Genomic DNA, 144,179 nt, shown 5'->3' with positions numbered 1-144,179 from the left:
TGATTGATGAGGGTGTGCAATTGGACTCATCCATCATGACTTGGCCAGGTTAGGTATCTTTCTCTCACTCACCCTCTTTCATTCTCTCTCCTGCTTACAGCCACACGTCTTGATTGAACCTTGGAAGAAGCAGATGTCAAACTTTTTGCCTCTTGTCTGCTCGCCTGCTACATCTCTGCATCTTTCGCAAGACCTGCAGCTCAAAAAAATGAAATCGCTGAACCTAGAGCAAGGCACCGTCTTTCCTTTCATCATCTTTTCAATTTTGCACTCTGAGGAGAATTAGTAGTATACCATGCTATCAGATTCTGTATGCTTGTGGGAGTAATGCAGCAACTCATTGGACCTCATTAATAAAACACAAGCAGAACAAATTTATCCATATATCCTCTGTAAAACCATTCACACATAAATCTGTGCATTACGTAATAATGTTTTTTTGTTTTTTTTTAATTATTCTCACAGAAATTCTTTCTGCTCGTGTTTCATGAATGAGGCACAATGCAAGATATGAAGGTTTCTGCTTTGTTCTGCTTTGACTTATTAATGTGACTTTTAATAATTCACATCATTCAAAGAAACAGTAGATGTTTAGATGCGCAATGGGATAAAATACTACATAATGATGTACTATTTTTAAATTCTGTAATATATAGAGTGTTTTGGTGCAGCCAAACATGTATTCCTGTTCTTATTATTGTGGATGGTTCATTAGTACATATTCTAAAGATTGTTGTTCTTTGTGATCGTTCAATAACTTTTGAAACCATTTACTATTTAAGCTCATATAACCAAGGCAGCACAGGCTAATTATCTAATTTCAATTGTATATAAAATATCAAATTGTTTTAGGCCTACAGTTAAATCTTGTAAATTGTAAATGCAGTAATTTAGGGTGTGTTCACACTTGTAGTTCAGTTCGTTTTGTTCATTTGGTCCAGACCAAAAAATAAAAAAAAAACATTTAGTCCTAGTCCGATTAGCGTTCGGATTGGCAATTTTATCACCGCATCAAAAGATACCGAACCTAAAGGCATAGGGATACATTCACAATCTGATTGGTCAGATTTTATGACGTATTGCCTATTTTGAGACGGAACTTACCGAACATCCAAAACAAAGCTGTGTGCTGAGGTAAATGCGCTCATTGTGTGTGCGTAGTCTGCATATGATGGTATTTTGGCCAGCTTGGAACTCGTGAAGAGCTTATAATGTGTAATGGAGTCAAAACAGCAGCGAGAATCCATCCGTCACACACACAAACGATCTGCTGCGTGGAGACGCGCGTCTGATGCCTGTGATTGGCAAATTCGCGACTATGACAAGAAAAAAACGATATGCGTGAGGATTCTGTCCTTTTTAGGGTCTTATCTTCCTGTTTTTGGTTCGTTTACATGTCTTTGGTCCGTGTTGCATTCATATATCACTTGAACCGCACCAGAGTTCGTTTGGAAGCGGACCGAGACACATCTTTTCAGCGGTGCGCACCAGGGTTCGGATGGCAGCGTTCACACATGTTCAAATGAACCGCACTAACAGAGCAATCGCACCAGGGTTCGTTTTAATCGAACCAAACATTGCAGGCTACACACACACAACAAGCGCATTTATCTCAGCACACAGCATTGTTTTGGTAGTTCCGTCTCAAAATAGGCAATAATACGTCATAAAATCTGACCAATCAGGTTGTGAACATATCCCTATGCCTTGAAGTTCGGTATCTTTTGGTTTGGCAATTTTATCACCGATCTAAACGCTAATCAGACCAGGACTAAATGTTTTTTCTTTTTTCTTTTTTGGTCTGGACCAAACGAACCGAACTACAAGTGTGAACGCACCATAATGTTGGTTAAAACTGGTTTGGTTTGAAAATTAGCCAAAATGAGACAACATTTGGAACTGATTTCCTAAATGCACATTATTGATCTTATTTGAAATGATTCGGCCATGTATATGTTTTATTTATTTAACATTCTATTTGACCTCATACTTTTTTTTTTTTTTTTTTTCATCAAAATATTAACTCTTCCAATGAAACGACTGTAAGTCTCTGGAATTTTCCTTTTTTAATGAACTATTCTTTTAATGCAAAAATCATTTATTTCCCATCCGGTAGTAATATAAGACTGGCAACAGAATTCATAAAGACAAGTCTATCCAGTACCTGTCAAACGTGTAAACATTATTTAAAAGCTTGGCAGTATGATATATCATTCTTTTCCTGCATTAAGCAGATACTGTCCATCAAACTATGGTCCATGTGGTAACCATATGACCCTCTACATCAACCTAAAGCAGCAGGAAGACAAGGGCGTGATATATACGAGAGGTCGAGATGGAGAACACCGCCATAATGAAGACGCTCCCAAACAGGATACAGGAACACTCTCCCCTGCACGGCTGACGTTAACAAAGCCAACGGCATTATGGGATATATGGGCCAGACAATGTAAAAAATCTCAGTCTGTTTTTTTTTTTTTTTTTTCTTTCCAATCACCTGCTGCTATCTCAGGGGGAAAGAGGTGCTGGTTTTTACCCCCGTGTGATGAATGACCATCGCTCTCAATTTCTGCCCGCACATCTCACCTCTCAGTCACTTGGCGTCAGACCATCACAAGGCTGGCAACAACGACACCTGGGGCAGCGCTAGACGGAGAGGTGTGAGCCGAAAGGAGGATGCCTGGTCAATAAATTAATCTGTCATTTTATTCTTCTCATTTCTCTTTTTCATTTTTACGCCTTCGGGACAGGCAAAATGAATACATAACGGGCGAAAAGGGCAGCCAGTACTATCAGAGATTGACAGCACAGAGGAGACCACTGATGCCCCAGAGATCCTTACAGATGACACTTGTCTATTCCAGGTTTTAAGGTCAAAAACAAGGGGGACACTGTAGATTTGCATATATTCACATCACAGTGCTAATGCTTGAGCTAGCATAGACCTGTGAGGGTGTGCTTAATGTGATTTACCCAACATGTTCAACATCCTTGTTGGTGCTGGAAAGAAACTGGGTTGAGTTCAAGCGCTTAAACTAATTTTATCAACCTGTGCTTGCTAACACAATTTCCTATTTCTCACTTAAAGTTACAGGTTTTTCAAAACTAATAAGCTGAAATATTAAACTTTGGTGCATAAGACCCAAAAGAAACTCTACACAAGTATGTAAAATCGAGTGCAATTCATTATATGATTTGCAAGTTGCATTAACGTAAACAGATTTCTTCCACGGTCAGTTTGTTCTTCCAGGTCAACTACTGTTGGCAGAGCAATAGTAATTTTAAGAGAATCTTGCTGAGCTAGGTATGTGTAAATATTTATAGTTACTTGAATACCAATACCCAGTTTAATGGCGACCGATATTTGAAGGTAACTCTACCGCCCCATAGAGTACTTAATAGAAATAGACCAAAAATCACTTTGACAGATATATTTGCCAGTATATGCACCCATTTTAACTACAGGAATGAATGACAAATCGTCCCCTTGGAATTATAAGGTTCTGTCTGTGTTCTGAGCAGTTCTGAGATATTGAGCTTCAAAGTTTTTGCATTCCATATAGCAAAAACTATATGGGGAACAAGTTTCTTTCAAACACGAAAATGACAGGGACCCTAAATGTATTCTAAATATACAATATCAAAATCCTCTCAAATTTGTAAATGGGAATTTTTGGAACGGGTCAAATGCAGATAGAACCTTCTAATTGTAAAAAAAAAAAAACACTTTTCGCTTGGAATTATAAGGTTCTATCTGCCAAAAAATTAATTGAAGCAATAATTTTCAAGAAACACAAACAGTTTGCTTATAATTTGTTTTAAAACATACAATTAGTGTTGTAACAATGTGTTGACATGCATGAGAAAGTTAAATGTAATGGTTTTCATGACGTTTATTTCATATTTGAAATGAATATTTTTTTCTTGTTCAAGTTAAGCATAAAAGGCAGTGCTAAATCTTTTGTCCAGTGCAGATGTTAAATGTAGGTTGGAATATAATGGGTAATTTAACACATTATTGCAGGAACCATTTAAGTTGAAGTTTCCTTTTGTTTAGACAGAAAGCAGCTACTGTAATACATCTGAGCAGGACTTTATTCCACAGAAAGTGGGACATGTACAATGGCTTTCTCTCTAGACATCAGTATGGCTGAAATAACATGATAATGTTTATTGTTGTAATCAAGACCCCATCAATTAAATTGATTTGACCTTTTATTTGACCTTTAAGGCTTAATATTGTAAAATTTAAGACATTTTAAGACTAAAAACTGCAAGAAAACAGACAATGCTTCAGCAAAGATGTTTAACAAAGTTTAATAAACAGTGAAAAATGTTTCACTGACTATATATAATTAAAAGTATTTCACATTTAAAATATTTAAATTACTTCAACTATGCAACAACTCAGTTTTTACCAACAATATAAAATTTAACATTTCATCTCACTTAATCTAGTATACACTTTAATCCAGTATGCAATAGTGTAGAGCTTTATAGCTACATACAGCTCAATTCAAGTACACAGGATGGATCAAGGTTAAAACATAACCTAATATATATATAACTTTCCCTCATATGACAATGACGTGATTGGAAATAAGCAAATAGACTACAAAACCCGAACCTATCCTTTTAATAGGGTTGCTGGCTAACGTTAGCGTGGTGTCTAACTGAAAATAACTCCTCAACAATCAGATACAGCAAAACACACAAAAAGTGTTCCCTGGAATTTGGGCTGCTGTCATTGACAAGATCATAAATAAAATAGTCGATCATGAGGTTTCCAATAAACATCGTGTTGTGTGAAATTATTTAGTCTTCTCTTCACTGATTTAGCATTTTTCTGGGCTCTCTTCCGCTATCGCGGCGACATGACAAAGAACGCTGATCCTGATTGGTCCTTGTGTGTGCATTCGAAGTGCTGATTGGCTCAAGCAGATAGAACCTTATAGAACCAAGTTAGAGTGCGACTTTGTAGATAGAACCTTTTTGTTTTCTAAAAAAAAGTACCAAAATGTACACAACTTAAAAAAAGAAACATCACATAATGTAAATAAGTTGTCACAGAATATGAAAATGTGAATAACTCAATTTTGACAAAAATGTCAGATAGAATCTTATAATTCCAAGGCAATGAAATTGTGAGGAGATATGTGCATTTACTTTTTTTATGTGACCTAGAAAGGCCAAAAAAATCTCATAGACTTACATTGAAAGAGGGACCTGACCCATATCTAGGGGCAAGAATATCATAGATTGGGCTCTTTGTTGGCTCTTTTGACTTAAGCCAGCAAGTAACCACCTAAAAACCACCCTGAGCATCCTAGTGACCAAATAGCAACACCCTGACAACCAGCAAGGACATCTTAGCATTTTGATGGCGAGGTTTGCGTTTGCAATAACTTGTTCTTCAGAAAATTTTAAAATGTTCTTATTAAAGCTGCAGTTGTAAGTTTGTCGCCATCTCTGTTTGAAACCTGCAATTGCAGTTATTTGCAGAATTATCATTTTTACATTGGTTGTGGATCGGCACGACTCCTCAGTGCGGATGAATCTAATGTTTGCTGTCAGTCACCACATGGGTGTGGATACTGTACTTCAGAATCACAGATTCTACGTCTTGGAAGTATGACCAAAATATGAATTTTCACCAGAAAAAGTAGCAAATCTGCCACTTCTGTTCTGACCAACTGAGGAAAAAAGCATAAATCGCATTGCCAGTGGTGATTAAATCTAACAATCGCTTAGCTTGGATCACGCCAAACCGTGCAAATAATTATTATTGTTATACTTTGTTCTCAAATTGTTAATGTTAACAACATCAGCATTGCGTGACTATGTGTATTTAGTGTGTATTAGCGTTACCTGTAGATTTCAGTTTCTGTAGTCACTCCGCAGTCTGAAGTCTTTTGCTTTAGACTACGGGTGAATCTCCAGTTGTCACTGATGACTGTCATTTGGACCTTTCTGGATTACAATCCACCATCAAAATGATAAGTTTTATTATTTCAGCTGCTGTGAGATAAGTCTATAAATGATCTGCTACTAGTAGAATCCTCACATGTAGCCTACTAGCTGGGACTCGTTCATTCTGTTTACAGGCGTGACGTAATGACACAAAGACGAACGGCTGCATGCTTGAATCCACCAGTACCAATTTTATTATAAAACATTATGACAAGCTTATCGTTGTGAACTGGGCTAAGGTAAGGAATTAGTTTCGAACACTGGCTGGTTATGTACTTGCTCAAAAACTGATTTTGGATCATTTTAACCAAAAAAAGTTACCGACAGCAGCTTTAACCTAACATTTCTGTACTCTGTAATTTTAGCTATGGTTTTGTGACTTTTTTTTTTTTTGGATCACGTCCTACTTGGGTAAATAAAGAAGCGTTTCTATGTAATTAGCTAAAAGATGATGAATTGGATGGTTCTAGCATGGCGTCACTGTTGAAGAATTCTGGCTGACTGCGGGTCTGGACCGATGACCTCTTCAATTTTCCCTTGGTCTTTAGTATGATGGAGAGCAGCTTATGGTTTCACACAAACACACACTCACACATTTCGACATCTCACCCACTCTATCTCTCTTTCACACACTCTCTCTCCATGTCTCCCTAGAGTTTACTCTGTCCTTGCCTGGAGCTTTCTTGCGAGCGTCTTGCGCTGTAAGTGATGACCTGAGAAATTAATCCTGCCAGTGGCTCATAGACACCAGCTTTTTCAGAGCTGCTGAAATCGCGGCTGGGGCATCGTTAGACACGGATGTTTTAGACGGATGAAGATGGAGAAGGAAGTTTGTGTAAACATACAGCACACAACTTAAGTTGTAGAATGATACAGAATCGCTGCGGCGATGCAATAGTTTTGACAAAATCTGTCAGCGCCAATACCGATAATTTGGTGGTTCCATTTTTTTTCTTGAACTTCAAAAGAAATTTAAATAATTGTATTCTCTATAACATTTTCTAGTTATTTTACCAGTTCAACTGCCATTTGAGATGAATGGGAATGCTAACGAATAGCTTTTTCCATGTAGCGGTTGGAAAAAAATAGAAATAAGAGATAATGTAGCAGGACAACTGCCATTATTTTACTCTTGAATAATGTTCAACTGAACATGAAAAACTAGTAAATAGAATCAATTTCGATTCATGTTGACATAAATGGGTAAGCTACAATTTACGGCCACTTGCGGAACGGAAATTGCAATGTAAACCTTATATAAAGGACCACAGCTTTCAGATTTGCTACATTACGGTTGTCATATATTTAATGTTCCTTGCCCTGATGAAATGAACCTTGTTTGGAAACCATTACAGCACAGGGAACATCAGCTCCTGGGGGCGCAGGCATCAAGAAAAACAAGCAGCAGCGATCATAGTGTTTCAATAACACAATATCAGTCTCACCATTTAAAACTAATCAATTCTTCATCAACTCCCGCATTTTACCATATCATCCCTATTGAACACGACAGTCTGAGAATTTCTTACAAGACCTTCAAATCAATGGCTAGTCACATTGATTGTGTAATTTTGCAAGATGTAACCATGAACGCACCAGGTGGTACGGATCCAGCGTAGGTAAGTGATCAATGATCATTTGCGGAACAAGAATACGCCTTTTTACCCACAATGCATTGCTGTGAATACATAGCTTTGTTATGTTCGTCCCATTATGCTTGCATTATTTTTATGTTTCAGTGCGATATAAACGTCTCCTTGGACAGGCTGCCACAGAGAACCACAACATTATTAATGTGTTGTCATGCATTTTGTGCATTTCCATTTGTTTTATCTTTATGTTGCAGTGAAGCAACCTTTCAGCGGTGGTCTTCATAATTAGTTATCTCCAGCAAAACAACTCGGTGAAAAAAAAAGGCATTCGTTTTCACTGAAACTGACATTGTTAGTGTGACCTGAAAGCTCAATGATGCTATAATGTACATATAGGCCTCCACTACAGCAAAGAGATCGTTAAAGTTTAATATTTGAGTATCATAATTGAGCGTATCGTCACTTGACGGTGTCGTTTTAAAACTAAATGTGAAGGTGGTTCAAACTTTGCAGAGGCCTTATCACCTGGAACAAGGAATATAAGAATATCTTCCAAGTACTGCAGAAATCAATATTTTGGGTCATTTTTTAATGAAAAATTTATTTTTTCAGTGTGATTTTTGATCAGACATATAATGTGCTCTGCAAAAAAGCAAAATTATTATTATTTTTTTTTTTTTACTTGATATTTAGTAAAAAATCTCTAAAATCTCTTTTAGTGTATTTCATATTACTTGTTTAGACTTAAACTGAGTGAAAAAATCTCTAAAATCTCTTTTAGTGTATTTCATATTACTTGTTTAGACTTAAACTGAGTGAAAAAAGCTGCCATGCTGAAAGACAAAATACACTCATATTAAAGATACATTGTGAATCTTAAAAAAAACAAGTCATAATAACTTATGCTTAAATTAATATTTTAACTGGATTGATAAATTATACAAAATGCTAAATAGACAACGTAAAAGAAATTAAAACAAACTCATTTTTTTTTTTTTTTTTACGATACTGCTCAGTTTATTTAAAAAATTAATTTTCATTTAACACCATTGTATTAGGTTTCTCATTCAAATAATTGGATTGTGTTAAATTGACTTGAAACAGTTACGTTTTGGCTCAACTCAATATTTTAATTTTGAAAGAACAAGAAAGTAGACCAAAAATAACATTTGATGCTTGTTCAATTTACCTAAGTAAATGAAGTTATTTCAACACAATTCTTTTCAACCACTTTACTTAATCCATTTGAGTTGAGCGTACATAAATGATTTTAGTTGTGTTAAAATAGCATTATAGAAACTGACACCGTGTCTACACTGGACGCGAGCGACGCGTCAAAAGACAATAGAACTTATTATAATCAGTGATATTGTCTACACTGGATGTGGCGTGGCGTGGCGCGGTGCGATGTGTCGCGACAAATTCCTGACAGTAAACGGATTCCAAGTGCTTTGCAATGGTCGGTTTGTCGCATTTATTGTAGACAGCTTTTAGCTGGTATAGACACAATGTAACAGGATTTCCCTTCCCATCATGCTTTGCACAGGGCTTGATAGCAAGAGTAAAACGTTGAAATAAAATGTTATTTTTTGCATTTTTTCAATCAAGATGATACAATTGGGAGACTTGTTAATGTTTAGTGTTTTTTTATGTTTGTATTTAAAAGAGTTTCTGGTATGTTAGTGTTTTTGGGGGTTACCATTGTGGTGAAGTGTAGACCATGTGCTTGGGCTGATGACCTGCAATCAAGAATTAAACATTGCTTTAATAATAAAAACTTGCAACTACTTGGGGCATGCAATGGGTGTAACAAACCCAATTTTTGGCTAACGCCTAACAATAAAAGCCTTTAGAGTAAAGATTTTGAAAACACTATTATTAAATAAAAATATTACAGATTACCAGGTTTCCCTTCAAAAAAATATTCCTTCTTTTTTGAACTGGATTTTTGTTATTATATTGATTCCGAACTGTAATTTTATCAGTTTAATGATAAACCCCCTGGCAGCTTTCTGACCTTCAAGGGATATTAAGAAGTTCTATCAAAGAATAATCTGGTATTGCCAGTGCAGGTCCACACTTTCATTAAAATCAATGACTTTCATTCACTGAAGAGATGATACTTTGTCCCAGAGATATCCTGTAAATGAATTCAGCTCTGCCAATGCATTAAAAAACATCTCAGGAGAGCCACAGCATGTCTGTATGTATAGCCTACGTGTGTGGTCGTATGCATGCAACGTTTATATTGATGGGCCCCCCGGTCACAGGACCCGGAACAACGTTCCACTTTGTCCTTCCCCCTGACGATGGCCCTGGTCGACCGTTTCCCACAGCTATGAATTGCTTTAGCGCAAAGCATTTATTTCTTGTGTTCTCCGCTGACAAAAAAGCTAAACCCATCTTCACGCATCATTAAATTTCATTACCATTTTCGAATTGCCTCTCGACTGCATGTTACCTCTGTCTCGCTTTAATCGCACAAACGCGCAATCAATCCCCGCCTGTCCTGCCGTGCCGACTGTTTATCTTGTCATTCGCTGCCCGTGATAGAGGAGGTTCCCCGGGGACCGCTGAATAGTGCTGATAACACAAATGACCATATTTAGATGCCTTCAAACTGGTAGGGTTGGAATGTGTATGCAAGTGTGCATCTGCAAACATTTTTCATCATGTTTAAGAATCTCTCACCCAGACAAGGATCTGAAGGTTACCAAATACTGAGGCCTAGTTGTTTTGGGTAGTTTGATATCATTAATAACATCAAGATATTGCACCATGTTCTCATAAATGTTAGTTTTATGTATCCTGTAGTTGAAAGACACAAAGAAAATGGAGGAGGGATTACACCCTAGATTTATATAGCCTACACACACAGTTTATCAATAAAATATTTTGACTAATTTTGAATATTTTCCACAATTAAAAAAACCTTTGTGATCTATTAGTTCTATAGACCAATAAATTGTATGCATAATAGTAATACGTAAAATGAATTTATATATATATATAAAGTAATTTGGTTTTACCAAAATTTCGGTTTTACCGAATGACACTTTTGGTTATACCGAATGACGTTATTTTCAAACAATGCTAACAGGCTGATATCTAGCTAGCTAGTTGGTTAGGACAATCAAACATTTTATATTTAGTACAAGTTTTTAAAATATTTCAACATTTTCCATGTTTAGTAGCGGTTGTACCGAATGACTTTATGTTTCGGGACATGCGTATAAGCAAGTGAAAACATGAATTTTTCAAATAGTTAAAATGGCGGGTGTATGATGTCACATCCTGTCACATGATATTGACCGCATGACTTGATCCAAAATGGTCCCTTTACATTGGTTACTCCGAATGATATCAATGAAATTTATTTTTCCGGACATTCGTTCTCATAACAAAGCAACGACTTTTACGCATAATTTTAATACCATTATGCACAATGTTGATATATGATGTTATGAAATCATGCCAGAATAAAAAAAAATATATACTTTTATTACATTTTAAGATATTTTAATCACAAATTAAGTGGCTGTATTGGCCTTTGACAGGTAAACCGAATGACCTTTTGACACTTCAAAATCTTTAAAATACCTTTATATGTAGCAAAATATAATTAAAATCTTTTGGATTCAATAAAGGAGATCTAGTTGTACTACCTTACATACCTTGGATGTCATATCTTTGTTTTTTATTATCATTAAGGCCTATGGACAAAAAAATGACCCATCACATCACTGACCCATATACACTACTCCCCGGTTTCAAAGACAAGGCTTAAGCCTAGTTCCAGACTAAAATGAATGTTTGAGCTGTTTTAACTGAAAGTAACTTGCATTGACATATCTTAAAGTTCCCTCCTAGTAAATAATAATTTAATCCTTTAAAACTCATCTTTGATCACTAAAATGACACATTTAAACTTTTTTTTTTTCATGCCTTGAATGTAACTCTACACCCTTACCTCATTTAATATACGTGGATCAATGAATATGCAAATTAGCCCCACCTCCACTCTCTCACGCCAGCTCAGAGATCCACTCGGTCAACTTACTGAGGTAAATGCTGCACAATGGTATCGCGCTTTACAACATCGGACACATAACTGTAATTAATATTATGAGCCTTTCGATTGACTATGTTGTCAAACAGCTAATAATGTGTTACACAATCTAAGTTACACAAGCTAATGTTACACAAACCATGTTCCCATTTGCCATGTCAGAGTCAGACAGCTGCCTTCTAACAATCAGTATCCTTACAAACGCTTTGAAGAACTCAGAACGTCAGTGGAGAAAGGCATATAGTTCATCATAACATTGTAATATACATCATACACCCACCATTTTGCTAAATCTACACAATTTTTTCTACACAAAAAAATATACTGATAACTTAGCTCCTCTCGAGACTCCCCTGCTAGTTCGCTGTTAATGATATGCTAAATTCTGCCGGCACATTGACATGATTGGTTACAAGGTAGTTTGTGACGTCACAGACACCAGCAATTTCAAACCGTGGGTTTGAGACTGTCTTTTTTTTTCAGTGCAAGGAGAAAATACTCAGAAATGGTGTTGACATATGAATTTGCACATGGTTTGTTTTAAAGCATGTTAAAAACACCACATATACATATAAACAACATTAAAAACTTGATTTTTTCTATGCTGAAATTTTACCGATTTCAATTTTAAACCAGATCCAACTTGATTGGCTCAGTACGTGCTGTTCCCAAGTGAACGATGGTCCTGTTACAGTGCAGATAATGATAGACCTGTCCTTGATACACACACACACACACACACACACACACACACACACACACACACACACACACACACACACACTTTACTCCCCATAGCTTCAGTTTCCCACATCAGCTAGGCAAAATTGTGGTGGAATATGAAACCATCTTTTTTCATTTCACAGATCATCTTGCAGTTTGTCCTAAAAATGTATGTGTACTGAGAAAACAGAGCAAGCCCGAGTGAGAATCTGTGACTGTGTGAGCGCAATCGGTGGCAAACTCGGGATGTACGTGAGATGCTGACAGAAATTGTGTGTTCCTGGAGAGAGAGACAGAGCAATGAGCTGGCTAGAATCTATCAGCTGCTGCTGGGTGCAAGACATCTGGAGCGGCCAGATGCCCGTCCGGTCACTAATCACACCAACATCTCATTATGACCATTGATCAATCAATCTGTCTCACCAGGCCTGCAGACCGCGTGTTTATCATTATAAAGAAAAATATCCTTTCTTCCCAACAAGGGTGAAACGTCACCTAAAGATTAAGAAGTATTCATAATGGCATGCAGTGTTTCATGGCTTTTAAAAAGACATTAAAGCTTTTAGTATTGGGAAATAGTTCTCGGGGGACCCAGAGGAAAATTTTATTGCTCTTTCACTGCTCTTAATGGAGCCTTAATCAGTTATTTTTCATTTATAAAACTTTGTCTCAGTTGTTTCTAATAAAGTTCTTAAAGGGAAATAAAGTAAATGCAAATAAGACAAACAGTTAGTGATAAATCAAATGGTCTACTTTATGAACGTTTTTCTAAACTTCTCCTTTTTGGTTCCACCAAAGAGTGAAACATGGATCAATGTTAGGGTGAGTGCATGATGACATTTTTGGGTAAACTATTTGGGTAAATATTCTTTCCACAAATGATATGATTGTTGACAGTAAAAGTTTAGCTTAGATCAGTTTGTTATTTTTGTCAAAGCTTGATTTATTATGGAAATCTCTTACTTGGCAGACATTGAGGACTTTTAAATACAGTTTGAGATGAGATCTCTTCTGAAAATGTGAATGTGAAAATACTGCCTAGTGAGCATAACATTTGAGAAACATTCCAGAAAAAAAAAAAAAAGTCATGACATGCAGTGTAGGTTTTCAGATTACCACAAATGATCAGAGCCAATCTGCAATTATCAACATGTTTGCTTGATGTGTGCGAGAACCAATGAGGTTCATTCTCATGTGATACGCAGCATGTCTGAGCTTCCGGAAGAGGTTTGTTCTTGTGCATCATTCAGGTTAGGTTGAGCTTCTGTTTATGTTTGCTGATCAATGTTTATATGTGAATAAAAGCCTAAATTAAATCTGGTCGTGATTGAGCCTCTTCAGAAAATTTGGACTAAACCACTCAATTCATATGGATTAGTTTTACGATCTCTTTATGAACTTTTTGAAGCATCAAAGTGGTAGTTGCGTAGTTGGAGGGATGGAAAGCCCTCAGATTTCATCAAAAAAGATCTTCATTTGTGTTCCAAAGATGAATGAAAGTCTTATGGGTTTGGCACGACATAAGGGTGAGTGATTAATGACAGAATTTTCATTTTTGGGTGAACTAACCCTTTAAAGTGACAGCAGCCTAATATCTGCTGCTCTGTCGTTAAAGTGAATCAAACAAAAGAGAAAATAACTTACTGCTCTTAACTGAATAACTTTTTTAATAAGCATTATATTTAATTAATACAGTGAAGACTATAAAATATTTTATTTTTATTACATTTCAGTACTAATTCTAACTACATGTTAAACAAACCTATTGTACTGTACCTGAAAAACTTAATTTGTTTAATTCATATTTTTTTATATTGTATTTGTCCTACTGTTTGCAATTGTCACAGTTCCCTTCCGTTCTGGACTCCAACTCCCATCATCCTCCCTGTCTCTCACCTGCACACACTTCCCAATCTGCACTCCATCAGCATGGATTCCCCACACCTGGATCACCTCGTTATCTCTCCCTTATAATGGACTCACTCCCTGCACTCCCTTGTCGGTTCTATTGTTTGCTTTATGTTGTGTTGTAGCTCTCCTTTGGTGATTAAACCCCTTTTATGTTGAAGTCTGTGTCTGTACCTTTGCTAATGTAACCAACTGTAACAGAAGAACCGACCAATACAGTAAGGACTTCAACAAGCTAAAAGATGGGAATTTTCCTGGTTCCTGTTCCCCCTAAGAACCGCCAACGCAAGCTATCTGCGGAGGACCGCCTCTGGACTTCTAAGCAGGATGGCCGCCCGCTGGAGAAGTATGTGGAGGAATTCTCTGCATTGACTTTTGGGCAGAACCAGCCGCTCCAGCAGCCTTCGACGAGCCCGCTCCAGCAGCCTTCGACACATACCAGCCCACAAGTCCCTACCTACCACCACAGAATTCCCCAAGAAAATTTTGGGGGGCGGCCATATACCTGTGGGTGGGGAACTCGTGGGTGGGGACTCTGAACTGCCATGGCCGCCCACGGCCCCTGACCCGCCATGGAGACCTCCATATCTGCCTGCACTCCCCTCACTCACGGTTAGGTCTCCAGGGCGCCCACCTCCAGGGAGGTAATGTCACAGTTCCCTTCCGTTCTGGACTCCAACTCCCATCATCCTCCCTGTCTCTCACCTGCACGCACTTCCCAATCTGCACTCCATCAGCATGGATTCCCCACACCTGGATCACCTCGTTATCTCTCCCTTATAATGGACTCACTCCCTGCACTCCCTTGTCGGTTCTATTGTTTGCTTTATGTTGTGTTGTAGCTCTCCTTTGGTGATTAAACCCCTTTTATGTTGAAGTCTGTGCCTTTGCTAAAACAACCAACTGTAACAGCAATTTGCTTTTTTATTTTTAATAACAGAACTTAGATAAAATAACACAAAATAACTATATTGCCATGTATATCGTTATCGTGAAATAAAATGTCTCATATCGTGAAATAAAAATTTGGTCATATTGCCCACCCCTAGATTGCGCTCATACACAACTCTAGTGGAGCAATATGTGACATTATTACCATAAAATGCTTTTACAACATTTCACAACATTGCATTTTGTTTGCAGTTGCATTTGAAAAACATTCTAGAAATTGTACTGGAAATTAACAAAATATGCAACCAAATTACAACATGCAGTTTAGGTTTTTGCATTAGCAAAAAATTTTAATACTAAAGTGAAAATTTGAGAAATGTATAAACTATTTTTTACAACCAACAACAACAAAAAAGTAATTAGCTGCCACAGTACTGTAGCGGTCAACTGGTAACTATTGTAGCTAATCAACAATAATGTTAGCTAATGGTAATGTTACTGGACATAAGGTAAGCATAATAAAATATAACACAAAAATATATTTTTTCTTTCAGAGCCGTAACCACCATAGACATTGAAGGGGACAAGTCCACCCCAATAATTAGAGATGGCCAAAATTGTTATATTCTTGATGCTGCTCTGCTGCACTCCATTACGCACCACTCTGTTTGTTGTTTGGACGCCAAAAAGTTATATTTTTAGGCTGGTCTGCAGTCTCAGCGGTCTACAGTGCTCGTCAATGTCAAAATGATTGAGATGGCCAATCAAATCAAAGAAGGCAGGGCTTTACTGTTCACAGAAGATGAGTGTGAATTCCAGCACGTTACTTTAAACAGTAAAAGAGTGCATGGTACGATGTAAGCAGCTAAATAGTTAATACTTGACAACTGTTTTACAATAGAAATGTTAAACGACCGACAGTAATATCCAGTAATGCAAACTACTCAACATTTTAATGAAATTTTGCAGTTTTTAATTGAAAATATGCTATCTTATACTTGCTTCATGAAATTCATAATTGACTGTGATGAGACAAGAAACGTTTTGCATTTTTGACATATTATTAGGCATACGAATAAAAGTGTCTTTGCATATTTAAAAAAAAAATAAAAAAAAAATCTTATTTGCAGATAGTTTACATTTGATTACTTTATAACTACAATTAGACCTAAAACTTATTTTACCATTTTTATTTCTTTATTCCCTTAGATCCCTTTTAATCCTTTAAAAAAAAATCTAAATTATTAAACGGATACACTATAATTTGTGATTTTCTGTCCTATAGAATATGTAGTTGGACTACAGTAATTAATGATTTGAGAAACCCTTTACTCTTTCAGGTCACTGTTTTCAATCTGGGAAAAGAAAATCAGACCAGATATTTGTGGGAAAGTCACCTCACATCAAACCTGAATTCATGAAACGGACTGAATGAAGAATGCTTGATCTAATGCCTTACCTGCCAGCAGCAGTTAAAGAGCACAGAACAAGGATCGGACATTTGCTTCATGTTCCCGGGCTTGATCTGTTGGGCACTGTAAATACAAGCTGCAATTTCAAGAGAGGTGCTCAGAGCTTAGCCTGCGGCAGGGCCGGTGTTTTCACTCGTGTGCAGATGACATAGCTGCCCACAGCAGGACATAAACTCCCCTGAGATCCAGCTTTCATTAAAAAAAGAAAGTTCTGCCAGGGAGCCTGTTATTAGAGACCAGGATGATACGGTGGGTAATTTCCACAGGTGTATTCATTTCCTGTGGGTGAATAGAAAATAAGTGATAGTGAGTTTTTAAGCTTTATTAAAACGTTCATTATGCAGCAAAAAAATGTTGTTTACAGGAAATTCACAGCAGTTCAGCGGGGAGAATACAAATACTACCAGATCTCCAAAACACAATATTAAAGGGTCAGTTAACCATAAAATGAAAATGCTGTCATCATTTACTCACCCTTACATTGTCCCAAACCTGCATGACTTGCTTTTATTCTGTGGAACACAAAAGGGGATGTTTTGCTGAAAGGGTTAGGGTGATTTCCCTAAACCCAAAATGCTCTTTTCCATACAACAAAACTATATAGTGCTAAATATATGGTTTGGTTACAGTTTCCCACAGGAGAGAAACATTAAAAATGAGATCTCTTTAACATCTCAACTGTTTCTCCTAGACAAAAATGAGGTTGCTTTAAGGTCAAATGGAGACTTTTGCTTGAGTCTCCTGCTTCTCAAACAAAAAAACTCTAACACTCTCACAATCTGATTACAGTGTGTGACGTTACTGAGGTCTCTTCTAAAACTTCAGAAAAGACAAGTGCTAGACCATTGGAGTCTTTCGTTTTGGAATAAAATCTGAGAAAAGTGTGTGATTCTTAGACTAGTCTTAAAAGTTAGACATCTAATTTTTTTTTTTTCTTCAAGCCTGGTATTAACTTTTTAAAGTCAGTTACATAAAAAAGGTATATCTGTTTAATTTGAATTGGAAAAGACTGATTGCCCTTTGGTTAACTGCTACTTAGTCAAACTAGTTCTTAAGTTAATATGCAACTATGCTAAGTTTATGCAGCTGGCACCAGAAGACAAAGCTGATACCTAAATGAGACATATAAGAGAATAATCAGCCCTTAGTATCCTGAGCTTAGAGAAAGCTCTGTCAGAACCACAGTCTTGTGGGCAGCACCTCAGACAGTACCTCTGGAAAAAAAAAAAAAAAAAAAAAAGAAGCAACCTCTGAAAATATTTTTATAATGGAGTCTTGAACGAGATTACATCAAGACAATAAAGAGATCTCTTGTTTCTCATTTTGGACTCCTTTCTCTCAGATATTTCTCATGTCTCATTTCTGTCTACTCTTATTTCTCCTAAGGAATTTTCAGAAAAATCTGAAACATTGCTGATACTGAAATGAGAGAATCACAACTTAGTCTCACGAGCTTATAAAGAGCAGCCTCTTTATACACATTCTCAGTTTTAACTCCTTTTTCTCTCAGATATTTGTCTCATTTCTGTCTACTCTTATTTCTCCTAAGTAATTTTAGGAGAAGCATCTGAAACTCTGTTGATATTATAATGAGGGATATACATATGAGAATCACAACTAAGTCTCATGAGCTTGGGAAAAGCAACCACTTCTACTAACTATAAGTAGCTTTGCAACTACATGTCAACCACTCTCATTAGAGTATTAGTAGACAGTCTGCTTAATATCTGCTAACACTTTATTTTGATGTTCCCCCAACAGACATTCTATGGACTATAAGTAACTTTGCAACTACATGTCAGCTTATACTAACCCTAACCCTAACCTAACAGTTCTACTATGCTCTAATTAGAGTTTTGTTGTATGGGAATAAAATTTCTTCATACGGCTATATTCCACATTTTCTAAAATCATGTGATAGCTTTATGTGAGGAACCGAATGAAAAAAGGTAAGAAATTTGAAGATTTTAATGCCATTTGCACTTAGATATTGATATGAGTAAATGATGACAATTTTCAAATATGGCTGAACAACTCCTTCACAAACAACAAGTTTGCAGTAATAAAACCCTAAAGTCAAAGTTGAAATTGCTAGTTGGAAACTGAATTTTATGGAAGCTCCAACTAACATTATGACGCAAAATAAACAGAACCCAAACGGCAGGGGTTCCAGTAGTTAATGGTACCCAAGGATCTATCTTTACATATATTAGCATTTTATGTATCATTTTATTATAGCTGATGTTACCTGGTGGGCCCTCAATATTTTGTGAAAGAATACAGCACTTGATTAATGTAGTAATTAAGTAGTTTCCTTTGAGCATTGCCATAGAAACGAATAATTTAGTCCGAGGACGTGAACTGTGTAGGATCTCCAAGTTATCTCGTAATTACGATAATTCCAATGAGACAAGAACGTGTATGCATAGAGAAGCTATTTTTAGGCATTTTACATCCTTTTTAGGATTAGCAGATTTCTTAGAATTTGCATATTAGTAGCTCCAACACAAAACCTGTATACTTATTTGTTATCTTATCACTTGCCATTGTGTTTTGTAATCAAAATGGTTTATATCAAAGTATAGTTTTGTAGGGAGGCTAATATGCTAATTATAATTAACATGCTAATGTATTCTGACCAGGTACTATTAAAAAAGCTTTTTAGTACCACATTGTATATCAAAATACCACTGTAGAACTGTAACAGGATACAGAAAAGTTAGAAGGAAAGAATCTTTTATTTCAGAAACTAGCTGGCGAACACCGTTAACTGTATAATCCTACGCCCATTTTCCAACTTCCTCGTCTGATGCTGATGAAATTCTGCAGTGGTGTGTCTGGTCAGTGTGTGCGAGTCATTGGTCACTGATGATGAATGTTTCACAGTAGACAAAACACCACCTGTTCGTTCCTGCCACACAGCTGTGTGGAAACAACTCAGAAAAGTGCTAATAGCTAGTGTTACACTTAGATGGTTGTAAATGTTGGTTGTAACTTATAATCTTAGATGTGTTTTTGTGTGTGTGTGTGATTTTCAGCTACCGAATTATCTTTAAGTACTTTCCATATACGCTAATAGCGTGGCAAGTTTTGTTAAAAAAAAACAAAAAATAGAGTTTTGTTAGCGCACCGCTAATTGTGTCAGGCTAATAGCACTGAGTTTGTGAACAAAGTGTAGTATGTAATAAGTTTTATTTACATACTGTATGGTGTTCGCATTGAAATACCAAACGTTAAAGTGTCTCAACTGTTTAATGAATTCGGCCCAAACTTAAATTCAAAGACATATTAGCAATTTCTTCACAAATAAGCATGCTAACACTAGCACAAAGTTATACTGTTGGCTTGAATGAAGAATTCTCTGTCATTATATTTCATTCTGGGAGCCACTCCAAACTCGGATAACCTTAACTGTTTCATCTTGATGTGTCTGCCAAAGAACTTGAACTACCAACTGCATTGCTGATTAAATGTTGCATAAAGTTCTTCTTAGAGTGAATGCTGGTTAATGGAATGAGAATAGGAATGTAGGACTCTGTCAGGACTTCAGTTGATAAATGACTAGTAAAATTAACTCAATACGAACGAAGGGGGAGATTATGTGTGGGCTCTGATTGGAAATGCATTAGCCAGGTGCAGTGGTATATTGCAATTCGCGTTTGGTTTAAAGTGGATGTTTGTTTAGTCATCATTTTAAATGTATTGCAGCAGTAGATGAACTTTTTGCAATTTATGATGAAAATAAAGCTTTTTTGTGTGAACTAGGGTTGTAACAGTATGAGATTTTCACTATATGATAACCGTCTCAGAAAATATCACTGTTTCACGGTATACAGTATTAACAGCCCAGGCTCATTAAAACATACCTGTGGGAACATTTTTGCAAAATATGAAGCGTTTTGTGTCAGTTTCAATGTGAAATGTCCACTGAATGGTGATTTATTTATTTATTTTTTTCCAGAAACAAATAAACGTGAATATGGCATGTTTTTATTATTTTGTTTTTATACGTATCACCACAGGTCTGATTTAAAATGTCCGGTGATTGGCACCAAGCTTAATGCTCCATTACATTTTAAAATAATGTACTGTACCATCTACGCTACACCTAAACCTACCCGAGAGTGTTAACAGAAGCACAAAAAAGTGTTCATAATCATGCCATTTTAGCTTGTTTTTGATCTCTCATCTTTGAGCTCTTTTATCATGAGTCATGTTTCACGGGATTCGTACCAAAGGCTTCCGCATCCTAAGTACAATTCCGTACAAGCGGAGCTACCGAGCAAGCTTGTTACATCAGAAAAGCAAAACATATGGAGCTGGTTGCTGTTTTACTGCCTCTAGTGTTCATTTCTGTTGGAAACTGCAGTGATATGTATGTATTGGTACGCATTTTGCGTTTTGCAAAAAATGTTCCCATGCATACCTTTTTCCATGAGGTATTAAAGAATCAATTCTTACTATCATCAGCTAAAATGATCGTTAAATGAATGAAAACAGGGTTTTTTGTTGTTGTTGTTGTTTGTTGAACAAAAGCTATATTAAACTTGAAACTATTTGTTTGTTTTGTTTACTAAAATTTCAATAATCAAAAACATGTCTAATCAATTAAATGTATTAACTGATTATGGATTGGATTAACAACTTATTTTTATCATTAATAATTTATTACAATTTTAAGAATAATAGAGTCCTATGAATTATATTTTATTCAGAAAATTATTTTTTCTTTTTATGATTTAATACATGTTTTGCATTGAATTTCTGTGCTTACTTTGAATTTACTTCTGTATTTTCTGTTTTTATTTATTTTTATCTTTGTACAGCACATTGGACAACTGCTGTTGTATAAATTGTGCTTTATAAATAAATGAAATGAAATGAAATGAATACAAATTTATTATAAAAATGGTGGTAATCAAATTAATGCATAAAACTAACATTTTAATTAATGTTTTAAAATGTAATCAATTGAAAATGTAACAACTTTTATGCTTTTATTTTTGTCAAAGTGTATTACGTGCATTACGTGGTTTATTGTAGCCTTCACATTACACAGCCTATAGGCCCCATTGCGTTAAATGGCCTATCGTGGCTCTTTGCATTAAACGACTTATCGAGGCTTTTCACATTTCGTGGCCTATTGTTACTCTTTGTATTACACACCCTATTGTGGCCCTTCTCGTAACATGGCCTATCGTAGCCATCAGGTAAGTCTGACTATTATTGTTTTATGAAACTCGGCCTATTGTAGCCCTTCACATAATCATAATCTTCGCATTTCACGGCCTATAGTGGCTCTTTGCATTTCATGGCCTATCGTGGCACTTCGCATAACGTGGCCTACTGTGGCCCTTTGTATTACATGGTTAACCAGAGCCCCTCGCATTACTTGGCCTATCACGAGTCTTATCACGTAAGACTAATTATAATTGTTAATGTAACCCGGTCTATCGTGGCCCTTCGCACAGAGCAGCCTATCGGGGCCCTCTGTACAGCACGGCCGATCATGGCCATCAGGTAAAACTGGCTATTATTGTTTAATGTAACTCAGCCTATCGTGGCCCTTTGTATAGCACAGCCTATCGTGGTCATCAGGTAGGACTTACTATTATCGCTTTACGTTACCCGGCCTACCGTGGCCCTTACCTCCGCGGCGGGTCCGTTTGGGACCTGCAAATTGATACAACCGTTACTGTAAAGGCGCGTGCGCGTCCGCGGATCCGACATGGGTCCGCTCAGGATCCGCTGATTGACAGTAGAATTTACGGCGCCGCCTGGAGGCGGAGCTGATCCTCTGGGCGGTGCCAAAACAAATGTGACAGTCACGAGGGTTTGGCGACTTGAATGCGGATCCGCCTAGGTGTCTCCTGCTGTGTAGGAATGATTGTTAGGTATTCTAGTTAAGAAAAGCCTCAATTGGTATCAATTCGAATTTCTTTTGGGTATAAGCACCACACCTGGATTTGGTCTAAGGACGGGGTCTACGCCAAAGAACTTTTCTATACAACTAAACATGAATAATTGTAGCTCATTACTATCTGTTTACACTTTAGAGAATAAATACCATGTAAACATTCACCTGCCTTCTGAGTCTTCATGGAAGAACTATTTACCTCCCCACTGTGTTTTTTTTTTTTTTTTTTTTTTTTGGAAGTTTGAATCTTCATAAAACTGACAGATCAAAGCAATTTAAATACAAACCCAGCAATTACTATTTGCAGCTGAATGCGAATCAATGCTTGCAATGTCCTCTTGAATGTCTTGTCAGAAGATAGTCTTTTTTGGTTAAGAACAAATGTAATTGTCTTCATTGTTGTATAACACAGTTAAGCGTAGCATTTTCTTCCTTAAGCTCTGAAATAGGGAACAAAATCAGCATGGATGAGAACAATCATTTTGTGTACCTGTCAAAGAAGAACATCAAGATCTTAGAGTTCATATTAGCATATTTTAGCTGGAGAGAAGGTGACAGGGATATAAAGAACTCTGAGTGCTTGAAGAATACATCCCAGCTTGAATATTGTACATGACGTTATCAGTTTAAGAGCTCAACGGCAGCCTGGATCCCCATGTTGCAAGGCAGGGAACAAAGTGTACTTGACACTGGTGAGCTATTATCAGTACAATCAGAAAAAAGGAGACAACTAAGCCAACAAGAGTGAGACAACAGAGACAACAGATAACAAGATAAAAGAAATGAAAAACTAAGAGCAGGGCTCAACTATAAGGATTTTTTTTTTTTTTTTTTTTTTCCTGCAGTCCTAGTAGTACTTTTTATGTAAGTGCCAACATTTATTACTGGTCCAAAAACATACAGTTTTTGTATGTTTACAACTTATTTGCATATTTTTGGGAATTTAAACTTAAACATGCACCTACTTTTATAAAAATGCATATATTTTTCTTACGGTAACACTTTACAATAAGGTTCATTAGTTAACATTAGTTAACTACATTAGTTAACATGAATTAATAATGAACTGCACTTATACAGCATTAATTAATCTTTGTTAATGTTAATTTCAACATTTACTAATACATTATTAAAATCTTGTTAACATTAGTTAATGCACTGTGAACTAACATGAACAAACAATGAACAACTGTATTTTCATTAACTAACGTTAACAAAGATTAGAAAATACTGTAACAAATGTATTGCTCATGGTTAGTTCGTGTCAGTTAATACATTAACTAATGTTTAACTAATGAACCTTATTGTAAAGTGTTACCTTTCTTACATTAGTTAAAGGCCAACATAGTTCTATAAACAAGAAGAATTAACAGACATTATAAAAAACCAAACTTATTTAATATACAATATACTTCCTTTGCTCATATTTACCAAGGGTGTCAATATGTGTGTGCATATATATATATATATATATATATATATATATTTTTTTTTTTTTTTTTTTTTTTTCAATATCTGGAAATTATAATGTAACTGTCATGATTATAATCTGTTTAGTTCCTGGCATGTCTGTTATATGAGTTGTCATTAGTTTCTATGGTTACAGATTCGTTAATCTTCCTCCAGCTGTTTGTATTTGAGTTTATCATTGTATACTTAAGTTCCTTTGGTTCCTCAGTTCATTGTCGGTTATTGTTTGTGTTCAGACACGCTGTTACATTACCTGTGGATTATCTGAGTTTGTTTGATTAAATATTAGAATTCATTTTCATCTGACCTTCATCTTCATCTGTGGACTTTATTCACTGTGATTGTGACAGTATACCCGACCACTCAAAAAAAAAAAAAAAAAAAAAAGTAAAAAGAGTAAAAAGAAAGAACATGGACTCACCAGTGTCGCATCTCCTCCTCCCAGAGAACTGGAATATGTTGGGGTATTTGAGCTGGATGCTACGACACGGCAGCCTCTCCCTCACAGCCTGCAAGCCCAAGGCAGCAATGAGGTCGTCCCAGAACCAGAGCCGGATACCAACAAAGCCCCGGAGTCTATGCGTGCTGACCAGTCCATCTCAGAGCCAGAAGTGAACCTAAACCTGATACACCTCTGTGGTCCACGGATCCAGTTTCCCACCCCCAAGTCCTCGTCTTCTTCGCCAGTCCCATCCGGATATTTGGACGCTCCGGTCCCGTCCAGAGATCTTCTTATGCTGTTATTCCTGCCTGATTTCCTGTTCCCTGGGTCCGTTGGCACCACTGGTGTCATCTAGGTCCTTGGCTCTGTCCCCGCCACTACCTCTGTGCAGCTCGTCCCCGGCAAAGTCCCCGGCTGCACCTTGGGCCTGTCAGCCCATCAGCTCCACCCCGGCTGTGCGCCGTGGGACTCCTGTGGGCTCCCTCGTCCATCCGGATCAGCCTTGGTCGGTCGTCACTCAGCTTCTGTCACTGACTTTTGGGTCTCCGGCTGCACCTCCACCCCTTCAGCTTCGCCGGGCTTCTCCTTCCCTCCCCGCCTCAGTCCCATGAGCCAGCAGCTTCACCGTGGGCTTCCGGGCCATGGATGACGCTCTGGTCCATCAGCCTCTCTGCTCTGCCGGTTCCTCCACGCACCCCAGTCGATGAAGGCGGCTCCATTGGTCGGTCCCCAGGTTCTACCCAGCCCTTCAGCCAAAGCTCCACCCTGGCTCCTCCCACCGTCACGTCCACCATAGTGTTTGTCTTCTCCAACTCCTCCTGGTCATCCCTGTCCATCACCAGCTCCACACCCACCTCCAAAAACCCATCACTCCCTCCTCAGCTGGACATTGTACAGCACGAGGACGTGCCTTTCCGAAGGGGGCATAATGTCATGATTATAATCTGTTTAGTTCCTGTCATGTTTGTTATATCAGTTGTCATTAGTTTCCATGGTTACAGATTAGTTAATTTTCCTCCAGCTGTTCATATTTGAGTTCATTATCATTTTATACTTAAGTTCCTTTAGTTCCTCAGTTCATCTTCGGTTATTGTTTGTGTGTAGACATGCTGTTATGTTACCTATGGATTATCTGAGTTTTTGTTTGATTAAATACTTTTATTTTTTTAATTCTGACCTTCTTCTGTGAACTATTCACTGCAATTGACAGTAACAGCGTCATTTTAACATTTAATAATGTTTTTTGTAATATACTATTATGATAAACAATAATATTTTTAAAGATGTAAAAAATGTGTATATGTATGTTTTTTTTTTTTTTTTTTTTTTAAATAACTCCAAATTAAATATCACTTGGTCCAACCTTATTGTTGAGCCCTGAAGCATCAGTTTCTAAGAACTGTATGCAGAAGATCAGAGTGCAAAGGAAATGCAGTCACCCTGCCAAAAACTGTGTCTGAGTTTATACGACCCAGGCCTAGCTGATATGAGCTTATTAAGATTAAATAAAGGCCGAATGCACTTTAGGTATACACCCGGCCAAGACAGCACGCCCGCATACATTCTGACAGCACAAGAAAAATGAGCTGACTCCAGAGGAGGGGGGACTAATTTTTCTCCAGCTAATGTTGGAGATGACGTTGAGGCCTGGGAGGCCTGTGAAGGTCGGAGAGGAGGTAGGACCAGGCTGAACCCAGGAGAAAAACGGTTGTGGCCCCGGAGAACCGCCGCAGATGAGATGTAAAGGTGACTCAGACAGCTCAGAGTGCTTTGGATAGGACAGGGAAAATGAAGAGAACTGCCAAAGGAAATTGGTCACTCCATAGGGTTATAATTGATGTGGTTTATATTAAGTCATTTAAGGACAAACCTTACAATACGATCAGAATTCTTGCATGTCCTTTTTTTATTTTCCAGAATTTTCCAGAAGTAAAACTTGAACAAAGAAATTTGAATAGTCTACAATGAAATGAAAATTGACTCTTTAGTTTCTTAATAGACATTTCTAGTCTCTTTGTAAACAATTTGTAATTGGGGGAAAAGTCTTCGTAATGGTTTATCAAAATATATTAACTTGCTCTGCCTTCAGATGACATCACCAAGCCCTCGTTTTTTTTAGCTCCACCTCTCCAAATACTTTTCACAATCCTATTAACTATGATGATAAAATCTTGAACTACATATTTTTTATCACAAAATATACTATTTTACCAAAAAAAAAAAAAATGTGACTTTTGGTAAGTAAAATGGGTTGCAAACTCTGTTCTGTGAGGTTGTCATGTGAAATGTCAAAATGTACACAATGTGTATTGCGGATCAATGGTTTCGCAAACTTGTAAAATTTTAGCCTTTTGCTAGTTAATATAGTTAATACCAGCAAGTTAATATATCGAAAAGGCATTTGACCAACACATAATCTAAATAAATTGGTGTCAAACACGAGGGCAAACCTCATTTTGCCACTTTCAAATCATCCTTGGTTAAAAATAGGCTAATACTACTTGCGAGAAGAGGAAAGGCTAAGAAAGAATTTTAACGTCAATAAAGCTGTCAAGTCAAATTTATTCACATAGTGCTTTTCACAATACACGTTTCAAAGAGATTTCAAAGAAAATCACAATGTTAATGTTTATAATTTCTTAGTACCTTTACATCTTATAGTCGCATTTAGCAGATTAGAGCTGGGCAATAATATAGTTAACATTTTGCGACAAAACGAGCAATCAAGCTGTTGAGTTATGCTACATAGTATATATTGCCCTACGTGAGTATGCTGTATGTATGAGGATAAAGTTGGACATACTTATATATATATATATATATATAATAGGGCTGTCACGATATCACAATATCAGATTTTTCACACCACGGTTATCATGGCTAAAAGAATTCATGGTAACAATATATCACAATATCTATAGACATCAATGTTATAAGTCAAATTCATCTATATTTTGTTTATTTAGTGTTTTGCTTTCTTTTTTTAGCCAATGAATCACACCATTGCATACAGTAATTACAACAATTGAGACTCTGGCTTTCTCTGGCTTCTTTGACACTGCCTAAGAAATAATCATAATAATCAAAAATACCTAGTTCATGAAGCCTTTTAAAGGAAACATTTGGCAGCTTGTTGACATATTGTCAGAAATAATTAAATCAATGAAAGAACAATTTTAGAGCAATAGGGGAAAAAGTGTACAGACGTAGCCTCAAACACGTCTGTACCATGGCATCCAGTGAGAGAAGGAGAACCAAAGTGGACAGTGTGTCGTATCCTGAGATGCAAACAGATCCACTTCTGCTTGGCCATACACTCCCCATATTAGCTCCACCACCTCGGGGGTGAAGTCTCCATTCCCCGGGCCTCAGCCCCTGCCTTGACAGGATGTCTGCTTATACCAATTTTGGTACCCTGGAATGTTTACTACTCTCAGCTTTCCTTGGAACCACAGGAAGACAACACCAATGTGTTGTCTGCGAACAAGCACATGAAGGCCACTCAGGTCTGGGAGGAAATATTTAAATACTATGAAGACACAGCCATCATTTCTAGGCAATTTATATGCCACAAGAGATGAGAACTCCTCCACAGACCCTGAGCTGAGCGGCCTTCCCTAACCACTCCCTAACCCATTAGAGAAGCATCTGTCAAGAGCATGATGCGATGACAATAAGCTCCTAACACAGGACCTTGGGACAAAACCCAAGGCTTCCTCCATATCACCAAGGTGCGGAGAGACCTGCGCATAACGCAACTGCCTTAGACCTAACAGTCTCTGAAACTGTTTGACAGTGATTGATTGGCCTAGCTATATCTTGTTTACAACTATGAGAGACAAATCGGTACAGCAGGAGACAGACATGCCTGCACCGTTGTTGACGCAATGTCTTGTTCCTGAGGAATGAGCACTGTGGAAACCACAGCGCTCCAAAGCACCAAGGGTGGCAGGGTTGGCAGAATGGCCTCTTGAGGGCACAGAGGAGGAATGGCCAATGTATAATGAGGTGGGAACCACTGCCACCGAAAGGGGCGTGCCCTCTGAAGTACAGCACTTCTGGCATTAGGGACTTCTCTTTGGCCGAAGCCTTCTTCGCAAGAATGACGGTCTTCAGATCCACCTTCTCCTTCATAGGCTTCGGCTGAGAATGCCGTCCCGGTCCCCAATCTTTCTGAGGGGCAGCACGGGAAGCGACACTCTACCCTGTACAAGGAGATCATTAACAGCTGGGGCTGCTCCCGCCCAGTAGCCCCATAGACCTGAGTCTGGATAGGGAGAAATTCCAGGTCTCTTAGCAGGTCTGCTGTATATGCCACCTGGAGGATAATGTCGGGGCCTTAAGGGATGACGCCGTGCCAGGGGACAGATACCACGCAAGCATCTGTTCCACCTTTGGCATCGCCCCATACCCATGCTCTTTCAGCCCCCTTACATTTGCATATATTTTTAATTGAGAACTGAAAAGCCGAGCTGAAAAGTGTTTAACCCACGATCTCAAAATCTCATAGTGGAGATCGGGAAAGAATGAAAGACCCTGACATGGAGGTTGTAATTTTGGCTAATTTGTTTTTTTGGCCAAGTGCCCTGTCTCTGGGCCGACTATCTGATGTTTAACTTGGCCACAGCCTGAGTTAAAACCTCCACAAGCTCCTCATACACACAGGATTGACATGGCGAATCTTCAATTCCCCCGACTCGATGCTCAGCACATCCACCTCCTCGGAGCTGGACAGCTGCAGCACCGTATTATACCATTTAATTTCTCGAAATTAAATGGAGCCAAAGATCAACCAGACAAGTAAACATGGTCTGGATGACAGGCTAAATATATTAGAATAATTTCAATATACAATAAAATAGTCATAAATTAATATCTTGCAAACACACTTTCTTTACGGATTCGTAATCTACGCGTTGCCTCGGCAAACATGAGATCCGAGCCACTAGATTCTTTATTGCATAAGACTTTCTTCCCTCGAGAACAAAAGTCAACAAAAACGGAGCTAAAACTCCCGAAAGTGCATTCCTGTACATGTCGGGAAATTTTATGAATGAACACAGCCAGCCCCCTATTTGCAAGCTGACCGTGCATGCACCTAGTACGCAGGAGATGAGAATGACAAGTCCTCAATTCCCCAGCATCATTGCTCAGCACATCTACTTCCTCAGAGCTAGACTGCTGAAGCACCGGGCTCTCACTCAGGGCAGAAGGAACCGCAGTGTGGGCTTCCGAAACCAAAGAGAGAGGGCTGGATGCCATTTACTGTTTACTGTCGGGAATTTGCATCCAGTGTAGACAATATCAATGATTATAATGGGTTCTACATGTGGTCAATAAGACAACATCTGTATTGCAAACCCCTCCATGTTGTAGTTGTTGTTGTTTTTGCCGTATACCTACCAAGGCAACATCATTGCCATAGAAACCAACGCAGATATTCTGGTAAATGAAAGATCGGCATGGACACACAAATCAGATCTGAACAGTTGCGATACACAGTGTGGACGTCAATAATTTTAGATTAGATTCGAATCGGATACACAAACAATCAGATTTGGACTGTCTGAACGTAGCTTAAGGGTTTAAATAACAGGGAGAGCTGATGAGCAAAACAGGTGTCGGATCAATTAATAATATAAATATAAACACACACTCACACATTTTAATAAACATACTTTGGGGTAAAAATGCATTTAGTTTGTTTTCCATTCTAAGACAAAAAAAAAAAAAAAAAAAAAAACTTGGTGGAATCCAAACAAGTGAGCAAAAATAGCCATTTCTAGGCCACATGTAAGGCCGCAGCATTTAATTTGTCTCGATAAGCATGACAATTCCAATCTAGAATGAGCAACTTCTGTAATGAAACTAATGCCAATAGCAGTAATTGTGTTGACATTTGGAGCTGTTTACTTGATTCTGAATCAATTCTTTTTCTTTTTTTTACATCCAGGGAAGATGCGCACACTGATGCCCAGAGCTTCAGCTAACCACAGAAATACTGCTCTTTTCTCATAAATAGCAAATTCTCCACCATGGATAAACAGAGCGGGAGCTAAGAGTAAGCCCTGGATTAATCCTCTCTGCCAAGCAGCATGGACTTCTCAGCTGCGATGCTATGGCCCTCTCTTGTCGTTCCTTGGAGAGAAAGCACATGAAGACAAAAAAAAAAAAAAAAAGAAGGAAATAATCAGCCAGAGTCATTCCGTCCAAGATGTGGGGAGAGGATCAGTCACATGGCTGCTTCTTTAAAATGAAAAAAAAAAAAAAAAAAAAATCATGTGATATGACAGCCTGTGCGGGCGCTTTCCACTCACGGATGCCTCTGAGGAGCTTTCAGCCTGCCTACACAATGAAAAGAGACACATACCTGTGGGCAGAGCTTTATCGGCACTACCTAACCAGGCATGTGTCAGTTAAATCCGCTTTGGAATATGCGCTCAAAAGATTAGACATCTCACCTGAGATGGAGGGACGTGGATAAATACCGACTGTTTTAATGTGATTTCACATTCAAGCGGGCAGAGATGCCCAACGGTGGTCTGCCGTGTTCGGCAAGAACCCGCAAACGTGTCATCTGCTTCTGAATGGTCTTATATTTCCACTTCCATTCCCTGTAATAATTTTACAATGATAAAGTTACTTGATATGCAAATGCCAATCACTATTAATGTTGCACATACTTTAGGATTTAAACAAACCACAAGTATTAAATCTTGCACATATGATATTTAACCTGGTGGGCAATAAAATAGGGGGAAAAAACATTTTCTGCTGGAAAAAAAACAACCTAACATGGTTTGCTGATGTTCGAGCTGTCTGGTTTGTTGTTGGTTTTAGCACTTTTTATCTGGTACTTTTTGGTTTGTTATTTTAAAGGGGTCTTGAGCAGGGTCTCTAGTTTGCTGATTTTAGAAGGGTTTTGGGCACTTTTCAGCTGATTAGACTGGTTTAGTTTTTCAGGAATGATGATTTTAGAGGAGTTTTGGGCATTTGTCAGCTGCTAGGGCTGGTGTAGGATTTTGATTTTAGTCGAGTCTTGGCCATTTGTTATCTGTGATAGTTTAGAGTGGTTGTGGGCATTTGTCTACAGCTTGGGGTGGTCTGGTTTGTTGGTTTCAGAGAGATTTTGGGCACTTGTCAGCGAAGATGGTTTTAGGGGGGTTTTGGGCATTTCTTTGCTGGTCTTGCTTGGTTTTAGATTTTGTTTTTTGAGGCACTTGTGCTGGTCTGTCTTGCTGATTTTACTGGGTTTTTGAGTACAAGTCAGCTGGGAGCGCAGTTTAAACCATCGTTACAGAAGGGTTTCTAGCTATATTTAGTGACCATAGTAACATGGAGACGTTGACCAGTACATAAACCCATTGCAACCACCAAGAGCACCCTAGCAACAAATCGCTCTATCATTGTGGTGGTGAGTTCTGTAACTTTGTAATTTTCTTCAGAAAATGTAATAACAGACATTCTTCCCTATAAATCCTTAACTGAACAGACCCTGCATTACATCACCGGTGGGACTGAAGGTAACAGACTGTCAAATTTAAAAATGAAGCTATGCAGTATCTCATTTTTTTCTTATTTGTCTTCTTCTTCTTTTTTTTTTTTTTTTTTTTTGAACGAACACTGGCAGAAGGAGAAGCAGGGTGGAAAAGAATTGGAGAACAATGTCAGGTTGGATAAAGTTAAATGTAGGAAAGCTGGGTAAAACTCAATGGAGAGGAAGACACACTTATGTTATTTACGCCAAAATGACATTCCCATCGCTGGAACCTCACAGGTATGATGGCATATTATATTTTACTAGTTTTTCCTTTAAACTATTGGTTTATAGTTTTGCTGAATGTTGAATTTATGTTGTTTATGATGAATTATAATATTCTAAAGAAGTCTACATTAACACATAATTTTTTTAAACTTAATCTTTTAATCTTTCACACAAAAATAACAGGCTCAAAAAACAACCTCAGCAATAATTTCTTTAAGCAAATGTCACGAAATAAAACAAAGACAATAAATCTTTATATTGCTTTGTCCTTGCTGGTCATCCACAACAAAAAAAAGTTTGATTTATCAAACCAATGACTCTGAAGAACTGGTTCTTTTTAATGAATCATTTAAAATGAGTCATGAATCAGTCAAAGTTATAAGTTATTTACTATACTTGAGGCTTGTGAGACTTCAATTCAATTCAGTTCAATTACAAGTAAAATTAAAAGTTTTTTGCTTAATATCTGTTTGTTTAATTAAAATTATCAGGGCCCTGTAAAGTAAGCAAAAAAAAAAAAAAAAAAAAAAAAACCTTAATGGAAATTGGAATGCTCAAACAAACAGAGCAAGAATATTTCAATTCCTTCAAAACACTCAGAAACATAAATATGCCCTCATTTTCCTGTCCTCTCATGTTGTCCTCTTTTTCAGTAGCTCCACGCCACCACTTGCACTTTACAGGGTGATTCTTCATTCAAGGACGGGCCTTTGAAGTTACCAAGGAAACCCGGAGCTCCTCAGACTGCTCCTCTTCAACATTTCCATATCAAAGCCTACTCACTCAGCTATCATCTGTCAAACGGCAATTAAAATATCACACAATCATTCGAGATTAGACAAATTATGGACTCATGCCCATGCGGCATCTGTATAGGAGGAGTGTAACTGAAAAGTCATGTGATCCATTACTGTTCGGTCTTTGGATATTGAACAAAACTGTGGAGAAATGTGTCAGTATTTCTGGAAGAATCATGTTTGTCCCTGAGGTATGTTTGTGGGTGAGAATGGTGATAAACAACCAAGCACCATCACATACAGATGAAACATCGGATGTGTTTGATCTGTATGTGATGGTGCTCGGTTGTTTACCACCATTATTTGAAAGTTAAACACTCCCGTTCAATCTTTATTGTATTTTTGCTTTCATTTTTTGGTGCTTGTATTGATCTGGCTCCGAACTGCAAATTCAACAAAATATTTCAATCGCAATATATACCTGTAAGAAAAATCACAAATGGGATCTCTTTAAAATCTTATTTGTTTTGCCTGGACAGCAATGAGATTGAATGAGTTTTTCTGTAGGTTTTTCTCCTGAGAAAAAGACTGCAGTAAACTTGAGTGTCTCCTCTGCAGTTTCATATTGAGGCTTGTTTCTGCCACGGGATAAAACAATTAAAAAAATAATTGTGCCTTTTTATCTCACAATTCTGACATTTTTTCTCAGAATTGCAAGATATAAACTTGCAATTGCGAGAAATAAAGTCACAATTGTGAGATATAAGCTCGCAATTCTGACTTTTTTACTCACAATTGCGAGCTTATATCTTGCAATTCTTTTTCCTCACAATTCTGACTTTTTTCTCAAAATTTTGAGTTTATGATCTCGCAATTCTGACTTTAACACGCAATTGAGAGATATAAAGTCAGAATTGTGAGTTATAAAGTCAGAATTGCGAGATATAAACACAATTCTGAGAAAAGAAGTCAGAATTGCGAATTTATATCTCGCAATTGCGAGAAAAAAAGTCAGAATTGCGAGTTTATATCTCACAATTGTGAGTTTATAACATGCAATTCTGACTTTATTTCTCTCAATTGCCAGTTTATATCTCGCAATTCTGAGGAAAAAAAGTCAGATTTGTGACATAAAAAGTCGCAATTACCTTTTTTATTTAGTGGTGATAGCTTTCAGAGAGCTATAACTGAAAGCTATCAATTTCAACATTTATTAGGAACTTTTAATTTAAATGAACTTAAAACAATCTTCACATAAACCCATTATAATAAATGTCATATTTACCTGTGGCATTCCTACCTGTCTAACAGGTATGAAATATACAGAAAATTAATAAAGTTATCAAACACTTTACAGTCTTCACTGCATAAATTATACATTAAAAACAGATTAATCTATATAAAGCTAAAATTTTCAAGTTCATTTAAGACGTTATTTAAGACTGCTCTAATGAGATACGCGACAAAATGGTGATTTTGACAATTCTGTGTGTTATTGTTTGGTCAAGCGCGATACTGGTGCTCGTCTTTCTGTCGTGTGTGTCACACTGCAGATATTACATTCACAAACAGATCATATAATGTTATGCTAGCTAAATTATGATGGAAAAAACGGATCCTGTGTTGCATTAAATAATTTCAATGCATTAAACTATAGGCACATTCCAGGATCAGTCGTTCGCTGGGCCTGATGTCAATAAAAGCTTTTATTGGACTAACAAGGAAGATTTTCAGTTCTGAAACTTACAGGATATAGTACAATGACCTCTTATATATCAAAAGCTCAAGGAAAAGTTGATTTCTCAATTCATAACCCTTTTAAAACAATAGGTTTAGAAAACTAGGTTTTTGACAGAGTATTTACATCAATAAAATGTCCACAATATGAGAAAGTAATAAATAATGTGTAATATAAAGCTCCTCACAACAATATCCTGTGTTTGTCAGGCTGGCAGGAGTGACATCATTTCCACCGCTGCTATCTCCTTCGCGGGATGAAAGCGCCTAATGTTCCCCTCATTAGAATTCATTCGTCATTGTTCTCATTTGCAATATTTATTCAAACATTTGTTTTCTTTTGATAAAATTATGATTTCATGGCCTGTCAGATGGGCTCCTTTGAAACTCAGGAGATGAAGAAGGTTTTCGAAGAGGGGCTCGGTAATTACAGCTACTTTGGTGGATGAATAGACCAGAGGCAGGTTTATAAACCAACGCTGCCATCTGTAAATAAATGTATTCGGCCGTCTGTTTGTACTGTGTGGTGAGAGAGTGAGTTCCATTGCGAAAGTTGCAATTTACATGTAAATGATTTGGCAAGTCACAAACTAATTGGTTCATAGAGGTGCAAGGTTTCGTATTGCACGATAGTTCATAATTGAGAACCGATGCCTTCTTTATCAGAAAATAATTTCTTATACTGTTCGCTGGCTGCCAGTACAACCTCATTATAGACCCCCAGATATGTTTACAGCGAGACCTCCATTTAAAGATGTGTGTGTGCGGGGAAGTTTGACGTGCCTTATTAATTAAAACAAATACGAGATTAAAAATGCAGTGCCCTTGGCTAGCATATGTTAAGCCATGGAGCAAGAACAATACAAATATCCACAGAAAACAACCACTTTGAAGATCTGATATGGGCCGGAGATGGATAGGCATCTGGCGAATGCGTGACATCAAAGGCGCAAGGCATTGCTAGGGAGATATTGTGAATATCAGAGTAAAAATCTGGACGTTAACTGACTTTGGTGTTTGCAAACGGTGACGTGGCCTGATAATGGGTGTTATCGAAGCACACAAATATCAAATTAGGTGTTTTTTTTTTCTTGTAAATACTCAAAAGCAGAAAGATGCTAACTCTCAAAGGCATCACTCTCTTTAGGATTGCGTTTTGACGTGTTTATCTGAAGTCTTTGCTGCTGTGTGAAGTCATTAAAACATGCTGTTTGTTTTTGCGTTGACTGAAGTTTTTTGGCTCTATCAGAGAAATATCAAAACACATCAAGTCTTAACATGATACCAAAGAACCTCATAACACAAACAGACGTTTAACAGACTTAAATAGACCCAAACACACCACTGGGAACTGCTTGCATTTCAAAGCCGACACTCAAGTTTGTAAATCATAATCTGATGTTTGGGTTTGAGACATTTTTTTTATGGTTTGTTTGGTCTCTTTTGTTTCATGTTGATGGTTGTATTAGTTTATTGCGAGTGAGGAAAGTTTAAACGTTTGGGGGCAAACACGCTAACTTAAATTGGTTGTTTTTACTTTTCCCAAGGTACCCAGAAAGCTTTTGTTCTTTGAAGAGGTTTTAAACCGTTTTCTGATGGGACTGGAGGTTATTTTATTGTTTTTTGTCACAGAGGCAGGGTTTCTTAGCCATTTCATCCCCTTCAAGTTTGATGAATAGCCTACATGTCCAATCACACACATAGTAGCCATGTAAACATAGGTCTTGTATATGTAGATCATGGCAGAGGACAAACATCTGGTTACATAATGCAAATTTAGCCCCTAGAGGCAAAGATAGTGGGTTTGTGGGAAGGATGAATTGGTCGACGTTCAGATTATCCATCTTGCGTCCCAGTGGATACCTGCTTTAGCCTTCACGGTCAGCCACACAAGAGATTTATAGATTTCAGATCCTGGGTTTCCAGCAATGAAAGCGAGTCACTAATCGTGACATTTAGACAAATAATGTTTGTGATCAGTGACATGGAAATACAGTATAACCATAAATAATGTCATGTAGTTAATTAAATGAAAGACAAACAGTTCACCAACATGAATAGTAACACCTAAGGTTGACCTCAGAAAAAAAAAGGCAATTGTGACTTTGTTTCTCACAATTGTGACTATTTCTCATAATCGCAAATGTTTCTCATAATTGTTACTTTCGCACATTTGCGACTTCATATCTCATAATTTCTAATTGTTTCTCACAGTTGCAACTTTGCTTCTTATAATTGTGACTGTTGCACAATTGCAAATTAGTTTCTCACAATTGACCGATTCGCAAAGACCCGCCCCCTTTAGTTACTGTTGCTATGTCTGACAAGCCATGCCGCTCTCACGCCACACATCATGTTCTCACGCAGTGAAAGAGGTACATGGCGGAGCAAAGAGGACACTGACAATGCATTGACAGACAAGGTGGAGAAGGTTACTTTTGATATGAAACAAACTCTCAAATTTCAAATATTGTAATTTTTAAATAAATTTATACAATAAATGCCGTTTTGTGGCTCTTTAATGTGTCATGACAGATCGCTGTAGCGCCTCAGTTCAAGCGACTCGTGAACAGATCATCTCTTCCTACTAGTTAATTTATAGCATCAAATAAACATGAAAGAACATCAGAAAGAATGTTGTTTCAACCGCAGAAAGAAGTCAGTACACATCATTTTTCAGGTAACTAACTCCGCTGACTGCTTTTTGTCCCCTGACATAATGGCAGATTCAGTGTTATGATTGGTTAGATCGCCTGTCAATCAAACTCCCTGCGAAGCATCAATTGCAACTTCATATCTCTTAAATGCTATGCTGTTTCTTACAGTTGCAAAATTTTCTTATAATTGTGACTTTTTTCACAATTGCAAATTTCTGAATTGAGACTTTATACCTTTTTTATATCTTTATATCTTAATTTAGACTTTCTCAAAATTGCAACTGTATATCTTATATGCATTTTTTCTCTCTCTCAGACTGTATCTCACAAAATGACTTTATATATTCTTATAATCGCTGTTTGTGGCACTAACAGATTACAATAAAGCTGAGGGAAAACCTTAAGCATTTCCATCAGGGTATTCTCAGATTTGAATGAAGATGTCACTCAGTGTCATTTTACTCGCATCGAACAAAGCTCTGCAGATTTGAGAAGGACCCTACGGGACCACGGCGTCTTTATCTGACACGGCTGTGTTCTCGACAGCACGTGGCCCACTCAATAGGACTGATTGATGTCCGCGCTTCTGAATTTGCCTTCAATTTAGCGGGAGGCATGCAAAGTGCGGCTCCGATTTCTGCTCGGTGGTATATAGAAACGTCCAATTATGGCACCACTGTGACATTGTGAGGGAAGTTTCCAGCTGTGCTGTGTGGACCATAAGATGAGGTGCATAATAGATGTGAAAGTCAGCACTGTTTCATCATTTAGAGAAAAAGAGAAAAACATGTGGGCAAAAATATATAGGGAATTCTATTGTAGAGGAAATGTCTTTTTAGGGAAGATATAGAACCCCATGCAGTGTTTTTGACAAACTGTACTTGTATCCCCAATGAATGTATGGATGCATGTATATCTTTTATATGTATATGCATATGTTAGTGGACTTTTGCTTAGTTATTTTATTCTATATGAGTGCTTTATATGAAAGCTTGTGTCCGCCACAGAAATAAAAAAAAAATAAAAATCTGCCAACCGTGAGTTTATATCTAACAGTTTAGACCTTTCTTCTCAGAATTGCGAGTTTATCTTTCATCTGCGAGATTACGTTTCACAATTCTGACTTTTTCTCTTGTAATTTTGAGATTATTATTCTACTACAATTCTGAGCTTACATCTCGCAATTCTGAGGTCTGAGAACAAAAGTCAGAATTGTGAGAAAAAAAATCTGAATTGTGAGGGAAAAATTTGCAATTACCTTTTTTTATTTTACTTTTTTTGTTCTGTGGAGGAAACAAGTTTCCATAGTATTTGGCTTTTTCTATGAAAAAATTACTAAATGTCAGTCTGTTTTAAAAACCAATTATCATATGACTTCAGAAGACTCTGAAAATAGTCGTATGAACTACTTTATAGGTTATTTTATGGTGTTTTTAGGTCCTTTTTTGAACTTGAGTGACATGATTGTTATGATTTGCTGTTGATGCTGATATTAAAATGAACAGCATTAACGTTTTTTAAAAGTTTTGTGTTTTCCACAGGAGAATAGCAGCAGACAGGTTGGGAATAAAATGACAGAATATACATTTTGGGGTGAACTGTTGCTTTAAACAATACCAATGTACCTTTTTAACTTTGTAGGGAATAGGGATCAGTACACACTGCAATGTTTCACTGCAATGTTTCAAGAGATACACATGTTCAAAATAGCATTTAAATAGCAATTTCTGTCATATTTTTTGAGGACCATTTTATCTATAGTATTTTTTTTTTCTTCTCACATTTGAATTTGTGTTGAATGTGAGACGTACAGTATGTTAGCTTTGTTTTAGTGTCACTATTAATAAATTTGTTTAGACTTAGAGTTTGATACATTTTGTTTATAATGAATACCACTATAACTTACGTTTGTTTCATATTTTTAATACATGTTCTGTTCTTAATACCAATTAAAGGGTTATTTCACCCAAAAATGAAATTTCTGTCATTAATTACTCACCCTCATGTTGTTCAACACCCGTAAGACCTTCATTCATCTTCAGAACACAAATTAAAATATTAACATGGTTAAAATAGTCAACATGACTACAGTGGTTCAACCTTAATGTTATGAAGTGATGAGAATACTTTTTGTGTGCAAAAACAAAACAAAAATAACGACTTTATTCAACAATTTGAACCATTGTCATACATTGGCGTTCGGACGTAAACAAGGAAGCCTGCACTAAAATCACTACGTATGACAACGGTTCAAATTGTTGAATAAAGTTGTTATTTTTGTTTTGTTTTTGTGCACAAAAAATATTCTTGTTGCTTCATAACATTAAGGTTGAACCACTGTAGTCACATTGAATATTTTAACCATGTTTTTTACTACCTTTCTGGACGTCAAAAGGTGCAATGACGTTGCTGTCTATGTGTGGATCAGATACCCTCGGATTTCATCAAAAATATCTTATTTGTGTTCCGAAGATGAACGAAGGTCTTACGGGTGTGGAATGACATGACGTTGAGTAATTAATGACAGAAATTTCATTTTTAGGTGAACAAAGCCTTTAAGTTTAAAAAGATTTGTTGTGGAGTGAGGGGAAATAACATACATGTTTATAGTGTTTATAATATTTGTAAACGTTTCCTTTTATTTACCATTATTATTTCTGAATGTAATAACAAAATGTGACTTATACACTGATTTTCTCTCAACAATGTGACTTATAGTCAGGTGCAACTAGTCTTCTGGAAAATATGGTAGTATGGTAATATGCTATTCCGAATTTCTGAATACAGTGCGCTACTACTGCACCACGGCTCTAAAAACTAGCCTGCAAGTAAAAAAAGAAAGAAGAAAGAAAAAAAATAGCCTGCAAGTTAGCTGTGTAGCTGATATCCTTTTAAATAATTTAGAATATGCTAACAATCTAACTGAGCCTAGATAATATGAGCTGAAAATATTGATATTCAAACTAACTTGCACATAGCCTACTTGACTCTGTCACACCAAACATCACCTTCTAACATGATAAGCACCCTGTTATATAGCATGAACACGCAATTAGCTCTGCCTGCTAAGCTGTGTGTTAGCAGTGTTAACTCACTAATTGAATATGTATTGTGGTTGCAAGCACACAATTGCCAAATTCTTATCCCGTGGCTTAGCGTCAGCATATACCTCCATCCTTGTGCTGTGCATTTTTCAGAGAAGACGACGGCGGCCTGCGTAGCTCCAGCGTGTATCTGCAGCAAGTAGATAAATGCCTCTCGCGTCCCGAACATGACATGTGGATTATAATGCCCGCTCCCACCCGCGGCTTGGCAGACCCCCAGTCACGCTCACTCGACGGCAATCCATGGAGCCTTTTTCTCTCCCGGTCAAGGATGGGTCATTTTATTTTTAGAGCCTGCCAGCCGCTGGGTTGGATTTACCTGGTAATATTTATTTAATGTGAGCCGGTAAATGTAAAATAAAATGACTTATCGTCTAGAAAGTCCAACAGCTTAAGTGTTTACCAACGTCCTCAAGCGCAGGCAATAAAAATGGACCCCAACCTTTTCCCACAAGTCAATCTGTCTGAATTACACACATAATAACCGACCAATTGAATAGGTTTGTCATGGAGGCATATGCGTACATGTCTTGCTTGCGTTTTAAAGCACAATTGTTTATGGGTGTGTTTTGCATAAATTTACACTCTGTGACTTTTTAACGGTGTAATCATGGATGGTTCATTAGGCGAATGGGTCCGATCGTTAATGACATTTTGATTATTGCTGGTGCTGTGTACCTGGGTCGTTATGTCGGGGATTCATTTACATTGTTAATGATTCAGCGTCTGGTCGGCTCAAGCTAAGGTCAAGAAAGTTATTGAAAACTTTTGGATTACAGAATACATTTGGTCATCTTGACAAGATCGCAAACCAAAATGTAAACATATATAATGGTAACAGTTTACTGTACCATTGTATTTTTTCAATGGCTACAGCGTGCATAAGCAATGCTTTTATCACTTGTTTCTGCGCCTTTTTTTGTCCATGTTTTGATCTGGAGATTCAGTACTCTTTCAAAAGATATGCAATAGCACCCCCAACCGAATAACAGTGAAAACACGGAAAGACAGAAATTTCCGTCAATGGCGGGGGCATTTAAAGCAGCACGCAACACAACTTAAGCACGCTTATAATAAACAGAACATTATTGTCCATTGGTGTGGACACTAATATAATTATCAATATTGTTATCATTCTTGGTGTTAAGGGCCTTTACATCTGAAAAAATAGAGTTGTGAGAAAAACCACTAATACTTTATAATACTTTATAAAACGGTTAGTTCCTGTCCTTGATTCTGATTGGTCAATAGCTGTGTATTCACGATAAAACACGGCTATGACCGCTTCACCCAATGGTTCTGTGTATCATTACACAACACCTTTAGCAACCACTCTTAGCAACGTAAACTGTTTGTTCTCAATTGATATTGTTCATTGAAGCTTACTGTATTATGTAGAAGAGTGTTGTGAGAAAGAAATCGATTGAGCGAGTTTATTACCTGCATTCAGATTTAGCATTTTCCTTCAGGTCAGTCCTATGCTCATAATAAAAAAATCAGTTTAAATGTCCGATGTATTATCTTGTCCTTTTAACAGTTAAGAGGTTTTCCCATGACTAACAGCGCTAGTCAAAGCATTTGTCAGTTGCGTCTTGTTCCGTGTTCACAACAGTTCAGTCTTTTCAATGTAAAAGTCTTCGCTGCTGACTGACACACTCATAAAGACAGTCATTGCCGCCATCTAATGGCATAATAATGCAACTTCTGTTGCTGTTCACGGTCAGGGACTATTTTTTTCCGGTGGAAGGAAGGCTTTTAGTGAAAGTTTACTTCATGACAATAAGGTATTTGAGGCTGTGCTGTATCATGAATAAGTCACAGCTGAAGGGGTTGCAGGCTCTCCGCTTCACGTTGTGCCTAACAACGCCCTTCAGCCGTGACTTATTCACGATACAGCACAGCCTTGAGAACCTATTGCTTGCTTATACAAGTCAGTTTTAAGCATCACAGATGACTATATTCAGTGTTTGTTTACTCAAGAAAATGGCAAACAAGCGTCCTTGGAGTGTCGTTATCAACTTGTCAGAGGCCAGAGCGAACACTTCAACATTAACTGTACTCAAAAAGTAGTTTGCACCACATGGGCAAGAAAAGAGGGAAAGTTTTGAATGGCTTGGTTGCTCCATGACATTTGCTAATGTAACCAAGTTCCCCTGAGTGTACCTTCAATCTGAAGGTACTCGCCTGCAGCCACACACTCAATTTAGTCGGCGATAAAGTAGGCTGAAGTTATCTAGAATTAAATTCATAATGCAGAATGACAATAAGATATTCCCTCAGCGGGTGTGCTTTTTTACCCCCCGAATCAAACGTTGGGCCATTGGAAGGGTCAAATATTAATAGAGATCTTTCATAGTTTGCGCATATTACGTTTCTTACTGAAAGTGACCTACAATGACGGTGGAGCCGGTGACCTCAAGCAAATGGAGAAAAAAAGATTGTCTTCTGTTTTAAATTAAATTACTGGATTTTCTTGTGCCACAATTTTCAAATAGGATGAGGTACCGCCGTCGGGTTGACCTTCAGATGTGGCCACCTGGGAAATCTGCTTATGAAGAAATGAAAAGACGGAAGCCTTTCGATACTGTTTAATTTTCAAGCTTATGGTCAATTATTTGTTCTTGTTTAGCGCGAAAGATGAATCTTCATTAGATCAAGGTTTTCTCCATCAGGAAGTAATAGTCCTTTTGCAGTCCTTTCCCAGATATTTGTCCGTGTCCATCTTCAGATATTAATGAAATATTGTATGCATAATTAAAACCTGCTCATTGTTAACAATATTGCTGCTGGTAATAAATGGAGCGTTTCTCCTCCTTCACTACACTACTTGTTGTGAATAAGAATGTCAGCTCCAGTGATGTTGTATATGAAATAAACCAGAAATATTTGTTTAGAGTTTTTAACTCTTCTAAATGTTTTAAATCTTGGACTAGAGCCTTCCATCACAGTTCAACAGCCTTTAACCTTTGGCGTCGATATACAATACTAATATACCATAATCAACGAGTACTTGGCAACAATGCAGTGGACGTGTTACAGGGGTCAGTGTGTTTATTCTGATGAGGGCCAGGGCAGACGGACTTTAATACCCTGTGAATGAATTATTCAGTGTGCAAGGCTATGCTTATCTACTTCATTAATTTCATTTCCTGAATAATGAGGTTAATCCCTTCTTTCAATGGCCGAGACATTTTTAAAGTGCAGATTGACTATGCAATTGATTATGAACAAAATCCAGTTCATTATAATTCTCAGCCAGGCACTTGTGGAGATTGTGGGCATTTGATCAAAACAATTTTATTGATGGATGTAGAAGTGTGCCATACATGGTGTAATACGGAGAGCTGTGAAAGAGTTATATTACGGATTTGTTTAGAAAATAACATACCACCATACTATTTTTTTGTTTGTTTTTTTTTTTTTTTTTGCAGTATCCAGTGTGCACATATTATGTATATTTTCTAAATGCATATGGAATAGTTGAACTAAATGACCTACAAAATACTGTAACCCACAATGCAGTGCACTCGTCTTGACCTTCTGTTTTCAGTTTGATGAATAAATAGAAACAATTATCAATCTATTATTTGACTGGCAAAAACATTTTAAAACAAAATTGTATTAAAAATGCAAAATAACATGTAAGGATTTAAGTTTTACATACAATTTGTCTTTCAAATAAAAAGATTTCCAAAAAGACAAATTGAAAAGAAAAACAATGCAAAATGACAGTAGCTTGCGAGATTTACGTAACTTTCAGTAATTTACAAATTTTGGCAATAACTCAAAAAAAGCAAATTCATGTGACAATTAAAACTGCAAAATAACATAGTAGCTTATGAGATTTCCATAACTAACATAGTGGTTTACAAATTTTCTTGTAAACTTACAAAACTTGGAAAGATCACGTGACAACAACGTAGCAAGCTACTTTTTGAAATGTTTAGTGTTGCATATATGACAATTTTAGGTAAAATTACATTAAATGTAACAAAAATACTTGAATTTTTTTATTTCAAAATTCAGCTACTTTCGAAATAATTTAAACAATGTAGCAAGGTCATGTGACAACAATGTGCCACACTTTTGTTTATTGTTGCATATTGTACAGTTTTATATAGTTAAAAAAAAAAAAAGAAAAGAAAAAAGTGTATGTGGCTGTTTTATGTAAATTGTTATAAATCTAATTGAAATTATATATTTAAAGGATTAGTTCACTTTTGAATGAAAATGTCCTGATAATTTACTCACCCCCATGTCATCCAAGATGTTTATGTCTTTCTTCTGGTGAAAAGAAAGACATCGAATTGTCTCCTCCAACTTCAAAATCGTCCGATATCGTTGTTTTGCCTTTTTTTTTTTTTTTTTTTTGTAAAGGGCGTTTTTTCCAGATACCACTCAAATATTTTAATCATTAAACATTACTTATGTTCTGTGCTCTATTGTCATCTCAAGGTTTTTAATGTCACAGGACAATGTTGTGAAGCAATAATTTGTAACACTTTACAATAAGGTTTCATTTGTTAACATTTTTTAATGTGTTAACTAACATTAATTATGAAGGCATACTGAACAGAGATTCAATTAACATTAAGATTACTAAGTAAACTCTTTTCAATTATTTCACCATCACCTCCGGTACTGGGTGCTGACTGCTTCAAATATCAGACCAAAATCTGATATGTCCTGACAGAGAGAGAAGAGTGGATTGAACACATCTATACGTTAACTTTTCACCTGATGTATTGCACTTATATTTATCATTTGGCCATAAACATTTATCTACTTTAAAAGAAAAGAAGACTCTGACTGGAACACTACCATCATCCCTGACCAGCCCTGCAGTGGAATTGTGGTTCCAGTAGAATGGCCTGTGACTGAAGAACTTGCAGCCCAGCTTCAAACTGTTAGACAATCTCACAACTAGGAAGAGACATATATTTCTCTGTACTGAATGTTGTGCTCCTTCATGCTTGAGATTGCCAGTTCACGATCTTCATATGTAACAGGTACAATATAATTAATCATGGTCATTTTATACAGATTTTATTTCCAAAGGATTCAGAAACTTTCAAATTAATAAAACGTTTTCATCAACTGTTGAATCTTTTAATTCTGACATAAAACAAGAACATTTAATAATGCATAGCAGGGCTTTATTCCTTGAGCGTGTACATATAGTCAGCAGGATACAAACGAATAGTAACAATGCATGACTTTTAACCTTTTGTTGAAACAACTGTCAAATTGGATGGCGTGCAACATGACTGTTTTGAAAGAATTACAGTAGGAAAGGTAAAGTCAGGGTACTGGTTGTCTCTGGAACTTCATCTGCCTCGGAAATCTGAAACAATAAAATACATGTATATGCAGCTTAAAACAAACAATCAAAAAAAAAAAAAAGAAACATAAATGTTCTCAATGTGCACGTCACTACATACATTATCATCATCAGTTGAATATGTGGTGGACGTGATATGCAGTACAGGTACAAACACACTGCTGTGACTAGGGATGTGCGATATAGACAAAAAGTTATGATCAATCTGAGATTTTATCGATAACGATAATTAGATGATATTTTGCTGAGTGTGTTACGCTGGTACCTTGGCAGGTTTGGGACTGTCGTGGACAGCTGACTCAGGACAGTTTTTAATATTCTTCATATTCTGCGTGATGGTCAGTTCACAGCAGTAACATAAACTATTTTTTTTCCAATACGTTTCAATTGATTTTTTTACCTTTTATGGGCATTTTTACCTTTATAAATCCATTCTTTAAACCTAATTATACATGCATCATCTTTTATGTCAATTTCATAAATGTAATCAAATTCATTTATAATAATAAGACACAATAGGACTGTCACCAATCAAATTAAATAAGTCTCAACAAAATTCATCTTTGCAATGGAGAGGAGACAGAAGCTTCATCTAAAGTGGCATTTAGATGCATTTACACAGACAGTTTAATACAGCTCAGAGGTGACAAATGAATAACCTGCAGTTACAAATGCATAAATAATGTTTTGATGTAAACATAAACACAGATATAAAATACAAGATATAAAACTGCCATCATTAATGACTGAGTCATTGAGATTCAACCGATTCATTCAAACGGCTGATTCATTCAGGAACGAAGCATTTGACTATAATAATTTATCATAGTCATTGAATCATTGATTTAACTGATTCGTTCAAAAAGCTGATTCATTCTGTAAGCAATAACCGCTGTGTGTTGCTCAGAGACGCAATTACAGTGCTGTGGCTTTGTTTTGAACCATTTTCGTTGGCGAAATAGAGCAAAAACAGGCAATATGGTGTCACTTAATATTAACTTGTTTATTAAACTTGAATAAATCAAGGTCACATTTGTTATCATGCTGATATCTGGAGAAAAATTGCACTCTTCGTATGATATTTATTAACTACATTAAAATGATATAAATATAGACTAAATCTTGCAGTGAAAGTGTGCATTCTAAATGTACAATCGCTAGTCTAATCTACAAGACTACATCATGTAATGTGTGCGTGCATTCTCTGAATGTGTGTGAGGATAATACTCAATGTCAGATCGCACATTGTTAAAACAACAATTATGATTATCGCAGACGATATTTATCGCACACCCCTAGCTGTGATTGCTCTTTCCTATCCTCAACAAATAAATAAATGAACATTATATTTTCATTATGGTCTATAAAACATCTCTCATCAGTCAAAACATTGTTATGCGTTTTATGGAGTTTATCTAAAATCCTAACATTGTATGATAAGCACATGAATTCTTTATGAAGTAAACATAAGAATCCATCAATACTTAAAATAAATGTTTATGTTCACACTCGGACTAAACAGAAGTTAATAAACTATAGCTTCAACTGATCTCTAACTTCGTTTACTTTAATAAACACAGATGAACCGATCAAACTGCACATACCTACATGACTTGAACTCTGGTCGACAGCTGTTGACGTAACACCCAGGTTGGAACGCCCTCACGTGATAATGATCGGTCGATTAATAAGCTTCAATCTGATTGGCTGAAGAGTACGAATGATCCAGATGCAGTGGCAGGGGAGTCTCAAAAATAAACACACAAATCCAAGTTGATTCACACGCGAATGTGAGGATAAACTCGTAAGTTTCAAACATTCAAAACTTTTGTGCACAGTTGTATATCTATGAATTGTGTTTTGCCTTTGTGAATTGTATTTTATATAATTTTATTTTGCGCACGTGAATTGCTTTTTGTGAAAGTACATATTTTTTTCGCGCATTTTTTTCGTGAATTAGGTTTCACGCATGTGAAATTGACTACACATGTGTGCATCATGTTTTTTGCGTGAATTATTATTGAGTCAAAATTGTCTCCATAGTTTTTAACTCTGTCGAAAAAAATGAAGAACAAAGAATGTGCATCATGTGTTTTTAATTATTTTGTGAAAATTTATCGTCAACTTTTATTTAAAGTTGCATCTATTGATTCCACCATGATTCTCCCTTACACGCCCCTAATCTTGGAAACTTAGCTAAAATAAAAATTCATAATTCCGACTTTGTGGTGGCGTTCATGTGCATTCAACTCGTAAATACGATCTTTCCTACATGACTTGAACGTACCAATACTCTTTGAACTAATATTGAGTAGGCCTATACAGTATGTACTGCATACTAAGCTGTATGCTTTCAGCATTTTGCTATCAGTTTATTCTCATGTTACATTGTCGCCAGTTGAAATACAAACACATCTGTAGTCCCTCAAAAATAAACATTATCTATCTCTTTCTTTCTCTCCATCTTTGTCGATTTTTCTCTTTCTCACTCTCTCTTTCTTACTTCTTCCATAACAGGACGTTCAGTGGCTGTTCATCTCTGCCAAATCCGGATAGCCAATCTTGGCTTGGATTGTGTGAGTGAAAGTCACTAGAAGTCAGTACTGTCCCACATCAGTCAGGACGTGAGGGGACACACAGTGTCAGCATTCCCACAGCGGTTACAGGGGCGGAGACGAACAGATGGCTTGTGGGTGATTACTGGGGAGAGCAAGTGCGCGAGAGAGGGGGGGAAGAGAAATGAGTTTTCAGAAGAGACGTGAAGTTTTCGATAGTTGAACTCAATGAAAAATGGGACGCACCAACTCTGCAGCGACAAACAAATACAACGCAACTCGAACACACAGGCGGAATTTGCTGATGCGGCATTGTGAGGAAATGTAATATCATACAGTTGTCAATTAACTTTTACTCTGGAGAGAGGGGGAAATATGTTTCCTATAACCTTTTCTTCCGGCACGCCATATTCACCGGTCAACCCCGGTGGCTTTAATGAACTCTAGGCTGCAACCACGCAGTAATTTAGTGATGAGAATGACAGCTCTGCGAGAGCCAACACTAGCGAAGCAAGAAAACAAACATAACATACGACCCCGCAAACAGAGTCTTACACTGGCAATATGTCACACGGTAGGAAGCCTTCTCGTATTTTATTCAAACTGTGCAGGTCCAATAACAAATGGCGTCAGCAAGGCATGCTGTTGATAAACGTCCCTTTTTCCTAGAATGCTCTTGAATTACTTGCAAACTTAAATAATTTGTTCCTTATTAGTATGATCTGCTGAAATATCCAACTGTGACCAAAATGGTTTTCTATATAAAGCTTAGTTGTTGTGGTGACGGTCTCTAAAAATGGAAAACATGAACGTCGGCAGGAGATGTTTCAAGATATTTTTTTTTTTTTCGTATGTGATTTACATGAAATTGAACCCATGACCTATATAGCAATTAATGCTACAGTATGGGAGATATATTTTCGTTTGGCTAACAAGTCAGTCCAAATCGACTGACAATGCATTCAAGGTCGACATCCTGCCTTTTCTAAACACACTCGACTCAACTTTTCATTTACATTAATTAGTTTGACAAACATATCTATTTTTGGGTGCATGAAAAGTAAAATTTCATCTTTATATGTGTTTCATGGGAACTGAACCCATGGCCTTGGCATATAGTTTTTCACATACTGTCAATAAAAAGTAAGACCATAAACTTTATTCACCAAAAAAAAAAAAAAATCAAGGCCAGAACACAAAACATAAAGTAAACCATGTTGGAAGAGTGGGATTTTTTTTAGAGGTTATTAGAGTAATATGTGTGTGAGCTTGATGAGATTTTAAGTGATGTTCACTCCACCGCATATCGCCCGGATTCTTATTCCTCTCCTATCATTCTGATATCAGGCTCTGGATCACTCAGGATATTAAACAGACAATAATGAAGGCCCACGTTTTTGTGCAGTAAGATTGGCATGGAAGATGGCCACCTGCGGCTACAAATGTTCACTGATCCAGAAAATGCAGCAGCAAGAGAATGGGGAGACGGTTTGCTTGTGGACGATAATCAATTAGCACATTGATTTCAAGAAAAAAGGGCGCTTTAACAGTTGGATTTTAGTGGTTTAGCGTCTGTGGCGTAAGACCTCTGACCGAGGGTCGATTATGATTGTGGGCCATTGCACAAAACAACTTCATTCCACAGAGTCTCGGAAGGGTTTGGAAAGTGTCTGAATCCAAAGATTAGTCACCACACTGAGAACATATTTGGCAGAACGGACTTCACGGACAAATGTTTTCGGTCAAGGGGGATTGGTAGCAGCTTTATAATACACTTTGTAGGCTGGATTGCTATCAGTGTAGGGATGAAATGTCTGAAAAAATTCTCAGATGAACCATCTTGTGCCAAATGTTTTATTTATTCAAGAAGACGCTTTTATCTAAAGTATATAAATTAGAATAATAAAAGTAGAAGTATTTAATCCAAGGGAGAAAATAATACAAGCACACAGTACTATGTCTTTTAAAGGTATTTTAAGGTCTGGATTTGCTACTTCAGAGTTCTCAGTGGTCTTTGTGACTTTGTCTCGGAAGTTTCTTATAAAAGTCCTTAGGATGACCATGAATAAACATAAACGTTTGATATATTGTAGAGTATAGAGCTATAAAGTGATTGTTAATTACATAGCCAAGAGAACTTAATGAGAAATGTTTGAGTTCATATTGAGATCTGGCTATTGATTTTAAATTTGAGTTTCTTGGCAAATCTGAGCAGAGTATGATACTATGTTGAGATCTCTTCTGAGACTTTATAAGATATAACATTACTAGGATCATTTCTCAGGGGAAAAAAGTGGAGGAAAGCAGGAGATTTAAGCAGAATCTCAATTTGCTCTCTCTTTAATCTCATTTGTGTCTTGGATTTATTAGAGATCTCATCGTTTTAGTTCTATTTATTTTCTAGGGGCTGGCACAGTTTGAGGATCTGAGGATCTTGAGGATCTGAGCAACGTTTGAGACATTTGTTAATATTTCTTTTAAAACTTGAGAGGAGAAATGTGAGGAAACAGGTAAAAGTTTGTTCTTTATTTAATATTGCTGTTCAGGAGAAACAACTGAGATGTTAATGACATTCCTATAATGACATTTTTAAGATCTCTTCTGAAAAAAATTTGTCTTCTCTCAGGAGAAAAATATGAGAAGCAGTAGTGTCCAATTATTTAATTGTTGTCTAAGAGACACAACAGAGAAATTAAAGACATCTCATTTGTTATTTTTATGTCAGCAAAAGACATTGTTGAGATCTGAAAACAAGTTGCATGCGACGGTCGTTTAAAGCAAGTCATTTTATGAACAAATGATACTGCGGTGGCTGTTACTGACTATTTAAATCTAGCGTGTTTGGTGTCTCGTGTTTCAAGTCCAGTGACGCTGGTAGTGACGATTCTCTCTGACCAATCAGTGATCTGCAGTGTTTACACGTCACATTTAGTATCGGTACAGCACGAGCCGTGCAGTGGAAAAGCGCCAAAAAGTCAGCCGTACCGAATTGTACCATGCAGTAGAAAAGCGCCATTATTGTGGTCTTGGAGAAATACTTGCGATATTAAAGTAAACTCATTTTCCATTTTCCTTTCAAATGGGAGAGTTTATTACCAATAAATAACATCAAGCAATTTACTGATTCCTACAAATGTAAAACGGTAAAAAGACACTACTTTATTTATCTTGCTCAATATATGTGATTCATTGCAGGCCATTACAAATCCATTTCTATGTTGTCTATCTATATGATGGAAATACAAGTCTCGTGTGTCTTATTACTTATGGGCTATGCTTTCATCTGTGGTATTCACAGAGCCCATGTTTGCTCTAAACGGTCATGCTCTTCCCATCCCGCTCAACAAATGAGAGTGGTATCACGCTGTGTGTTTTCATTCTGAACAGCATTAATATTGCAGCAGGCCTCATCTGTGCATTTAGAGTTGTTCAAGCCCATTAAAGGTTCATCGTAGCCTGTAAATATTAAATACGCCTGCTGTTTCGTTTTGGTTCGGCTGGACATGAGAGTAATGGATGGATGCTGTATGAAGGCTCAATGCAGAGCGCTAAAAGGTTTTTGCTCGTGGCCTTGATTTAATGCAATTATTTCTGCCAATGAAAAGCACAGCAGGAGTGGTCAGTCCTGGTCATGTTAGTGCAGAAAGAAGATTAGGCTTTGATGTTTGATTGCGACACCTGATTTTGACCTTTTTGGTTTTTACTTAAGGCCTTTTTAGTTAATATAATATATTTAGTTAAATTTTTAATTTATAGAAAATTTATTAGACCATTTGAGATGATCTGCAATCTATGAAGAATCATTTTCACACATGAATTGGCACTGACCGTAACCTCAGTGTAAGTTTTTGGGATGTGCTGGAGGAGACTTTACAGAGTGCTCACCTCTTGCATTGTCAATACAAGATCTTGGCCAAAAAATGATGCACCCCTCGATGAAAATAAATGTTATGATGTTATTTCCATCAATTATATTTGTTTTTGACATGACGCTCACATCCAGTGTAGGCAAATGTCAGCCGTTAAGTGACTGAATGCCAGTGGGTGGGGCCTATTGTGCAATGATGTATAACTATTCGTCGATGTCTTGTTCTGGAGGCAGGAATATGCAAATGTATTTGCCCATGTGACGTCACAGATCCTGCAATATCAAAACGAGCTGTTTTTCAAGCTTGATTAAATAAATGATTTGTTTATAACGAGGAGGATGTTATAGCTATGCTATGAAACTTGCAGGATGTTTTAATGGTACAAAGACCTCTTAAATGTCAAAAGATCAAGGCAAATTTGATTTCTCATTTCATGACCTCTTTAAAAATCCATTTAATTCAGAGCTCATTCACCGCTGTGTCTCTTCTCATGTCTCGGGCTCTCAGGTTGAAATATGTGCCTTCCACCTGTGCTTGCAAGAGACAGAGGATCATAAAATGCAAAGCAGCCCAGGCTCTGTAGAGTTTACTCAAGGGTGGAATTTGATTCCGTGTTCTAAAAGGGACAAAATGATGAATGATTTCAACACGCTTTGAAATTATTGAAGCAGGGGTCACGTATTAAATGGAATGATTCACACCCTTTTTCTCCATTTCTCTCTCATATGTCATTTTTACACTCTGTCCCACTTGATGAGGAGACCAAAACTTATGATTGTCATCCAATCTAGAAAAAAAAGATCATTATATTCAAATCTTCCCTTTACATAACAAGTGCAGCTCATTCAGACCTGCTGATTTGGAAGCAAGATAATTTCCCCACCTAGAAAATCACTGTCATTCTAACAAGCTGAGTATTTAAAATATTCCTGTGCTTTAGGAGCAGTTCAGTAAAATGTAGTGTAGACCGACTCACAATAAGACTAAAAGGGCCTTTCAAAACATAATTAAAGTGCATATCTCAGTAGAAAAGTATTTACTGCTGATTCAAGGTGATAATGACAAGCCATAATGGAGGAATACCAGGAAAAAAAAACTCTCCGGCTTTGAGGTTCCATGTGTGCTAATGTGTGCGTCTGTTGTCCTTGGACCTCAAAATGAGTTCTAAATGTGATATTAGAAATGTTTAATGGACACCGATAAACAGATTAATTAACTCAACAATGCGGTGACCTGCTAGAACTGGGCGAGAAACCTGTGTGGTGTCTGTGCAAGTACAAATAACATGCAAATGCGTGCATAAGCAGTATAATGAAGTCCATTTGCTCGGGTTGTTCAATAATTGTTACTTATTAAAGCATGTTGTAAGATGTAGCAAGCTGCCCATTTAAATTCATTGTAAATGTGATGTACTTCTGTCTTATACTGGATATTCAACAAGAAATAATTGTAGGACAGGACTTGATTTTAATCACAGGAAATAGATTAGATGGTGAAAATTTGGCTGTTACATACTAAAATGGAGCCAGAATGAATGCCAGATCACTGTTAAGCTCGCCAAAATAGGAACAGTAGCACCATGCTAAGGTAAACAATGACCATGAACAACATTTATCACATTTTATTGTAGTGTTTGCAATTCGTTGATTTGTGTTTGCAGAGATACATAGGAAATGGTGAAAAGATCAGACAAGTTTAGGCTTAATATGGCCTGTCAGATCAAAAACGTGAAAAGTGAAGAGCCAAGTGTTCACAGCAGCTAGTTTACTACACTGCGAAGGAAGTATGTTACTCTACTAGTATGTCAACACAAATGCTTCTTGATATGCTAGCCTGATTTCACATGTGTTTCAAGTATGGGTTCTTCTATGACCTGTTTTCTATCAGCTGGCATGGAGAATCAATCTGAAGAGAAATTTTTGCTCAGCAAATTAGCTAAAGTTAGCCCCTTAGCATGTTTATAGCTAGCTACCCGAACACAGTTAAAAGGCATTTGAAGGTAACTTTATCTCCGCCGTGTGTAGGCCTACTGAGGTTTGTTTACGTCACTTCAACAAAAGAACATTCAATAGATATGTACAAAGACACTGCACGCTTTTAATATGTTAGTATTTAAATGTGCTAAGCCCAAAGTATACTTAAGTTTTGACTCAAATGCGTAGCCTTTTTAAGTATATGGCATTTGATGGCGTTTGAGAACACAGGCGCTTGACACATGCACAATAAAAAGTTTCATCCTTGTTCAGTTTTTGAGCTTTCTCTCCAGAAGTTATGAGTGATGAAATCATATTTGCACTTGTTTAAACTAAAGTTGCGTGTATCTCTGAATTGCCTCACACAAGCGCTTGTCAACATGGGCTTCTATTGTTGTTGCCGTCTCTAGGGCTGTGTCCAAAATCACCCCTATACCCTTAAATAAGGCACTATTTGAGGGGACAGCCATTTGTAGTGGTGTCCAAAACCATAGTGGACATTATCGAGTGCACTTATTCAATCCCACAATGCATCGCAATAATGAGTGTACAACCAATGTATGCTCAACTGCTAGAGAATACCCAAAATGCACTGTCATGGTCGCGCCGAATGAATTCTCAAGGCTCGCCAGAAGATGGTGCCCGTGGGTGATTTATCTATCCAACCATTTTCTTAACTGCTGGTCCAATGTGGCTACAGGGTAATATCATACAGGGATAAATTCCTTATTAACTGATTATTAAATTGTTTAATTAAAGTTTATACATGCTAGTTTCCATGACAGAGTTAAGGATAAGTGTTTTCATTACTACTGGAGTTGCCAGTTTGCTAAGTTTCAAATGATTATTAAACAGCAAGCACAAACTATGCAAAAGCGGTAGCCTTTCCGGCGCACTCAATGTCTGAACTCACTCACTCGTTTTCATTCACTCCTTCAAGTGGACTATATTCGTGGAGTAATGTAGAGAATAGTAAATGAGGGTATAGGGGCGATTTTGGACACAGCCTAGTAGTTTGTTGTTGTCCCATTTCTTCTTTTTTGTATTTGATTATGAAATGGGTTGGTACAGTGTTGCCACCTTGAGGAAAAACTAATTAGTACAAAAAATTCAGGGCGCATTTGCGAGTTGAGCATGCAGAGTATGCACGATTAAAAAAAAAACGTAAACTTAAAATGGAAAAATTGTTAGCCGCTAACTTAGCAACTTTCTCTGTACAAATGAATATCTTTTTACTCATTATGTTTCTTGTGAAACCTTTATTGTCACTATTTCAATGTTTAACCTTAAAACTTTAGTTCTTTGTTACATCTTTGGATGTAACAAAGTGATGATTTACAAAGTTTGAACTAAGCAAGCTACAGTAGCTTTATTCAGTATTTAGCTGCTGATTATACTGCTGCAAGCTGTTAGTCATGGCAATCCCAGAGTGTCACCTACAGTTTGCAGGAATACAAAGGAGTGAGTGTCCTTCACTGAAGATCCCTGTCTCATTTCCCATAATCAACAGAAATATGTATACTGTGAGATTTTAGTGAAACCTCTTGGGTCAGATTTGTAGAGTGAGAGTTTGACAGTGCACCTGCTACCGATTTCCAGCATTATTCCTACACGTCTGTGTTAATTGTACATTCATTTTTAAGGGATATGACGAGAAGATGAGTCATCAGTCTCTTTCTCCGTCACTCTTTTCATACATCAGCAATGCTAGATGCTAACTGAATAAACTTGTTCAAGGGCTTTGCCACCAAGCAGCCAATTATCACTTATTGTCATAAGAAACTGTTCAGTCAGTCAAATTTCACAGGGAAACATTCCTATAGCTGTGAACCACCAAATTGCTTTGCTATTTGAGTGTATAAAAAATAGAATAAGGGAAAAAAGCATATTTAGAAAAAGCATTTTTTTTTTTTAGAGATTTTCTTAACATTTACACATTTGGCAGACATTTTCATCCCAAGTGACTTGCATTGCATTGAAGGTCTACAATTTATCAGTGCACGCTGATATTTCCTGGGAATCGAACACATGACCTAGGTGTTACTAGCACCTTGCTCTGCTGTTTGAGAATTACACTACTGTATCAATTACATTTGCGTGATAGTCCAATCAATGACAGATGGAATGTTTGGGAAACTTGTTTGAAAGCTTCTCCAAAAGGCCCATAAACTACTAAAGCTTTACAAAGTTCTCTGGGACTAGCTAAAAAGTTCCCTGAGCGTCATTTTGGAGGCGTGCGGACAAACATTTCTAAGTTGACGTTTCCACCAACACAGTCTTATAAGAACTTGTAATAATTTGAATGACAAAATCGTCTGATATCATACAACTTGAATTGCATGTTAGCGTACAACTTTATTTATTTTATTATTATTATTATTATTATTATTATTATTTCATATTACAATTAGGATTGTAAAAAAAACAATTGGCGCTGTAAAAAAAAAAAAAAAAATCGAACCATTCGGTTCTCCACCCACGGTTCGGCACGCGCTTGCACCGCGCTTCATCCCAAATCTGACGACGCATCTATAATATGGTTTGTTGAAAACAACGTGCAAAACAGACTGACGGATTCGGCTAATGTATGTTTCAGTCGATGGATATGCATTCTGGTTTCCCAATACGTTACAACAGTGATGATCAAAAGAACATGGACAAAACAGTCACTCGTTGTAAATAAATGTTCAATGACGTGCCGAAAGCTCTATAACCAGTCACGCAAGCGCAGGTAAGACCTGAACAGCTCATGTTGCTATCTGTGTTTAAACTAAACTCATTTAAACCTTGCCAATTTAAACATTCAACCGTAAGACGCGAAAGAGAACTCGCACGCAAATACTCTCCCGCAAATTCTCTTTCAAGTCTTGCACCTAAACGGACAAATTCACAAAAATTATGTCAACATGGCCATTTTAGCGAGTATCCTAACAAACATAGTAGGTTATGTCTTAGGAGAAAAACGAGACATACAACGCATGTGTATCAGTATCAGTGTACTGGATCTTTGAATGATATCTTAAAGGGAAAGCAGTCTAATATTCCTGCTCTACGTGTTTTAATGTTAATCGAACGACAAAGGACGAACTTTTTCGTAACTTCAATAATTTCAAAATTTAGTTTCATCTTTATTTACCTATTCAAAGAAGTTTATATGCAGTGTTATTTCATATTTAATTACTTTTTTTCAATTTCTGTACCTGAAAGCTGTTAGATAGCTGAAAAACCTGTAAAGCATTGTTTATTTTACATGTATCTTAGCTCTCATGTATTTACTTGTGCCATTTCTTGTAGTTAGATTATTTGTTTTTATTTTCTTTATCTTTATTTGAAAATTGTCCTATTTTTTACTGAACATAGAACATACCGAACTGTACCGAAACCGTGATACAAACCAAACCGTGAGAAATCTGAACCATCCCACCCCTAATTACAATGATGGTTAAGTTTAGGAGTTGGCCTTTACTATTATGTTAAGCAAATTCTCCGGGACAAGCTAAAAAGTTACCATTTTGGAGGAGGGCAGAACATTGGTAAATTGGCGTTTCCACCAACACAATCACATTAGAACTCATAATATTCCAGAGTCTGATGTTGTACTAATAGTTTTTTTTCTTCTTCTCCACATTACAATTGTTTAGGAGTTGGATTTAAAGGTAGGATAGGCAATTTCGGAGAGGCTAGCAATAGCAAACTAGCTTTGAAAGCATGAGATCCCACCTGTCCCTTCAGAGCATCTCCAAATCCACTCCTCCTCCAAAACACATAAACGCACACACAGCAGAGTCTGCAAAGCGTCACGAGAGACAGCGTTAAATTACCTCAAATCTCAAAGCACATAACATTATAATAATAATGAATGTAAACAACTTACAGAGTTCTGACTTGTACCAACTGACTGCTGCAGATTCATTTTAGCATTGATAGTGTTGCCATAGAAATTCATAAATTCCAAGTCTGAGGATGTCAACAGCTCCAGGTAGAACGTCACAGGTTGCCATCTTGTAAATACGGTTACGACATGGCGTGAACACAGCATAAACTTGTTGTTTTGGTTCAGGAGAAACTGTAAAAGGTGGCTGCTGTTTGTTTGTGGTGCTCGGTGACTGTCTGTCTACAACTTTGCATAGCCTTACTGAACTGATGACGTGTGATGTCTGCTCGAGCAGGTGCGTGGAGGTATGGAAATACATGTTTTTTTTGTTTGTTTTTTTTTTTTTTTTCAGACCACTTTTATTATTGATTGCTATCAGGATGTGAAGAGAGTTTCTCTTTATGAAAAACATTGCCTACCCTACCTTTAGCGGATATGTTAAGGTCATACTTTTTTGCATACAACCCAACTCATCCAATTTCACCGTCTTGTATGAATTTTACCAACTTGAGCAAATATAATTTATTTAATAAGTGGAATTGTGAGTTTGCACAGTTTCGGATTAGGTGCACTGTGCTGAAGCTTATTGTTACAATGAAATATCATTAGCAAATAAACACCTACAGTAACATGACGCTATGAATGTTGACTTAAAAGCTGTGGAACACATCGAACATCCTCTTTATGAACAAGAGTGACAATCTCCCCACTAAGCTGTCAAAATTAGTAGTACTTGCTCCACAAAAACATAAATGCAGAAATCCAGGTGACAGCAGGAAACGTATGCCTCCAGTCGTTAGAAACTGTCAAAATTACACCTGCTGAGTGGATTTATGGGACAATAAATGGCCTCCACGTCCATCATTCTGGTAAATTTCTGGAACTGGGACAGACAACATTATTAGCCATTATTATCCTACTGAGTGCTATTTCAGACCTAATAGTCCTCTCAGCATGGGTTTTACAGACGTTCATAAACGACTACTCGATATAGGCTACTCAAAGGGAAATGTCTGTGAAGTCAATCCCACAGATGTTCAGAGATGCTGAAATAATGTAGCTGGAAATAGACCTCACGGGTTTACTGCAAATGTGATCTACTATGTATAGCGGTGCTATTTTTACCTACAGCTGCCCTAAAAATTATTTGGACACTTTTTGGATGTAGTTTGTATAGTTAATGTGATGAACTGGCTTCTTCCATCTAATAAAAGTCACATTGAGACTAGTTGTTGAAATGCAATTGTGAATTTTGCTCATAGTGAAGTTAGTTCTTGCAACTCAGCTTGATATTTATATCTAATGCAGTGACATTTCAATTGTGACAACCATTTTAGGGCCCTGTATATGTGATTATTGCACAATTACGTCAATATTCATCATTACATGACACATCAGACAGTAACACTGAAGATCAAAACGTGAATTTTGGTGAAGACGGGCTTTAGCAACTATCACAGTTAATTCTCTCCTCAAAGCCGCACGCTCAGCAGGAGGGAAATTGGGAAGCAAGAAACATTCTGTTCTCACAGTGAAATGTACTTAGAGATCCAATCTGAAGATTGCACCTACTAGAAAACACATTTTAAAAACTTTCGTTAATAATGCTATATGGTAAAATTTCAGCTGTTGTTTAAGTGTCTATTACTGAAGCCAGCGTAAAGTAACTCGTTTGCCATTTGTGATATCCGAGACATTGAGACCTGGGGAGCGGCTGTTGTTTGTAACAGTCACGCAAGACTCGAACTGTGCCCTTTTATTCAGAGAGGTGTGGAGGAGATTGAAAGCATTGTGTCGTTAACATGTTTTTTAGCCTTTGAGTTTATAGAGGCTCGGAATGATGAAGAAATCCAAGCTTTTGGATCCAAGAGATTGCATCATATTGTAATGGAAATTTTGACATCCATCAGGGTCCTAAATCCTACAGGATCACTAAATTAATTCATGTCATGTTGTATTTCAGAAATATTTCTGTTATGGCTGTCAGTTTAACATTTTGATGAATTATTAAGAAAATAACATGCTAAAAATTAACACAATTAATTATGGTTCTGGTCCATAAAATTCCATTAACATTTTGCTATATTATAGCAATTTAAGTTTGAAGTACCTCCTTAATGTCTTGCTTTAGATGCACCTCATCAAACCCCGTGACACAGGACGTGTTTTTGCGCCCCCTTTTGCCCTTGACATGTACCTTTTTTCTACTTTGATTTTGTTTTCCAGTAAAAAGATCTTTCGAAGATTCAAATTTCCTTGAGAAGCAAAATTGCGCAAAAACGTAAGACTTGTTTTGAGAGAATATATCTTGAATTTCTCCTAACCAAGTTGACAAAAAGGTTTATCTTGTATTAAGCATAAATCTAGCCAAATGTTGTGATTCTGTTCCATTCTATCGTGCTTCAGCTGAGTTTTTTAAACGGCCACTAAATCTACTCCTGACAGACTGACAAACTCTATTAAATGGATTGCTGTGGACTGAAGGTCAGTGATAGGCTTATTTTCCAATGATATGGAAAATAATCAATGTATTGTCTACGCAATTAGCACTTCCTGATTTTGCAGAGTTAGACACATTCTTGGGTCAACCTATTTTGTTGAACCTGGATCAACATTCCGGTCCGAAAATGTAAACTATCCCTACCCCTAAACCTTATCTTACCCATTAGTTATCCCTAAAATCAGAGAGAAAATGATAGGTGAATAACACTTATGTAGAAGCACCAAACCCTGATTGTAAGCCCAAACTTGACATAAACTGTAAACTTGTCCCTCACATCTGACTGGTTGATTGGAATGTTGTTCCAGGATCAACAAAGATGTTGATCCTGGAACATGTTGCACTTGGTGTAATCAGGTTCTGCGTCTCATTACAATAATGTAAATTATTATCATTTATTTATTTATTTATTTCAGTAATTTCAGCAGAGGTCAGATTAACCGGAATTTCTGTGTAAATAATTTGACTTTATTGGTTTAGTCTAGACTGCAGCCTTTCTCGATGCCAGACCCACGAGGGAAAAAAAAAAAACCTCTGTTAGGCCTTGAGTGGCGTGGATTCTGATTGCTTCCACTTGATACAACCAATTCTGATGGTGGTAAATCCTACATCATGATTGCTGCCAACATGTCACATCAGTCCTTGAACACCGCTAGTGAACTCCTGCTCCGTGAAGACATCTGCCCCTGCCTACGGACAACCAGAGGAATGAGGCTGGCACATATGAGTTCATCTAAGGTTTGCTTTTACTGCACTCCACTGCAAGTTTATAGCAAAGCTTTTTATATTTTTAAAGAGATTTCTTTGATTTTATCAACCTCTGAAATGAATAATGTAAAAACACATTCTGCTCTTTACAATCTGAGCAAATCCCAATGGATAAACTCAAGTCTCACCTTAAAGGAACACTCCACTTTTTTTGAAAATAGGCTCATTTTCCAACTCCCCTAGAGTTAAACAGTTGAGTTTTACCGTTTTCGAATCCATTCAGCCGATCTCCGGGTCTGACGGTACCACTTTTAGCATAGCTTAGCATAGTTCATTGAATCTGATTAGACCGTTAGCATCTCGCTCAAAAATGACCAAAGAGTTTCGATATTTTTCCTATTTAAAACTTGACTCTTCTGTAGTTACATCATGTACTAAGACCGACGGAAAATGAAAAGTTGCGATTTTCTAGGCTGATATGGCTTGATTATTACACCAGAATGAGAGTATAGTTCCTAGCCATATCGGCCTAGAAAATCGCAAGTTTTAAATAGGAAAAATATCAAAACTTTTTGGTCATTTTTGAGCGAGATGCTAACGGTCTAATCAGATTCAATGAACTATGCTAAGCTATGCTAAAAGTGGTACCGCCAGACCCGGAGATCGGCTGAATGGATTCGAAAACGGTAAAACTCAACTGTTTAACTCTAGGGGAGTTGGAAAATGAGCCTATTTTCAAAAAAAGTGGAGTGTTCCTTTAATTATTTTCAATCAAATGTATATTTTTGTTTCAATATGTCACATTAATGAGGTTAAACACATTGCGAATGCCATTTTATGTTTTTTAAATGAGAGGCCTTTCTCTCCTTTCCTCAGCGAAATGAGTTCAAACAGCTGTAGAGTCATCCAGAAATGAAACATAACGGTAATTAAGCTCTTCACAAAATGAGCCCAGCGTGTTTAGTTAATTTTTTATTTTGCTGGTATTTAAGCAAACCTGCAACACGAATCCCTTGGCTGTGCTCATTGGGACAAAATTACATCACAGGTCCCCCGTGAGGCTTCCAATTTCTCATTTTCTTTCCCATCTCTCATTTTATTTCTCATACTATTGTTTTGTTTCATCATTACTGAAGACATGATGGGCCAGGGCTCCATTTCCCACACGTCCAAATGTCTCTGTTATGGGTGGCCGTGGTGAGGTAATCAGAAAGGGACAGCAGGATAGTGAGGTCATTAATCTGAGACGTTACTTGTAGATGGAGATTGATAACCCCTAAAATCCAATATGGCGGCATGGCACTGCAGACAGAGTGGGCTTGTGTTTAGGGCAGAGAAACTTGGGCAAAACTAGTGTGCATTATAAAGAGAAAAATTCAGGGTAACACTTTAGTACAGGGAACATATATTCACTATTAACTATGACTTTTCCCTCAATAAACTCCTCATTTACTGCTTATTAATAATTAATAAGTTTGTTGTTAAGTTTAGGTATTGGGTAGGATTAAGAATGTAGAATAAGGTCATGCAGAATAAGGCATTAATATGTGCTTAATAAACAGCCAATATTCTAGTAATATGCATGCTAATAAGCAACTAGTTAAAAGACCCTAAAATAAAGTGTTACCAAATTCAGCATTATAATGACAATATATGGGGACATATCTATTTTGTTTATAAATCTATATTAAAAAAAATATATATATATATATATATATATATATATTACATTGCTTACGTTCCTAAGCAGAACATTGCTTTGCATGTTTTTGTCTGGTTTGGTTTTGTCTTGTGGGTGGTTGCCATTGCTATGCAGTTGATAATGTGCTCTAAATATTATTAGTATGTTGATATTTGGTTCTGAGAGTGTTGTGGATAGTTGTCATGGTGTTGCTATGCAGTTTTGTCTGTCTGTTCTAACTGTAGCGCTTTGCTAATGCAGTGTTATGAGTGGTTGTCAGGGCGTTGCTATGCTATGCAGTTTTGAGTCTGTTCTATGTTTAAAATTTTACTAAAGTGGTATTATGAGTGGTTGTCAAGGTGTTGCTATGAGGTTGTTAATGTGTTCTAAATATTGCTATGCAATTCCTAAAATGTTGTGGGTGGTTGCCAGGGTGTTTCTATGTGTTTGCTAATGTCTTTAGAGTGGTTTTTGTTTGTTGTTGTATCTTTCTAATAATGTTGTGAGTGTTTTCCAGGGTGTTGCTATGCAATTGTTAGTGTGTTCTGAACAATTTTAGCGTATTGCAATGCAGTTTAAACAATGTTGTGGGTGGTTGCCAGGGGGTTGCTATGTAGTTTCTATTAATTTCTTTGTGATTGTCAGTGCTGTTTCATGCAGTACCTAGGATTTGTGGGTGGTTGTCAGGCATTGTTATGCACTGAGAAAATGTTCTGAGTGTTTTTTAGTGGATTTCTAAGTGGTTCCAAGCACTGCTTTAAAGTTAGTGAGTCATAACAGAGGTCATTTATATATACAGCAGATGTATTAAAGCTACAGTAGTAAAACAGCCTGTTTAGTTCTTAGTTCTATTTTAATGAAAATGCCTTGCTGCAGGTGCTTGAGAGCGCTTCAGCGGCGCAGCGTTTTTTTTTTTTCAGTTGAGAGGTTATATGTGCTATGATACAAAATATCCACAGAACTAGTATCTGATTTTGCAAATTGTTTGATTCTGAATATAAAAATGTCAACACAATGTAACACACTGTCTTGCTCTGGCACTAGTTTTGGATGAAGAGATGTGCTTCTTGCTGTCGTTTGTTATCGTTGTATAACCAGGATGTGACGGTTGGTTGGTGTGGTATTTGTCCCACCCCTCCTCCACTGTGATTGGACGGCTGGGTAAAAAGTGAGCGCTGCGTTTTACCCAAAGTTGAACATTCTTCATCTCTCGGCAACCGGTAAAAATGTCCAGCACTCCCCATGAAATAGATGCTCAGCTCCTCATCCCACTGCTGCCGTTTTAAAAACACAGCGCTCCCATTGAAAACAAATGGAAAAATATGCTAGCCCCTGAAAAACGCTCTGGTGGCCTTATACATGGGCTTTAGGTAACACTGTAGAATGTGCCCTCTTTTGGGTTCTTAATGAATAGAGTGGTTCTGTCTCCCTTTCCCTAGCAGTAGGGATGGTCTGTTTCCTCCAAAGACTGCCATATGCATTAATTATGAATGTGACGGAATATCTCTAAGGATTTTTCTGATAAACATTGATTACATACAACAACAAACATGGGAAACACAAGGGATTGCAATAAACAATACATCAGTGGATGAATATGCAACAAAGAAGCAGTCTTTTCTATTTATGGGAAAACTAAAATCATCTAATGTATCTTTCAAAGCCAACATGAAAAAATTAGAACTAAGACTCGATTTAAGATTAATTGAGGCAAGACTTTTTCAGATGGAAGCTGTATCTCCTGGTACTTTGTTTGAGGCACTTTATTAAGAATAAGAGACTTGGCACAGGCGTTTAGCACTAGATCTGTATCAAAGTGAGGTTTCGTGAAGTACGTGTTGCTGAATTTTTAAAGGTTTGGAGAAAGCCTTGGAATAAAGTCTGCAGGGCTTTCCTTTGATCTGTTCCTACACCCTCCTGATATTTATAGTGCATATCAGCTCAGGGTCAACCTTTGTGTAAACCTCTTTAATAAATGCATTTACATTATATTAGGTCTGATTATTCACTGTTTAATATTCTCAAAGCTTGTCTGAAAATGAAGCCGGTAATGAGATTTCAAATAGAGCATTTAATGTGCATTTGTGACTCTTTGCTATGAAATAAGAAAAGATTTTTTTTTTTTTTTTTTTTATGTATTCATTATATTTTTTTAGTCTTGAGTACAGAAACAGAGATAAAAAGGCCTCCTTTTGATCTGAAAAGATTTTATATGCCTTGATATCTCATTTCATTTTCTCTATTTTATGTTCCCTTTTTGGAGACAAAAATTGGGAGTTAGTCACATTAAAGTATGTAGCGTTACCGTGACGAAGTCTGTATGTTTTGGAACATTTTACTGCTCTTTCTTTGCTCAGGAGACTTAATAAAACGTCACTGAGAACTTCATCAAGCATCAGATGTCAACAAGATAAGAGAATTGACTGTTTTAGCTCTTTATTTTTCCTTAGGATACAAATATTATATATATATATATATATATATATATATATATATATATATATATTTTTTTTTTTTTTTTTTTTTTTTAAATATGTATAATTATGTAAAAGGACATTTATATTAATAATTTATATATAATTAATCTAAACCATTTAATAAAGTATTATTGTAAAAATTACAATAATTAAAAAATCTAATATATTTTTTTTTTATAATAATATAAACTATTTGAATTATTATTGAATTATGTAAACAGTATTAACATTTGATTGATTAACAATTGCGGCATTGCATACAAACCAAAAAAAAAAATCAAATACTTATGTGCAATATGTTAGTTATAACTGTCACGGAGTCACAACCATCACAAACATGCCGTATGGCCTGTCAAACTCACGCTCCGTCTTCCAGGGCTATATGAATGAGGTGTTCTGGGAGTTCCTCCAGTGATTTGTCATCGTCTACATCGACAATATCCTTATATATTCCCAGAACCTGGCCGAACATTGCCTCCGTGTAAAGCAGGTCCTGGAGAAGCTTCGCCAACACCATCTCTATCTCAAGCTGGAGAAGTGCGAATTCCACACCACCTCCGTACACTTCCTGGGTTATGTCATTGATCAATACAGCATTGAAATGGACCAGAGGAAGGTGGAAACCATTCGGAAATGGCCTCAACCAGCTACCGTCAAACAACTACAGCGCTTCCTAGGATTTGTCAACTTCCACCGAAGGTTTGTCCACAATTACAGCCTGCTCAGTTCGCCTCTAACATCTCTACTCAAGGGCCGTCCCAAGTCTCTGTCCTGGAACCCATCTGCCCTAGAAGCTTTACATCAGCTCCAAGAAGCCTTCCAATCTGCTCTGATCCTCGCTCACCCAAATCCAAATCTCCCGTTCATCGGTGAGGTTGATGCCTCTACAACCGGGGTCAGTGCGGTCCTTTTACAGCAGCAGGGTGATCCTCCATGACTCCATCTATGTGCCTTCTACTCCAAGAAGAAACTATGATATCGGAAATCTTGAGCTCTTAGCCATCAAGCTTGCTCTAGAGGAGTGGAGACACTGGCTGGAGGGAGCGAATCATCGTTTCGAGGTCATCACTGATCACCGGAACCTAGAATATCTGCGTGACACTAAGAGAATGAATCCACGCCAAGCCCAGTGGGCTTTATTCTTAACTAGATTTGATTTCACTGTCTCATATCGACCAGGAGAGAACAACTGTAGGGCAGATGCGCCTTCATCAACCTGAACCTGAAAATAATTCTCAAGAACCTATCCTCTTTCCAGCCATGATTGTCAGCCCGATCCAATGGTCTGTCGATGAACAGATTACTCAAGTTAACCGCTCTGAAACTGCTCCGCCGAGAGGTCCAGACGGGCTCCTCTATATACCACCAACCTTTTGTCTGCCCCTCATGGACTCATACATCTCCGGGCTCCCAGGTAGTCAACGTACACTCTCGCTCTTACGTCATCACTACTGGTGGCCCACCATGGCTCAGGATATCTCCTGGTACCTCAAAGGATGCTCAGTCTGTGTCATTATCAACACTTCCCGGAGACTTCCTGAAGGAAAGCTGGTTCCTCTGCCTATTCCACACTGTCCATGGTCTCATCTGGGTATCGACTTCATGACCGACCTTCCACCTTCTGACAATCATACCTGTGTGTTCGTAGTTGTTGACCACTTCTCTAAGGCATGCAAACTCATCCCTCTCAAAGGATTACCAACTGCCTTTGAAGCTGCTGAAGTGCTGTTTCAGAATGTGTTCCGTCACTTCGGCCTTCCTGAAGATATTGTATCGGATCATGGTCCCAAATTCACCTCGTGTGTATGGCAGGCTTTCTTCAAACTGCTAGAAGTGTCAGTAAGTCTATCCTCCAGATACCACCCGCAAACTAACAGCCAGACTGAGCGGAAGATCCAGGAGATCGGGAGGTACCTGATGTCCCACTGCCACCAGAACCAGGACTACTGGAGTCAGTTCCTTCCTTGAGCAGAGTACGCCCAGAACTCTCTAAGACAATCCACCACATGGCTCACCCCGTTCCAATGCATCCTTGGGTACCAACCTTCATTATTCCCCTGGTCGAGTGAGCCCTCGGAGGTTCCATCTGTCAACCACTGGTTCCAGCAGAGCAGGAGAGCATGGGACTCAGCTCATGTGCATCTTCAACAGGCGGTGCGCAGACACAAGAGGCAGGCTGACAGCCGAAGAACACCGACCCCTCGCTACCAACCTGGCCAGAAGGTGTGGCTCTCGACACGGGACATCCGTCTCCACCTGCTCTGCCTACACCACAACCTTCCACCACACCACTGCATCTCACCATCATTTCATGTATCACTCCTCAAACCACACTCTGAACCCATGTTGTCTTCCCCCACAGAATCTGGTGACGATGAGGTACCTCCTCTTCCAGAACTTGCAGACGAGGAAGCCATCTACTGGGTCCGGGCCATCCTCAATTCACGGTGGCGGGACCCCAGGCTGGAATACCTTATCGACTGGGAGGACTAAGGTCCTAAGCAGCGCTCCTGGGTCGCTCGTCATGACATCCTTGATCCAGTGCTTCTCACACAATACCACGCAGAACACCCAGATCGCCCAGCTCCCAGGGGTCGAAGTAGGCCCCGTCGTCGTCATCCCATCTGGCCATCAGGAGCTGCCCGTGGAGGAGGGGGTACTGTCACAGAGTCACAACCATCACAAACAACACACAATCCAACACACAACCCATTGTCACCAGATCAGCACGCTCAACCCACTTCTTCACTCTCCCCGGAGTTCTGATCACCTGCTCCTCAGCAATAGCACTCACTATATGAAGACACTTCCCATGCACTCCCTTGTCTGGTCTCGTTCCTATGAACATTACTGAGACCTTAACTGCTACTTACTGGATCCGTTGGATAGATGGTTACTTACCCATCTTCAGTCTTTTGTCTGCCATCTTCTGCCTTCCGCCTGCTCTTCAGCTTGTTCACCTGCAATAGAGACAATACTATATCAAACCAGCTAAGTCTTCATTCATTGTTGTTTATACTCACCAGTCTGCATTCCTGTCCAGTTCCATGCCTGTTTAATAAACTCTGTATTTTTACAAACTTACCTGTCTGCATTCTTCTGTTATGTGACAATAACCAGTGTTATTTTAGTATAATTGCGATACTATTGCAGTTTTAATTAATATTTTGAATAAGTTTTTATTTTTATATTTTTGTTTTTATTTTAATTTTAGTTAATTTTATTTTGGTTTTCATATAATTTTTATTTTAATTTTAGTTATTTTAGTACATCAAGTTAAACTAAATGAAAATGAGAACTTGTTTTGGTAACTAGCTGAAATAAAATAAGTTCTGTCAGACCACTATCGTCAAAGATTAATAATGATAACAAAGAACGCTAGCAATAAAACAACAATAGTAATATGCAATAGTGATAGCAATTTAAGTTTGGCGGTATGGAACTGTTCCGGGCAAAACTCCCCGCTCATTCAAGCAGCCATGCCTGGACAAAGCAGGGAGCGCAGCGATACATTTCCCCCATAACCAGAACAGTTTAACAAAATAATAGAACAGATACTTCTCAGAGAAAAATACATGTGAACATCACCTGAAAGAGAAATAAACAGACATGAGGAATTAATAACAGCAATAATAATACCTGGATTACATGAGTAGAGGTGCGGTACTGAGCCACGGGTGCAGTCATATGTTGGAGGAGCAGGGGATGGAGGCGGGTATAGCGAGTGCAGTTCGGTGATCAAGCAGCATCTGAATGCTGGAAGGTGTATTTGAAAGACGCGGTCTAATCTGAAATGTATTCCTATTGGATGGTATGGATCAGCTGAATGTCAGCTGACGCGAGCTTGACTGACATGTCTGCCAGAACTGACGCTATACACTTAATTTTAAGTTTTTTATATTTTATTTTATTTATATTAACTTTTTTTTTTTTTTTTTTCAAGTAACAAATTATTTTTAGGTTTTAGTTTCAGTTTTATCTTATAACCCTGATTATAACGCTATGGAGGAAAACAATGAAGTGCAATATATTGTTTATTTAAAAAAATAAGGGAAAATTGAGTACTAAGCCTTTGCATTAAAACTGAATAAATTTTTAGTGTAATTTTATAGTGCATATACACACGGGTCTTTATTCCCTGATGTGTGTCTCCTGTCAACACTGGTCTACATCTACACTGGCAGATGCCACAACTCTACAAATCTACCAACCAGTAAACCCCTCCTCTTAAACCGAGGATTGTGGGTAACTACTGGGATCAAATTTGGTCAGCATCGACCGTGTCCCTATACTCTCTTCTTCAAAGCCGAAGGCTTGTGTGTCCTTTTGCGACTGTGCCTTTTTTATTTTGCCTGAAAGACCCTTTGATGGGCTTAATACATTTAAGGGGCCTCTGCTCGAAAAGACGGCAGAAAGAAAGAGAGTGGAAAGACAACAAAATAAACCATCTTTCCTAAGAAACAAGGTCCCCCAGGAGAATACAACCTCGACTCCATCTAGCCACACATTTGATTGTCCCTGGTCTCTCTGTGTGTGTGTGTGTGTGTGTGTGTGTGTGTGTGTTCTATTCTGTGGCATCCCACAGTCACCCTTGAGAGTCTTGTAAATGGACACGGCACTGTTGAGATGTTTTTCTTGTGGACGGCGGGAGCTGAGAGATCTCACACAGACCCACTGCAGAACTGGAGGAATAATGCAAACAAGTCTACTACAAATTATTTGGCTTTTCATTATTCATTACATACTAATTATTCATTAGGTTCCGAGTTGGTTTTCATGGCAGAAAGGGGAATGTGTGAATTCGATATGTTAAAACTCGATTTCAACTTCAATAAGGGGAAATGAAAATGCTATTAAATGGATCTCTTCTTAAAAAATGTGAAAATACTGTTTTATCTATTCCAAAAAAGTGTGTGTGTGTGTGTGTGTGTGTGTGTATACAGCAGTGGCATGCGGTCCACATAAGCTGCGAATGCTCTGCATACCCAAGCTATTCGTGGACTCTGCAATTAATATTAACACTATAAATTACTATTAAATCCCTTATTTGAGGTGTACCAAAAAGCCTATCATAAAGGAATCATAACTAAAACTATATTCATAGTATTTCATTTTCTCCATAGGGAAATGTTTTTTTTTTTTTTTTTTTTACGAAAACGTATAAATTGTTTAAGACAGTCCTACTGTAACAATCAGAGGATGTTAATCGATAGTCTGTACGTTTGTCATCAGTTTGCATAATTTCAACTTATTTAAAGAATACTGATCTTTTTATTTATTATAGCCTACTTAGGTCTATATTTATAACAATTACTTTTTTTTTATAATAGGCTGCTAATACTAATTATATTATAATAATTTTTAATTATTAATTTAAACAGTACTTCTGGCATGCATTTAAATTGACTCTAGGGTGTCTTATTTGTCATGTCTGATTTAGATCTGTCCTAAACTTGTACCTTTAAAGGTGAAGTATGACGTTTCTGTGACACTAGCAGCTTACAAAAATACAGCATATTGCAAACGCACCTTTTGCATGTCGCGCCTCTGTCGACTCACACAAGCATCACAAAAGCTCTTACGGCACGTCTCAACAGGTAAATGTAGGCTACTCTAAGTAAAAGTCCACCATATTAGAAATACTTTTCGCTGTGTTGCTATGTGTCATGAGTAAGCAGCTGAATAAACTAACACTGTCTAGAGAGAATGCGAGTGTCTCGCTTATTAGCTATAAACCCATTCAACCACATTTTTTTTTACATGACACACCACCCAGCATACCCAGTTAAAAAAGTCACCTCTCGCCACTGGTATACAGTATATGTAGCCAAAAGTTTGGAGTAATTCAGATTTTTATGCTTTTGATAGAAGTCTCTTAGGGGGCATTTACACAACACTGTTTTCAATTAAAAACAGGAAACTTTTTATGTGTTTCAGCCGTTCATTTACACAACAATTATGTTTTGGGGGCCTGAAAATGCAAACTTTTGAAAACAGGTTTTAAAGTGCAAGTTTTTGAAAACGATACTGTTATTGTCTCAGTGTAAACTACAAAAACACGAATTTGTGAAAAGGTGATGTCATGCGCATGTGTATTATGTTCAGTCTATAGACATTTACATTTATGCATTTAACAGATTCTTTCATTCAAAGTGACTTACAAAAGAGGATGCATAGTGTTTCTTTACAAAGTTACATCGCCAACTACTGGCCTGGCAGCATAATACAGCGTTTTTAGTCATTTTTGTGGATCCTTGTGAACGGGGATCATTTTGACAAAGCGGTCATCTGTATGAGAAAAATGCAAAAAGGAAAAACTTTTCCATTTTTAGTACATCGCTGTCACGTAAATGTACCCTTATGCTCACCAAGGCTGCATTTATTTGATAAAAAATACAGTAAAAACAGTAATATTGTGAAATATTACAATTTGAAACAACTGTTTTCTTTTATATATATTTAAAAATGTATTTAATGTATTTACAGTCATGTGAAAAAGTTAGGACACCCTATTGAATTCCATGGTTTTCGGTATCAGGACATAATAAAAAATCATCTGGTCCTTCACAGGTCTCAAAATTTGGAAAACAAAACCTCAGATGAATAACAACACATGACATATCACACCGTGTCATTATTTATTTAACAAAAACTAGGCCAAAATGGAAAATCCATGGGTGACAAACTAAGGACACCCTTACTGTTAACATAGGAATTAAGAGGGTAAGTAGCAGTCAGGCACTGCTAATTAAATACCTTTGATTAATTGATCATCAGCAAGTGTGAGCACCTCTATAAGCAGAAGTTTTGGCATTTTGCTGGTCTGAGACTTCAAGTGTGTGTTAACACAATGCCAAGGAGGAAATACATCAGCAATGATCTTAAAGAAGCAATTGTTGCTGGCATCAATCTGAGAAGGGTTATACGGCCATTTCCAAACAATTTGAAGTCCTTCATTCTACTCTGAGGAAGATTATTCACAAGTGGAAGACATTCAAGACAGTTGCCTATCTTCCCAGGATTGGGCGCCCCAGCAAATTCACCCTAAGATCAGACCATGTAATGCTCAGAGAAATTGCAGACAGCCCAAGAGCTACACCTCAGACTCTAAAGGCCTCAGTTAACATGTTAAATGATAAAGTGTATGGCAGTACAATTAGAAAAAGATGGGACAAGTATGGCATGTTTAGAAGGGTTTCCAGGAGAAAGCTCTCTCTAAAAAGAACATGGCAGCACAACGTGCAAAGTTGTATCTGAACAAACCACAAGACTTCTGGAACAATGTCCTTTGGACAGATGAGACTAAAGATGTTTGACCATAATGCACATTGCCAAGATTGGTGAAAACTAAACACAGCATATCAGAACAAACACCTCATACCAAAAGTCAAGCATGCCGGTGGAGGGGTGATGATTTTGGGCTTGTTTTGCCGCCACAGGCCCTGGGCACCTCATGGTCATTAAGTCGACCATGAACTCCTCTGTATACCAATGTAATCTAGAGTCAAATGTGAGGCCATCCGTCTGACAGCTAAAGCTTGGCCAAAATTGGGTCATGCAACTGGACAATGATCTGAAGATCACCAGCAAATCTACACCAGAATGGCTGAAAAAGAAAAGAATCAAGGTGTTGCAATGGCCCAGTCAACTCCAGACCTCATTCCGACTGAAAAGCTGTGGTGAGGGTTGTGCATAGACAAATGCCCACAAACCTCAATAAACTGGAGCAACGTTGTAAAGAAGAATGGGCCAAAATTCCTCCAGAATGATGTGAGAGACTGATAAAGTCATACAGAAAATGATTACTTCAAGTTATTTCTGCTAAAAGTAAATCTATAAGCAATTGAATCATAGGGTGTCCTTAGTTTGCCACCCATGGCTTTTCCATCTTGGCTTTATTTTTGTTAAATAAAAAATGATACGGTGTAATATGTCACATGCTGTTGTTCATCTGAGGTTATATTTTCCAAATTTTAAGACCTGCCAAGGACCAGATGATTTTTTATGATGTCCTGATATGGAAAACCATGGAATTCAATAGGGTGTCCTAACTTTTTCACATGACTGTATGTGTTTTAATATATTTAAAAATATATATTCAGCATCATTACTCCAGTCTTCAGTGTCACGTGATCCTTTAGAAATCATTGTAATATGCTGATTTGATGCTAAGTTATTATCAATTACTGATACACAATTATGAATATTATAAATGAGCACCAATAATTATTTAAAATATTCATTTTTTAATAATAATATTATAATTATTAATTTATAATAACAATAATATTATTGTTATTTTATGTTAGATTTATTAATATTTTATTTACTGTTTTATTATTTGTTAATTTTTTCAATAAATTATAGCAATTATAGCAAATTTTAATAAATGCATACTTGGTAAGACTTCTTTCAAAAGCAATACAATTTTCACATTTCAACAAGATATTTTAACCATCCAAAATAAGTTCTGATATATTTGTATATTAAAAATAATTAATTTAAAATAATAGTTCATTTTAAATCATTACACACATACTGTATACAGTATGTAAATAAAGTTTTTGCATGATAATATAATTATTTTAAATGTAATGAATACAGATGTGATAAACAGATTGTACTTAAAAACTGACAGACTTTGCTTTGACTCAGGGATAAATTGCAAACTATTTTAAATTAGGTCACAGTGCGGTTTGACTCCAGGGACTGTGTTATTGCTACAGGCGTTTCTGACCTCGACCAATCTGACTTACACAAGAACAATAAAGCCGAGCAGCAGAACGGCACAACAGAGAAACTCCTGTTATAAATAAATGTCAAAACTTTTGAGGAAACCATTTATAAACCTGTCATCAATCTCCTTCCAAGGTGCTTTGAACTCAGTAATGAAAACGATAAGGAAGTTATTTTGATGCTGCACATGTAGGGCTAAAATTGGACAGGGGTCACAGATGCTTTTTTATGTAAGCGTGTATGCGAACGTACACAACTTGTTAACGTGAATTTGATTTTCCACGCGTTCGACAAAAATCTGCAATTTGAAGTGTGATAATTGCACACCTACTTTCACAATTAAACTTTGTATCAAACCGTTGTTTTAAAAACACTTCAGAGCTAGGAAGCAAAACTGAAATGTTGTTAAAAAAAAGGTTCTCTTCAGGATAAAACCTGCAAGTAGTTGGTTTACCTAGACAGTTCTGGTTAAAATCACAGCATTATACGACCGACCTTTCATTCCGAGGTCAAACTCGCAGACAATCACATCTACACTGGGGTGGTTAACCAGACTCAGCGTCCAAAATAACAGCGCATTTGTTTGTCAAGCAAGCTGTAAACAAATATTCCTCTCCGGGACGGCATGGTTATATCAGAAACAGAAAAGCATAATGAATTCAGAGAAGAGCCACTCGTGGAATGCAGAAAACATCATTTTGGTACAAGAGCTTCCCATTTCCGCCTGTCCTGTGGGTCTGCTCAAGCACACGCTGGATATGAAGGGAAATTTGTTGTGACGTTTTGGAGTATTGGCCCTTGTTGTGCTGCTCGGTGTGACAGATTATTTTCCGCCATTATTTCGAGCCTTCAGTGACAATTCTTTTTAAAGTGATACATCAGAATCTGGTGTAGGAAAAGATGTATCAGTGTTTAAGAGAAGAGTACAAATGGGATAAAATATAATTGTTTATCTGCATGGGGTGCTGATGGGAACTATGAGCAAAATCATCTAAGTATCTACACATTTACATACACAAAAAAAAAAAAAAATACTTTTGATTAATTAATCAGCGTATCATTTTTAATTGACAGCTTTTAAATATTTAAACATTTAAAAGAAAGGAAATCTTCTTATGCAGATATATTTTGTGAAATGCTTCCAAAAAAGAGAAAACAATATAGAATATTGAAACAATAGTGGTTATTTCTTTAAAATAATGCCGGATAATTTTGCTGGATATGTGTGTGTGAATTAATGTAACTTTCATTCAGTCATTATTACGCACTAACGGACCCTTTCTCAACACCAAATACAACATATTATTTATATAAAATAATATTTACTGAACATCAATATTTAACAATAGCCATTATAAATGACATTAGGAAATAAACACAATTGTATAATTCAGTCAAACATACAAAAGCAGTGCTTTACAGGATGTTACATAGCCCATATCGATTTGCTCAGGAACAAGTAACAGATTAATAAGAGCAAAGATTGCCTGTTTTATGTACTCAAAATTAATTATACCTCATGTTTAACCACTATAAGAGACAGCGGCAAATCCCTAAAGCACTGGCCGAGATGAAGCTGGCCGCTGACAGCCTGGAGCTTGCATCTCCAAAAACGTCTAAACAAATTGTAAAATAGGCGCTATGATTAAAGGCAGCGGCTATTTGCACTAGGTGCACTAAGTGAAAATAGCAACATATTCTATTTACACTAAGTGACAATAGCAGCATTGTCATTGTCTTGTAAAATAGGCGCTATGATTAAAGGCAGCGGCTATTTGCACTATAGCAATAGATGCTTTTTACACTAAGTGAAAATAGCATATTTTCCTAACGATAAATGCTATTTACACTAGGTGAAAATATCGATAGATTCTATTTACACCATGTAAAAGTATCAGTTCTTTGCAATAAGAGTAATAGTAAAAGTAGTAAATAGTAATTAGATGCTATCTATACTTTATATAGGCAGATATTATTTGCACCTCAGTATTTTTTGTACATTAACAGGATGCAGTAATAATATCATAGAGTGTAAATGATTATATTTATTAAAATTAGGCTATTAAATGGATGCTGCCTTATTGGGAGAATAAAAACCCTCCCTACACCTTCCCCTAACCCTACCCAATTAACACTTTTAATATCATTAAACACTCGTTCGCAGTTCATTTCCACTTTTAGAACATTATTTTAATTTTTATTAAAAATAAATGTGAGCTCGGCAAAAGCAGATTCGTACCCGCGTTGATCGCGTTAAAGGCCAGGTCTGCAAGCCTTCACTACTGCTGCACCACTGAAGACGTTAAACTCAGCACGTCTTTTTTAAAACTTCAGTGGCCCAATCAGACATTGGTGGGCGGAGCTAGTGTAAATAATGTTTGCCTTTTTTTAAAAGCAGATTCGGGTAACATTCGAGCTGATCCGCTCATCACGAGTAGCCTATGTATAAAATGTTTGTGTGTGTGTGTGTGTGTGTGTGTGTGCGTGCGTGCGTGCGTGCGTGCGTGCGTGTGTGTGTGTAGTACAAAAAATACATATAGAAACTCATGTAGGCCTATTTTAAATTTGTTTAACAGCCTCTTCAAATTAATTTGAATGAAGGAAATCTTATGCAAATATATTTAGTGAAATGCTGCCAGAAAAGATCTTGAAAACAATATCGCAGTCATCTCCTTTAAATAATGCCAGCAAAGTAGCTCTTTTATTTCAGATTTCTGCAGTGAAATCCCCATTGGAAGTCACTGTGGTGGAGGGTGAAGACCCCACCTGAGGTCCTTATTGCTTTGCGATTGGTGTGGTTCTCTGGGGGACACAGATAGCTTGGAGAATAATCGGATGGAGCATAAGTGTGGGCTCTAAGGGGCCTGCCGGATAACTGGGTAATTTGTACAAAATTAATATAAACCAATCAGCATCCTACAGTAAAATAAGCACATATTGATGTCCCATTTTAGCTCTTCAGATGTTTTCCAGAACATACCAATGTTCTCCAAAACGCACATAATATACGATAAGGTTAAAGGCCTAATGAATCACCGGACCGTAAGTAATACTCCAATTAAAATGACTTCCTTTCCGCCTCCCCGTGAGCAAGGGCAGGTGCTAATGCAAGACGGCCCGCTCTCATGGAGGTCACTCACAGGCTGCTATAGGTTACGGTAGGACATCTGTTCTCACTGCTGGGGTCTACGAGCTCCTGGGGTTACTTTTTTCTTTCTTACACGCTCACAGACATATATATGCACGCACACACTCCCCTCCTTCCATCAGGGTGGTCACTGGAGTCGGCCTGTGTTAGTGAGTTAGAAATATTTGCAGGTGAGCTAATTATTCTTGTGCTGTCATGTTTCCAGTCGAGCGTGCAGGACTAACCCCAATATAATCCCCTGAACACAATCAGCCTTTATTTAATTTTGCTTCTCATGTCATGTGCATCCATGCAGCCCCAAGAAAGCATCTCTGCTCGCTTCTGAGACCCCTTCCATTTTTCTTCCCATTTAAACAATGAACATCATAAAGAGGCAGAGATAGGGAAAGAAAGGGGTCATTCTTTGAAACGGTTATTTGTTGTATTTTTTCTATAACTTTTTAAACGTTTAGATTTATGGAATAGTTAATTGTTTTAAAAGGGGGAAAATATGAGGGTAACAGTATTGATGCATAACCTGCTTTGTCTTGAGAGAGAGAGAGAGAGAGAATAAAGGCATAATGTTTTTTGTTTTCATATTTTGCGGTCCTCCTCCTCAGTCTTCTCCATTTCTGTCACACTTTGACTTTAAAGTGCACTGAGTGAAAGCGTTAACAGAACAGTATAAATAAAGTTTCTAGTTATTATAGAATGAATTCCGGTTGATTGGGACACTTTTTCCCAGTCATCTCAATGGCAAAAAGTGTCCCAATCAACCGGAATTCTCCCTACATTCCACATGGGAGCACATCGAAACCTGCCTTTGTTATGCAGTGCTATATATAGATATATTTTTCAGCCATGGTCTATAAAATATACATTGCCGCCTTACAATAAGTGTAATGTTTAAAAGCACTAATTAATGACAGACTGTTGAATTATTGTAAATGAATGCAAACCAGACATTAATGCAGCCACGGTGCAAAGCGGAACAACAAACCTGGAATTACTTAACAGATGTGTAGATATAAAAACTGAATCAACACCATTAGAATGTGTCCATCAAACAGCAGCAACCATTCAGTAGTTATAGTTAGCATTGTCAGATGATAATGTATATCAAATCAGCAAGGTTTTGCACTCTCTGTTACAGAAAGTATGCACACACACACACACACACACAGACACACACACACACACACGTAGACATAAACATTCAATCAGTGACTGGCTGTGAGGTACTTGCAGTTATGCTGCATCTTGAGACATCTATATAATCAAAGAAGTGTTTATCCATGATGGTGGATGTCATTAAAATGCCTTCTGTCTGCATCTCTCGCTCAAGACACAAGCACAAACAGCCTATATAACAAGACTACAGTCACTCAATCCCATCTCTGTCTCTCTCTCTCTCACTCTCTCTCGCTCTCTCTCTCTCTCTCCCTCTGCATTCCCCTCTTTCTCTTTCAAGTGTTCTCAAAGCTGCCTTGAATCACTAATGATGGAAAGAAAATGAAAAATATAGGCAAATTAATGTATGTTAATCATTGCTCAGAGCTCATGATGATATAATTTCTAAATTATGTGTGTGTGTGTGTGCGTGTGTGCGCGTTTTTGTGATTTATTGTGATTTGTATAATGACATGGGTAATTACAATGTAAACATGAAATATGAGGACATTTCATGAGTCCTCATATTTAAAATAGCTTTAAAAACATACTAAACAATGTTTTATTAAAAATGTAAAAATGCAGACAGTTTTCTGTGATGGGCAGGTTTAGGGGTAGGGGTAGTGTAGGGGGATAGGATGTAAAGTTTGTACAAAAACCATATAAAAACCATTACGCCTATGGAATGTCCTCACTAAGATAGCAAAACAAACCTGTGTGTGTGTGTGTGTGTGTGTGTGTGTGTGTGTCTAGATTTTTTTATTTTTTAGCATTGCTGTCAAAACTGTGATGACAAGTTACAGATAGATCGATGGACAGATAGCTGGACAGACGGATGGACAAACAACAGATCGATAGACAAATGATAGAGAGACAGACAGACAGATAGATGTGGCTGTGTCATCAAAAGTGTCAATGTAGCTAATGTCATAGATGTGTGTGATTTCATATTTGTATATTCCAGAAGCAGCAGACTGAACACCACCATGGAACTCTTGGCAGCAAGCCGAGTTCCCAAATTCCACCCTAGTGTCCAATCCAGTGACCTCATGGGACATTACCTACTGTGGAATGCTAAAAGATGCTAGTCAGACCACACAGCTGGGTAAACACACACACACACACACACACACACACACACACACAGAGAGAGAGAGAGAGAGAGAGAGAGAGAGAGAGAGAGAGAGAGAGAGAGAGCGCATCATTTGCTCAACTCAGCCATAGCAATCACCTCGAGGCACTCATCCTTCACTCCAGAAATACTGTGGACACTTATTTTTATCATTCGTTATTTATTTATTTATGCTTTATTGCATTGTCAAATAAATCCAGTGACTTTATCATATTGTGTCCACTCTCCACCTCAACACATCTCTCATTTCCACAGCTCAGATCAGAGAACTTGTGCTAGCACGGCACAACACTGCCACTTATCGGAAGTATTCAGTACAGCAGTCTGTGATTGGTCAATACTTAAAAGTCCTTCAAACTAACTTGTATTTGTCTGCTCGGATTCGCATTGCATATAAATATCTGGCATACATACTAAACATACTTGAGATGAAGAATGTATTCTTTATCAGATTGTGTGCATATAATATTTATCATCTTTCAGGGTCTTGCTGCGTGACCATTGATCTGTTAATTAGCACCCGGATGTGAAGGCCTCCTTATTGACAGTTTGTGCTCAGTAATGAGAATACCTGTGGGACATCTAAATCAATGGAAGTCATAAGGGACAATACCAAGCAGTTGTTTAGAGGAATCCTCTAGCGGAGGAAGTGTACATCCATTTTATATATATATATATATACATATATATACATATATATGATTTATTCATTTATTTTCTAGAAGAGAAGGTAATTCCAAAGCATTTAGGTAATGATTTTCTTGGTTTATATAAAAGGTATTGATTAATTATACACCCAGTAAGTGCCAGTTCCTCTTCGCAAATACATTTAAATTAAATTTTTAAATAAATAGTAGAATTATTAATTATGTTTTGAGCTATACAAACACATTGGAGAAAATTAGACAAGATTTATGGACAAAGAAAAATTTTACTGAACATCTTTATTTTAAAACTAATGATAGATTTTTTAACTAAAAATAGATAGATAGATAGATAGATAGATATCATGGAATTTTAAAGATTTTAAAACTGATTTTTATTTTAAAACAAATGCAATTAATGTTTCATAAAATTGCTCACACGTTACTTGAATTTCATCTGTTTGTTTATTTAGCTAGTTTTCATTCCATAATTCTAACAGTTTGGCTTCCGAAATTGGATTACGTTCTATTTGTAAAGAAAGCCTTCCTTTTGACTTTGTAAAGAAACATTCATTGTAGGGCCTTGTTCATTAAGCACAATCAAAACAAATTTGTGTAAATTGTTCTTATGTAAACTGTTGCATTCAGTTCAAAATAATAATTTGTGTAAATAGATTTTTCTATCATTAATACAGAAAATTGCTAAAGTTTCATGAAAGAGGCCTGACATTGTTTGACATTAACTTTTAGCTTATGTTACAATTGGAAAACACAATTCATCAAATAAATCTGATAGTAAAGTTTCGGGCATTTAAGACATGAAAAACACCTCTAACAACATATGTTGGATGATCATAAACATCATACCATATGCTTGATAGATTTTTTCAAAAGAATAATTCGCTTTGGTGGCTCTTTTTAAAGCACAGTGTGATTTGTCTAAGGCCCCGGAACAATCCGATGTAAGTCAACAGCAGCCTAATAGTCTGAAGCTAATCAGAAAAAAAACATTTTACAGTCAGCCTGGAATTGAAATGACAAGAACGCAACACCTGGTTCGCATTTCACTCGATGAGATTTATGATGGGCATGTCTTGGAAAGAAAATGCCTAGGCAAAATAATAGAAACATGCTTTGTAATAAATTATAAACTGGTTTGGGGTCTAGCAAAATAAGCCAAACAAATCGTCATACTAGCTGCATGTACATTCTGACCAAACAAAACAACATTCCTAATATGATATGATAAAGAACACAGCAAAATTTAAGAGAAGGAATGTATTGTGACTCATTAAACTACGGAAAATTTAACTTTTTTTTAAATCCGACTCATTCGTCTTCGTGGTGTTCGAAAAACTCATGGCAACAAATGGTAACCATGGTGATGAAGGTCATGAACTCCTGAAAATCGCACTCCGAGTCGCCATCGGTGTCCAAGCTTTCCATCAAACTGTCCATTGTTGCTTGATCTTTCACTTGCTGAGGGAGATAAAGAGAAAAACGTAAGGAATACGAAAATAGATCATTTGATTAGCATTAAAATATTTAGTTCTGTCTAAATCGATTAATCGCAATTAATCGCATTTAGCATAAAAGTTTGTGTATGTGTGTGTATATATATATATATATATATATATATATACACACACACACACATACATACATATACACACACACACACACACATATATATTTACAAACTTGTTAGATGCGATTAATTGCGATTAATTGATTTGACAGCACTAATTTAATCGTAAATATCTGACACATAAACTCAATTCTGGCATAAAGCCTTGATTGTAAATCATATTTTCATAAAATTTCAAGAAAAATTATAGTGAAAGTTTTTTTAATTACCTCAGTCAGAGTCGGAAATTCATGTGTGAGCAGCTCCTTGAGTTCGCTCTTTTTTAATTTGTACTTGTCGCCTTCTTTCGACGAGTATTTGTGGAAGATCTCAATGATGGTTCCCAGGCAGGTCTCTAAGTCTGACATCTTAATGTAGTCTGGCTTCAACGTTTTCTGGAATAATTACAATACGCACAAAAAATGTGAAAATGTTTAAAACCAAATGCAAGCTGTTTAACTTTCCCCCTCAAATGACTGTAAAAGTTTAAGTGTTGGAGCAATTTTATGGACCATTAACTTTCTTTCTGTCTTTCACTTTTGCAAACACATTTCTAGTCATTATGTAGTTAGTTTTGCAATTTCATCTGCAGTTTGGAACGCTTGGAGCAAAATAAGCTGTAAAACATTATAATGACAAAAAAACGTAATAGACTTACCAGCAAAGAGTTTGTCAGAATGAGGCGATTCGGAGCAGAGTGAGATGGGAGTCCATTTATAGGTCTGTAACAGAGGGGCCTGTAGCTTTGAGATTCTGACCTGTCAGTCACCAGAACAGACCAATCAGCTTCTGACCTTGTTCTCACTCCACTACACACATATTCAGAGTGAGATACAAAGAGATCAACACACACACAAAGTATAACACTTGTGTGGCCAAATTTATAGTAAATAAGCTAGTAAAAAAAAAAAAAATCTGTCACATAAAATAATTCCTTTGCTAACATGCAAAACTTCCTTTACATGAAAAATTAGTAGGCTTTCGTTAACTTGATATTAAGTATGTTTATTATCTGCATGTTTTTGATGTTTCTTTGGAAACATGCAGCTTTTGTCTTGTCAGTATTTTCCAAAGAAATCAAACACAGTTGCCTTTTCTATACATTGGTCGTCTCGTCCTCTCACTTAGGCCATAGGGATATATGTTCAACACTTTTTTCCCCCTTTTTGCTTTTCTTTTGATCTTTCTGGGAAGTTCTGTTGCCCATAAGCGCACACAAGTGTTTTGTTGTCAGGCATCTCGGTGGACGACAATAGTGTGTTTGAGAGGAAGTGAGTGGTGTGGCATGTTAATCAGCCGATCCTTTTCTGTTATAGAATTGGCCAGACGTGTGTCCTAAACACCAGTGGACTATTAAACAGCTTTGACACCGAGACAAACACACTCACACACATTCATTGCACTGAATGACATAATGTACACTACACTTTAATACATTATTTTTACAGAATAATTGGTAACACTTTACAATAAGGTCACATTTGTTAACATTAGCTAATAAAAATCCAGCTGTTCATTGTTTGTTCATGTATGTATGTATGTATGTATATATGTATATATATATATATATATATATATAAACAAAACATTATACAAATTATAAGAATGTTTGTTGCGTTTCAATGCAATATACTTTAATAAGTATCAATATTTACTCTCAACAATATATAAATATGAATAACAATGAATTTAAATAACAATTATCTAATTATCATTTTAGCATGAGTTACAATATTATAAAAAATGAAAAGATGGTTATGAATAAGAAAAAAAAAATGATTAGTTAATTTGAATGTTTTTGATTTATTGCATTATATTTTACCTATGAATACTTTATAGATATAAATATTATAATATATTTAGTTGCACTAATTATTGTTCTATATAAACAGTGAAATCAGAAGCCATGAGACATAGTCCATAAGAAAATGAAGAGGTGCATGGGAATGCAGTCACGGGGCACTACGATCCTTCAGTCTTCCATCCCACTCCTCCCTGGCTTGTGCCCAGTGGGCCGGACGGTTGGCGATTGCCGGACAGGCTTTTTTCCGCCATAATAAATGTGTCTTTGTGGCCTCATATAGGCAGCACAAGCAAACTGTTGTTGACAGCAAACACTGAATCTTGTGTCGGGCTTGCTGTCCTGACGGCCTTTCTCTGGGGTCAGATGGATATAACACCCTGTGAACAAATCAATAATCCATCTCTCTCTATCACTGTACTCATGTGTTGATTTGTTCATCGCATTGCAATCTGGGAGCGTCGTGTGCAATGGACTGCCTTAGATGACTGTTCAATTATGGGCGCTGAATTGTTTTGCTGTGATGAATCAGTGATCTTGATCCAGGCTAAGATGTGTGGGTCAGCTTTTCCTTTTCCACCAAATGTTCCTAAACAGTTGAACATTAACTTAAGGGACATTAAAAAATTAAATTAAATTTAATAAAAAACAAAAATAAACTAATAAAATAATAAATAAAAAAGATACCATTTTAAACTTAAATCAAATTAAATTAAATTAAAAAACTAAATAAATTAATAAATAAAATATTTGATTTAATATTTAGTTTAAAAGGGCATCATTAACAAAATAAATTAATAAAATAATTAACAAATAAAGTAACAAAATAATGAGACCCTTTCACATTTAAGCCTAATATTAAATTAAACTGAAGTAAAATAAATAAAAAAAACAAAATAATTAATTAAAATAATTAAAAAATATATAATATATGACAGCCTTTAAGAGTTAAATTTAATAATAAACCAAATGAAATTAAAATACATTTAATACATTAAATTAATAAAATAATATGAGGCACTTTAACAGTTAAACTTAATAATAAATCAAAGTAAAATAAGTAAAAACCTATATAAATTAATAAAATAATTAAAATAAAATAATGATACCCTTTAACAGTTAAACTTAATATTAAATCAAGTAAAATTAAAATATATTAAAAAATGAAATAATTGTTAAAATAATAAATTAATAAAAAATATGAGATCCTTTAAGTTAAACTTAATATTAAATCAAATTAAATTTAAATAAATTTAAAAACTAAATAAATGATTGCAAAAATAAATAAAATAACAGTTAAACTTTAATATTCAATCAAATTAAATTTAAATGAATAAAAAATATGAATTAATAAAAAATATGAGATCCTTTAACAGTTAAACTTAATATTCAATCAAATTAAATTAAAATAAATGTAAAAACTAGATACATTTTTTTTTTAAATAACAAATTAATAAGAGTTAGTGCAAGGTCTCATGATATAAAATCAAATGTGTGTGTGTGTGTTTGTCCTAGTCTGGCTGTGAATAATCGCCACTGTAAAAAACGACCAAATAAATGAGCTTTTGTTGGCCGCTGGATTGAGGAACCTGTTCTCTCCCTGCCATTGTGTCAGCCATATGATTGGCTGCCCAGTGCACTCTGGGATACTAGTGGTGGCCTGACAGAGGACCCATTCTGAGCTCCAGCCACGCTCAAGATCACATGCTCTCATTGACTACTGTTTCCTTACTACTGCTATACCTATTACTTTCACATCTTGACTAAAATGAAGTGAAAGAAAAAAAAATACAAGGGTAAAAAAGTTGTTTGTTGCTGATATTTACTTAGTTTGGTCATTTTTAAATGTTCAGAAATTGTTTTTATTTCATTTGTATCTTTGAATGGGTCTTTTTGATAGAATACATGATCATCTAAAGTTATGAGAACTTTCGATCAATGGGATTTCACAGTGGGCAGAGCTACTTACATGGCCTTCAAAAATATATTAAAACATAACGATTAATCACACACACACACACACACACACACACACACACAAACTTGTTTTCTTTTTCAAAAGAAGTTTCCAACAATATTAATCTTTATGTTTTATATTAATCTAATGATTTTGTGGTCTTAAATGTCCATCTATGAATTGAAATTGCAACAAAAAAATAAAAATAAAAAATACACAAGAATGAATAAAAACAAAAGGTCATATAAGGACACATATATTCCTGCCTGTAAAACCATGTGTTGACCTATTTAATATTAATCAGTGTGAGTTTTGTATGGTTTCTAACAGGATATACAGTTAGATTTGTATTTTTATTATTATTATTATTTTGTAGAGCATCTCGGGGTCTTTAAATTTAGATTATAGCGAATCAATATCAGTTTATGCAAACTATAGGCCTACTACATTTGTACACAGATATTGAGACACGTGTTCTCTTCTGAGTTTTAAAAGACAAGGCTCCTTTTCACAGGAAAACGATGAGGAACAAGGATTTACAAAGACAATTACGACCTAATATTTCATCGTTTGACCTTCTGAACGTTAAGGAATGAAATGTGTGTGTTCTGTTTGCGGGTGGTTGATCCGAAAGAAAATTTAGTATGTTTGGCCACATTCGCTCATGTCCGTTTATAGTGTGTGAGGCGCTGAAAGAAAGTCTTTAGAGTATTTTTCAGCCAGGTGAACTTTTCTCTACATACAAATCACCCAGCGAGACTCACTGGCCTTCCTGTCGCTTTGGCTGTTGCCATGGCAATGACCTGTTGCCGCGCTGCAGTGGCGGTTTTTCGTTCCCACCTCTCGCTGTGCCAAAAAGGTTCGCCAAAAATGTTGAGTCATCGCCTGGCAACGCGCCACAGCAACGGACAAGGGCAGCTCTCCAGGTGCTAAGTGCCCCGATTCACTTCAAGACAGGTCTGATAATGTACTTAAAAAAATACGCTTTTGAATTTGAAAATATTTTCAAAATAAATAAATAAAAACTTGACATTTTGATACAGCTGAGTCTAAGTTCAAAACGTTTCTTTCACATAAGACCACATGGGGGCATTGACGCTATTCTGCTGTCAAATATTCTATACAAACATTACAAATGCATCCAACCTCTTTGAAAACTATTCAGGGTAGCTTAAAATTTCTTATAAGGTACTACTTTTCCATTTAGTATGGACTATTTGGATATATTTGTGTAACCGCAATTGTTGTTTACGCTGCCATTTTGCAATGTTTATGCTTAACCACTCGGTGGCAGACTTGGCTTTTTTGTGATTTACTACTGTTCTACAGGGTTATTAAAAATGAAGCTTACATCCCTGTCTGGGCACGTAGGTTTCTAATCTGTCCCTTATTTCCTACCTGCAGTGTTTCGTCTGGTCTGCTTCCACAGATAAACCACTCAGTTAACAAAATCTATAAGCCACTTAACCTAGTAAAACAAGCTGCCGTGTTGGCAGCTTTGTCTGTTACGGCTCAGAAGTCACGTGACTCCCCTAATGAGGGGCAGCTGTGTCGGATATTATATTTAGTATTTTATAGTGTTTTTATTTTATAATATTTGATATTTTAATATTTTTGTATTGTAATATTTATTATATTATTTAATATGTCTTTAATATATCACATTTTATTATTTAAACATCATATATCACAATAAAAATGTGATAATCTCAGCCGCGTAACACATTTTTCCATGCTTAAATTAATTCTGCAGATTATTCCCTCAGTTCTGAACTTTTTTTTTTTTTTTTTTACACATTTTCCAAAGAGATTTTCAGATCTCTACTTGAGTGGACAGTATGCATTTGGTTTTAACTGAAGAGATACTGTAAATATCACCCTAGCCAAAGACTGGTTCCCCACATTCTGGAGATAAAGAGTAGGGGTGTAACCCCGGTGTCCTGGCCAAATTCTCTCCATTGTCCCTTACCAATCATGGCCTCCTAATAATCCCCGTTCATTGAATTGGCTCTATCACTCTCTCTCCTCTCCACCTACAGCTGGTGTGTAGTGAGCGCACTGGCGCTGTTGTACTTTGCCTGCCGTCGCATCATCCATGTGGATGATGCACATTGGTGGTGGTTGAGGAGAGACCCCCTGATATGACTGTAAAGGGTGTACAGTAGTACATAAGAAAGCGCTGTATGCCTCATTCATTCATTCATTCATTCATTCATCATTCATTTATATTAAACACAATACAATAAAAAACAGTAATTCTGTGTGTATTTAACAAGCCAATGAATAAAATGATATAAAATCATGTGAAAACTATAGCCTATAAAATATGTACAAAAAATATAACAGCTTCAATTATTGCAAATACAATTGAGTTTGTTCCTGTTCGACCTTCAAACTTCATACGTTGAACGTTGCATGTTTTTGATATCAGAACATGAGGATGTGATTCCATCAAAGATCTTTTCAGACTGTGTAAAAAAAAAAAAAAAAAAAAAAATAGCGATCAGGTGTTTTCAAATCTCATCTGAAATGAGCAGTGTTGGGGGTAACGCATTACAAGTAACATGTATTACGTAATCAGATTACTTTTTAATGTAACGAGTAAAGTAATGCATTACAAATAACATGCATTACATAATCAGATTACTTTTTTGACATAGCAGCAAATTCCATTCTAATAACACAAAAACATATATGTACAACCAAAAAACTTACTGCAGATGAAGTATTTTCAAGAACAGTCACGGTAATAGTATGAATTGTAGCTGAAATATAGCTAGTGATGCAAGATGTCCAATTTAGTGCACAGATGATTATTCAGAATTTACAGAGCCCAGGAAGTCACCTCGAGGAGAAAAAAAAAACAAACAAAACCCACAAATCCGTCGCCAGTTTATAAACCGTACCGTACTCACAGATTCTTAAATTGTTCCCTTTGTTTAACATATCGTGCCCATGGATTAATAAACTGTACCCACGAATTTCCAATCTGTGCGCTCAGATTTGTAAACCGTACCTTCGGTTTTTCAACCCGTACCCACAAATTCATAATCCATGCCTACTCTTTCACAATCCATTTGCACAATTTTGCAAACTGTCCCCCAAACAGTTTATAAACTGAGGGGATGCATTGCAAAACTGTGACAACGGATTTGCAGGTCTTGTTTTTTTTTCTCCTTGAGGTGACTTCCCAGGCTCCGTAGAATTTCCTCCCAATCTACAATCAATACGTAGACAATTTAACAATGATATGACTCCTTAGATGTTACCAAATTTTGTATTTATTTTTTTATTTTTTTACCTGCGAGAGGATTGATGGAATGGATGGATATTCCGGAGCAACTTGGCATTTCTGACTGGCCGTCAGCCATCTTGGTATAGATAAAAAAAAATTCTAAGTCCAGTGTAGTGGCTGATGTGCAACTGTGCACTCAAAACCCATGCATAACCAAGAAATGGCTTTTTGAATAACTGTCCACTGTAGTGACCTCTAAATTTGAATTTTTATGTACACTTATTGAGATGAGAACTAATTTTAGTAGTGTTTTACTAGCTGCAAAATTGTGTGTTAGCGAGTAACTAGCTAAAGGTACCAGTAACTTTTAAAAGCTAGCAACAACATTAACTTTACAAACAGTAGCTAACTGTTTTCAAAGCTGTGCAACTTGTCAATTAACAAGCTACTTTTTCCAACTAGTAGCGGTTGTAGCATGACAAAATGCTACATCACTATTTTTGTCACATCGTATTGCTAGAGCTGAGGTAAATATTTGTTTCTCTTCAGAGAACAAACATATTTTTAGCTTAATTGCTTAGCTTCAATGTACTTAGCTATGTTTTATTAGCAGCTTGTGTAGTTAACAGCTTTTTCAGCTTGAATAGCCTAGCTTTTAGCTTGACAAGCTACAGTTTCAAAGTAGCTTCCCCAACACTTGTTGTTAGTCAGTTAGCCAATTAACAAGACTTGGTTAAATGTCATTTAGCTAGGCATGTTGGTGGCTAACAGGCTATATTTCACAAAAAAAAAAGTTGTTGTTTTTTTTTTAAGTTTGATGGCATGCTGCTATAAAAATGAAATGAAAAATAGGAAATCACTTGCTAGGTTCATGCTCTTGTTGTATTGAAGCCCGTAATGTTCCGTTCAGGGCTGTCAGGTCGATTGGCAGCACAATATAGCCGAATCAATATCTGGCCTTTTTGTGCTACTTTGTGAAGAGAGGTTTGATCTATAGCATAGAATCGGTTTGGCTAGGAATCAAGGGTCATGTATTTGCAAGCAGCCTTTATTTGAGCGAGTCACCTGCTGTGTTAATTAGAAATGGACGTAAGACTTCCGCTCAACTTCCCTGAGATTAACAGGTGAAGTTCAACATGAATCCCTTAGCACAAACAAACATAGACGTGCACACATGGTCACCTATAATTAAGGATGCTCTCATGTAACAGTTTTGCAAAAGAGGAGAGGATATTGAATTTAAATGTTTTCCTTATGACTTAATTTCCCCAGCCAACATTTTTGCTGATGGCAGCTAGAATGAATATCAAGCTGTGTGATATTTGGACATTTACCCTCCTAGACATTGTCTCATTATTGTCCCGTAGTAAACAAGCTTTGCGAACTGGCAGAAACAACGCAGATGTGGTAATTAAATTGGATTAAATGGATTATATGGCTCTTGTGATGAATTGGCAGTTTGGCAACTGAAAACAGTTTGGCTTGTCCTCACCTTAGCATGTCAACCTGCACGAAGACACACACATACACAAACACGGACGTCTTTTGAAAGTCCTTAGATTGATGATCAACATTAACTGAAAAGTAAACATCTCTTCATAACTATTAGATGAAAAAAAAGTATTAAAGGGATAGTTTACCCAAAAATAAAAAATTCTGTCATCAATTACTCACCCTCAAGTTGTTTCAAACCTGTATGAATTTCTACAAGAACACAAAAGAAGATATTTTGAAAAATATCATGGGTAACCAAACAGTTGATGGGCCCCATTGACTTCCATAGTATATATATTTTTTTTTCAATACTATGGAAGTTCACCATGTTGTTACTGTCAAGTGATCTACCAGCATTAGTTGCATTGCTTCACTTCCATTCATAAATTCCCTCCCTGAGCCTCATGGGATAGTAAAGTGTCCATCGAATGCTCACTTCAGAATCTCACTTCACTATCTTTTCACCTATTCTTTTTCGAATACTATGTATTCGGATATACTTGTTTTTGGCATACTGTTTTTCGAATGCTATATACAGTAGTCAGGAAGTATCTGATTTCAGACGCAGCGATAGTGTCTGGGTCACAGGGCTGGGGCAGATGTCATCCTTTCCTTTGGGTAATTGGCAGGAACAGGAATAGTAAATCCAGGTCAGCATGCTGCTTGTAATGTGAGGTCAGTATGCTGGCTGGACATAAGCTCTTTAGCCAGGTTTCACCTCACTGTGACACACATACTGCTCTCCCACTCACAGAAAACACAGCGTAAAATTAAAGGAGAACCATATATTTTTCTGATTAAAAAGGTTTTACACCTAAAGAAATGAATTGTACTTTTGAGAAGTATGTTTAAAAGTATGTTTAGGAAGATAAAAAACATCCAAGCATAAACATCTGCTTGGAAAAGAATGCTATACAGATACTGTATACAAAATAGTATGTGAATTTTGGCAAATGTAGAAGGTACAGTATAAGGAATGCACAGAAGACATAGTGCTAGCATGCTTTTGGGTGATCTATCCATTTAAATACTGTATACTCAGTTTCCACAGTGAAATGGACATGTTCAGGCATGTTTACTCTCAAGATGGATTCCCATTCTTTTTCTAATAGCAAATGTGGAAACGGTTCAAGAATGTGTAATCTTTTAATAAGCCGATACTTAATTTTAACCTTGGAAACAATATCAAAACATAACCGCAATTTATTATTTAACAGCAGAACGTGTTCTAACAGAAGCACAAACTAATAGAAAGGACTTTCATTACCTCAGACGTATTAACATTGAACACTGCACCCGAAGGGAGGCTGTTGTGAATCACAGAAAAACAACTCATTTGTTTGGAATTGGTTCTGATTCTGAAGGGAAAATCAAAGAATTGTTTGGAGGGTAGATGAGGTTTTGGATTTTATTGGATTTATTTATTTATTTTTGGTTTGTTTATTGTTTTTCATCTCATGGTTTTCAATTACTGTTCCCAGTTCAGTAAAAAAAAAAAAAAAAAGAAAGAAAGAAAGAAAGAAAGAAAGAAAGAAAGAAAAGGCACGTCTTTTGAAAGTCCTTAGATTGATGATCAGTTAAAAGTTCATTCTCATGAATAAATGCAGATGACATAGATGTGTGCCGCTCCAGCCCCAGCAGCCAATCACACACTCCGGAGGCACACTTCTACGTCAGATTCTGTGACATTGCTTCAACTTTGTTTTTCAACCTGGGAGAACAAAAATGCTCAGAAAAATGCAAAAATAACCAATTTCCACTTGGTTGAATTTATGATTGCCTTTTCATTGATGTACAGCCTGTACATATCTGTTCACATCTAAAAAAAAATGTGTTTTGGGGGTTTCATGACCCTTTAAAGTGTCTCAATATTGAAAACCATGGCCACAGTTAATCTTATAAATAGCATTTACCATATAAATAATATAATACCCAACAGATTTCCTTTTTAAAGCATTGATAATACAGTGCATAGTAAATTAGGTGTCGTGTCAAGGTGTAAGCCAAATATTTAACCTGTAACCTGCTCATTCTCATTTGGCTTCATTTTCTTTTAGCTTAAGTGCTGCGGTGGACGACAGAATTTTAATTAGGCCGTTATGTTTGTTTAATGGCCCATCGTAAAGAGAAAGAAATGGCTGGGTTTACTGTACACCTTTCCCATTGGGAGTTCTTCGTGGAATCTTTCCAAATGCTTGATGAGTTTCCAAAGCCACAATGAAGGAAATTGGCTTTGCAAGACAAAATGTAAGGCACACAGCTGACTTCATCATAATTACTGTACTGATATTTAATATTGGCCACTTGTCTTAAATCCATCCACATAATGAAGTGAAACATGTGTATAAACCCTGTTATATCTGAGAGGAAGATGTATCACTGTGTCACATCCCGTCTGTGTCAAAGCGGTGGGAAAGTGCACCATAACTTTGTATGATTAGCCTTTAATCTTTGAATCAGCACAGACACACACACACACACGCACGCAAACACAAACGCACATACACACACACACACACACAGAGAGAGAGAGAGAGAGACCCAAAGAGACACACACACACATACACACACACACACACACACATCTTTCTATTTTAATCACAATGAGTGTGATGTAACTGTACCAGATGGCTGGATTTTCTTTGTTTGGAAGCTCACTTGCGCATACAGCAAAAGTATTATTTTTATCTAACCAAAACATATTGTATGTTATAAAAAGAACTGTTTAAAACAGTCTAAGCGATATATTATTTTTACCTGGAAGATAATCCGGTGGTCTACCAAAAATATGTATATAGACTATAAAACATGGACTATAAAAATGGCGAATATTCTATAAATAAAATATTATTTCTTACTCATTATTTGCTACTAACTATGTGCACAAAAGGATATATAAAATAAATATATATATAAAAAAAATGTGTATACCTGTATATATATATGATGTATATATATATATATATATATATATTTATTTATTTATTTATTTATATATAATTGGACAAACCCAACGATTTGGTTGTTTTAACCCAGCGGTTGGGTTAAATGTTTGCCCAACCTGCTGGGGAGTTTTATTTAACTGAACTATTGTTTAAAAATTACTGTACTGCTTGCTTAAAATGAACCCAAAGATGTTTGAAATGAACAAGTTTTGATATGTTTAATAAGTGAACATTTATTAATAAGTTTAATGAATTAAACAATAAACATTTATTAAATTGCTTTTTAATAATGTTTACCTTTTGTTTATTATTTTTGCCTCTAGTAATTATCTGTCTGATTTTTAGTTTCTAACCTATTTGGGGTTCATTTTAAGCCAGCCATATAATAAGTTTTAAACAATATTGGGTTAAATAAAACTGCCCAGCACGTTGGGCAAACATTTAACCCAACCACTGGGTTAAAATAACCCAATCACTGGGTTTGTCCATTTTCAACCCAACTTGGGTTGTTTTTAACCCAGCATTTGTTATGTTATTATATGTCATTTATAATTTATTTTTATTTGTTTGTTTGTTTGTTTGCTGTATGGCCTCAGTTTCAGACAGAGCCTATATAAACCAAAAATGTCATGCAGAGAAGCAGAGAAAAGGCCTTTCCTCTCTCTGTGGAAAAAGAGATACTAGCGTCTTACCGTGTGTCTGCCAGACCTGTCAGTAAGGCCTGTTTTATCAGGTCACATCGTCATGGATTATGGATGTTACTGTGGCAACCTGACAGGATGGAATGCTTTGTCTCTGTGTCTCTCAGTCTTTCTCTCTCTCTCTTTTCCTGCATATGAGTAGTGATTTCTGAAGGGTCCTTCTAGCTCTGAGCCATGCTTTTAGGCTGCTTCACTCCATCAAACAGCTGATAAAACGGTCTAGAGAGAGAGAGAGAGATAGAATGCTTTGCCTGCCGTGTATGCCGGGGCTTGTGAAATGGACCAGATAAACTCCAGTAAGTGTGAATATATCTTACTGTGAATAAATGTTGTTCTTTAATATTAAAAGACTACATTAAACAAGCTACCAAATTCTTGAGTGATTCTTTGATTATAGTGCGCAGATTTTCAAGCAAATCTGTTTTATTTTCTTCTCTGCATGCTGGCTGTGTACAAATAGTCTGTTGTGAGAAACCATTAATAAACAACGTCTAATGATGCTTTGGTAAACAAAATTTGTCAACTACTGAATGACTCACTATTTGCTAAAAGAGAAAACTGGTCACCAGGGGCAATTTAATAAGAATTCAAGAGCCCTAATGGCCTCTGTTAAGGATTTCTAATATCTCTGGAAAAAGCCAACTGTTAGCATTCACATTCATCTCAAAGGGAAAGTACGAACCGGAAGTATGTGGCCTGGATGGACCCCAAAAGATAGTCATTTGTAATGCCTATTTAAAAATATTTCTCGTTGGATTCCTTTTTTTATTATTTTATTTTTTAGCAGTGTTATATACAGTAAGCTAGCAGGCAGTTATTTTCTTATCTATCTGAATCATGCTAGCAATGTGATAATACATGGTAGCAACTGCATAGCAACACCCTAGCAACCACCCCGAGGACCCTAGCAACCTCATAGCAACACCCTAGCAACCACAATATATTCTCAAAATATTAACAAAAACTATAATAATATATCAATGATACCAAAAATAACGATGCTAGCTGGCTAATTAGCTAACAGTATACTAATCTAGTTGGCTAATTGGCTTCCATTATGCTAAGATGGTCAACTAATCATGTCAAATACAGTATAATATTGTATGTGCATATATATATATATTTTTTTTTTCAAAAGATATTAATTTGTGTGTACATATTAAACAATGTTAAATTTAATTTAAAAAATAAACATATTTATATATTTAAATAACATTTTAATATAAAATGTGAATAAGACACTTAAGAGAAATAGAGAATAATAAAAAGAAAAATATATTCAAGATTATTTATTAACAATATATTTTGGCCATTGTTTGTATATTTAAAATGCATTTCATTACATTTAATTACTGTGTGAATTTGCAGAAAACAGATTTGGTTGGTTGATGAGGTGATATTTTGCTCAAAACAAACTACATTTCCCATAATTCTCTTTGGCATCATGAGAGACAATGCAGCTCTTAAAAACCTTTTTAGGTGTTCTTTAAAAAAATCTGGTCCTCTGCTATAATACAATGACATTTTTACATTTTGTGGGCTTTTTTGTGATATTTTGAAAAATATATATATTTCAGTAGAATATGGAATGTTTTTGGCCCCAGAAAAGTGTAATTATGACATCTACCAAAGAAAGCCAGTGAAATTTTACCCCCTGGATCATACTGGTAACTTCTTCCAGTGACTTCTGTATTTTAACATTTCTTTAACACCCTTAACTCTCCATTTATGCTTTTACAGCAGTTATCTACTTCACTATCTAACGACCAGCAGATGGACTCAGCATGTGGAAATCATCTGGGCCACACACACAATGCGGTGATCGGAAGAGCTTTTGTCATCCAGTAATTGTTGCCATCTCCAGTCTCTAATCTTTCACCGAGTCATTCCGGTCACTGATCTGAGACCAGCTTTACTGTCTCATTAAAACATTGTGTCTGAGAGACACATGAAGGGAGATGCTCGTAGATTAGGTTGACGTTTCTACTCAAGGGTTTGCCTGTTCAAAAATATTTCACATTGATATTTTCTATAGAATCAAAATTGCATTTCAGGTTACACTCTTGTAGCAGTGGTAGTTAAACTAGTAGGCTATGCTAATCTAACCGGCTGATCTGAGACCACTCATACAGTCTTATTTTTAATGTGGTTTGACATCTTATCAAAAGGTGGGAGTAGAAAATTAGCTTGGAGCATGTGTTGTGAAATAGCTGTGAAATGTTTAGCTATTTTTAGCAAGTTTTATGTGTGCGTAGGGCTTAAACGCTCAATCAACTCTGAATCTAAAGTTGCATCTGAGTCGTCCCTGTGTCTAATTAAGATTGAGACAGTCCCACTGACGCTTTAGGAAAGAGACAAAAGCCCTGTATCATGACATATTCACGTTGCCATGGCAGTCAATGGTCTTTTGAATGTCCCTGGACAAATAGCGACTCAAGCGCTAATTAGCCAACAGATTGAACAAGAGGCTCAGGCTCCACATGTTTAGAGCAGCTTTGTGGCCACTGTTTTAGGCTGATGAAGCAGTCTTTTTATGCTCCAAAGAATCGCAGGTGGTTGTGCCAACTTCTTAGCTAAAGTAAATCACACGTAGGCTAGGCTAGGCTAGGCTAGTCTTAAAAGTATTTTTTAAAACACCTTTTTTTGGGAAAATGGGACCTGTTATGCCCTTTTTCAAACTCTTGGTTTTGTTTTTGGGCTCTGCTACAATAGGTTTTCATGCTTGAATGTTGATAAGACACATTATTTTTTTAACATATTTGACATTGTTGCAGCTCTGTTTCACTATGGTCGGCTGGACCAGTGTGTTGTGATGGGTGAAGAGCGTGTTTCGGAAATGTCACGGCCCTTACCATAGCCACAAGTTTCAACACACTATAACACAACTCAACCAGGCTCCACCCCTTTATTTTTTATGCCTGCATATTATTAAAATGAGGAACACTGTGATGTGTTCATTCCCATGAGAAAACTCAAGGCTACAATAAAGGTGTTTCAGGGAGTTCAGAAACAGTGCTTACTGATACAGAGAATAGCTCCCTTTGGAGTGACTTTGTGCTTTGTAACTTTGTAGACTTTTTTCATGCTCAAACATTACACACTAAAGAAAGTTGACAATATAAAAAGCATAAGGTAAAGAAAGTACCTAAAAATGGAGAACATCACTGTGTGTAGCCTGCATACTGGCCTGACAATCCATCTACAACAATAACAGACAGTTATTCTTATGTGTTTGTGTACACCCTGAAGGAAAATGAACAATGCGGAAAGGCAATTCATTTCACTTCACTATAACCTTGTTTCCGCTGAGAGTTCACGGCTCCCAGGAAGCTTTCAAAATGTCACTGCATATCACAAATGCAAAAGGACGACACTAAGCCATCAATATTTTCATGCAGTTTCCCAGCTTGAAGCCCACGGATCTAAAGTACAAAATCTGATAACCAGAGATAGATTTTTCTTTTCAAATGTGTATCAAGTCGAACGTCATATTTCATGAAAATCCATTAAATTCTGGTTGGTTAACTGCTCAAGAAGGTGACTAAATTTAAAGCACCAGAAATGGCTAAAACATCAAATTATTTAAATAAATGCATGAAATAATTTGATTACATTTTATATAAATTAAAAAAAGACATGCTTTCAAAACAGATCACATTATCACATCTTTAAAAATGTGTGTGTGTGTGTGTGTGTGTGTATATATATATTTACATATATATATATATATATATATTTATTTTTTTTTTTTTATTTATATATAATATATATGAGCAAAATCACATGAGTAGCAGTGCGATATGGCTATAATATCTGTGATTCAGCCGTAGGTAATCAAAGTGTGCTGGTATACAGCCATATCGCATGGCTATGAGTGTGATATTGCATTTATTAAACAGTTCGACGGCACAAGTGTATAAATAAATAAGAACATCTTTAAAAAACCCTCTTTGTGCAGAACTACTTCCTTCCGCCATGGATTCAAATCTCAAGTTGACAGTTTAAAAGTTGAGCCCAAGCCTCTGTTACTAATTCTAAAACGTCACTTTAGAACTAGTAATGAAGGAATGTTGAATTGCTTTATTGAAGCTTATTGTATTATGTAGAGTAGTATGGTATTATGAAAGTGAGATTGACTAAACGAGTGTATTACCTGCATCTGATATAGCATTCATTCTTCAGGTCAATGTCCATAATATTATATTCATTATAAAAATCAGTTTGAATGTCCGCTGAGGAAAGCGATATCTTTGTCTTTGTCCTTTTAAAAGTTGAGGGGATTTCCCACAGTGCTAAAACAACTTGTTCTGACTCACTCATAAAGACAGTCTTTGCCGCCATCTAATGGCGTAATAAAGTAACTTTCACTGATACTATTGACGTACCCTTTCCCAATACCAAACACGGCATATTATTTATATAAAATAATATTTATTGGACAGCAATATTTTAATTAACAACAATAGCCTTTATAAAAGAAATAAACACAAGAAAACAAAAACACAATCAAATAAATAAAAACCACAAGCAAACAATTCAGTCAAATGTGCAAAAGTAGCTAGTAGAGGATTTAAGTTAAATATAGCCTAAATATTAAGTTATAAAATTTAATTTCCCCCTTAACCCAAATCGTTTTGCTCTGGAACAGGTAATAGATTAATAAGACCAAAGATTGCCCATTTGATGTACCCCAAATTAATTATATTTTTAAACACAATCTACGTAAGAGTCAGCGGCAAATACCCAAAGGACTGGCTGGGATGAAGCTGTTCTTTGTGGGTACATGAGCGCTGAATGGCCGCTGACGGCCTGGAGCTCGTATCTAAAGCATCAAAACAAATAGTAAAATAGGTGCTGTTTATATATGAGTTACATATTTGAGGTCTAAATAACTACATTCACGCTTAGAAAACTCTTTAAACTACATTTCATGACACAACAACAGTAATAATAAAAAATATGGTGGATTTGCTTGACCGCCATGACAGTCACCACAAGCGGAGTGATATCAATCAGATTTGAGAACCAGAAAGAACTGTTGTGTGTGTATATACAGTATATATATATATATATATATATATATATAAATTTTTTTAAATAATGAAAATTTTCATGCAATCCCAGGACAGCTGGAACCAATGGCTGTGACAGGATTGGGCCATTTTCCAGACGCTATATCTTAAGTCATGGCCGCTGGAATGGAGGCACATATCTATCAGAAGTGTGTGTGCCTCTCTGACAAAGGGAAATGAAATGGCACTGAGGGCAATCGAATAAATCAGCATGTTCATTCCCAACTCCCACAATGCATTTCAACCCTGCAGCATTTTTTTATACTAAATAGGCACTTTTTACTCTAAGAATTCAGAGTCTGAGGCTTCAGCTCTTTTTCAAACCTTAATAAGCTACTACTGCCAAATAACGTCCTAACTGAAATCGAACCCCATAAGTTAGCATAAATAAGCAGATTTGGAACTTTACATGCGCTCAAACTTTATAACGCAACTCCCAGAGACTCAGTTCACAATATTGCTTGATGTTAACATTGTTGCTAAGCTAACACAGAATTTACATTTTGGCAAATAAAGTCGTATAAATTTGTACGGTCGCATTTGTAAGTGTTCATAGAATCTCCTTGGCTTTCGCCCCATGACGGTTAGGTTTAGGGGTTGACCTTCATGCTTACTTTTTTATAAAAATCACATTTACGTATGAATTGCTACTTCATTAAATAGTTACATTTTTCTCATTTCTCAAGATTAGGTTGGTGATACTCCATATAAATATGTAAGTTCACAGCACCATTGTTGCGCCATTGTTGCAGTAAACTTTTACAACTTTCTTGAATTAATTGCACGCTGGTCTCTTATTGTGAAGACATTGACTTTACATTTTCGTGGGTCTAAACATGACGCTAAACAAAACAAACTGGTTGCTTTAAATTTTGGTCAGACATCCTCTTGGGTGGTCCTTGGCCAATGAAAGCTGGTATGGAGTCCAGATCTTCTGCTGTCAGTCTGAAGGTCTGGCTATGCGAGACTACACCCGAGTTGTCCACATTCCACTACACAGTTTAGAAAACTATGGACTCATCCAGGCAAACCTTTGTTGTGCTTGCTCTTTTGGAATACAAACACATAAAAAAGCAGTATTTTGCACAGTATCATGTTCACATATAGAAGTTGGATAGTACTGTGTGCACCACAGAGTTGAAGACAGAAGTGTAATAAGCAATATATTACTATAGTTTCACTACGGTTCATGTGCTGAACAGCCATATTGGATTCTGAAGTCGGAGTTGTTGTGCTTCCAGTACATACAGTAAAGCCATCTTTCGTTCTCTTTCTTCTTTTTAATAGTGCCTAGACGTGACACTCTGTTCTCCATGTGTGCCGTACCACACACATCTTTTTTGAAGCACACCCTTGCTAAGCAGCACTGTTTCTGTTTAAATTGTTAATTACAAAGCCTTGCATCATTGTGTGTGTGTGTGTGTGGATGTATGTGTGCCAGTCCATTTTATTCATTTGCCATTGCGCTTGTGTTTTAATGTTAACAGATCTTTGGAAATGGCCCAAACCCTTGAGAAGAGCTGCCCACTTTGACATGTTTTACAGATTACTCTGGCTGCGGATATAAATTTCCAGCTCAACACTTTCGCAAAAACCACCACTAACTGGCCTAAATATTATGTGATCTCCTGTGAGTCAAACTGCAATAGTTTTATTCTCAAAAGCCTTCACTTACTTTCAAAATTCTCACATTTTTGTTTATTTTGCAGCCAGGTGTGACAGTGTGCTACCCAGCGTCACCGCTTGACCTCAGAGCTCAAACAGAAGTCCAGATAAGGATGTGGCCGCTTGAATACCCCTGTGTGTTTCCCATAGTTCAGTTCCCAGACAGAAAAACCTCTGAGTCAATGCCTGAGAATGCAGTGCGGGCAATGAAAACTACTGCAGCCTGCACAAATACCCTGTGTGTGACGATACATGCAGATAATGACAACAGAAACAGCCTGAATTGTTCTTGCTGGTTTACAGAGGCACAGCGCTTACCTTTAAAGGAATGTACTGGGTTAAATACAAGATGTGACATGCTGCCAGTAACCACAGAAAACCATTTCAACTACTCCCTCAGTTTAAAAAAAACAAACCATCATGTTTACATTAATTTGCTTACAATGGATGTCAGAAATATGCTGATCACATTTTTATTTAAACACCATAACATATAAAGTTGTGTGTTATTTGAGCTGTATAGTTGTTTAAAACATCCAAGACTATTGTTCTAGGCAGATTTTTTCCTTTAAATGGCCAATAGGAAACATTAGCATGTTGCTGTGCTAACTATGCAACTCTCTACTGTAATAGGCTATCTGATAATAAAGCCAAAAAATATTAATTTAAACAGATAGTTCATCCAAATTTCTATCATTTATTCACAGTGAAAGTCAATGGAGTCCAATATTGTATTTGGACCCCTATGACTTGCATTGTATGGATAAAAACAGTTGTTCAAAGTATCTTCTTTTGTACCTGTTGAAAAAACATATGCTGGTTAGGTATGTTTTGAAGCATGGCAGCTGGTTTGAGTTGGTTTAAGCTTGTCCTTAGTTGGTCCTTAGCTGGTCATATGCTGGTTTAAGCTGGTTTGAGCTGGTTTAAGCTGGTCCTTAGCTGGTCATTTGCTGGTTTAAGCTGGTTTAAGCTGGTCCTGGTCCTTAGCTGGTCATGTGCTGGTTTAAGCTGGTTTGAGCTGGTTTAAGCTGGTCCTTAGTTGGTCCTTAGCTGGTCGTGTGCTGGTTTAAGCTGGTCCTTAGTTGGTCCTTAGCTGGTCATGTGCTGGTTTAAGCTGGTTTGAGCTGGTTTAAGCTGGTCCTTAGTTGGTCCTTAGCTGGTCATGTGCTGGTTTGAGCTGGTTTAAGCTGGCCCTTAGTTGGTCCTTAGCTGGTCATGTGATGGTTTAAGCTGGTCCTTAGTTGGTCCTTAGCTGGTCATGTGCTGGTTTAAGCTGGTTTGAGCTGGTCCTTAGTTGGTCCTTAGCTGGTCATGTGCTGGTTTAAGCTGGTTTGAGCTGGTTTAAGCTGGTCCTTAGTTGGTCCTTAGTTGGTCCTTAGCTGGTCACGTGCTGGTTTAAGTTGGTTTGAGCTGGTCCTTAGTTGGTCCTTAGCTGGTCATGTGCTGGTTTAAGCTGGTCCTTAGTTGGTCCTTAGCTGGTCACGTGCTGGTTTAAGCTGGTCCTTAGTTGGTCCTTAGCTGGTCATGGGCTGGTTTAAGCTGGTCCTTAGTTGGTCCTTAACTGGTCATATGCTGGTTTAAGGTGGTCAAGTGCTGGTCTAAGCTGGTTTGAGCTGGTTTAAGCTGGTCCTTAGTTGGTCCTTAGTTGGTCCTTAGCTGGTCACGTGCTGGTTTAAGTTGGTTTGAGCTGGTCCTTAGTTGGTCCTTAGCTGGTCATGTGCTGGTTTAAGCTGGTCCTTAGTTGGTCCTTAGCTGGTCACGTGCTGGTTTAAGCTGGTCCTTAGTTGGTCCTTAGCTGGTCATGGGCTGGTTTAAGCTGGTCCTTAGTTGGTCCTTAACTGGTCATATGCTGGTTTAAGGTGGTCAAGTGCTGGTCCTAAGCAACTAGCTCCAGCTCAGGACCAGCTTATAACCAGCTCTGGACCAGCTTAAACCAGCTCATGACCAACTAAGGACCAACTAAGGACCAGCATAAACCAGCTCAAACCAGCTGCCATGCTTCAAAACATACCTAACCAGCATATTCTGTTTTTGGACATCAATTGTGGTAATACTATGATGTACCATGGTAAAAAATAATCTTCAAAAGTACTAAAAGAATAATTTAGGAACCATAATTATTCATTTATGCAATTATATCCTTAAATATAAGATGCAGACACTACTGTTACATATTTATTCCACGTCTGCATTATGGAGTTGACATAAAGCTTATGTGGAAGGTATTAAACAAACATATTTGGCATGCCATATTTTTCATTTCATCAGCATGCACCTCAGGCTAAAATTCAGAATAAGTGTAAACAGGCCAGTGCGGAGACCGTACAAATGTCAACAAAAGGACGCGCACACAAGGAACTTCTCAAATAATGAGCTCTGTGCTTACATGGCTGTATGCTAATTTCGCACAACCTTTAAACTTGAATGAGCGTGTATTTTTGCGCATGAGTCTGCTTTTAGTTTATTTCCTTTCAAATGCAGGCCTTTGAGAGCAAAGCTCAAACTTTGACACGTATCACAAAGACTAATGAACTGTGTAGCATCGCTTCATGCATAACGACGAGTGTCTGTCACATCAACGTGTAACTCAGCTGTTTGATCCAGTTTGTCTGAACAAAGCACATCACTATCTAATGATTTTATTTTGTTTATTTGCTGCTTCTATGCTAGACAAAGGTGGGTTTTTTTTTTTGTCCGCGCACAGTGAGAGCGTATATCATGTGGCTTTTCATATGTTTTTCATCTCTTTCTCTCTCCGTTTTGCCTTTCAATGCTTTTTTTTCTCCCTCTCCCACAAAACAGACAACAACCCCTCACCACCCCCAGAGAACGCAGGGCATGATGCTCGCGGTGAAGAGGAGTCTCTTTGTTGCAGTCTCAAAGATAGCAGCGGCTCTCACTCCCTCCTCGAGACTATCAAATTATTGCACTAGCCCCTTGAGCGTCACCCCACAGACCCCCACACATTTTTGTGGATATATATAAAGGTTTTTGTAGCTTTCTGGAACTTCAAACTCTAAACTCTGAAGGCTTTTTCAATGTTTCTCTTTTCTTCTTTGTGGGTTTTTAAGTCACTACACATATATAGCCTACTTTTTGCCTACTGTTTTATGAATACTGTAAACTCACATACTACTAGTGATGTTCAATTCTTGAATAAATCATTCTTTTAAGTGGGTATCTAGTCGAGCTGATTCACTGAACTGAACTCAATCCAATTTTAGTTTTGGGTTGATGACGCAAGACACACATCAGAAGCAGAACGAAACTCCTTGTGCAGCACTGAATAAGCCAATAAGGAAACATTCATGAAGAACCCGTTTGTCCATTCCACGTCACTACTTTTCCACTGTATGTAAATATGCACTATATGGACGCCTTTAACTGCTGCACTCTCATCTTTTGCAGCATCTCGCGCATGATGCGGTATTCTAAAGACGTTGCGCTCAAGTTAAAAGAAGTTCAGCTTTTAAAAAATAAGCCTAGACCTTGCACTTTTTTTCATTCCACTGAAATGCATTCTGTGTGAACCGGGTTCCAAGCATGTCCAGATGGGTAATTGATCCAAATAACCTGTTTAAAATGAATGAATCAAACCTACACGCAGAGTTGAAAGTCAGCTCTTTGGTCTTGTCCAACTCAGAAAGAATCAAATCAGCCAGTTCTAACTATCAAAGTTTTCCAAAGTTATTGAAAACAGAAAACTTTTACAGTTAGATTCTGTGAATTGACTTGACTGGTTACCGGCTTAAAAGAACGATTTGTTCAAGAATTGAACATCACTACATACTACTCTTTTCACATTCTGTTTTTCATCTACAGTATGCAAATTCAGATGCAGCTACTGTCAGGATGGCGTAACAAGAGTCCTTTTTGTGAGATGACTTCCTGTTAGTCATGTTGGTTATGCTGCCTTCATATGTTATAGGAAATTTGATAATTCCCACTTCTGAAGTCGTGATTATGAGCTTATCGCATTCAAGTTTCGACATGAGAGGGCGTTTATGTGCAATTTTTTATTTAAGGAACTCATATTTACGATAATTCTGAGAGCACATGAAGGCAGTATTATACCCAATGAGCTCTATACTACCTGAAATTAGCTATTTTTTAGCATTCCTATTCGTCTCAGTGGCACTTGTTTGGATGGCGCATGACTCCCAGAAGTACGGAATACTAACCGGCAAAATTTTGTCCACAATATAGAGCCACGCTGACTTTGATTTGGTGGACAAAGATAAATATTTAAAATGCTTTAAGCTGCTTCACTTTTTTGGTTATTTGGAAGACAACATGCCAAACATCCATTTTTATTAAGGATTTCGGCCTTTAATTAGGCACTATTTTAAATATTTATACTGATACATTGCCTTTTAAGTGTTGTATACCACCTTGACATTTTGACTGTATGCTTAACAAAATAAATAAATAAATAAATGATTTTAATTTTGAAATTGAAAAAAAAAAAAAGCTCATCATTGAACAGGTAAGTCTTTATTAATTACATTTTTATGTAGTTTTAAATAAAATTTTAAAAATCCACACACACACAAATTGTTATTAAGTCAATACAAATTATATTATATTATATTATATTAGAAATTAATAGAATATTTTCAGTCTGTTCTTGGGAGTATTTATATATATATATATATATATATATATATATATATATATATGAAAGAAATGGAAAGCTTGATGCAGGGTATAGAATGAATATCATCCGCATCATCATTCAAAGAAAATTAATAATTGATCAGGCAAACTCTAGACGCCAGGGAAAAAGTGATTTTCCTTGAGGGCCCGTGGTGACAGATGGCAAACCACCGGATTCAAGTCTCCGCCCAGCAGTCTCACAGTCCCCGCCCTTTTCTATGACATCACCGGAGCTCTAGCCCCGCCCAGATGCGATGCGAGACGCGTTTGCCCAAGAACCACAAAGGAGCACAAAGTGACCAACTCAACACTACAACTGCGCGCTGCTTTGGATAAACATAACAGGAATGCAGAGGTGAGTTTATGCCATCTTTGCGCTTTTGTGTCTGTTAATCCTCTTGGCTGCTTTTGAAATGATTCGGATTATGTTTTGAAACCTCCGAAATGTTTGTCACTGTCTATAAGCGCTCTGTGTTTAGTAGAACATGCGTTTCTTGTAACATTTCAGCTGCTTTTACAAGCCTGAAGTTGTAGTGATACTCACATATCAGGTGTTTTCAAATTTTAAATGCTTGAACTTAAATGAGTATATTAGGCAACACAACATGAATTATATATATACGTAAAAAACTCTATTTTTAGTACTAGAAATTACGGATTTTATATACTTGTACAGTTAAGCAGTATAAAGTAAAATGCTTGAACTGTCTCATAATTGATATTCCCAGAATTCCCAATGTGAACCATCACTTATTATTGTATGTAGCAATGTAGCCCTTCATTGAGATATGCCTATGCCTGTCTGTAAAATGTCTTTATTTTTTGAATAATTATAGTGATTTCTCAGAACATTTGTCTTTTAAGTTGGCAAAATGGTCAAGCTGATTTAAAACCAGTATAAATACACCAGCTTATGCCAAAATATCAAAGTAACTGCAGTTGCTACTACTAAAAAAAATTAATAAAGAATGAATTTGGTAAAAGTGTCTAATTTTAAGTACTAAACTACTGAAACTATGGTTACAAGGGCACAGTTTCATTAGGAACAACTTGGTCTTGTTTGACAGTTGGTTATTTGTTACCGTGGTTATCAGTGTTTGATAGTCAAGACCACCCTGGTGGTCATTTCTAATGGTAAGGACATCCTATACATTCCTCCTCCCTCTCTGCTCCCATTCCCAGCCGTCGATCCCCTCTCCTCTTCCTCCCTCCCCTTCCCACATTCCTTTCAGACTTTGAATGGAACAGGATTGACCTGTGGCATAACTCAGCCTCGTTTTTTCTACAAGACCCCAGCTTCCCCCTGTTATATTAACAATTTATTTTCAAGTTAGGTTGTTTATTAAATATTCATGGCTTGCAGAACAAATGGCTGCAACTTTAGATCAGTATGGTTGTGTGTGTGTGTGTGTGTGTGTGTGTGCGTGGGTTTTTGTGACATATCAGGACACAAATTTGTATAATAACATGGTTATGACATAGGTATTACAAGGAGAGGGTGACTTATGAGGACATTACCCCATGTCCCCATTTTTCAAAAGGCTTATAAATCATACAGAATGAGTTTTTTTGAGAAAGTAAAAATGTGCACACGTTTCTGTGATGGGTAGGTTTAGGTGTAGGGTTGGTGTAGGGCGATAGAAAATACGGTTTGTACAGTATAAAAAAACATTACGCCTATGGAATGTCCCCACAATTCACAAAAACGAACGTGTGTGTGTGTGTGCTTATGTATTTTGAATAACAAAATTATATTCTATATCTGTATCAAATGTTTTTTAATTGTAGCATATGACAGTAACTTCTTTTTACAAGCTTGCTTGCAGCGAAACCATGTTTAAGTCAGAAAACATCTTGAAATCTTGACAAGTCAAGATATAAAAGCCTTTTATAGCTTCAAGGAATGTTCCAGATTATATACAAGCTAAGTCTCTTGACAACCTGCTGTAGATAACCACATAAAAATGGTCTTATTTGATTTGGACTTGTCCTTCAGTTTGTAAAAACAAACTAAAGATACTTGTACATTAACACACTTACAATGGAACTGAAGCTTGGCTTCAATATGACAAGTCATGAGTTTTAAACAGTTATGTGTATGAACGTGAAACTAATGATTCAAATAACTTACTACCTTGCATGTGCTAAAGCATGCGTCTAGAAAATATTGATTTAAGGAACTTAACAGATTTTGTATTTCAAGTTTTATGTCAGCAATGCCATGCGTCATAGACCATCAGTGTAAGTGCGTCATTGTAAATGTAACGTAAATTAAATTTATTTGTTTTTACGAACTGATTAGCAATTATTTACTGTTGTAATTGACCAACGACGTAAAAAACTATGTATTTTAGTTGGTAGATTGACTGAATGACTATTCGACTAATCAATCTTAAGGAAGTCCTGTATATTTGCGCTTTTCAGAGTTACCTGGTACCTGGAACACGTTTGCGTAAGACACATTTTTGCGTTCAAAAACAAATTGGACAGTTTTTAACTTGACACATAGTAATGGTCTGGGTGTATGTTATTTTAAGACCCATGTTTGGGGTTTCCCAGAGCCTTGCATTCGTGGGGAGAATGAAAAAAAAAAAAAATACAATAACTAAAATAAATGACAATGTCACAGATGCTGTCTTGCGTAGTTCAAAAACAAAACAAAACAACACAAGACGCATTGTCCAAAGTCATCTGTCTGAAATATGTATGGCTATAGTGTCCGTTCTTTACGTTCTGTGTTCACACTTGTAGTTCGAAGAGCGAACCTAAAGATATAAAGCAAACAAAAAAATGCTTTTATGATGTATATTTTGCGACTGAACTTACTGAACATCCAAAACAATGTTGTGTGCTGGGATAAATGTGCGTACATATACGATAGTATTTTGACCAGCTGAGAACTCATGAAGAGCTTATCAAAACAGCACCAGGAATTTTTCCTTCACACATACAAATGAAGATCTGCGTTATGGCATTTCAGACACCTGTATTAAAATGCAATGGGCAACGTAGCGCCTATGATGAGAAAAAAATGTATGCTTACTGTATGCTTGAGCAGTAGAGTCGCATCTTGTGACGTCACATCCTGTTTTTGGTTCGTTTACGTCTTGCATTCATATTCCATTTGAATTGCACCAGAGTTCGTTTGAAACCGAGACCCATCTTTTCAGGGGTCTCGTCCGTTTGTTTGGCGCACGCCAGGGTTCGGATGGCAGCGTTCACACTTATTCAAATGAACCACACTAACAATCGCACCAGAGTTCATTTTAATCAAACCAAATATGCCAAGTGTGAACACATCCTCAGGCAACCTTCAGCACAGCACGCTAATTTAAGAATCACCACTAAAAATGTCAAAACTAAAGGAAAAAATGCATATCTAGCCTGTAAAATAACTAAAAAAAATAATACAATAAATCAAATAAACAACAACACACCACCATACAGCTTAACTTGGATCAAAGCTGAAACATTCCTTTCACAGAAGTGCCTATCAGCCAAAAAACACTCTTTCTATTATTTGTGTCGTGTCCACTGTACATAAAGCCATGTTAGTCCAGCTTAGAACAGCAGTGTTAAAACCCCCCTTGAGTCAGATGGCAGTAGACTGTGAAAGACAGGGCATAAAATGGCAGATCGTTTTACGAGGATTTAATGTTTCAGAGTTGGCCATCAGGAGAGATTACATTGTAAGTAAATTGTGGCTTTCACAGCGTTTATCCTGAGGCAAGCAGGCCTGATCTAGAATCACTTTGCTCCATCTCCCATCCAAATGGCCTTTCCATTCCCGTAGCCTTTGGCCGCTCTTCCAATATGAATGTGACTATTATAGACGCTCTGCGTTATGATACTATGTTTAAAGAAAGCCACTAGTTTCAGTTCAGCTAAGGGTAAGTATTACTCAGAATAACCTAGAATTATATATTCTCTTTTGCTTTTTCTGTGTGTGTCGGGATGAGGGAGTGTATTGTTGATGGTATCAGTGGGTGTCTTTAGCTGGGATCAGGACCAAGACCTGGGCGGTTTGTTTTCAGGACTCATAAGACACTCAACGGTCTGGGACTCCTATTTAAGCCTGTTGTCTAACTCTCTGATTCCTGGTGATTCATCGGCCACAGATGTGTTTATATATAAACTAGCCATCTTTGTTCATTTTGCTCAAGTAGAAGCATGAAACATGTCGAGAATGGCTCGTATTTTAAGCCTAAAATCAAAATAAAGAAATAAGAAATTGGTTTGTTAGAGAAAAAATTATTTATTTATTTAGTTGTAACGTTATTCATGACAATTAAACACATTTTCTCTAAAATTGTCATTACCATATTTCCAGAAATAAAATATCATTCTATCATACCACTGATATAAATCTGATATATACACATGCAGTCAAACCAAAAATTATTCAGACATTCTTTATATTTGTGATATATTTTTACTAGTGGGTGCAGGACACTATAGAAAAATAAAGTAAACTGTGACATACCCAAAAATTCTTTATACAGTGGACTACCAGTAAAATTGATAAAAATGTGGAACCAAAAATTATTCAGACACTTTGACCTGACCATGTTTTGCTTAAGTGTTATCTATATATATATATCAAAGCTGAAACATTCCTTTCACAGAAGTGCCTATCAGCCAAAAAAAACGCTCTTTCTATTATTTGTGTTGTGTCATGAACTTTTCATGACATTTATGAATATTAATTTCTAATTTAATTGTGATTTTAGATTGTGAAATATGTATTACCTTTTATGTATGCTGATTATTAAATTTCAAAAAACTAAAACGTCTGGACATATTACGATTAATGAATGAAAGTATTATTTATTTCTTGCTTTGTGTAAAACCTGCCTAATTAATAATTTACTAAGTTATATTATTATATTAAAGAATAATTATATTATTTTAAAAGTTATTATATTAAAAGTTATAAACAGCATGTGTGTATAATATAATTATTACTATTATTTTGTTTTTGGAATAAAAATGTAACTGACGTGTTTTAGTGAGATTTGCTGTTTGTATGTGTTTTAGGAGCATCTTCACCGTAGATTCACCTCGATCACTGATTTAGCTGACTGACATGTACTTGCCATCTGTAGTTTGTCTGCGTTCTTCTGCGTTTTTGGTTCCTATATTTGGCCCAGAGGAAGCTCAGGGTTATGAGTGAGATTCTTGTGCTGTTTATGTTCTATCAGCTGAGGAATGATATTAAATTCCAGTCTGTGGCAGCCGATTTCCAGCTGGAGGGCTTCAGATACACATAACAGCAGGAGGAGAAGATGGGGAGGGACGTGAGCTACTCATCAGCCAAGCATTTCCTCTCTTTTTCTCTTTTCCTCTCTTGCTGTTTCTCCTTTACTCTGTCAGTCTCTCCAGAGCACTTCCTGTCATAGTTTGGCCACTTCCTGTTTCAGTAAACAGAGTCGTTATACAGGAGAAGGCTTGACCCTTCCCAAATAGTTTACAGAGTATTTCTGTAGTTTTAATTTTTTCATTTTTCATTTCTTTAAGGGTTAGTTGCCATATTTTGGATGGACTTTGAGATATTCACCCTTAATCCTGTTTTGATCAAGAGCATTGGTTACTTTCCACTTTCCTCAGGAGAAAAAGGCATTCTTATTTTATGCTTTGATGACAGTTAATTTAGTTAATGAAAGCTTTTGAATGTATAACCAGACCAAGTACATGTTTATGGCCCATTTAATGAAGTGTTTCATAGATAAAGTCACAGCAAACAAACTCTGACAGTCAGAGATGTAGAAATTATGCTATAGTGCTCAACTCAATGATTTTCTTTAAATCGAAAGATCTAGTCATTAGCCTTTGTGCTTCCATTTGTTTTCTAGCCAAAAGGGCCTTCGGGGAAGTATTTGGCATCTGAGAAAGGCTCTCAGCTGAAATGCAGACGCACCACACAATACATGCATTTGAGATGCAGGCTGTCTGATATCTGAGACGAGGAATCTGATTGGCCCTTGCTATTCTGGAGTTTGGCCAATCGGGTTTTTGATTCTGTCCAAATGAGTGAGAGATTGAAGTGTCAGCTTGGGTTTCAATAATGCTAGACTGAAAACACAATTTATTTTTCAATTTCTCATCAGGCACACCCTGATACACCCTGGAGTGTTTAAATATCCAAATTTGTGGTTGACCGATGTGGATTTCTAAATGGGAAATCTAGAACTGGACATGGTCAATTCATTACTTTGTCACTTTTTGTTCCTGGTGCTGCATGGTTTTGAGTTTGGCTTTCCAAGCTTTAATTATTTTTAATTTAATATATAAAATAAGTATATTAAATAAATATAAAAAAATATATTAATAAATAATTTTGCTAAATTATGTATTTAGTATTTTTTTTATGATAAATTATATTAAAATTAATTTATTAATATTTGAATAATTAAATATAAATATTATAAACAGTTTAGTTTAAATAACTAAATTATTTATTTGATATAATTATTTTGTTAATTATATTAAATAATAATTTTATTAAGAATTATACTATTAAAATAAAATATCTTCATAAATTTAAATTAAATATCAAAAATATTATACATAATTTATTATACTTAGTACTAAATTATTTATATTTAAGCAATATTATAACATTATTTTATATAATAAACTAAATATTTTATCAATTTATTGAAAATAAAATATCAAAATAATTGTTTAAATATATTAACATAAAACATGAAATTATAAATATGACTATTATATCAAATTATTACTGAATTATTTATATTTATGTAATTATTCTATATTATTATATAATATTATTTTATAAGTTATATTAAATAATCAGTAATAATTTTAATATATTAAACTAATATAAATAATTTAAAATAAAAATAGAAAATTATTTATATTTTAAAAAATAATAAAATTACTAAATTAGTTATAATGTAAAATATTATTAATATAAAATTACAAATATATTCATATAAATATTCAAATAAATATTACAAAATAAGTAATTTATTATAAAATACTAACAAATTATTTATATTCATTTAACAGAATTATATGCTTATATAAATCATTTATTAATAATAATATATATTTAAATAACGCAGATTGTTCTTAACCTCATAGCATTTCATAGACAACAAAAGACACTCTAAAAACTATATCTCACAAATGAGAAAGGAACTTTAAAAATAAAGACACATTTGCCAATTTTGGCACTTTTTCATCGCATTACACCTGGTATTTTCTTATTACAAGTTGTGGTTGCATCATGAAATGGGGTACAAAATATCTTCACGGTTGTGTGATGATGCAAGGCGTCTGATGTGAAGACTGCACCATCCCAGTAGCCAAACAGACACTCATGACAAAATACACACAGACATCCTGCGCTACAGGTTTTATTTAATTTCAGGCCACATTTGGTGTGTAATGTAAAATATGATTCCATTGCACCATGAACATGTTAAATGATGAATGTGCAGGGATGCTGGCTTCCTGTAAGCACTAGTCTCCAGAGAAGAGTGTGTGTGTGTGTGTGTGTGTGTGTGTGTGTGTGTGTGTGTGCCATAATAATTAGGTTTGAATCCATGGTTTTGCTCTGGTTAGTCTCTGCAGGGTTTCTCCTCCCATCAAGGACTTCACTGTCTCCCAAACACATGTACAGTACAGTTGTGCTCAAATGTTTACATACCCCTTGCAGAATCTGTGAAAATGTGAATAAATTTAACAAAACAAGAGGGATCATGTGATTTTGATATCCATCTTTTCACACTGAGGACAATTGAGGGACTCAAACACAACTATTACAAAGGATTCAAACATTCACTGATGCTCCAGAAGGAAATGCGATGCATTACGAGTCAGGGGGTGTAAACTTCTGAACAGGATAAGGATATCCAAATTGTTCTTATATTTAGTACTGCCCTTCGAAAACAACAGAAGATACTTACATATTTCCCGGAAGACAAATTAAGTACAATTTACCTTGATCTTCAAATTCAAAAAGTTTACACCCCCTTTAATGCATTGTGTTTCCTTTTGGAGAATCAGTGAATGTTTGAACCTTTTGTAATAGTTGTGGATTTTGTTAAAATTATTCACATTTTCGCAGATTCTGCAAAGGATATGTAAACTTTTGAGCACAACTGTACGTGCTAAACTCCGAAAATAAATGATTATGCACTTGCTGAATCACTGGAATCACATCCTGTAGAAGGTCTGGTGTCCAATTACTAGAACTAATACAGCCAGAATCTATACAAATACTCTACAAAGTAAAAGTAAACATTGCCAATGTACAGTCTTGTTGAGTATATATATTGTGCGTTCTGGATGGGTTGTCGACTAGTTGCCCAACAACATACATGTTGACTAGATTTTGTTCTTTAAGTTGTTGTTGAGCCAGAGTTTAATTAGCCTGCTCTGCTTTATCTCTTAGCGTTAGCTTAATCAGTTAGCTTCAATAAAATGGGACTTCAGCTAGCCTTCTTCGCAGTATTCTCTTCTAACTGTTGCCCTGCCATGACAGTAGTTGACCTGAAAGATAAACTGACTACAGAAGAAGACGATAGATGCTAATGCTTGCTTTTATCACCTCCTGTGGCAATATACATGCATTGCAGTCTGAGACATTTCAGACTATGAAGCATTAATGTGTGCTTGTGTAGCTAGAAATTTGCATAGCTAGTATTTTGCACCTAACATTGACACAAAATGATGCACATGCCTAAATTTTAACAAATGATTGTTGACATATCTACTGACAGCAGTGCAATAATAATTAGCAAATCTCCTGAATCAGATTTTAGTGGCCGAAAGCATGACTTCTGCAGCGTTGCGATCTACACCTTGCGAATCCCTCAGGAATAGAACAAACCTTAAAAAGCACAATCGTCATCAGTTTCCACAAGCACAATAGTGTTGCATTGTGTTTCATAATTAATGGGGACTCAGCACAAATTCAGTCCTTGTAATCCCCCTAAATGCCCCTGTAACTCTTATTGTCAGTCGGCGTGTCTCCCGAGGTAAATCTTCACTGGCTTATGGTGAATGCACTGAGGTATATATGTCTTTCAGACTAGTGGGTGGTGTTTGTGAAGATGGATGGGGGTGAGCAACGCTAGGGAAGTCTTCATTGATATGTAGAACGTTTCTTGAGAGACGGCCCGACCTGACGCAAAACAACACAGTTCATTTACAGAGGACTCTGTTTAAGCCTCGGCTAATCCAGACCTCCCAACAGGAATGAAACCTGGCATCGGTTTCTTCTGTCTTTGGAGAGACATTTGGGAGCACAGTTTACTGGCCTTGAATTCTTTCTTTTTGTGTATTCATGTATGCAAATTAAATTCTGAGTGTAACTGAAACAACAATATGATGTGTTCTCCTTTTACTTGTGGTACACCAGAAATATAATTAGTGCACATGCTTCAGCACAACGAGCCAGCTATGATGTGCTTGTACATGTGGCAACATTTGTTGTATTTTTGTTTTAGAACGTATATAGAACTTTTACATTTCTAAAATGTAAATGATTTTATATATTTTATATCACAGCAGCAGGTTTATTAGGCTGCTGTCACTTTAAGACCTGGCACTGCCGCACATGACGAATATCTGACACGTTCATTTAAGACTTCATTTAACTCCTTTAAGACTGTGCTTGTGAGGATACTCGACAAAACAGGCATTTTGGTATAATTATTATTATTTTTTTTTCTGTTCAAGCGCTGTCTGAAGCAGCTTTTTGTGCGCGCGAGTCGTGTTTCTGGCACAGGAGATTCACAGACACCGCGCGAGTACTGCACTGCATTCTCTTTTGTGTCTTGTCGCGATTGAATTGGTTGAATGGTTGGTTTTAAAAGCATTTGCATGAATTATAGCATGGTCAAATAATGTAACGCTAGACAAAGGATGACGGGAATAAAAGGATGCTGCTTTAATTGTGTTAAATATTTTTAACTCGTTAAACTGAAAAAATTTATCACATGCGTCAATACAGATAGAAACACACAGTATTGGGGTAACGCATTACAAGTAACGTGAGTTATGTAATCAGATTACTTTAAGTAACTAGTAAAGTATTACTTTTAAATTTACAACAAATTATCTGATTTAATTTTTCAAATAAGTAATGCAAGTTACTTTGTTTTCCCATTTATTGACTGACAGCTTTCTTGTCCCCATGTTGAGAGAAATCAGGAGTAACGCTGTGTTCCAGATGAGGTTGGACGTGGGAATATCCCAAATTAAATGTCGCACTTTAGATCTCAGTGAATTTCAGGCAATCAGATGTCACATTCACATGCTAACCACATGATGTTGCCACGACACAATGAGAGCATATCATGTTTTTGTGTCAATTATGGCGAAAACAGATTAAAAACAACATAAAATCGCTTTGAAAAAAGCTGACGAAGAGCAAAAACGAAGGTATTATTACATAAACTTAATGTCTAATATTAAAGTTTGTTTTTACGTTTATGCTCATTAGAAGCAGGATTTGCCGACATCTTGGAAGTGAATTATCATAATTATCAAAAGATATGTGCAATAAACATTTATGTTATGCCACTATGTCCTTTCTGACCAATCTTTTTATGCAAATATTAGACCAGTATGTTTAGCCTTCATATAGGAAAATCAATTATTAGGCTATATTAGCTAAAAAACAAGAACAAAAAAAAAAAAAACTTAAAAAAAAAAAAAAAAACTACGCACTTGTAAGGAAGGTTATGAATGGCTGTCACATCATGGTAAAATCAGACCCGAAAGACTCTAATCATTCAGTTTCTGCATTCAGCCTATGGGGCTGTGATGTGATGAACGAACAACCCGAACCCGAAAGACTCGAGAGGCGAACTAATCATTTCTGTTTCCGGTACAGACTACATAATAGCCTTGTCTATGGGACTGGGACTTGATGAACGAATGACTCGAACCCGAAAGACTCGAGAAGTGAACTAATCATTTCCGTTTTCCTATGGGATGTTGCGCATGTGCGGTCAACAGAAAATGAACAAATCACTCTCTGGGACAACTCGTTGTTCTCAAGTCATATTAAAGATTCGTTAAAAATGAACAAATCGTTCACGAACGACACATCACTAGTGTGTGCATGTGTGTGTGAGCACGCATTTTTGTGATTTATGAGGACACAAATTTGTATAATGACATGGGTATTACACTAGTATTACGATGTAAACATGAAATATTAGGACATTTCATGAGTCCTCATATTTAAAATAGCTTTAAAACATACTAAACAATGTTTTATTAAAAATGTAAAAATGCAGAATGTTTTCTGTGATGGGTAGGTTTAGGGGTAGGGGTAGTGTAGGGGGATAGGATGTACAGTTTGTACAGTATAAAAACCATTATGTCTATTGAATGTCCTCACTAAGATATTGTGTGTGTGTGTGTGTGTGTGTGTGTGTGTGTGTAAAAAAAAAAAAAAAAAAAGATAAATTATACTAAAAAATAAAAAAAACTTTACTAATTAAGTAGTTGGTTGTTGTGTGTTTACTGATCCCTAGTCAGAATGATCCAGTTTGTACTGAGGAATATGTTTGATAAAGTGTCTTGTAATGTCAGACTCATTTGTGTTAGCTGAACCTTGTCAGGTAGAATGACCTATTCACGTAGAGACGATAAATGAAGTCTGTCATTTAATGGACTCCTGAAATTAGCCTCTTATAGGCGCTTTGAAATATTATCTTCCATCCACACCCCTCTGCACTTTACCTGAGTAAAGCTTTTGTTTTAGAGTCAGTGGTGAAGTATGGACTAGCGGGGCAGTGGAGGGAGAAATTGCTTTGTCCTCTGCTATATATATACCAGGTGGTCATATTTACCAAGTGATGAGCTGTCAGCGGAAATCCCACTTGTCTTACTCACCCAATTAGCTTGTCAAAGTAATATAAAATTCCTCTAAATTATCAATGGAACTAATAATAAAATTTTATAACCACAGGCCGTAATGTGCCACGTTATCTCTGTTATTGCCCCAATGCCACGTTTTGGAAATGTAATTATAATAATTCAGTTGAAATGACAGGTGTTTTAATGCGAGGCGGAAGGTTAAGTTTGATATGGATGTCGTAATGCCGCTCTGTTTGAATGAATTAATTCAGCCAAACACTGTGTATCTGTATGAAGCTGTCTGAAGGACGATAATTAAGGAGGAGTGCTTGAATTTAAACTCATGAGGTTTCTGCAGAGCTAACAATGTATCTAAGAGCATCTAAATTCCCTGGCCTCCAGCTTGAAGTGCTTTCAACTCATCTTCTGTGAGTTACGTGCCGCATCCGAGATAAGAGTTCTCTCTTGTCTTATGGGACACCCGAGAGTCGTGGATTACCAGTGTTTCACGTTGTAGACGGATAGTTAAATATGTCTCTTTGGCTGAATTTTACGAGGGTGTGACTATATGGGAATTGCAAGATTTTGTTTTCGATTTCACCTCCATTAATGATTCTTGTAGTACTTTTGAGGAAGTATTGAGTTTTATGTTGTAGTGTATTACGCCATTCCGTCCATGTTGGTGGAAAAAAATGCATGTTTTAAAGGATTAGTTCACTTTCAAATGAAAATTACCCCAAGCTTTACTCACCCTCAAGCCATCCTAGGTGTATTTAACTTTGTTCTTTCTGATGAACACAATCGGAGATATATTAATATATATCCTGACGCATCCGAGCTATAATGGCAGTGAGCGGGACCAATGAGTATGATCTGAAGAAAGTGCTTCCATCGTAAACGTGTACTCCACACGGCTCCGGGGGGTTAATAAAGGCCTTCTGAAGCGAAGCGATGCGTTTGTGTAAAAAAAATATCCATATTTAACAAGTTATGAAGTAAAATATCTAGCTTCCGCCAGACTGCCTTCTGTATTCAAGTTAAGAAGAGCACTGAACACTGCGGGCTGCATATATTTTCGGCTTGTATTTTCAACCGTTTTTCTCTCTAAAAAATGGAAATGCCATTTTCGGCTGATAATTTTTGGCGGCCAAAATTTCGATGCATCCCTACAAAAAAGTGTAGCGATGTACAAAGCACTGCTCACAAATAAGTCACTCTCAAACCAAGTAGCTTTCTGATGGTCAACATGGCAAATTCGGGAGACCAATTTAAACATGAGCAAATGCTGCATGGGGAAGTTTCGCCAAACAATGTATAGTGTGACTGTACCTTCAGACATTCAGTCTGATATTGTCAGATCAATGACTGAATAATCAATGCTTTATCACCAGAGTCTGTGAAAATAGATGCTAAAGAAAGGAGGGAAGGGGGACAGAGGGATTATGGGTAGGAGACACTAGTCTTCAGTCATTGGAGTGCCCCAGGTGCTGTTATCAGAAACCATGATTACATCCTTGTCAAACCTCTAGGTTTCTAATCCATCAATTGCTCTTCCTCTGCCTCCGAATACCAACATCCAACTGTGTCAGTGATGGTCTCATGGACCTTTATGTGTGAGTGCTCCTAGTGTTAGAAGAACCATAGACCTTGAAGCATTTCTCCAGCTCTGATAGAGCTGGGGGAGGTCAGTGTCGTAATTTTTACAATTTCATGTCATCCAGGAATGCGCTTTCTCCATCAACTTCTGATGGCCTGAATTATGAATAAAATAAAAGCATGGGGGAGATTTTTTTGAGAGTTGGACTGAAGGGAACGAAAGACGAGTGGTATTGCTGACCTACTTCAGCATCTTATGTAGATAAAAAGAAATGGACATTTAAAAGGGAATGAATCCTTCCACAAGTCTTTTGTGAGAAAGGCTTTTAAAACATACATGTCAAAGATGCTTTCCTTCTTTTGAAGGGTTCATTAAGCTTTTAAGTAACAGACATGAAAGGTCCTTCCAAGGCCTTCATTGATTTCTTTCCAAAGAGCCTTCTAAAAGTATTTTTAAAGCATTTTTCAGCACAAAATTGTGCATTAATTTAAGTAGAAGTAGTACAGAGACACACCATCGTGTCATTTCAACCTCATTTATGACTTTCTGAGGTTAACTCTTTTGTAGAAATTACAATATTATCAGCTACTCTGAGTTACTTGGCCCTTGGTCTTGTTTGATATTCTTTTCATGCGTCTGTGATTATTTAGTCCAACTAATTATAGCTTGTTTTACATCTCTGTGTTGTTTTGCATGTCTGTCACGTCAAGAGCAGATTAATAGCGCTCATCATCTCAGACATAAGTTGAGGCAATCATGCATGGAAATTGAGTCTGTTTCTTCCTCCCCAAAAGCCAAACTGTTGCTCATCTAAAGAGAGCATAAATCATAACAAGAAAAATAGCACCTCTAATTCACAACAAAGTGCAAAAATTGATCATTTTATAAGAGTTTGTGAAAAGTTTGTGCTTTTTTCTTTTTTGGAACCATGCTGACACAAAAGTAATACATTCACTTTTAGGATGGTATTTATTCTTTGTCATCACCCAGCGGGTGTTTTAGTCTGTTTAATTGATGGAACCCCTGCTGCACCGTATGCATGTGATTTTTAGTTCAAGGTGTCCTTTGATATGCTTTGATATCTTTATTTCTGAACCCGGCAAATCAAACACTCTACCAGTGATAAAAGACTGCTTCGTTCAGGTCTATAAATTAGTAAATTTTACATTGTTGTTGTTTCCAGCCAGGATAACTACCTTATATCTATTACATTTATTGATGTTGTAAATGACACATCTTTAAGTGATTTTATTACATTGTTTTAAGTAGTGTGGCTTGCAGACCTTAAGGAAATGTGCACAGGGTGCAATAATAAGCGCCTTTTTATGCTGAATTAAATTATAGTATATTTTTCTGAAATTCTGTTTACCGCCGTAATCTGTCATATTTACTAATGAAACAGAATATTCAAGATGGGAAAAAAAAAGTAAAAGAGGGATTAGTGACATTAGCTGAAAATAAATGTTGTCTCAGAAATGCAGCAAGGCATTACATTTTGATAAAATACTTGATGATGTTTTTGTTGTTGTTTGGAGTAACGTACACAATGAGACCAGGAAAGTGCATTAAGTAAGCAAATTGGATACATTTTGATTTCATGCTGGCTTTAAGCTTCATTAGCAGTAAGACGTCACTAAGACATTTTCTGAGAGATTAAGTACAGTGGCTAGCAAGTCAGCCCCATGCCCATATGCAAAAAAAGTTTTACGGGCCCCCCTTGGCTTCGCAGAGTTTAATATGAATAAGATATCATCACTAAGATGCAGACAAAAAAAAAAAAAAAAAAACATTTCTAGGAATGACAACAACAGCACTACAGTAGGCCTACTATGTGCTCCTCCATCATTTTGACTTTGCATTGTGGATCTATTTCAAAAATGTCAAAAAACGGCTTTTCAGCACAGTCCAAGTTTGAATTAGACCGATTCGATTCTGGCTTTGGAATTTCAGAATGATCATAGCATCATTTCAGATGCGATGAGTCTGAAGATTATTCCAGTTATGAATTAATTATTCTGTCACAGACTTTTTTAATGCACATTTTATTCCTAATAAATTTACTAGAAGTTTGTTCTCTAAATATGTTTAACGTTTTATGCACTTTATTTCATTGAATAAAGAGTATCCACCCCAGCAAGAGTACGAGTTACATTTATTCACATCTTGTGCAGTATCTTAAAATGTGCAGACGTAGTCGTTTTTTCAGAAAACCAATATGACTCATTTAAAATTCTGTACTACTTACATTACTGCATGCATAAGTTTCTAAGAAACCCACTTTAAAAATGACAGAAAAGCAAATACCGGTCGAATACAATAGATCATCGCTAGACATGGCATGGCATTCAGATTCGTAATGATTTTCAGTACATTTAACATAGATAGGCTAGAGCAAGTTATTGACAACATTTCTATTATACTTCATTTTTCTGAACATATGTACACGGGTTCTGTCTCGCGCACAGACACGCGTGCGAGCCTTTGAAAGTATTTGGCTGCAGAAAGACGCGTTCGGCGTGTGCACTGCGCACTATAGTGGACTTTTGTTTTCAAGCACTCAATTCACTCTCGCATGGGCTGTTGTACAGTACACACACTGTCCGTGCACAAAAAATTGGGCTGCATGCAGAGGGGAATACGGTCATCCGCGAACCCTCCTGATGCCGAAAATTTTGCGATGCGGACGGTGCGCGGACGCCCGAAGTATAGGGTTAAGCCCGTAATAGCGGGCCCCCAATCCGCCCGGGCCCATATGCACGTGCATACCTTGCATGCCCAGACGCTACGCCACTGATTAAGTAAAATAACAGTTGAAGTCAAATGAAGGTCAAAGATTGAACACATATTGTCATTTTTCTGGAGGTGACAGCACCTTTTTACGGCTGTAAATGTCTTATTGATTGTTCTTCTGCAGTAACCTCCTTCATTGTCATCCCTTGGTCATAGATATTCCATCAGTTAAACCATGATGTGACAGGACTGAATGGTATGAAATTAGCAAAGACCATTAAAAAATATTGAGGTATTCAGAATTCACCAGGATCTTTTGGATAATTGCATAAACCTCTTTCAGGATAGACTAAAAGTAATAGACTTTAAAGATCTTTTAATCTTATGCAGTACATTTTGAGTTACATTTTGTACCAGTTTGTCCCTTTAGCTATACCACACTAATCTCTAGGTACAATCTCTTTGAAGAGTTTTGCCTTAATGATCCAATAATCTGATTGGTGCGTATCTCATTATTGTTAGTGCATCAAGCGTTTGTCCTGCCACACAAAGCTAATCAAGATTGTCCCTGTCCTTTTTGTTTTCTCAGCAGAAAAAAATGGAAAACTGCCAGTGTTTGATTGTCAGGTTTGGAGCAATGGTAAAATAGCCTGATCAATGCAAGATGGCCGCCCACAGGATCAGAGTAACCAACAACAACAATGTGCTCCCTAGATGTAAATCAGAGGGCACTCTGATTGACCTTGATGAGGGAGTGACTGAGGCGAGTCTCATAGATGTCAAAGGTCAGTTTATTACATTGCAAATAAATAAAGGGGACATGTGATACGATTGTGCCATGTACATTGCAAATCAGTAATTCTTATTAATATGATTATCTTTACAGTGCCTTCTCCCAGTGCCTTGCGTTTGGCCCCCTCAATGTCATTTGGGACTGCACATGAAGTAGTCGCCATAAAGGATTACTGTCCATCCAGTTTTACCACTCTAAAGTTCTCCAAAGGTGATCATCTCTATGTGCTGGACACATCTGGTGGGGAATGGTGGTATGCCCACAACAACCGAGAAATGGGATACATTCCTTCAACATATGTGCAACCAATTAACTACAGGAACTCATCTCTAAGTGACAGTGGGATGATTGACAATCTTGGGGACTGCTCGGAGGAGGGAGCAAAAGAGATGGACCTGCTGGGGGAGTGGACTGGAGTGTCGCTGAAGCCCTCCATGCCTTATGACAACAACAACCCCTTCTCCATGCTCTCCTCAACCAACCCATTCCTTAATGGGTCCATGGATGACGTCCTCGATCAGAACAGCAATGAGAAGACAAACCAATGCAACAGCATGGATTTGCTTTTTTTTGACTTGCCTTCAGCCCCCATCTCCACCACCAGCAACACAAAAGGGTACAGCAATAGTGTCTTTGATGGAACATCCACCAATGCTGATCTTGAAGCCTTGCAGATGCTTCGCAAGGACAATCCATTTTTTCGGAGTAAGAGATCTTACAGTTTATCAGAGTTATCAATTTTACAAGCTCAGTCGAATCCTCCGTTGCCTTCATCAGGGTTTTTTACAGGGCTTAAAGCTCCCTCACCGGAGCAGTTTCAGAACAGAGAGGACTTTAGGACAGCATGGCTAAACCATCGAAAGTTGGCACGGTCTTGCCATGACCTTGAGTCCCTTGGACAGAACCCAGGTTGGGGTCAAACACAACCAGTAGAGACTAACATTGTCTGCAAGTTGGACAGCTGTGGAGGGGCAGTCCAGCTCCCAGATACAAATATCAGTATTCATGTTCCCGAAGGCCATGTTGCAGTTGGAGACACTCAGCAAATCTCTATGAAGGCTCTACTAGATCCTCCCTTGGAGCTGAACAATGACAAATGCTCGACTGTCAGTCCAGTGGTTGAAATCAAACTGAGTAACATGGAAATAAAGTCATTCATTACCTTAGAGATGAAGGTATCCGTCACGACTAGGACAGAAAGTCCAATGGCTGAGGTTTTGTGTGTGAGAAGTGACTGTAAAGAGGGTCCTTATTCTCCTGTTCCACAAGCATACATTTATGGTGATACGATTCAGGTTCAGCTGGACAACTTGGAGCCCTGCATGTATGTAGCCATTGTTGTCCAGACCCAACATGTTTCCTTCAGTTTATCTGTTTGGGATCATATGATGAAAAAAGTTACATTGGGTCTCTACGGGCCCAAACACATTCATCCATCTTTTAAGACTGTGGTGGCCATTTTTGGCCATGACTGTGCCCCTAAGACTCTACTAGTCAGTGAAGTTGGGAAGCAAGCAAAGTCTGCCCCTCCTGTTTCACTACAACTGTGGGGGAAGCACCAGTTTGTCCTTAGCAGACCTCAGGACTTGCAGATAGGTATGTACTCTAACATGTCAAACTATGAGGTCAAGGCAAATGATCAAGCTAGGATTGTTCGTGGGTTTCAGCTCAAACTAGGCAAGGTGAGCCGGCTCATCTACATGATTACGTCTCGAAACGCAGATGAGATTTCTGACTTCACGTTACGTGTCCAGGTAAAAGATGATCAGGATTGCATCCTTGCACAATTTTGCGTTCAGACACCACAGCCGCCCCCTAAAACTGGGATACGGAACAATGGCCAGAGGCGGTTCCTAAAGAAAAAGGAAGTTGATAAAATAATTTTGTCTCCTCTGGCCATCACCACCAAATACCCACAGTTTCAAGAGCGCTGCATTACCAACTTGAAATTTGGCAAACTGATCAAAACGGTTATCAGGCAGACCAAGAATCAGTACTTGCTGGAATATAAAAAAGGGGATATTATCGCCCTACTCAGTGAGGAGAAGATCAAACTCAAAGGACAACTATGGACCAAAGAGTGGTACATTGGATACTATCAGGGAAAGATTGGTCTTGTACATGTAAAAAATGTGCTTGTCTTGGGAAAGGTTAAGCCTATATACTTTTGTGGGCCAGACCTTACAACCACAATGCTAATGGAACAAATCCTAAAGCCCTGCAAGTTTCTCACTTACATTTACGCCTCTGTGAGGACAATACTTATGGAAAATCTGGGGAACTGGCGAGCATTTGCTGATGCTCTGGGCTATGTGAATCTTTCTTTGACGTATTTTTGCAGAGCAGAGCTGGATAGTGAACCAGAGAGGGTTGCCTCAGTGCTGGAGAAACTAAAGGAAGATTGCCTCAACATGGAGACCAAAGAGAAGAAATCTTTTCAGAAGGAACTGATGATGGTAAGCCTATGTGTGTGTTGGTTTGTCCAAACTGCATAGTTTCCAAATTATTGTGGTTATGTTTGCTTTTTGAGTATAGTAGACGTCCACTTCTAAATAGATAACTATTAGAAATTTATCCACAAAATACTTGATTCAAACCTGTTTTTATGTGGTTCTGCTTATCTGCCTTTTCTCTTATTAATGCTTGAGGCTAATTCTGATGAGAGTGCACTTAGCTGCTCTGTGCTGCCTTTCTTATCTGTACAGCTGTGGAAACCTGCAAGTACAGCAGCCGGATCCCTTCTTGGCTCTCTCAAATTCAGAAAGAAAGATTGCGTTTGTATTAGTTTTTTTATCACTGGGCACAGGATGTCCAGGGTTGGTAATGTACAGTATAAGCTGGCCCTGTTTAATCCCCACAATGTCCAGAAATATAAACTCTTTGGTGTCCTTAAAAGATTAGTTCATCTAAAAATTAAAATTGTCTTCTTTTACTCGCCACTTTTGCTAATGTTGTTACAAACCTTGATGGCTTTCTAAAATGTGAACTTAAATTTTGATCTGGTTTATTGTATGGCTTTAGAAGACTTAAAATATCGTTCACAAGTCATATGGAACACTTTTATGATATGTTCATGGTACCTTTTTTAAAATGTTACAGCTTGACAGCCCCAGACCTCATTCACTATTGTTATGTTGAAAAGAAAAAAAGTTGTACTGGATTGGAACAGCATTAGTGGGTGATTTTGGGTGAACTGCTCCTTTAGTTCAAAGTGCCCTTTTCCACTATTGTGTTACTTTCAACACTAGTGTGGTTGAGTTACTGTCAGAACAGCACTTTTTTTTTCTTTTTTTTTTAACAGTGTAGCCATTTTTACTTTAAATTCTACTAGCACTGACTGATATCCCATTCATAAGTAAACAGTTTAGCACCCCACTTTTGTCAGCTTAGGTCTTGCAGATCTGAGAATACAGTGCATGGAGAAAGATGTGTTATTACTTGTTCAGACTGGACAGCAAAAGAGAGAACAGATGTAGTAAGTCCAGTCTTATCTTTAGCAAAACACTAGCTTTAGCATCTTATCTTATAAAAAAAATAAATAAATAAATAAAAAACCACTAATACAAGTTTTGCTACATTGCTAGGTATTTTTGAAGGTCCAGATGGGGATGCTGACTATTCACTAACATCAGTGTTAAAGTGATATATCCCTAGAAGGAATCTTCGTTTTATCTTTCCCTCCACAACAGGCAGAGCTTTTGTTAAAGTTAAATTATTCAAGACTTGAGTGGGTGGTAAGCGCCTGTTATATCTCAACAATCATTTGCGTCTCTTTCAGAGTGTTTCTGCTTATGTTTCTGTTGGCTAAGAGGGAGCTTCATCATTGTTTCCCTGCCGTGCTTCTAGTGCTGACACATTCATCAAGTGGAGATGAGGCTATTATTCCCATCCCAAGGCCTGACGTCAGAGGCTAGTCGATTGTCTTTTGTGGTAGTGAATCGATTTTGAAATTGCAGCCTGTAGTCCCTGATGGACGCACGGCCTTTCCTTGCCTCGCTCTTGCTATTATTTAGCGGTTTATCTTTTTGAGTTTGGTAATTACGCCCAATACTTCTGAGCCTGGTGACATTTTGAGCTGTGCAAACAATGAGATGGAAGAAATTTTGCTCAACGTTAAGTCTGACATGCCAGCTATTAAGCTTAGCATAGCAATTTATAGGTCTTTCAAGCTAATACCCGCCTGTATTGTGATTTAACAATTCTGTATGCTGTCCCAGTATCCTAACTTAGAGTTAGCATTCCACACACACAAATGTACTTAGCTTAAATCCATAAATATATGACTTTTCCTATTAAGCCAAGTTTTATCGAGTCAAATGGCAGCTTGCCACCTTTACTCAGCAAGTGGTGCGTTTTCAAAGCTTGTGTGCTAGGTGGTTGGCTAGGCTTTCTGGAAGCTTCCAAAGACTGAAAGAGCTTGGCAGCTGATTCAGCCATATCTAAACACTCCTAAAATAAAACCAAACAGCAGGGGGGCACTCCAAGGCCATCAGACTAGTAAAGAAAACAAGCTAAACTGAGCCTTTTTAAGTGTGCTTGGTTTAAATATTTGGAATAGGCAGAACTGGGGTTATCGCCAGCTAACAGTGAGCCACCTGCTTTGGGCTTGGTGCAGCTTCTTTATATAAATGTCACTGTAGTCACAATAGCCAAAGTGTTTTGTTGTAAGATAGCATAATTAATTTGTTTCATTTTTTTTTCTCTCTCTCTCTCTTGTATAACTCTGGAGAGTTCTGTAACATTTCTAAATAGCATATTTTATCACAATTTGCTGACAGTTTTTTTCTGTCTGTCTGGTTTATACTGGCCATCTCTGCCCCTAAGGGTTAAATAATGCATTTATAAGAGATTTTCAACAGCTTGTGCCTGAGGACTGGCTGAGCCCTGACATTTTTCTCAAATAGCCATGGTGTGGTGGGACACATTTTACATGCTTCTTTAGAAATCAATGTGAAACATGACCTTCACCTCTCCCTGCCCTCTGGTAGCATAGCTAAAATTAGATCGTTTTTCTGTGGCTGTTCAACCATAACCGCAAAACTTTGACTCATTTTACAGTAATTATTGTGAGTGGAAGTAGTATATTGATGCTTTGTGCCCGCTACTGTATTCAGCAGTATCATTTAGCTCTGATGAGTTTCAAAGGAAAAAGCTGAAACTTCGCACTCCCTTTCACCTACTCACATTCTAATTTGCATACTATGTTTATAATAGTATGCAAAATTAGAATTTTTGGATTCTAAATGATATTGCGCAGCGTCTCTCACAAATGTCTCCATGGTTGCAAGGCACGCTCCCTGTGCAAACAGGGGGTCACAGGCGCTGTGTAATATCATTGCGCCTGCTGCACCCATGGTACGGAAGCAAAGTTCCTTGATTATTACGCCAGAATGAAAGTATAGTTCCTAGCCATATCGGCCTAGAAAATCACAACTTTTCATTTTCCGTCTGTCTTAGTACACAATGTAACTACAGAAGTGTCAAGTTTTAAATTTTTGAGCGAGATGCTAACGGTCTAATCAGATTCAATGAACTATTCTAAGCTATGCTAAAAGTGGTACCGCCAGACCCGGAGATTGGCTGAATGGATTCGAAAACGGTAAAACTCAACTGTTTAACTCTAGGGGAGTTGGAAAATGAGCCTATTTTCAAAAAAAGTGGAAAAAAAAAAAAAAGTGGAGTTTAAAGTTCCTTTAAACATGGCATTGCAAGGTGCCCACATGGTATAGTATTTCCAGTAGATTGTCGAAGTATGCATCTTTGCATGCTTTTTTAGGTAAAATTGCCCACAAATCTTTGCACAACAGAAGTTTATAAGATATGTGACCCGTGCAGGCAAAACGAGTCAGAATGCCCACAGGCTAATTATGAGCTACAGGTAAAACAAGTTAAAAAAATCGATTTTGGTAGAATTTGAGGTTTTCACAAAAATGAGTTCATTAAGCCCTCATCTAGCAATACAAATAGTGTTCCAAATAGCAATTAAACATCTAAAAGTATCTTTATTTGTATGTTTTCTGAGAGGAGAACCTTTCTTTTGTCCATGAAAAATGCAGATTTTAGAAGTGATCTCAACAACTTTGCAAAGTGCATCTCTTTGTAAAGATTCTTATTGTATCAACAAGTAAGAGTAACGTTAACCTTATTTCTGCATATTTTCACTCTTAATATAGGCTTAAACAATGAAATTGTTTTTTTTTTTTTTTTTTTTTTTTTACTTTATTGGCGCACACTTTGTAAAGTTGTTGAGATCTCATCTAAACTTTAAGAGGAGACAAATGTGAGAGCTTCAGAGTCTTTAGCTAAAGAGAAAAACCTGTGCACAGTGTGCAATGTTGCTGAGATCTCTTCTAAAATCTGTTATACTGAAATGAGGGATATATGAGAATCACAACTAAGTCTCATGAGCTTAGGAAAAGCAACCACTGAGCAATACATTTTTCCAATGGGTATGTATTATACATTTCTAGCATGATTTGAGCATTAGCGTCTTGCGTTAGCAACAAGATAAAATGTTTATTTCCTAACTTTTATGAAATAATTAAAATTAAAGGAATTAGAACGTTTAAATATTGACACTGAAGTTTTGCTAGATTTTAGTTAGATGATAATGCTCAAATTATGCTAGAAGTGTGTGTGTGTGTGTGTGTGTGTGTGTGATATTGATATAAATAAATAAAATATTCAAAATATGAATCATTAATCCAACTAGTGTATTTGCATGTTCTAGAGAAAAGAAAAGTTATATCTTAAAGGCAATTGGCTCTGTTTATATACATACATACTTGCTTCAATGGTTCGCTGTTCATACTTTTAATGCCTCAGATAAGAATCCATTGTCTCAGTCTCATAGCTCAAATGTGTTAGCAAGTCCAATTAGTATTCATCACAGTAACCTTTTCAGAACTGCATTCCAAGACTTTGACTTATGCCAACTGCATTGCTCCATGAACGATTCGAAATCAGTTGGAATTATTGCTAAAATATATCACTGTGTTATCAAGACCTTCCCTAATAAGTCAAATCTTACAACTGAGATCAGGCCGGTCTTGTCGACAGAGGTCATTCATTTCCTAGAGTTACTTTTTCCCTCTGCACAGTGAGTTCTGACAGCAGACATTTGCCTGTAAATTTATTTCCTTAACCCTGCAGACTACAAACCACTTTTACCTCACGGCTTTCAGTCAGATCTGTCTGATCTGGGTGTCGTGTGGTACCAACAGTTGATCTTGGCAGGTGTAATCTATCTGATGATGGGGGAAACCAGGTAATGGGAGGATGCCAAGGGAGGCCAGGATAAATCCAGCAGCTATGATTCGTTTTCCACGGCATGATGGATGCCGTGATGTATCACTTGGTAATTGAATGCTTGAGATATCATCCCATCATTCCCTGAAATGAAAGTTAATGGGAGGAAGTCAGCTGAACCTGAAAGTAAAATGCAAACATATATTAAAGTTTGGAATGATTGATAAAAAAATATTTAAAGTTACAGTATAAAAAAATATGACATTTATTTTGTTATAAAATATATTTGTTAAGCTCAATATATTTAAAGCAGTAGTTTTTCTAGACCTGAAAATAAAATTATTCTGGAAGTTATTCAAAATTTAGAAGTAATAGAAATGTATATAGTGAATACAATACAAAAGTCTAAGATCACTAGTTCAAATAATTCTGTATTTTTCTAATTTAATTCAGATGTGTTTATTACAGATTATATTATCGGCATAATATAGAAATCCGTCATTATGGAAATATGACATTTTCAAAATCCTAACAATGTATTGCTGGTTTAAATTAGATTTTGAATCAGATTTTCTATATGGTCTCAGACTGTACTTTGAAAATCATGCTTGAACGCCTTGCTTGAACGCCATGTTCACTTTTTTTATTGCATGCTCCACAAAAGAAAGAAAGTCATACAGAAAGACATGAGGCTGACTAAGTGATGAATTGTCATTTTTGGGTGAACTATTCCTGTAATATGTTGGCCAGAATGCAGAACAAATCTGATATTATATATTCTCCCGCACAGGCAAAAAGCCTTTCAACTAGAAAATAAAACTAGGCTCATTATTCTTGTCACTAGAGAGATAGAAAATCCTTGGCGGTTTCATTTTATTCAGTTTTACAAGTAAGAAAGAAAATCTTTCGTCTTCCTCCCACTCATCGGCTTGCCTTCCCCCCTGCTGTTCCTTTTCTTTCCATCTTTTTTTGCTTCCCATCTCTCTCTAAACTACTGAAACACAGGAAGCCACAGCAGACATCTAAACTGTAGGAAATGAGATGCCACCGTTCCTAAGCTCACAGGTCAATTTCATCTGTCCATCATTCCCATCAGGTTGTCTCTGTAGAAAGTGGACAATATTGTGCGGAGGGTGAGCGGCTCAGCAATCCCATTTGAGAGCATGTCTCTTATAGTCAACCGTTCAGCCACTATTCCGACACCCTTAATGGGTTTTTTTTAGTGATTGGAACTTTCCTGTAAAACCTGAAATTGGTTTCAATACCACTTTCAGGTCTGAGTCCCTGAAGACCGGTTTGTTGCATTATAGCAAGTTTCACTCAGAACTGAAGGACTACTTCAGTCGTTGATGTAGTGTTTTCATTCATAAAGCTAAACCGGGAGATTTTCATCAGCTATAATTTGTGGTATATCTGACAATGCAAGACTGTGAGAAGTCCAGCCCAGTCCTTGAGTTTTTTTTAAAGCAAGTTAGAGTTAGCAAACATGGCTAAATATGTAAGGAATCACATGCTAGCATACTTTTACTTTGCATGTGGTGTAGAGCATTGTAGCATTCCTTCCAGTAGGTTTGCGCACAATATCAGTGTGAACAGATATTTACATGGGAGAAATAGGAAGGGTAGTATGCTATTCTGAATCCAGTGATATCTGCTCTGGTTGGTCAGATGACACAGTCTGTTTTGATTGGTCTACCGCTTACAGCGTGTGTCGGAAAAGAAATGGCCATTACATATCTGAATTCAGCTCTCGATGTTCCTCAGCACCTTTATACACAGTGATACAAACAGTAACGATGGTGTCGGTTTTACCATATAAATTCGAGCTTGAGTCCTCATCTTTTTGAAGTGTATGCAAAGTGGATTCGCAGCGCAGAAAACAGCATCTTCTCGACATGTCGGCAACACGAACCAAACTCTTCCAGATCTCAGCTACAACTACAGTGACTTATGTATATGATGTATATTATGATATTATGATGAACTAAGTTATATGCCTTTCTTCACTGGCATTCTAAGTCGTTCAAAGCGTTTCTAAGGATGTTGATATTTGGAAGAAAGCTGTCTGACTCTGATATGGCGAACAAGAACATGGTTTGTGTAACATTAGCAACACATTATTAGCTGTTTGATAACGTAGCCAAGCGAAAGGCTAATAATATTAATTACTGTTATGTGTCTGACGGTGTAGAGAACGATACATAACACGCATTACCATTCTGATACATAGACTTGTAGACGAGCCTGTATAATTCGCTCTTCCTCTACTTCTGAATCACTGTCTGGTTCAAACATATATGGCTGAATTAAACCAGTATTTCCATTTGCGCCAAAGTCATGTGATTTCAGTAAACGATGCTTCGTTGCGAAAAATCTCAATAGTTCATGTGACTTCGGCAGTTTGATACGCGGTCCAAACCACTGATTCGAAACAAAAGATTTGTAAAGCTTTGAAGCAGTGTTTTGAAATCAGCCATCACTAGATATTATTGAAAAGTCATTATTTTTTTTATTTTTTTTTGTGCACAAAAAGTATTCTTGTCGCTTTATAATATTAAGGTTGAACCACTGTACTCACAATAGAGGCCTCACTGAGCCATCAGATTTTATCAAAAATATATTAATTTGTGTTCCAAAGATGAACGAAGATTTTACGGGTGTGGTACAACATGAGGGTGAGTAATTAATGACAGAATTTTCATTTTTGGGTGAACTAACCCTTTAAGGCATGAATACATTTTTTTTCTTCAAAGGAAAAAAGGTTTAAATATGTCATTTTAATGATTAAAAATGAGTTTTAAGGGTTAAAATTATTGACTACAGGGGTGCAAACAGCTATATTACACACTGCATGAAAGGTAATATTCGGAAAAAACATAAAAGGGGCACTTTGTATTGACACAACTTGGATTTCACCTCAGATATTTGCCTACATAATGACACCATCCCAAAGCCGATCATCTTCCCGTTTGTATATTGAAGCATCTTATTGAGCTTGGCATCTACATTCTGATATTTTGTTTGACTTCGATAACACTGTGGTAGTGGCTACAAGGCAGTTTATTTAGATGTCGCCCTGCACAGATGCATAAGTTAACATGCATAGAGTTCTGATGTTTGCTCTATTCCAAACTGCATATTCTGTTTTAGCCTCATTAAAGTGGTCACATTCCGAACAGGTGGCCCGCTGGCCTCCGGAATGTTCCGTGTTCTAATTCCGGAACATTCCTTTGTGATGGATAGGCACAAGAATTCTGATCATGCCTGTGGTCCCATTCCTTCACGATTCATTATTTTCTTATTAACCAGGTAATTCAGGAGGTATTCTGGTCCAACTGGATGTGCCTGTAATGCTCTTCCAACATTCCAACCACACTCCAGTAGGGAATTTACATTCCTGTGAGTCTGGAACCTGGATAGGTATTCTAGTGAGGTGATGTTGTAATTCAGGCTCTGCAATTTCAAGTCAGATTTTAATCAGAAAGACGGATAGGAACCTGTTTATGCTTTAGCAGACATCTAATTGAATTTGCATGTTCATTTTTCCCAAGTCTTCATACAAAAACATTCAATCAATTATGCTTTCATGTTTTGTTTTTCACCTCTTTTTTGTGAATTCCTTTGGGCCTGAGTACTATATTAGGGGATACTCTTTATGGTCTTGTTAGTAAAACAAACATTTTAGAGCCTGAAACATTGTTCCCATTATTTATAGAGTTCATTTTGGAAAGACTTACAAAGATGAAAAAGCTCAGGAAGTGGATACATAAATACAAGTCTATTCAGAGAGTGCCAGTTCACCAAACTCAATCTCTGAAAATAGACGCTTGACCCCAGGCTGACTAGACACATTCAAACAATAAATAAACCATCTGCCATCCATTACTTTCTGACTTGGCGTAAATAACCACTGGAGACTGGAGATAGTGGGAATTCTGTCATTTTCTTTGACAAGGGTATGGTAATGAATACCACCTACAGTTCTTCACATTACTGTTCAGATCCAGAAATGGTCCCTTGTGGTCCAACTCTTGACAGCATAATAATGATTCGTATTAACAAGATCTTTACATACAGCACCACAACTGTAGTTTGATTCCCAAACTAATGACTCTGAGTGAATTGCTCATTTTAGAGCACAACCAGTGTAGTTCGATTCCTGAAGGCATAACTCTTAGGAAGTAATTATTTTTAGTGAATAAAAAACATACAGCATGTACAGTATGTAGTCTGATTCCTGAACAAATGATTGTAGTCTGAGTCCCAAACCAATGAATCAGTTCTTTTTAATGAATCAAAACATATACGGTAAACAATGTATTCCGATTTCAGAGCAATTGGTTCTAATGATCCGGTTCATTTTAGTGAGTCAAAACAAAAAGTGGAGTTTGATTCCAGAAGAAATGACTCTTAAGCCAAGTTTACACTACAGGACTTTAAACGTAGGCAGATCGCTGTGCTGTTCAGACTACATGACTTGCTGTAGAGTCTTGAAGTTGTTGTGGTGTTCACACTACATGACACTACGTAAACGATCTGCAACAGGAGGTTACACACTACACGAGCTGACAACAACTGTCACCCAATGACTTTATTTGAAAATGGATGTTGGGAGGAAATTAGATTAAATTTTGAATTAAATTTAATTAACATTAAAATAACCCTTTCACACATAAGTTTAAAACATTCTGGCTGACCTCCAAGAGTTATTTTAGAACGTTTCCCTTTATTGTTTCCATTACACTTCATGCTTGTCACGTGACACACCGCGGCCAGCCGGCCACACTGTATGACAGATGTATTGCTTTTCTCACCATGTCATCAACTATCTGATATTCCGATTCTCAAATATGTGCAAGTGAGTGTTTTGTCATTTAAAAACCTATATAATGACCTTGATCTTAATATATAACGTGAATTCATCCATTTGTCCTGAAATACATGTGGCCGGTGAACTGGGAGAACAATAGAGTGAGTGAGCTTTATAGTTACTTACACAATGTGTATCTGATATGAATAAACGTCGGCAAATTATATTTGAATGGATTGTTATTGCTGCTTCCAAAGACATCAAGTGTATATTTCATTGGGTGTCTCGTCGCCACACGTGACACCACAGGATATCGAGTCGGCCGACAGCTCCAGATATCTAGCATGCTAGATATTTGTCTGCCGTCAGTGAGGTGTCGGCAACGCGTCAGCGAGCCTTTTTGATGCGTCGTTGAGTAGTTCACACATAAAGATTGGCGAGCGCCGATCACCCGCTGATTTCCCCCCGATCACAGCCCGACCTGTCGGCGAGCTCGTTAACTTGCAAATCGGGCTTAAAATCCTGTAGTGTAAACTTGGCATTATGAGGCAATCATGTACTCACCCTCAAACTGGTGTATGAATTTATTTCATCTGCTGAACACAAAATAAGATATTTTTGAAAAATGTCTGTAACCAAATAGTTTTTTTCCATAGTTTTTTTTCTTCTCCCCATACTATGGAAGTCAATGGGCCCTGGGCCTGTTTGTTACCCATATTCTTCAAAATGTCTTATTTTGTGTTCAGCAGAAGAAAGAAATCCATACAGGTTCTGAACAACTTTAGGGTGAATAAATGATGACAAAATTGTAAATTTTGGGTGAACTATCTTTTTAAGGAACCTGTTTTTTTTTTTTTTTTTAAGCAAATCAAAAACATACAGCACAACCATTGTAGTATGATTCCTGAATGAATGTCTTGTATAAGTCAATTCTTTTTTATTTACAAATCTAAAGCACTATATTCTCCATGAGTCTTATGAATCAGTTCTTTTTAGTGAATCACAAACATACAGCCCTTACTTTTGAATCAATCTGTTTAGAAATGGTGAATTCGGAACAGCATTCTACTCCTATATTTCTGTCATAGAAAGATATTGTAAAAGTAGTAAGAGTAGTATACTAGTATGCGGTTTCAAATTCAGCAAAAGTTTTACTATGTCCACCCTATTCCTACGCCCCATGACGCTTTGCATGAATTATGGGTGTAACTTCCATTAAGCTGTAAACAATCAGTGAAAGTCTTGCTCTATGAACACAATAATATATATATATATATATATATATATATATATATTTTTTAAACTGGGTACAATGAGATTCTACTCACCCTTCAACCACTGAACATTAAAAGGACATTTAATAGTGTAAAAGCACCAACAAGGTACTTTCAACATAACCCCAAAAGCATGATTCTTTCCACAGCAATAACAGACGGGTTAAATATCACAGTAGTAATGTATATATATGTAACCCCTCACCCAGGTCCTACTCGCCCCGCTCTGCGCGGGCCTCGAACCTGGGTCTCCGGCGTGGGACGCTCTAACAAGGAGGCTCAAGGCTGCAACCTTTAGTGTCAGTCGCTAGAGCATCTCTTGAGATCAGGGGAGTGAGGTTTACACGCACAGCTCTTACTAGACGCTCACTCCCATCCGGGTCACGGCACCAATGTAACCCCTCAACCCAGGTCCTACTCGCCCCACTCTGCGCGGGCCTCGAACCCGGGTCTCCAGCGTGGGAGGCGGATGCTCTAACAAGGAGGCTAAAATAGCATTAAAAAAGCTTATTTTTCAGGCTAGACAAGCCAATGCACATGTGCAGTCCAATGCGCAAGTCTCAGGTTTCTATGGGAACCGGAGCCTCTAACGGCAGCTACAGTGACACAATGACTTTATCATTCAGCGATTGCCTCTTTTACTTAGAAGGCGGGATGTATTCCGCCATATTGCACGTTGCAGTTTCGCCCATTCATAACTAGTAGGAGTGAACCGTCTTTCTATATCTATTGTCTTTGATTCCAGTGAATTATTAATGGGATTAATATTTCACATTAGTTAAAGTAAATAAAATCGGGAGAACAGACCAAAAAATGTGCAGTATATGTTCCTTTTCATACTATTACAGCGGAATGCAAAGGGGAAAAAAGAAAACAATCATGAGGAAAAGGATGCAGCGACTGAAAAGAGCTCTTGCCATAGATATTCTTGTTATAACGTCACATTAAAATACCAAGCGTTACGTTATTCTCATGATATCTGAAAATGAAAAATGAAAGAAAATTGACAGCTCAATCAGTCAAACTGACAGATAAGCTTTATTTGTAGGGCAACCTTATGATTTGAAATGATTCATTGCAGTCTTTTTGAATGGAAGTTTTCCCAAACCGGAAGTGCCACCCAAAATTCAAAACGGCTCGTCAGGAATAAGCTGGATATATTGTGGAGATTATGCAAATGCACCTGGATATTTGAGATCTTTGCAAGTAATTAGCTGAAAGACTCATCAATCATTCATTAAAGGTTAGCTGGAGGTGTTGTTATGAACAGTAATGCAACTCTGTGCATTTTTTTGTGAATATTTACACGAGGTGAGCCTTCCAACAATAATAAATTACAAGGCCATTTGGCAAAAAAGGAAATTACCCAGGGCTGTTCAGCTGAACGTATTTTTCCCTCTAATGACTGTGACATTTTGCCGTCTCATCCCAAATGTCAGGAATCAGCAGACCTCTTGAGTGCTTTCAACAGATCCAAAACGAGAATCTTCTCTCTTGCCGTAAACGCAGCGAGGGCATTTGTCTGGAAGGTCAGGCGTGGATCGCCCACAATAAAAATTAAAGAGTGCAAAAAGAGAAACAGAGAAAGAGAGATGGAGAGAAGATAGATGGAAAAAAGAATAGATGGAAATTGCTTTTTCAGAAAAGCATTACCGCATTTATGCAAAAGGCTATTTGCATCATGTGGTGTCAGATACTGTCAAAGCAATATGTGTATATATTTGGTATATATATACAGTACTGTGCAAAAGTCTTAGGCACGTCAGCATTTTCACCCCCCAAAAACGGTTTTAAGCCAGTTATTTATATCTTTTGCTGTAGTGTGTCGGTAGGAAATATCAGTTCACATTTCTAAACATTCATTTTGCCATTAATTGTAATAATCCAGTGAGATTTTTGTATTCACAAGGAGTCTGACAAATGTGATTACATGAAGAAACAGATGAAACTAAATCCAGAAGAACTGTGGCCGTGTCTCCAAGACCCTTGAAGAAACCTTCCTGCAAAGATACAGTACTGTGAAGAGTTTTAGGCACTTGGGTAAAAATGCTGTAAAGTGAGGATGCTTTCAAAAATACTGTCATAAATAGATTTTATTTATCAATTAACTTCTATTAACTAAATAAAATCAATATTTGGTGTGACCACCCTTTGCATTTAAAACAGCTTTTGTCCAGGTACACTTGGGCATCATTTTTCAGGTAGCTTTGCAGGAAGGTTTCTTCAAGAGTCTTGGAGACACATTTTAAAAAATAATTTTTCGCACTGCTTTTTTTTTTTTTTTTTTTTTTTTTTGCAGATATTTGATTGTTTTTGTCCCTCAAACTAAAGTGTCTGTCCTTTAGGTTTAGATTTACTGAAGCTTTCTGTAGTTGTTTCATATTGAGTCGGTAAAGAATATTAATGCGTCCTTTAAACAAGAGAACTCTCAGCACTGCAGGGGAATAAATCTAAAGTCGCCTCACAGCTTTATCACGCTTTTGAAGTGATACTTCCTTGTTCCAGAAGTTTCCTTCTCCCTCGTCTCACTTATACGTGTACAGTGTCTCCCCATCAAGCAATGAAAAGGAAGTCATTGACTTTATTTACCCAACAGGGAGACGTAATGTGTGCGGCGGTTCTCGTGATTGTATACATCTTATCGTCTCACTGAGATTCTCCCCCGGCTCTAGTTGTGTTTTTCTTTCCTCTCTTCCCTTCTTCGGCAGCAAGCATGAAAGAGAGAGGGGATTACCACTCCATTCTGCTGGACCCCAGGGGTCCCGTCTCATTCCAAACATTGCTGTGTTTGTGTGTGTGTGGCAGGAAAAGGGGTCGGTTGGGTCCTCTAAAGGGTTCAGTCACTCATCCGCAGAGACTGCAGAGAGAAGAGTACAAATTCCTGACCTTGCATTTTTGTCTTACCTTATCCATTCCTTTTTTATGACTGTATATGTACTTCTGACACACATGGGCATTGTTTTAAAACACATTTAACTTCACCACAGTATGATTTCCTATCCTAAGGGAGGCTAGATCACTCTCTATATTGTGTGTGCTGGGAGGATCGTGTGTCGCACAAAATTGGATTTGGAAATACGGCTGTCATGGAGTGTCTAATCTCTCACACTGTATATGTGTATTTCGGTGTGATTGTTATTATTGACTGTTTTTAACTTATGTGGTACTATATATATATATATATATATATATATACAGAGCTGGGTATATGTAGTATTTTGTTTTTATTAAAAGAAAAAAAAAATCCTGTTTTTCGCACCGCTACATTTTTTTAATTTATTTTTTATTTTTTTTGTAGCTATATGATTTTTTTTTTTTTTGGCCCTCAAACAAAAGTGTCTGTCCTTTACAGTAGATTTAGATTTACTGAAGCTTTCTATAGTTGCTTACCATATTGAGTCGGTAAAGAATATTAATGCGTCCTTTAAACAGTTATTTTAAATTGTAATTTTTCATAATTTTGTTGTTTTTTCAGTATTATTGATCAAATAAATGCAGCCTTGTTGAGCATAAAAAAACTTCTTTCAAAAACATTTTAAAAATCGTACCGTCCCCGTATTGTTATTATATATTGCTTGTTATATATTATATAAAAATGTATTAAAATATATATATATATATATATATATATATAGTAACCATATATATTATTCAGACACTAGATATAATTTTTTTATATTTTTTAACTAGTGGGTGCAGGACACTATAGTTCATTTATGTAAGTGAGGATAGCAAAATAAAGTAAACTGTGACATATTATACCCAAAAATTCTTCATATAGTGAACTACCAGTAAAATTGATAAACATTTGGGACCAAAAATTATTCAGACACCTTGACCTGACCATGTTTTGCTTAAAGGGGTGGATGATTATGATTTCACTTTTTTAACTTTAGTTAGTGTGTAATGTTGCTGTTAGACTATAAACAACATCTACAAAGTTAGGACGCTCAAAGTTCAAAGCAAAGGGAGATCTTTTCTTTTAAAGAATTCTCTGTTTAATCTCAGTCTCTCAATTTCTCAGTTGATTGGGAATTTGAAGGACACAAACAAAAATATAATATTATTCATTAAATAAAATTAATGCCAAATCTGGCATACATGTTAAAAAAAAAAAAAAAAGTATAACATTCATTATATATATAACCTCATATGCCAGCCCTATATGAGTCAATACATTTTGGTGTATTATGGCTCTAGAAAGATTTCAAGTGATGAACTCAAAATAACATTGTATAGAAACTAGAGACTTCCTAATAACTTCTAATGAAACTCTAAGGGTGTCATTATGAGATATAATGAACATTTTATGCAGGGCCAGAGGGCAGCACTAATGTTAATAGTGTTGCTTGTGAAACATTAAACATTAAATTAAAAGAACACAAACCTTTAGGGTAAAGTTTGACTTAAAAAATTGGCAAAATTGCAGATCAGTATTTGTATAACAGTCATAAAGATGATTTTTTTCACATATTTGACATTGCAACACCTCTCTTCCCAGTCTGTCAGTAACGCTCTTTTTAGTTCCTGTCTCTCCTTCTGAAAAGGGCATTGTGCTCTGATTGGTCAGCTGGACCAGTGTGTTGTGACTGGTCAATCACTTCAAACGTGTTTCGAAAATGTCACGCCATGTACCAAAACCACGAGTTTCAACACTAACCCAACTCAACCAGGTTCCGCCCCTTTATTATTATTATTTTTGTGTGTGTGTGTGTGTATGCCTTGAGCAGGAATTATGTAAATGAGTGATATTGTGACATGTTCGTTCCCACAAGAAAATTCAATCAAGGCGTTTCAGGGAGTTCAGAAACAGTGCACACTGATATAGAGAATAACTCCTTTTGGAATGACTTTATGCTTTGTTGCATTGCAGACCTTTTTCGTGCTCGAACAGCAACATGTAAAAAATGTAAATGTAAAAAAAGCATAATAGGACCTCTTTAATATAATATTTCTTTCTTTGTGTCTCTCACCCAGGCCCTTTTGAAAATGGATTGTCAGGGTTTAGTGGCCCGACTCATCATGGACTTTGTGTTGCTGACGACGGCGGTGGAAGTGGCTCCTCGCTGGAGGGAACTCGCCGAAAAACTCGCCCATGTATCCAAGCAACAAATGGAGGCCTATGAGGCTCCACACAGAGACAAAACCGGGATGGTGGATAGTGAGGTGAGGAAACAAAAGCTCCCTTTTCAATATGAAAGAATATAGTTCACATTTGTGAGTTCAATCACAAAATATATCCATTTACATTTATCTCGTAATTTCAGGCCATGTGGAAACCAGCCTACGACTTCCTGTTGACGTGGGCCGCTCAGATTGGGGACAGTTACCGCGATGTCATCCACGAACTGCACATGGGCCTGGACCGGATGAAGAATCCCATCACTAAACGCTGGAAACACCTCACCGGCACCCTTATCCTTGTCAATTGCCTCGACTTGCTTCGAAGCTCTGCCTTTAGTCCTGCCCCTCAGGATGACTTCGCCATTTAGCTCCACCTCCTCACAATCCTTGCAGAATCAGTTTCTGTTTCGACATCACCTCGGATGACTGCTGAACTTTTAATGGATATCCACTTTTCTATTTCACCGTCAGCTGTGAGTTTACCTCAATCCAATAGACGCTAGGATGTCCTGTACCCGCCCACGTCCATATAAGGGCATGCGGAAAGCCAATAAAGCCAAAACACAGAGTGTTTTAATTGTAGCTATTTTTTTGGAGATTTCTGAAGGTGTTTTTATCAGTTTTGTTCTTTGTGATATCTATATTTTTTATATCGGATGGCACAAAGGAAATTTTTACAATCACGTTTTTAAAAAAAAGAAGCAGATTTAATCTTTGTTCGTTACTAAAAACGAAGGTCTATTTTGTGACGTCATATTTACCCGTTTGTCTTGGTCCAGACGTTCTGTAATTTGTTGCCAAATGCTTGAGCCTTCCACATTTGACGTGAGAGGAAGGAGCATATGGTGTGTTAATAAGATGGTAAGTTCTGACTGTGGGTCATGAGTTTTATCCTTTCAAGCTTTTGCAAAATTTGCGAAGTTTGCTTTTGAGTGACCAGATATCGCACCATGTACTAGGTATTAAATTGCAGTGTTGCTTTAGTTTCAATTGTGAGTCATTCATTTAGTGTTTTTGTCGAGAAACAAATGTAGTCAGATGAATGAATAGATCATAGCATGATTTTATTTATGACTGATGATTTTTGTTCTACATTTATATTTTTTGTACCTGATATACAATTTTTCCATTTTTTGACATTTTATGTTCTTGTAAAGCTTTTTTGTTGGTTTATTTGTTTTAAATAATAATCATTTATTTTACATCCTGTACATGTCAAGGAGATTTTGTGCTGTTTATGGTAACAGCATGTAGGGAAAAAGCAAATGTATGTATGTGTGTATATATATTCTGTGATTCAGAGTTCTGTCACATTTATAACTTGTTTTTGTGTTAGCTCTTTGAGAGTAACTGTTTGAAAAGTTATAATTCACACATTGTCTTAGTTGCAGCCAAAAGTTTAGCAAGAAAACAAATTAAACATGCTGTCCCATGTTGTTCCCATGGATTCAATAAAGCAGCTGTAAATTGAGAGAATGTTGTTGTTAGATTTGTCAGCTCTTATTGTGACTATTTCTCATAATTGCACATTTGTCTCACAATTGTGACTTCATTTCTATTTATTGCAACTGGTTATTAATAGTACATCTTTCTCGAAGTGCACTTTATATCTCGTTTCTTGTGATTGTGACTATTTCTTATGATTGCGACAGTATATCTCACAACTGCAACGTCTTTTTGCAATATTGAAACAGCAATCTCACAATAGGGACTTTATTTTGTACTGTTCATAAAACTCATAAAAAAATCATAAATTTGACTGTTTGTCACAAATGCAACAAAATATTGTTATTGTGACTTTCTTATAATTGCGACAGTATAACTCACAATTGTATTTCATTTCTTGTTATTGCGACTATATCTCACAATTGCAACATAATTTTGCAATATTGCAACTATCTCAAAATTGGGACTTTTTCTCGTTACTACAACTGTTCATAAATAAAAATACGACTATTTGTCACAATTGCGACTAAATTTTATGTTATTGTGACTCATAATTGTGACAGTATATCTCACAATTGTGACTTCATTTCCTGTTATTGCGACTGTTTCTTATAATTGTGACTTTATATTACAGTTCCTTTTCCTGTTATTGTGACGTTAGGCTTGTTCGAGATGCATCAGTGCTGCCAGACCGATCGGCGTATGACATTAATGTACTGCAAGAGCGTTTGGAGAGCAAAAGACATATGCTTTTGAATCACTCTTTCTGTACTTTGATGTCATACGCCGATCGGTCTGTGCAGCGCCAATGCATCTCGAACAAGACTTATATCTCATGTTATTGCGTCATTTTGTTCTTTGTGACTTCATTTCCTGTTATTTCCTGTTATTGCGACATTTTGTTTTTTCAACTATCTCACAATTGAGAATTTATTTGTCGTTACTGCAACTGTTACTAACGATTTTCTCGCAATTTAATTTTTTACTCTCTGAGGCAGAAACAGGCTTACATAGTGATATACAGGTTAAAATGTTAAATCAGTAGAAATCAGAAATGCTAATCCTCATAATGGCACTCATAAATTGATAAAGTTTTACTTATATCATCTACCCCTGTTATTACAGCCACTACAATTAGGATTGTCATTTGAGTTTACATGCATTTAAAGAGTCTGTGCCCTTTAGAGAGTGTGTGTGTGTGTGTGTGTGTGTTGCAGTTTTTGTCTGACCTCCGCCCAGTCTGCAAGCAGCTTTCTGCATCCCTAAGCACTTCAATAGAGCTGACTGTGAAAAATCAATTTACACTATATTTAAATTGCTAGATTAATTACAAGCTTTGCAGAAAGTCGAATGGGCACTATAAAATCAAGATTGTTTTATTACGATCATAATTAAAGAAGAAAAGCACAATGACTAGAATCAATGAAGACGTAAATACAGAACAAACATATCAAATCACAGCAGCAAATGCTGTATCCTTTATGAAGAAATGGGTAGATCCAGTCCTGGATGCTGATTGGTCGATACAGTGTTGCAGCTGTGCTAAATTAAACAATATAATAACAGCTATTATGCAAAACACCTGTTCACAATAATGTGTATATCACAGAACCCATAGAGGCAAATTTCAATCTGTTTCTCACAAAGTTATTGTTAGGCTTCTGAAGATATGTTTAAAGGAAGCTTGAGTAATTGTATGATATTGTTATGGTGTTTTTCTCACTTGACATAGCTTGACATACTCTGTCTCATTTTAATAAATGATTGACTAGAATAAATCATCAAAATATCTCATTTGTGTTCCACAGAAGAAAGAAATTCATACTGGAACAACAAGAGTATGAGTAAATTATTATATTTTTGGTTGATGTCAGGTGCAGTATCTTCTAGTTGAAGTATGGCACTTAATTTGCTAAATA

At 36.8% G+C, this 144,179-nt stretch overlaps 2 protein-coding genes across 4 annotated transcripts; one reads left to right on the top strand and one right to left on the bottom strand.

Annotated features, from left to right (window-relative positions):
• Window positions 1-80,687: 80,687 nt before the first annotated feature.
• Window positions 80,688-82,637, bottom strand: s100b (S100 calcium binding protein, beta (neural)). The gene is made up of 3 exons (XM_051910011.1): window positions 82,527-82,637; window positions 82,099-82,263; window positions 80,688-81,720 (listed from the first exon to the last, which is right to left on the bottom strand). Exons 2-3 carry the CDS (start codon window positions 82,234-82,236, stop codon window positions 81,571-81,573), a joined length of 288 nt encoding a protein of 95 aa, XP_051765971.1. The 5' UTR covers window positions 82,237-82,263; window positions 82,527-82,637; the 3' UTR covers window positions 80,688-81,570.
• A 22,997-nt stretch (window positions 82,638-105,634) lies between these two features.
• Window positions 105,635-142,290, top strand: sh3bp4a (SH3-domain binding protein 4a). 3 transcript variants are annotated; one of them, XM_051909987.1, is made up of 5 exons: window positions 105,635-105,749; window positions 122,158-122,350; window positions 122,452-124,814; window positions 140,668-140,856; window positions 140,958-142,290. In XM_051909987.1, exons 2-5 carry the CDS (start codon window positions 122,230-122,232, stop codon window positions 141,180-141,182), a joined length of 2,898 nt encoding a protein of 965 aa, XP_051765947.1. In that variant the 5' UTR covers window positions 105,635-105,749; window positions 122,158-122,229; the 3' UTR covers window positions 141,183-142,290. The 3 variants fall into 3 exon arrangements, with proteins under 3 accessions (XP_051765947.1, XP_051765946.1, XP_051765948.1); XM_051909986.1 differs by having other exon boundaries at window positions 105,649-105,749; window positions 122,155-122,350; XM_051909988.1 differs by having other exon boundaries at window positions 105,682-105,753.
• The last annotated feature ends 1,889 nt before the right edge of the window (window positions 142,291-144,179 follow it).

The sequence above is a fragment of the Ctenopharyngodon idella genome, chromosome 10 (assembly GCF_019924925.1).
Source record: "Ctenopharyngodon idella isolate HZGC_01 chromosome 10, HZGC01, whole genome shotgun sequence".
In the NCBI taxonomy this organism is placed as follows: Eukaryota; Metazoa; Chordata; class Actinopteri; order Cypriniformes; family Xenocyprididae; genus Ctenopharyngodon; species Ctenopharyngodon idella.
Note: the sequence above shows the minus strand (reverse complement) of the source record. Positions and strands in the feature narration are given on the sequence as shown.

What these genes read in the sequence shown, in the direction of transcription:
- s100b (XM_051910011.1), bottom strand. Translation starts at nt 82,236, where the DNA reads ATGTCAGACTTAGAGACCTGCCTGGGAACCATCATTGAGATCTTCCAC. An exon ending in AATTTCCGACTCTGACTGAG is followed by an intron (nt 81,721 to 82,098) that starts GTAATTAAAAAA and finishes TATCTCCCTCAG; the next exon opens with CAAGTGAAAGATCAAGCAAC.
- sh3bp4a (XM_051909987.1), top strand. Translation starts at nt 122,230, where the DNA reads ATGGCCGCCCACAGGATCAGAGTAACCAACAACAACAATGTGCTCCCT. An exon ending in GAGTCTCATAGATGTCAAAG is followed by an intron (nt 122,351 to 122,451) that starts GTCAGTTTATTA and finishes TTATCTTTACAG; the next exon opens with TGCCTTCTCCCAGTGCCTTG. An exon ending in CCGGGATGGTGGATAGTGAG is followed by an intron (nt 140,857 to 140,957) that starts GTGAGGAAACAA and finishes TCGTAATTTCAG; the next exon opens with GCCATGTGGAAACCAGCCTA.